General features: G+C 45.1%; 2 protein-coding genes, 2 long non-coding RNA genes and 1 pseudogene across 7 annotated transcripts; 4 read left to right on the top strand and 1 right to left on the bottom strand.

Annotated features, from left to right (window-relative positions):
• Positions 1-11,231: 11,231 nt before the first annotated feature.
• On the top strand, positions 11,232-21,920 carry LOC137211279 (uncharacterized). Its single transcript, XR_010937008.1, has 3 exons — positions 11,232-11,606; positions 15,756-15,833; positions 20,499-21,920. It is a non-coding gene; the product is annotated as an uncharacterized lncRNA (long non-coding RNA).
• A 3,104-nt stretch (positions 21,921-25,024) lies between these two features.
• On the bottom strand, positions 25,025-39,900 carry LOC137219340 (uncharacterized). Its single transcript, XR_010941072.1, has 2 exons — positions 39,520-39,900; positions 25,025-26,347 (listed from the first exon to the last, which is right to left on the bottom strand). It is a non-coding gene; the product is annotated as an uncharacterized lncRNA (long non-coding RNA).
• A 209-nt stretch (positions 39,901-40,109) lies between these two features.
• Positions 40,110-62,610, top strand: CGN (cingulin). Of its 2 annotated transcripts, XM_067727772.1 has the most exons (21): positions 40,110-40,220; positions 45,917-46,791; positions 47,540-47,640; positions 47,794-47,863; positions 47,965-48,054; positions 49,522-49,649; positions 50,625-50,757; positions 51,050-51,262; positions 51,697-51,845; positions 52,099-52,231; positions 54,658-54,858; positions 55,209-55,415; positions 55,789-56,046; positions 57,061-57,231; positions 57,742-57,903; positions 58,927-59,016; positions 59,485-59,568; positions 59,677-59,795; positions 60,117-60,225; positions 60,615-60,778; positions 61,095-62,610. In XM_067727772.1, the coding sequence occupies exons 2-21, from the start codon at positions 45,931-45,933 to the stop codon at positions 61,234-61,236; spliced, it is 3,585 nt and encodes a 1,194-aa protein (XP_067583873.1). In that variant the 5' UTR covers positions 40,110-40,220; positions 45,917-45,930; the 3' UTR covers positions 61,237-62,610. The 2 variants fall into 2 exon arrangements, with proteins under 2 accessions (XP_067583873.1, XP_067583874.1); XM_067727773.1 differs by lacking the exon at positions 47,965-48,054.
• Positions 62,611-63,838: 1,228 nt separating this feature from the next.
• On the top strand, positions 63,839-107,667 carry TUFT1 (tuftelin 1). 3 transcript variants are annotated; one of them, XM_067727774.1, is made up of 13 exons: positions 63,839-63,998; positions 87,012-87,086; positions 87,500-87,601; positions 90,912-90,998; positions 91,936-92,025; positions 93,893-93,958; positions 97,004-97,117; positions 101,089-101,217; positions 101,802-101,896; positions 104,531-104,636; positions 105,513-105,596; positions 106,497-106,597; positions 107,184-107,667. In XM_067727774.1, exons 1-13 carry the CDS (start codon positions 63,939-63,941, stop codon positions 107,245-107,247), a joined length of 1,173 nt encoding a protein of 390 aa, XP_067583875.1. In that variant the 5' UTR covers positions 63,839-63,938; the 3' UTR covers positions 107,248-107,667. The 3 variants fall into 3 exon arrangements, with proteins under 3 accessions (XP_067583875.1, XP_067583876.1, XP_067583877.1); XM_067727775.1 differs by lacking the exon at positions 93,893-93,958; XM_067727776.1 differs by lacking the exon at positions 87,012-87,086.
• LOC137220380 (small nucleolar RNA SNORA11) lies at positions 66,300-66,422 on the top strand (annotated as a pseudogene).
• Positions 107,668-117,899: the final 10,232 nt, after the last annotated feature.

Raw genomic sequence — 117,899 nt, forward strand, 5'->3', positions numbered from 1 at the left:
AAATTTTGGGAATCTCCACACTTTCCACTCAAGGCTTATACCTAATCAAAAGGGGAACCTCATGCCACAGGCCAGATGGTGAGGCCCAATGGCACCAACGACTGATATTGGAACAAAGGCATCAAAATGGCACTCGTTCTTCTTCAAGAGACATTCGGTCAGGTAGCTTTAAGTGAAGAACTTTTAAAAGCCATTTTTACCCTGAACCCTTCTGGATTCTGGAAGGAAGTCACCCATGATTGCTTATTAAGGTAGTTCATGTATGGAAACTTTTTTGAGATGAATAGACTCAGCAGAGATCTTCAATTCAAAGAAACTGTAGACTCCACAATTGTGCTTTTTGCTCCAATCAAGGCTGAGGCGGACTGGCCCAAAGAAATTGCTCTGTCCATTAAAGACTATCCTCCTGTTATTTTTCCTCAAACAAAAACTAACCTCTTTTCCAAGCAACTAAGAAAGTTTTTCCTTTATTACCTCCTGAAGTGATGATAAAATTTTAGTATTTTCCTTAGATATTTGAGGATATTGTTGCTCTTTAAGCAATATGCAAATATTTGCTCCAAACCAAATGCTAAATCAAGGTACTTGGTGCAAGACTGGGGAGATGCACAACCACATTTATTCCTTCTCTAGGTACACACTCCAAACCACCAGACAATGAAAATAGGCAGTGGAGGTAAGCATTCCAAATTGTGCACCCGTGGGCATGCACACACCACCACCCATTTTCATCATCCCATTTCATACATCTCAAAAACACGAGAAGGATTTCAACTAGTCATTCTTAGGAAGAACTTTATTACTTGAATTGGAAGAACCACTGAGCCTTCTGAAAATTCTTCTGAAACCGTTCCAGACCTGATCTGGAAAAGCCCATGCTGGGATTATGGAATCAATCATCAAAAGACATTTTGCATGAAGCTCTAATCCTATTTTATGCTTTCCTGCAATAATTCAATTCATTATAATGTCATTTGCCTCTGAAATATTCTTGGTGAAAAATATTTTGGCATGCTCTAAGTGCCAGCTTATGCTCTCTGCCAATGAGCTCTAGCCCAGCAGATTGTACCATCTACCACTGACCAATCACCATTAGCATAGCATACTGAAAATGCATCATGCATGTATTCATTTATTCGACAAATATTTATTGAATACTTGCTATATGCCAGGCACTGTTCTAGATGCTGGGAATGCAACGACAAAGAAAACAAAGTCCCTGAATTCATGAAACTTATACTCTAGTGAGGAGAGACATACAATATACACATAAATTGTTCCAATATCTATTACAGAATAACAAATGGTCCCAAAACTTGGTGGGTTAGCACAACAATTTTATTATTATCTCTCACGGTTCTGGGAGGTGATTAGACTAAGCTAAACAGTTCTCACTTGGAGTCTCATGCAGTGGCTGAGGCTGAAGTCATCTCAAAAGCTTCCTCAAAAGTCTAGAAGTTGATGATGACTGTTGGCTTGGACTGAAGCTGGGGCTGTTGGTCAAAACAGTGAGCTGTTGGCCTCTCCATGTGGCCTAGGCTTCCTCATATTATAGTGACTGAGTTCCAAGATTTAGTGCCCCAAGAGGACCAGGCAGAAGTTGTCTGGCTTTTTGTGACCTAGCCTCAGATGTCACATAGCATCGCTTCCACAACAGTTACAGGCCCACTTCGATTCAAGAGGGATGGGAAACATCTCTCAAAGGGAGTAGTAGAAACATCACATTGTAAGAAAAGTATGTGGAATGTGAAATCTTGTTGTGGTCATCTTGGAGAATACAATCTGCCACACAAATAAATGAATATATAATATGTGATATGGTGATAGGTGCTGTGATGGGGAAAAGGGCAGGACAGGGAATTGGGAGTGTGGTACAGGGGTAGAGGGTGGTTGGAGAAGGCTTTGTCATTAAGGTGACATTTGAGCACAGACCTGAAGAAGGTGAAGCCAAGTTCAGGTTTTACTGTTAGTGAAAGTGAAGTCCCTGGAGGATTTTGAGCCAAGGAGTGACATGACCTGAGAAACATCTTTAAAGGAACACTCTGGCCGCTTGGAGAGAATAACTGGTAGGGGCAAGGTTAGCAAGCTATTGCAATTTTCAGGTGAGAGATGATGGTGGCCTGGACCACGGTGGGAGCTGTGGAGCTGCTGAGTGAGTTCTGCAATATGTTGTTTACTTCTCTGTGACCTATTTTTCTGTAGTTGAGTTTGTGCCCTGGGAGACAGTTTTGACCCATAATGGCTAACAAAATGTGTGTGAGTGATGGTGCTATGCCTGCCACAAAAAAATAAAGGAAGGATATCCTGCTGAATGTTAAAATGGGAGTTTTGCAGGGATTGGAGGCATCTTTGAGGAAAGAATTCAGGAAACAAGGCTAAAGATCAACAGATAATCAGGGAATGGAATAAGTTCTTTGACACTGTAAAAGGTATCCTAACTGTGCCACAGCCTGGGAAGATTGATCAACAGTTGAATGACTGATAGCTGGAAGAAATCAGGGGCAGAGACGTCTATAAGTTCAGAGCATTTGAAGAAAACTCTACCACCCTGCAACACCAGAGCATCTCAAAAAAGGCTTTATAGCTAGCGTTCCCATTTCCAGAAACGTATTCTCCTAGCTGAAGAGGGAGAGCCCGTATTCATTTGGACAGTCTTGGAACATTTTGTTGTCATCTGCTAACACACAAGTTTCTAGAGTGAAATAATAGAACTGATACTTGTGGTCTCCTGTATTTGAACCATCTTGATGATGATGGGAGAACCAAAGCAGCAGAACAAATAACCTGGATTAAATCCCTAGAAATCAATTCACATGTACCTCTATAACATATTGGGCTGGGGTCTGAAAGCCAATCCAGTGTGGTATATTGAAGAAATTGGGACCCTAATACTGCTGCTAAAAAGCTACCCAAGTCTTCGGTAGCCAACTTAGAAAAACTGAATCCTCTCCATATGGGTTTCTAAGAAAGAAGGTCAAAAGTTAATGGAAGTCCCAAGTTGGGCATTTCACAGTTAGGTAGCAGGAGAGTGTTTCTTTTCAACAGTTTATAGAAACACTTATTTGCTTCCTTGGCTTATGGTTTCTGCCACGAGCTGAAAATTGGAACCACCTGTAACTTGGAGAGTGTCAAGGCAGAGACACAAATGATTTCAACATGTCTTCTGAAGTAGTGAGCCATGGGTGCTCCTCTGCTGTCACTTTGTTAATGTACAGACCCAATCTCTGACTCCTTCGTGGGGGCCAATGCCAGGTTTCCTTAAAAATGAGCATCCCGCTCTTACAGAACACACTTAGGGTCATCAAAACCAAGAGCTCAAAGGGAGCTACTCATTTTGGAAAAGCTAGAAAAACAGTGGAAACATTTTCACCACCTGAGCATCTCCCAGCTCAAAAAGATTGACAACTGATTGCACTGAGCCCGGGAGTCTAAAGAAGTCAACATGTGGAGTGGGAAGGAGACATGGAAATGCCTAGCTTGCAGGGAAATCATCGTGAAATAAAGGACAAGTGAAGATCTATGTTTGACCAGTGTCAAATAAAAAATGGGGAACTTGGAGGCTGTTGTAGATTGTATTTAAGAATATTGTTTGTTAACTCCTTATGTTTAGAGGAGCTGAGGCTCTCCTAGGGGATCAGAAAATTCTAGGGAGGTGAGAAATAGCTGGAGGAAGTTTTCAGCCTGGGTTTCTCAAAGAAGAATTCCTCATTAGCTTTCAGCAAGAAGCAATTGAAGGTCTCTGTCTTCAAAATATATTTTTCAAGAAATGCATGAGCAGCAATCTCATCTGTCATCAAGACTTCTCAGTGAGTTGCTATATGATTTCATGGAAGATAATAATTTAGTTAAACTTTGAATTAAATTAATATTATTTAAGAGATACTCAGAAGCAAACCTATACTTGTTTCATCTAGGTTGTTGCTCTGGAGTTGAGCAGGTATGATTATCAAGTAATTAAACTGATTCCATAAAACTTCATGGAAAAATGAATTGGATTATTTTATGGACACACTTGTTTATGTGGCTTGTTCATTATAAGAGATTGAAAATTTTTTTTTGTCTAGGATACATTCTTTTTCTAATTTAGCGGTGCTTGTATTTTACTGTAGTCATTAATAATTTCCAGAACACAACTGTGGACATTAAACGAGTCATTCTTTTGAAGGACGTGAGGATTAATATCATTGTTTTACAGATGAGGAGACTGAGGTATCCTCCAGAATTAAATTAAAAAATTTTCTGGTGTAGTTAAGTGGTCAGATCCTTTTGGGTCTCTTCTTATTGTTGAGTATGTACAGTAAGAGTTAGAGGTAGCAAGGAGGCCATCTCCTGTGATAGCCAAGGATTCATTTTTTAATGCCGTTTCTATTGCCTGAAACGTAAAGGTAATAAAATCTGAAAATGTGAGAGTGCCAAGATTCACCAATTTAAAATCATTTAATAGGAGGAAAATGATTTAACCTTCATTCATCCAGGAAATAATTCTCGCTTCTAGGTTTGTGTGTAAATGCATTGGTGTGTAAGTACTATGAGTCAAGTGCGAATATGAGTTTCCTCTTTCCTATGCACCTGCTTCCTGGCAGCCTCTGATCTCTGCTTCTCCTATTCAGAGAACTTATTCCTAGTCTAGAGAAGTGAATCTTAACCTTTTCCGCATTATGAACCCCTTGAAAATCTCTATGAAAGCTATGGATAATCTGCCCCAGAAAGATGCACATTTGTGCATATACACAAAATTTTGCAAACACTTTCAGGCTTAAAGCCCATTCATGTGCCTGTGCATGAACCCCAGGGAGAGAACCTCAGGCCTGGGCTCATTGGACAAGATGCTTCACTTCCTGTGTTCCCAAAGAAATGATAGCCTCTCAATAATCATATGAACATGTGTGCCCAAAGAACTAGAGATTCTTCTCATTCTGACAAGTGGCTTATTATTATTAATTACTATTGTTACTATTATAATTTTATTTCTTCCTTTACCTTTGCCCAAAATGTTATTCAATATCTGTGAAAGTCCAATAACCTCTAAGACCTGAAAGATTATCAGATAGTCTAGCTACCTCAGCCAGTTGAATTGATACCTTTGGAATTGAGGAAGTTATCTCTGATTCTCCAACACTGCAAATATAGTGACCCTCATGGGACGCCTGGCCCCATTTACCTGATTCATTGGCTGTGACTCATTGAATATTCATGTACTCTCTGCATTTCCCAGCCTTGAGGTAGGGCTTCAAGATTGAGTCCTGACAAATGGGAATATGAGTGTGATTGGTGACTCCCAGCCCACTTAAAGCACTTAAAGGTTGATGTGGCTCTTCTCTTCGCATTTAGAGAAACGGTAGGACCACAAGATGGAAACAGCCTAGATCCCTGAGTCACCCCAGGGAGGAGAGCTGAACTAGTGAGTTTCCCAAAATACATTGGACTTAACCAGAACAACAACAAAAAACCTTTATTGTGCTAAGTCATTGAGATTCCAGGATTAATTTGTTAATTCAGCATGGCCTAACTATACTGATAAATACATTGGTATAAAGATTGGATTTAAAAAAAAGAAAGAAATTACTCCAGAACACTTTTTTTTTTTTTGCGGTATGTGGGCCTCTCACTGTTGTGGCCTCTCGCATTGCGGAGCACAGGCTCTGGACGTGCAAGCTCGGCTCACGGGCCCAGCCGCTCCGCAGCATGTGGGATCCTCCAGGACCGGGGCACGAACCTGTGTACCCTGCATCGGCAGGCGGACTCTCAACCACTGCGCCACCAGGGAAGCTCCCCCCAGACCACTTTTATGGCTAAGAATGGGAATCATTATGGTTAACTGGATAGAGCTTGATATTACCTACATTGCAGGGTTATTGTATAATAGATATGATAGTATATAAAATACCTAGGAGGGCACCTGGCTTATATTAGTTACTCCATAAATAGTGGCTTTTATTATTAGTTCTTCTTTAAAAATATTTATGTTTTTTATTTATTTGGCTGCACCGGGTCTCAGTTGCGGCATGCAAACTCTTAGTTGCAGCATGTGGGATCTAGTTCCCTGACCAGGGATTGAACCTGGGCCCCTTGCATTGGGAACGTGGAGTCTTAGCCACTGGACCACCAGGGACATCCCTATTATTAGTTCTTAAGATATCCTATAGCATACTATAAGTATTTTATGGGACATGATAAAACTGGACTACACTCATGGATGATAGGATCCCTATTCTGATTCTTTTCCAGATTCTCCCCTTAAGGTATCTCTCCTAAATAGTTTGGGTGTTGGGCTCAAGCATCTTTTATAAAATTACTGGAACTAATAACTTCCAAGAAATAAGCTGTATATTGTCTTTAATCCACCAACATTGAGTCAAATCCTTTTATTTCTTCCACACGTTAATTAAGAAAACAGCATAACAGGTAACATAATATCGCCAAGTGCTAATTCATGTGATCCAGACAATGAAAGAATATGACATATAAAATTATGCTGTGTGAGACAGTACTTTCTAGAAAGAAAAAGGAAAGCTCTATGCAGGCTCAAGTCTTCAGTGAAAACTTCTTGAAAGGAGTAGGGCTCAGATCTTGTCTTGAAGCACAGGTAGGATGTGGATAAGTAAGAGAAAGGAAGAAAAACATTCTAAGTGGGCAACAGAATGATCAAGGTACTGATCAAATCCATAAAGGATAAATATCAGGTTGAAACATATAACATTACTGGGGGTTTTTTTGTAGGTACAAAACAATCAAATATTGGCAATTTCATATTGTTCAACCTAATAAAAGTGGCATTTGTGGAGTGATACACTGGAAATTTTAACTGTATTTGTAATGTTTTATTTTTTGTCCTGAGTGGTAGGTACATAGGTTCCTTATATGACTTCTTACTTCTTGTGGTTCTTAAGTATTTCACAATTATTAAAATAATTTAATGAAAAGCAAAAGAGAAAGTAAAGTCTCATCAAATAATTTAAATGATTCCTTTAGGTAACACTCATTCTGTTGATGAAGATAACACTCAGTTTTCTCAGCATTCTCAGACTTTCACCCTCTTCCCCAGCTTTTCTCCAAGTATATCAGGGGACAGCATAGCTTATGCAAACACATGACAAAGGAGAGAATCCAGAGATCCCCCAAGTGTTCTTTGACTCCTCTGGCCTTTGGGGCAATGTGCCTCTCCACCTGGCCACTGCTTGCCCTGCTGGTGTTTGCAGCTGAAATTTGTGGTTCAAGACCATGTGGATATAAGGGACCTGGCCTCCCTTAGAGTGCTCAGGCCTTGTGGCTCTTCCTCTACTCCCCCTCAGCTCTCTGACTCTATGGGTCCTTCTCCCATTTGTCTATGAGGCTCATCTGGCCGTGGCCCCAGTGTGGCAGAGGGGGGGTGTTCCCTTTGCAGTCTTCACTGCAGTGTCACCTTGCCCCTTAAGGTCACCCCTCCAGCCAGCTCCTCAGTCAGACATTCAGCCACTATGGCTCTCACTGTGGCTTTCCCAAGAAAGCTACACCTCAAGGCCTCCTGCCTGACTACACCTTTACCTGGTGTGACAGAGGAGAATACAGCGTTCTGGGCCTCCTCACAGGGGCCCAAATAGGATCAGTCCCTGTTATTCCCTCCAAATATACGATACACCTCTGTCATCTCTACACAGAAGCCTGGAGAGGAGAAATTGGGACACACATCTGACAGTTTTCCCCTTCCCCCTATTTCTCGATTCCCCTTCTTCTTCCCAGAATCCCCCCAGGGCCCAAAACACAGGCTTGCCTGCCTTCATCTCCTTCATGTCCTTCTACCACTGAGCACAGGCAACATGACCTGGCAGTCATACCCTTTGGGAGAACTCCCTGGGTTAAGTTCCCCAAGCTGGGCTCTTCAGGGAGGTACAGGAATTTTTTTTTAAAGGGAATTTAGGAAATCCTCTTTCAAGCCACTAACCTGGCTTAGAAAGTTCTTGTCTTGCTATAAAATCCTATGTTGAATGTCAGAAGCCAAATATCTCACTATTTTTTCCCCATTCCTTCTGTAACAAATCCTTATTTCCCCCCGGGGCGGATGGATGCCAAGGGCCAACTAAGGATAAAGTCATTTTCTGAGAAAGGGAAAAAGGAAAGCATGCTATTTTTCAAAAGAGTACTTTTCTGGGCTTCCCTTGTTGCGCAGTGGTTGAGAGTCTGCCTGCCGATGCAGGGGATGCGGGTTCGTGCCCCGGTCCAGGAAGATCCCACATGCCGCGGAGCGGTTGGGCCCGTAAGCCATGGCTGCTGGACCTGCGCGTCCGGAGCCTGTGCTCCGCAGTGGGAGAGGCCACAACAGTGAGAGGCCCGCGTACTGAATAAAAAAAAAAAAAGAGAGAAAAAAAAAGATTACTTTTCTAATTGCACTAAAATTCTTCCCATCCGCTGTTCCTCTCCTTCATAGAGCTCCAACCCCGACATGGGTCATGCCCCATGACCCCGACAGGTCAAATGCCAAGGTTTACTGCCAGGGTTGATACTCAGAATGTTGAACAACTAGCTGAATAGCAACCCTGACCCATGATGAACATGTAGAGGAAATAACAACCAGTTAAGTAAGTTCGCAGTGTTTGCTCTTCTTCTCTCCCAAAGCATATCTGTGCACAGCTTTGTAAACAATTTACCCAGGGGCTCCCCTTCCTCCATCCACGTTTGCAATGACCCCCCCCCCTTGCCTGGTAAACAAGATCTGTGGAGTGTGTCTGGTGCACTTCAGATGCCAGTTAACAAGGCATGACTTCAAGGAACATAAACTATCTCATTGATATCACAATCGCCTTTTAGGCAAGAGGTCTTTGGAGGAAAACACTCAGATCCAATATTCAGGGAGTCAGTGAAACAAAATGAAAGGAGAGATGGGCAGTGGGTAAAGAGTCCTGCCAGGCACTAACTAGCACATTACTTACCCTTGTCTAAGCTCAGTTTCTTCAACTATGAGGTAGGGTTATTAGGAGAATTCACTGACCTAATGCATGTAATTTGCTTAGCACAGAAAAGTTTTGATAAATAAATGTTGATAAATATAAGTGTTAATAATAATTCTTTTTATTATTATTTTATTGTTGTTATTACTGGGCCAGTGGCCCACTATTGACAATGAAAAGTGTTTCCCTACCATCAGCACCTTCACCTGCATATTCACGTGGGCCTTCTGATCCAACTGCTGAACAAATGAAAATGGCAGGAATGAAGTGAGTGTGTGTAATGGGGGCAAAGATGGAAAATTCAGTCACAGACCACAGCCCTGATTAGCACAAAAGAGAGCTTCCCCTACTGAGAAGGGACAAAGTCAAATTCAATCACTTCAGGCTTTCATACGACCTAAATAGGATGATAAAAAATTTTTAATAAATAATTAGGGAAAAGAGAAAAATGTTTATTTTATTTTATTTTTAAATGTTTATTTTAAAGTAAACATAAAAATAAAATAGATCCACAGGAGTACTTGAGTACATGATATTCCAGCAACCCAAGCTTCCAGGACTGCACTGCAGACAGTGCTTTCAGACACATGTGGAATGTGTCCATGGCCCTGGGGTCACAGGGTAATAGAGGAGCCATAGAGAAAAGAGGAGCTTGGCAGAATTGCCTTCATATTTTAAGCTATAGCTTTCTTTACTGAAATAATAGTTTTCAAGAAACAAATTATTCACAAACCATTAATAGCATATGTTGAGATGGGAAGATGATAGGCAAGAAGGATAATTAATTCTGGCCTATTCTTTAAATAAAATACTGTCTAAGTATAGAGGAATTAATTAGATGACTTTTCAAACCTTTCTAATCAAAGCCTCCTAAAATAATCCCATTGTCTAGTGCAGTGGTTTTCAAACATTTTTTGACCATAACACACAGTAAGAAATATATTCTACATCTAGACTCGGTACATGCACACAGACAGTATTCTTTCTTAATACTGGTTTCACGAAAGAATATATATATAATTTTTATAAATTTCTTTGTTTTACTTTTGGCTGTGTTGGGTCTTCATTGCTGCACGCAGGCTTTCTCTAGTTGCAGCGAGCGGGGCCTACTCTTCCTTGAGGTGCGCAGGCTTCTCACTGTGGTGGCTTCTCTTGTTGTGGAGCACAGGCTCTAGGCGCGCGGGCTTCAGTAGTTGTAGCACGCAGGCTCAGTAGTTGTGGTTCGTGGGCTCTAGAGCACAGGCTCAGTAGTTGTGGCTCACGGGCTCTAGTCACGCAGGCTCCACCGCACGTGGGATCTTCCTGGACCAGGGCTCAAACCCGTGTTCCCTGCATTGGCAGGCAGAGTCTTAACCACTGTGACACCAGGGAAGCTCCCATGAAAGAATATTGATCCTTAGTTATGTAATGTTTTTCTATTGTTTTATGCCGGTTCCTTCCTTTCTTTTCCTTCCTTTCTTCCCTTGTCCCTTCTTCCCTTTCTTTCTTCCTCCCTTCCTCCCTCCCTAATACTCCTTGCCAAACTGATTTTGCCACTCATAATCTGAAAAATACAGGCCTATTGGGTTTTCCTAATCATTAAATATTTCTGCAGGTGAGTTTACCCATCCAGAATATGGACAGAATTCAGCCAACTTCCCAGAAGAGCAGTTTCTAGGTTTGACTTTTGTCTCTAGGATTTAAGAAGTCATTCCCAGGGGATCTTGTTTTGTCTATAGCTGAACATAAGGATTTGGGAGGGGGCGGGAAGGAAGGGGACAGATGAGAATCAATAGAAAGAACTGCAAGGTCCGAAGACAAGAACCATTTGTCTAGTGCAATCTATTTTACTATATATTAATAAAAAAAAAAACTCATCTTAAATATTTAGCATCATCGTGCACCTTTTACAATTGACCCAACAAACCAAGCTCTGGCTTGGAGGCGCAATTATTCATTTTCACGGAAGAGTGACCTCTTTTTTAAAATCCAGGACCCCCGCAGCGTCCCAGCCCTTCTCCGGCCTCCAACTTTTCCCTCCAGTTTGGTGGAAGGTTACATTAGAAGAAAATAGTCCCTATAGTGTTGAAACTTTTCAGGGGAAAAGAGGGCGTTTGACGTGTGGGTGGGTGGGCAGCGCCGGCCGGTGCAGCTGGTGCGGCGAACGCCCGGGGCTGGGCGGCACGCGGACGCGGAGGCGCCAGCGGCGGGGGCAGGACGGGGCAGGAGGGACCCGGAGGCGGGGGTGGGAAGAAAGCCCTGAAGTCCTGCGAAGGACAGAGGCCGCCTGCGCTCCTTTGCTGCGCACCCGCCGCCCGGGAGGGGGCGCTGGCTGCCGGGGAGTTGAGGATGGGGCCTTGGTCTCCCGAACCCTAGAGTCGGCTTGGGTTGTCAAGAACCGTCTTTTTTATTGATCATTTCTTTTTGTCATGATGCTCTCTTGGCCTCAGACTGCGTGAAGGGAGCCATATTAAGAGTGCAGAAGAAGAGGTGACCTGGAGGAAAAATTAAAATGCGATATAAAAAAAGAGTTTTTCTTACTTCCTTTCTCTCTCAAATTAATTTAGATGTAAATTACATTTTGAAAGGTCCCAAGATCAGTCTCCAAGGCTGTGTCCTCTACCCTCACCAGATACATAGAATAAGATTTTGATGTGATAGTAATTTTGCCAGTGGAGGCCGACTCCCCAAACCATCACCCTGGTAAGTAATGAACAATTTCCATGGGTTATGACTTTGAGGTTTTGTTTTACTTCATTCTAATAGATGTCCCGTCTAAAAGTGGGTAAGATTATACCTAACTCAGCCCAGGTTTAATTCGGATTATTTTTGAAAACTCTTGATGGGTAGGTAATTTACCTAGTTTCTCCTTATTCAGATTTAGGAAATATTGCTTTATTGCTACATGCATTTTAAGTGTCTTTTGCCATGCTGTTCTTAGTGTGGGTAGAATGTCTCTCTCTTTCCCCGTTGGTACTGTCAACAAACATTCGAGGAGTGCTTAGCTCAGAATACTGTTGGGTATTACAGATTAAACAATCTGACATACCTGTCAATTTCATCAGAAACAGCATTTATGTATACGTATAGTCTGTACCATGCTATATACTAGAAATCTTTGTGAAATGTAAACTCCTCATATGTAGAGACCCTATTTTATTCTGCAGTGAAATGGAGTCGATCTCCTTGCAGTGTTGTGTATTTTAAAGGATCTAGGATTTAATAGGGACTATTAAATGATAGCCATTAGTATTATTTACCTTGATATCCTCCAAAGTGCTTTGCTCATGGCAAACACTCAATAAATATTGGTTAAATGAATGAACATGGCATGTTCCTTATTATGCACATAAGGAAAATACCAGGATACCCTGTAGCACAATGACTTCATTTCACCAATGAAGCTTAGTGTGGAGGTGTCTATCCTACAGCCCTTTTACCAGACGCAGGCTCTCTTGACCTTGGAATGTGGATCACTTAAGATTTTCGGGGGAAAAAAAGTGTACTTACTTAACTAGTAGGCCCTAACCTCTTGTCAGTGTGGAGCTTGAGAAGTTTGCTTAAATATGGAAAAGCTAAGCTTACTTGACACAAATCAGGGGGAAAAAAAGGTTTCTACATGTTATTCAAGTTATTCATGTCAAAAGTGATTAGTGGGCCCCAGCTTCCATTACATCATTCATTAGGAGAGTGTGGGCTGGGAGCTCTGCAAGTCACATGATTCGATGGAGGAATTAAGACTGAATTTTCTTTTGTGTTTCTGCCCTTAACCATATTCAGTGGTAAGCATGTTTGGAAAAGGTTAAAGCAGAACATGGAGATCTAGTTTATTTTAATGCTGTCAGACTGCTAAGCAGTGGAAACTTGTTGAAGAGATTTACCAAGCTGTTTCCTTAGATTAAAGACTTTAGTGAATTAATTAAAAGGGTTCTGAGAGATACAACATGCCAGACCCCTACTGGCTCATAAAATTGTTCTTTCTGATTGATGTGTCGTGACAGCTGAGCACAGTGCATGTAAAGCTGCAGGAGAATAAAACAAGAGTAGTGCTGATGTGTTCAAAGACATGTAAGAGTTCCACGTGAACTGGCTGTGACCACGGAGTCAGCTGGACACCGTGCTTATTTCCTTTGGCTCAGGCACCTGAGCTCAGTAGAAGCACAGATTTGGCAAGGTGCTGAACTACTGGGGGAAAATGAAGTCACAGCTTCAGAAGAGCTTCACAGATTGTGATGTGTTGGTATTATGTTTCATGTTTTAGTCATTGCTTTTAGGATGCACGCTTGAAGATGGTCCTCAATTATGGAGTCATGTCTGCGCCACTTGGTTTCCCGAGTGACTGACTGAGCTGAAAGTGAACTACGTTTTTAAGGAGACAGATATCCAAGACAAGTAGATGAATTGCAGAAGTGTTCTAAAATTTTTAGCCACATTCTAGGCAATGTTGGGTCTAACTGGTTTAGAAAATACATTCTTTTTTAGCCAACAGTGTCAACAGTATCAACCAACACTGAAGCTGAGAGCCGTCAGCGTTAATACATACCTGCAGTCAGAATTTGAATGTGCCTTGGCCAAATACATTTATTCATTCAACGCATATTTATTAAGTGCTAGGCCTTGGAGATACCTCAGTTCTAGTATTGTCTAATAGTGTTGTTCAATAGGAATATAATGTGAGCCCCGTATGTAATTTAAAATTTTCTAGTAGCCATATTAAGACATTTAAGAGAAATCAATGAAATTAATTTTAATAAGATATTTTATTTCCACCAAATATAGCTAAACTATAATTTTAATATGTAATTAATATAGGAGTTATTAATACAATATTTTACATTGTTTATTTTGAATTGTTGTTCTAATTCAGTGTGTATTTTACGCTTAGAGCACATCTCACATTGCACTAGACACATTTCAGCTGCTCAAATGCCACTAGTGCTTACCGTATTGGGCAGTGCAGGTCTAGAGGGAAGTACAGATGAGTAAAAAGGTAATTTCAATAAGATGGAATAAAGGCAATGATGAGAGAAGTATAAGGTACAACGAGAACATATAAAAAGGGCTTAGTTCCTTCAGTTCTTCCGCCTAAAAATCCCATACTTCTCTCTGCTCCTCTGCATTCTTCCTGCCACCACTCTAATCCAAGCCAGCATCATCTCTCTCCTTGACTTCCGTAACAGCATCCAAAATTGTCTACCTGCATCCGCCCATGGCCCTCTCTGCAGCTAGAGTGATCTTTTAAAAATGCCCATCCAGGTGCTTCCCTGGTGGCGCAGTGGTTGAGAGTCTGCCTGCCGATGCAGGGGACACGGGTTCGTGCCCCGGTCCGGGAAGATCCCACATGCCGCGGAGCGGCTAGGCCCGTGAGCCACGGCCGCTGAGCCTGTGCGTCCGGAGCCTGTGCTCTACAACAGGAGAGGCCACAACAGTGAGAGGCCCACGTACTGCAAAAAAAAATAAAAAATTTAAAAAACAAATAAAAATGCCCATCTGATCATATCACTCCCCTGATTTAAACCTTAACTAGATGATGAATTGAGCAAATGTGAAATGATGGACGTAAAGCACCTGGCACAAGACTTCTGCTCACTAAGTTTACTTCTCCCCACGTCTCCCTTCACTTTCTTGTTTCTGCCTTCCTCTTCCCTCTCTGGCTCTGGAAAAAGCATCTGCCTCCCACCCCCTCCTTCCTCTTATCACCACTTGTCAGTCTCTTATTATCTGAATTTTTTTTTCTTGCTTTCCCCTTTCTTCTTTCTTGTCTCTCCTTCATGATCTAGTTTATTACAACATAGAATTTAAATGGTTTAAAATTTTGTGCTGTAGGGAGTTCCCTGGTGGCCTAGTGGTTAGGATTCTGGGCTTTCACTGTCGTGGCCTGGGTTCAATCCCTGGTGTTGGAACTGAGATCCCATTCCATAAGCTGCACAGAGCAGCCGACAAAAACAAACAAACAAAATCTGTGCTATAGTTATGCACTTCTGTGGCTCAAGTTCTTCATTTTTTAAGAAGATGTTGGGGGTAGGAGTTTATTACTTATTTACTTTTGCTGTGTTGGGTCTTTGTTTCTGTGTGAGGGCTTTCTCTAGTTGTGGCAAGCGGGGGCCACTCTTCATCGCGGTGCGCGGGCCTCTCACTATCGCGGTCTCTCTTGTTGTGGAGCACAGGCTCCAGATGCGCAGGCTCAGTAGTTGTGGCTCACGGGCCTAGTTGCTCTGCGGCATGTGGGAGCCTCCCAGACCAGGGCTCAAGCCCGTGTCCCCTGCATTAGCAGGCAGATTCTCAACCACTGCGCCACCAGGGAAGCCCCAAGTTCTTCATTTTAAAAGTCAGAAAAGCTTGACCTTGTATCAGGATTAAATTAAAATGCTTTTTACTTCAGCATGGTCTTCAGTTAACTCTTCTTATAGAAAGCTTCTATACAAAAGTACGTATTATCTTCTTTTGGGAGGAAAACAATCCCCTTTCATGTTCTGTAGAGGAGAAAATGGTGCAGCTGTTTACATAGCATCCTCCTCTAGTGATGTGAAATATGTCAGAAGAACCCAGGTACCTGCCCATAGCTGTGCCTCTCTTAGGTGGATTGCTGCTGCTTCTTGGCAGTAGGGCAGTGAGGCAAGTTAATTATTCAGTGTCAGTGGAAGTAAATAAATAAATGAATTACCTAATTAAATAAACCTTCAGGCTGCTGAAAGCTGGCAGTTTCCTTAACTGCACACTTTCTTTGGAGGATCAGTTCTCTTGTTTGAAGGAACAGCCAACCCAGGCATATGGGCTCTTCCCTTGTACTTCTGAGAAAGTGGATTTACGACCGTCTGTGTACTCATCTTTCTGTTTACGTCTCTGACATAGACAACTCTGCCAGTTGCCAACACTCTTTCTACCTCCACTGAGAACAAGGAGAGATCCTGCCACTGCAGAAGGAAGAAAGTAAGTTATAATTCAAGAAGGACTTCCTGCTGTCAAGACATAATCAACACCCACACAAAACAAGTGAGGGAGTATCTTAGCCTAGAAAAGATGTTTCTGTTAGAGAAAAGACCCCCCCCCCCTCATCCCAGGCCTGGCCTGAGGGAGGCCCTGCCCCTGGAAAGGCTTGGGCATTCAGAGTCAGAATCAGCAAGCATTTGTTGAATAGATAGATACCACATAATACAAGGCAGCTCCATGTACATCTTTCTACTACACCATTTTAATATTTTAATTTAAGAGAAACCCTTCAGCTTTTTCCCAAATGGAATTTTATCCTGAAATGAGATCCTGCAGCATGAGGACCAGCTACAGAAATACTTTAGTATTAAGGGACCTCCACAACCTAAAACATTTTTCCTAACTTTGACCACTGTTCCATGGGCTTCCAGAGGCTGTACCACATTCTATCCTAACAGCTTGTTCTTAACCTCCCACTACAAAGATTTACTGAGAATTTCTTTCTGAACAGAATTTCTCTCATGAAATAAATAGTAGAAGCATGTTGTATTTATTAGGATAAGTGCTATAACAGATCCAAATAAGGAAAATGGCTCCCATACAGTAGTTTATTTCTTGCTTCTAGGGTGGCAGAGCAGCCCTCCTCCATGTAGCCGTTTAGGAACCCAGGTTAATGACGGCCTGCAGAAGGCACGGAGGAGACACATGGGAGGTTTTATGGGCCTTGACGGAGGGTTCATCCCCCTTAGTGGGCTCCACTGATGGGTGTCAGTTTGCAAACAGTTTGTTACTGATGCCTGACAAGATAAGTACGGAAATGGAGAGTGAGCCTTTAGAAAATTTTATAGCAATTTTGATAGAGTAATTTTATGTCTGCTGAATTTAATAAAAAATTGGGGCTTAATTTATATCTTCGGTTTTTTTTTTTTTGCGGTACGCGGGCCTCTCACTGTTGTAGCCTCTCCTGTTGCGGAGCACAGGTTCCGGAAGCGCAGGCTCAGCGGCCATGGCTCACGGGCCCAGCCGCTCCACGGTATGTGGGATCTTCCCGGACCGGGGCACGAACCCGTGTCCCCTGCATCGGCAGGCGGACTCTCAACCACTGCGCCACCAGGGAAGCCCTATATCTTCATTTTTTAATTTCATTTTTCCATTAACTTATTGCTAGTATATTTTTTCAAAAGTTCTGATCCACAATGGATTAGAAAGAAAAAAATCTTGTCTTTTTTGCCACATATGTTATGAGAAGCACTAGTGTACATTCCTTCCCTCCGTGTACCTTCTGCTAGAACTTAGTCTCATGGTCATGTCTAACCGTAGTGGAGGTTGGGAATGTGGTCTAGCTGTATGCAAAGGGAAAAGGGGAGAAGGCAGATGTTGGTGAGCACTAGAAGACTCTGGCACATGTAGCTCACACACCTGGAAACACAACTTGAAGTTTGAAACGGAGAGAGAGGACTGAGCCCCCAGGATGAGGGTGAGCTATGGGGAATGTATCCATCCTACTTTCGTCCAGGCTGGAGACCACTGACGGCTACTGGCATTAGTTACAATTCAGAAGGATTTGGCTGCTAAGGTCAGAAGGAAAAATGTTGTCTTTATTTGCTAGGCTCATTTCTCTCACACTCGAACTTTTCTTTCCATTCTCCCTGCCATGCCTTACTTAGTTCGTTATTTCTTAAACTATCAAAATAGCCTCCTAACAGAGGCCCCTACATCTATCTTTACCCACCTCAGCCCCATCTAACATGTGAGTCTCACTGTGTTATGCTTCAGTAGTTTCCCTGTCACTCACAAGCCTGAGTTAACTTTTGTCATAAAAATCCCACGAGGGCATTCACATTCCAGTCCCTTCCTACCTCTTAGGCCTCATCTCCTGGCACTGTGCTCTGGGCATTCTGTGCCCAGCCTTACCGGCTTCCTCTATTCCTGGCACACTCCATGCACTAACATACCTCCTTGCCTTGGACGTGCAGCCTCCCTGGGCCCACTTCCACCTGTCCTTCAGCTCTCAGTTTAATGTTACTTCATCTGTGAAACCTTCCTTGATTCTCTTCAGCCTGGTGATGCACCCCTTCCTTCAGGAAAATCATAATTGTTTGGTAAAAAATAGCTATCGCTCTAAAAAATGTATTTCTCCCCATCTTAGACTATAAGCTAAATGAGGCCCAAGAACATGTGTTCTAATTTATGTATCTCAAGTGCCTCCTATGGTTTCTGATAAAGAGTTGGTACTCAGTGAAGATTTGTAAAGTGAGTGAATGAATGGTTTTCGACCTTTGGACAATTCAAGGATGAACCTTTGGACCATTTAAGCTCCTTCTTGTCTGCCCTCTGTCTAAGAATAAAGGGTTTGAGGAAGATAGGACAAGAAGTTGACACAAAAACGGAAGAAACGAAAGTTAGATCTCAGAAAGACTGTCAAATGAGAGGACTCTGAAATGTTGGTGTCTTGGACTGGATGTGACATCTCAATGCCTAGAGAGGAGACTGCTAGTTGCCTACTCAGCACCCAATATTTCATCCTTCCTTACTAACAGAGCCCTTATGTTATTGAAAGTGGCAATGGGCCTAGCTGAGAAACGACATCTCTTAGACCGTTGTCGCTAGGAGGAGCCATGAGATGTGATGGAATTTCTTGGAAAAGACCTTTAAAGGTGGCTGACTTCGCTGAGAGGTCTCCCTTTCTACCTTTGCCTCAGCCTCATTTCTGCTGCTTAGAATATGGATGTGGTATCTGCAGCTGCAAATCTTGCTACCAGGAGGCAACCTTGAGGATGGAAGCTGTGAGCTAAGGAGAGCAGGATAGAAATATAGAAGCAGCCTGAGTCCCTAATGGGATGGAGCCACCCTACCTGGCCTGTCTTGCCTATTTTGTATAAATTTATTTACTTATTTATTTTTGGCTGCGTTGGGTCTTTGTTGCTGCGCACAGGCTTTCTCTAGTTGTGGCGAGCGGGGGCTACTCTTCGTTGTGGTGCGCAGGCTTCTCGTTACGGTGGCTCCTCTTGTTGCGGAGCTCAGGGGTTCAGTAGTTGTGGCTTGCGGACTCTAGAGTGCAGGCTCAGTAGTTGTGGCGCACGGGCTTAGTTGCTCCGCGGCATGTGGGATCTTCCCAGACCAGGGCTCGAACCCATGTCCCCTGCATTGGCAGGCGCCACCAGGGAAGTCCCAGTACCCACTCTTAGCCATTACCATATTAGCATATTAGCAATAACATAAGCGCATTCAGAGGCCTGACTGTAGTTCAGAAAGCTTCAGTAACTTGTTCAAGGTGACACAGTAAGCGGTAGAGCCAAGATTCAGACCCGGGCCCCCATGAATCTTAAAACTGTGCATTTCTGGGAATTCCCTGACAGTTTAGTGGTTAGGGCTCCACGCTTTCACTGCCGGGGTTCGATCCCTGGTCGGAGAATTAAGATCCCGCAAGTCGCATGGTGAGGCCGGAAAAACAAACAAACAAACAAAAACAAAACAAAAACCCAAACTGTGCATTTCCCCATGCATTTTGGAAGGACCCAATGTGGGTAGACTACAGGGTGAAGGGGCGGGATACCAGATGGATAAATGAAATCCTGCCTTTTACTCTCCTGTAACCCTGAGTCTTACCCATGGAGCCGACATCCATCTCGCCCTCTTGTGGCCACATGACCCACTGCTCTTGGCAAGCAGTTAATAGGAAGTCCCACGTGGAGGGCTCAAGTCAACAAAGGGCTTAGCTCAGCCGACCCATGGGAGAAAGATGGGGTATTCAAGGAGGAGGAAGGCAGCTACCAAATAAGGGAACCATGCTTAGCCTGACTTCCCAGTACCAAGTCCATCCCCAGAGCTAGGAGTGTCAGCCTCCCATAAAAATAAGGGCCAAAAAACTCTAGGCAGTTGATAAGACTTTCTTAATCATGATATGGGGCTCTCAAGAGAAGAAATGGAAGATATAGTCCCCTCCCTCAAGGAGCTCATCATATAATTTATCCATTTGCGCAATCAGCAGACAGAATTTTATATGGTTAAGAGCAAGACTCTAGAGTCTGACTGTCTGGGTGTGAATTCTGCCTCTGCTACTTACTGTGTGACCTTGAGCAACTTACTTAACTTCTCTGTGCTCTGATTTCCACGCTTAAAACGAGGGTGATAATACCACCTACTTTATAAGATCATCATGAAGATTAAATGAAGTAATATTTGTAAAGTGATTAGAATAGTGTCTGGCATATAGTAAATGCTTAAGAGACTTATAGATAACCTGTAAATGAAACACTCCTTTTGTGGTTTAACTCCATAACAATTCAGAAATGGGGAAAGTCATAGGAGAAAAGAAATTAAGAAGGGTGTCACTAAAATAGTGAAGCCAAATAATGGACAGGATTTGGGAAGATGCAGAGGTGTGGCCCGGATCCAGGCAAAAATATGGAGGCAGAAACTGGCATGGTCAGGGTTACAGATGAGGTGGGGAGTGAGAAGGCATGCCAGACAGTAGACTGGGTAGGTGCTTGCAAGCCTCTGATCAGAGCATTTTCAACTGATAAATTCATAACCTTGTGTGTGTTTCTGTTTAAAGACACCTTATTTAATACCTATTGTTGATTCATTAACATTGAACTCATGACAAACAGCACTCTAAATCATGCCTGCAAGAAGCTTATCTAACACCCTTTTCCTCTGTAGGGCACATCCCAGCCTTCTTGCACCTGGGAAGCACTTCAGCACTGCAGTTGGGGGCCATTGTAAACAGCGAAATCACCAACAAAAAGCATACACACAAAAGCAAAACACATAGCACTAAACAGACCATGAATAGGACACTTGTTTACCGGATGAGAGCTGAAACAAGGAGGTAGAGCGTTGCCCTGTTGGACCTCAGTTGGTAACGTCACTATCCCATGACTCAAATTTTTTGCTGCTCTGAACACATCTGTGAATGACCATGAAAGCCTTATGATTACTGATTGGGGGGTTGCAGATAAATTTTAGCAAGTAGGCAAAATTGACAAATATAGAAACTGTAAATCATGAGGTTGAACCATACATAGAGGGCCAGCTTCTTGGTCATGTGACCTGTCCAGTCCCACAGAGACAACATTCAGAAGGGCCCCAAGCTTGGTTTAATGCTCTGCTGTTGTTACTGTCCTGAATTATTCCTAACTTTTTTTTAAATTGAAGTATAGTTGATTTACAATATTGTTAGTTTCAGATGTACAGTGAAGTGATTCGGTTATATATATATATGTTTTTTTCAGATTATTTTCCATTATAGGTTATTATAAGATATCAAATATAGTTCCCTGTGCTATACAGTAAACCCTTGTTGCTTATCTATTTTATATATAGTAGTATGTACCTGTTAATGCCATACCTTCCCCCTCACCCCTCGAAATTCTTAACTTTTGAACAAGGGACCACACATCATTTTCATTTTGCACTAGGCTACAAATTATGTATCTGGTCCTGTATATGTTTGTGTAGGCATATTTTATTTCATAAATGAGATATTATAAATGCTCTTCCTTTTTTCTTATATTTTCCTTTTTTAAAAACTCAGTATTATATCTTTGGAGATATTTTCATATTGACATATAGAAGTCTACTTTCCTCCTTTTAACATCCATAGTATAGGTGTATCATGATTTATTTTTCAAGCCTCCTATTGCTGGACATTACTTCATGAATTTTTAGAAATTATACTGAAAAGACCATCCTTGTTATACATACACAAACGCTTTGGCATATCTTCAAATTATATTCATACAGTATACTAGCAGTAGAATTGCTGCTACATCAAAGGATATTTGTATTTCAAATAATGATCATTATTGCCTTGTTGCTCTCTAAAAAGTTTGTACTGATTTTCACTCATACCAAGAAAGTTTGAGAATGCCTGTTCTCAAATACAGCTTGCCAATTCCATAAGTTTCCAAACTTAAAAAGAATTTGCCAGTCTGATCAGCAAAAAAGGTATTTTGTAGTTGTTTTAATTTGCATGTATTTAATCATGTGTGAAGTTGAACATTTTTTCTGTATGTTTATTTATTAATCATTTTTTCTCTGTTTTTGAATTTCCTGTTGCTATCCTTTGTTCATTTTCCTATTAGGCTGTCTTTAGTACTTCTTTATATAAATGAAAGAAATTAACCCTTTGCTTATTGTATGAATTATAAGTATTATCCCTGACTTATGAGTCTTTTGATTTTATTTGCAGCATTGCTTTATTTCCAATACAGGAACAAAGCTTTTCATGTTATACACTGAAACTTCTAGATGAGAGGTATTTTAAATTTCAATCAGGGAATTCCCTGGCGATCCAGTGGTTAGGACTTGGCACTTTCACTGCAGGGGCCTGGGTTCGATCCCTGGTCGGGGAACTAAGATCCTGCAAGTTGCGCAGTGTGGCCAAAAAAAAAAAAAATTAAATCAATATCACTTCATGATAGCTTAGATATAAAGGGCCTGGGAGAGGAAGACATCAAAGATAACACAAGTGTTTCTCGGTTTGGGGAATAATAATAGTGTCCATACCAGGCTCCTCCAGCAGGAATCCTCCCAGTGATAGGTCTTCCCTGTGAGCTTAGGGAGCCAAAGTTTCAAAATCAAGAATTCATTAGAGTTTACTGCTTTTATTTTTTAATAAATGATTTAGGAATAATTTTAGATTCACAGAATAGTTGCAAAGATAGTAAGCAGAGAGGGTTCTCAGATACCCTACACCCAGTTTTCCCTACTATATATTAAAATATTACATTAACATGGTATATTTATCACAATTAATGAGCCAATATTGACACATTACTATTAACTAAAGTCCATACTTTCTTCAGATTTCCTTAGTTTTTAGTCTCATAACCTTTTTCTATTCCAGCATACCATATAATATTTATTAGTAATGTCTTCTTAGCCTCCTCTTGACTGTGACAATTGAGTTTCCTGCTTTTTGTCATTATCATTCCACATCAATTCACTAACGGGAGCAAAACCCTATCTGAACTAGCCATGCCCAGGATACAGAATCAGCAAATAGCTGACTCTAGATCCTTATCCCCACTCTCCTCCTGCTTCCAATCCCCCTTTTCTGAGTCTCTCAGGCACCCTCCACTTCCCCTACATTCACTCCAGTGCCCTGCGCATTCCTTCTGTGCCCTCTGACTTAACCTCTGACAACCTAGCAATGCTTAGGTCTTCCTCTGAAATCAAAGACTGTTTTCTACCTTTTTTGCCAAAGGTAGGGATTAACCCCCACATAGTCCCATAAATTTGCCTTATTTGTTTAGTTATATAATTATTTGTTTGTTTATCCCCTCAATCAGAGTAGCTGGCTGGTTTTCTTAGTAGCTAGTCTCTGGTACAACTCTAAGAAAGGAGGTGCGGGCTTCCCTGGTGGCGCAGTGGTTGAGAGTCCGCCTGCCGATGCAGGGGACACGGGTTCGTGCCCCGGTCTGGGAGGATCCGACATGTGAGCCTGCGCGTCCGGAGCCTGTGCTCCGCAACGGGAGAGGCCACAACAGTGAGAGGCCTGTGTACCGCAAAAAAAAAAAAAGAAAAGAAAAAGAGAAAGGAGGTGCTCCTGATATTGGAGAGAATGAGGACTACGATTAGTAGAGGCAGGGAAGTTGGGAAGCAGAGCTGGGGTACTGGGGAACTTCGTGCACCTGGTTTGTATGTGTCCTAAGTAAAGGTGAGTTGCACAAGTGCAGAAGTCCTGGAAAAATTTAGAAATACAGATTTCATATACTAATGAGAGGTCAGTGTTTAAAATGGAGCTTGGAGAGATGTCTGCTTTTGGAGGTGGCAGTAGAAAGCATGAGAGTGAGGGAGAAGAGTAGGGGGCAGAGGAAAGAACCTTGTCCACAGTTAGGAAACAGGGGAAGAAGTTCCCATGAAAGAGGCAGGGGAGGGGCTGGAGCTATGGAAGACCATGGACAGAGCAGTGGTGTAGGAACCCAAGGAGAAAAGAGTGTGGAAAACCAGGAAGCAGAGGAAGAAGAGCCACTCAGTAAAGGGAGGACTGAGACAAGGTCTTCAGTTTCTCAGCTCACGTGCAGAGGAGGGACGAGAGGACTTGGAACCCTCGTGTGATAAACTGCTTGACTCAGACGTCGTAAATAGAAAGGAAAGAAATAGGAGAGCAGCTTCAAGTTGCAAAAGGATGAGGATAAGTTTCTCTTATACATTTTCAGGGCATAAGGAAAGTAACTCAGGGAGGGAATTATTGAAGATGATAAAGAGGAAAGGGAGATTGGTGGAAGTAAGATTCTAGCTTTTAGTTTCCCTGCTTTACTTAGGATGAAGCTCATGAAGGCAGGGATTTCTGTCTGTTTTGACTTCTGTTATATTCCGGGAGCCTAGAACAGTGTCTGGTACCTGGTAGGCAGTCAATAAATATTGATGAATAGTGGAGAGGAACAGGAATTTTTAAGTCTAGACACTAAGAGGAGAGGCTGGTTTTAGAATGAAGGATAAATAAATATCTCTTCCTCTGAGATCATAGGGAAAACTGAGGAGCCAGAGGGGAAGAAGGAACTCATGCCTGACGCCCTAGGCTGAATAATAAGGTACCTAGTGAAGGTGGACGGCAGGAAGGCGGGTCTGGCAGGGAACTGAGGGCAAAACTCCCCTCCTGCTCCCATGCAGGGCAGCCAAGAGCTGGCCTGGGACACCAGCTGGGCACTTTTCCCAGCCCTTGCATTCCAGCCGAGTCCCATACACAATGAAGAAATGGAGCTGACAGTGCAGTGACATGATTTAGGTTAATGAACCTAAATCATCTGCCAAGTGGGTGGGAAGTTGTTTTTCTGTCTGCCCACTTTTATAGAAAACATTTTTTAATGAATGATTCATGTCTTATTACTCAGAGCACAAACTTGTGAGCTGATAACAAGAGGTTAAAACCCGGAGAGAACATAGCTACCCCCACCCCATCCCATTCCCCCCAATTTCTGGTGTATGGGTATGCTCACCCTCTTGATTTTGGTGAGGATTTCACAGATGTATATATATATATATATATATATATATATATATATATATATATATATATATATATATATATATATACACATACATATATATATACGTGTGTGTATCAAAACTATCAAATTATATATTTACGTGTGTGCAGTTCACTGTATGTCAATTATACCTCAATCAAGCTGTTTAGAAAAAGGAAAACAGAATCTTTTTTTTTTTTTTTTACCATTAAAAAAAAATTTTTATTGGGGTATCGTTGATTTACAATGTCGTGTTAGTTTCAGGTATACAGCAAAGTGAATCAGCTATACATATATCCACTCTTTTTTGTTAAATTCTTTTCCCATATAGGCCATTACAGAGTATTCAGTAGAATCCCCTGTGCTATACAATAGCTCCTTATTAGTTACCTTTTTTATATGTAGTAGCATGTATGTGTCAATCCTAATCTTCCAATTTATCCCCCTCCCCATCTTTACCACTTTTAAGCATAAGGTTCAGTGGTAACAAACACATTCATCACATTGAGCAACCATCACCACCATCCATCCCTGTGAACACTTTTCATTCTAAAATGGAAACTATACCCATTGAACAGTAACTCTTCATTTCCTCATTCCCTGCCCCTGGCAACCACCAGTATATTCTTTTAAAATATATCTGGACAACCTATGTTTTCACCAATTGATCAAAAGGCAAATTGGATGTCTGTGTTAATGGCGTAATAAAAACCTCAAATATAAGAATACTACCACAATCAATCTAGAAATCCTTAACATTGGTGTCAATATGTGGCGAATCTACTTTTTGTATGTGGCTGCAAAGAGGTACAGCTAGACGTCAACTGTGATGCTCATTCACTGGTGGTTAACCTTTCATGTCCCTACACCTTTCTGTACCATCTTGTTTTCACTGAGACCAATCTACTTTTTAGTTGCTTTAAAATACTTTATTGGAATCCTTTGGGTAAGATGAAGTAAAGGCCACCTAATTGATTTTGGTCCCCAAATTTCTAGGCAGTCCCCTCCCTCCACCCCAGGAGATTGACAGCTGCTCACGCGGGTTAATGCAGGAAAGACGTGAAGTTCCAAGGATCTGTCCAACACCAGGTAGAGAACATCCTCTGTGTCAGCAAAATTCACAGTACCCAGGTAGAAGGCACGCTACTCTCCACTTCTTGTCACTCTCCACTTCTTGTCACAGCTTGTTGATGAAGTGGCAGGAACCATTACCTGGGCATCGCAGCTATCCCAACAGCACTTCTCCAAGAGGAAAATTCCAAACTTTAGGCCTTCAGCCACCAGGCTATCCCTGAATCTCTGTGAAGGGGCACTGCCCCTGCTGGGCTTCCAAAGCTCTCAAGCTTTATTCAAAAATAACACACTGGTGAACGTCTTAAACCCCTTCGAGGCGCTGCGGACCCTCCTTCGAGAATCAGGGGCCTGTACGCCGGCAGCTGTGCAAAGATGGTGCAGGCGGTCGCCTTCCTCTTGGAAGGTTGCACAGCTGCCACCAGGCGGATCCCAAAGCCACCATCTTCCCCATTCACGAGTTCACTGCACAAAGAGGGAAAACAGAATCTTACATGTAAATTTTTTTTGATCACAGAGTTTGGAATATATACATATATATATATACACACACACACACATACACACACATATACACGTTTATATATATATATTTATATATTTTTAATTTTTTCAATTGCATATATAAATTTATCTAATTTATCTTTACAATCAAAGAAAAATTTATTTTGAAATAAAATAATTATTTGGGGGAAAACAAAGGTCAACCCACGGAGATGAGATACAAAGAGGGTCATTGTAAGATTTCCAGCCACATCTCAGGATAAACTAGCCACTCCCTCTCCTTGGATGAAAACTGAAGAGGAAAAAGTCTTTGGTTAGCTGGGGTGAGAATGTTGTGTTCCTTTTATAAACTTTTTATAATTCTTTATTTAGCTCTCCTTGAGGCCATGGTCTCCTTGTAACCTTCAATCTATAGAAAACCCTCCCTTTCACAGCCTGGAGAGAAAGATGGCTTTTTCCTAGGGAAGCCAGTTGCTCTGCCATTCTGCTGGTGCCAAGGGTCCCATTTCTTCATCCCATTTCAGATAAATTAGATAAATTTATATACACTACAGAACTTGAGAGACACCAGTACAACTTACCGAATAGAGGGATCTGGGACCTGGTTTCCCTGCCCCCAGGACTCAGTGGTGAACCAAATCCTAGCTGAGGCCGGTTTACTTTAAACTTTTCTGAAGCGGTTTTGAAAATCATTTCCAAAGGAATGAAATTTAATTGGGTAAGGACTGAAATTACTCCCACTTTGGGCTCTGCCATCACATTGCAGCCTTAGGGCTTTTATGCCGGACAATATGCATGAAACAGTGCTGGGTGCTGTTCTTAATCCTAAAGAGAAAGGGTTGGTTCTTGATCTTGACTTGAAATTCAGAAAGCCTAGAGAATAAAATCCCTGGATGGGGGGGGGTCACAAATCCATATTTACTTTGTGAGTTGGAACTGGTCTGCTTAATAAAGCTCATTCATAAGTGAGGATGGTAAAAGCCAACACACTTCCTGAACTAACAGGCCCCAAATTCACCAAAAATATCCAAAGGACTCCAAGGGGAACAGAGCCAAGTGTGCTAGTAATTGCCTTATAGTCCTTCAGGCTTTAGCTCCAAAGCCAGTTCCTCAGAGGGAGTTCTCTTGGTCAGACCACTCTCCAAACCTTGTCACCATCATGATGCCCTTTTAAAATTGACTTCAGGGGACTTCCCTGGTGATGCAGTGGTTAAGAATCCACCTGCCAATGCAGGGGACACGGGTTCGATCCCTGGTCCGGGAACATCCCACATGCCACGGAGCAACTAAGCCCATGTGCCACAACTACTGAGCCTGTGCTCTAGAGCCTGCACCACAACTACTGAGCCTGCGCGCCATAACTACTGAAGCCCACATACTCTAGGGCCTGTGTGACGCAACTACTGAGTCCGCATGCTGCAACTACTGAAGCCCATGCACCTAGAGCCTGTGCTCTGCAACAAGAGAAGCCCCTGCTCGCCGCAACTAGAGAAAGCCCACACACAGCAACGAAGACCCAACACAGCCAAAAATAAATAAACAAATAAAATAAATAAATAAAATTGACTTCATAGCACTTATTAGCATTTTATCAATTAATTTACCTGTTTATTTTCTGTCTCTCCTACACTGGAAGAGAATCTCCATGGGAGCAGGGATCTCACCTCCTGTGTTCATCACTCTATTACCACAATAATGTAGAATAATGGCTTCCCCCAAACGGCCACCTCCTAATTCTAGGAACTCCTGAATATGTTACCTCATGTCATAAAAGGGACTTTGCAGATCTGATTAAGTTAAGGATGGGGACTTAAAAGTGGGGAGAGTAGCCTGGATTATCCAGGTGGGCCCAACGTAATCACGAGGGTCTTTATAAGAGGGAAGGAGGATCAGTGTCAGAGAAGGAGATATGACAACAGCAACAGCAGTCAGAAAGTGGGAGAGAGATTGGAAGATGCTGTGCTGCTGGCTTTGAAGATGGAGGAAGGGGCCACGAGCCAAGGAATGTAGACAGCTTCTAGAAGCTGGAAAAGACAGGGGAATAGAGTCTCTCCTAGCCTCTAGAAGGAACGCAGCCCTGTGACAACTGATTTTAGGATTTCTGATCTCCAGAACTGTAAGGTGATAAATTTGTGCTGTTTTAAGCCACTAAATTTGCACTAATTTGTTACAGCAGCCATAGAAAACTAATACAAATGGTACCTGATGCATAGCAGATGCTCAACAAACATTTATTGATTGACGAACTTCCTTATATCTGAGACCCCAGCCTACAATAAAAACAATACTTTGCAACTTCATAGTGTTGTACAATAGCAAAATGAGATCATAATCCTAATCTCATTTTATTTTCACAATTATTATCCTTATATTACAGACAAGGAAATTAAAACTCAGTTGTCAATTTCCCATAGAGGCAGAAGGTAGATGCAGAACCAATATCCTTATTTTCTCCTTATTTTTGTGTAATGTATAAACAATGTTAACAGTAAAGGACAGGTAAAAAAAAAATTTCACTCACAATCCTTTTACTCTAATAGATCAACTAGTTTTATTTTTCTATGTCTTCTTCCAGGTCTCATCTATGTAAACGTAAAAAATCTTTGTAATTATAGTGTGTGTTACATATATACGTAGTTTTCATTTTTCTGGTTAATATTATTTTACTGCCTGGGTGTGTTGGTTTGGGTCTTTTGGGAAACAGCTGCTGAGACAAAGTTAACAATATAAGAAGTTTATTGGGGGTAACACCTGTAAAAGATAAAGAGAGAGGAAGCAGGATTGGGCGTGGAGAGCCCCAAGTCATGATGCAGCTCTGACGGTCTCAGCCAGCCCAACACGGAGATCTGGGAAAAAGATAGCCAGTTAGACGAGCAGAAATGGCCAGTCCTGGTACCCACATCAGGCTCAGTCATTGGCTGGGGGCTGTCTGGGGAAAGTATGGTCTCAACTGGAATATAATAGTGAATCCTGAAGGTGTTGCAACTGGAAGCTGTGAGATCACTGCATTCTGGTAGGTGAACAGAAATAGTTTTCTGAAGGGGATCCAAGTGGGGCACCTCCACAGCTGCTACAGTCCACACCTTGTGTCACGTGGATTCACTTCTCCATACATATTGAGTAAGTGTTCCCTGGACCTCTTCTCAGGAGAAACTCAGTTGAGGGAGGTTAGTGGAATAATGTACAGCTCCATTGCTGCAGTTGGTCTCAGGGCTGCAACTGGTGCTCATTGTTTCCTTCCTCCATTCTAAATCCCCTTTGCCCTCGGCCTTCACCTCTACTGGTCTCAGTGGCTTATCCAGTGGTGCAGCCCAAACACTAATTCCTGAAGGGTCTGAGGTAACTTCTTAGGTCAGGGTTGCTACACTTGTCCATTCATGGTCACAACTAGGCAAGGGAGTACCAAGAGGTGCCCAGGTGGGTCACGGCGCACATTCCTCCCTGCCCCAACTGGGTAACTGAAGGAAGTCTACCTCTTCCCTGATCAGAGCCAATGACCCTTGACCACATGGTAACTTCTTGCCTGCTGCTCTCTGTATACAAGGAGTCCAAAGTGCCCAGGTGGCAGCCACTGCATGAAACTCAGTGTTACCCTTGTGGAAAGAATATATCCTTTGGGGGATTAGAACTTCAAACCCTGCAGAGCCCAGAGTTGCAGGAACAGGAAGCACAAAGTCCCCAGTGGGTCACTGAGAATGATGGTAAGTAGGTGCTATTGTCTGAATGCTTGTGTCCCTCCAAAATTCATATGTTGAAATCCTAATGCCCAATATGATGGTGTTAGGAGGTGGAGCCTCTGTGAGGTGATTAGGTCCTCAGAGAGAGCCCTCATGAATGGGATTAGTGTCCTTATTAAAGAGGTCCAAGAGAGACCCCTCCCTGCTTCTGCCATGTGAGGACACAGTGAAAAGACAAACATCTAAGAACCAGGAAGCCCTTACCAAATACCAAGATGCTGTACTTCCCAGCCTCCAGAACCATGAGAAATAAATGTTTGTTGTTTTTTACCTACCTGATATGTGGCATTTTGTTGTAACAGCACGAGCTAAGACTGTGGGGCTACTCCTTTCCTGCTCCAGGCCCCACTCAGCGCTGGCACGTTTTTTTTGTCACCTAGTATGTGGGCCAGAGCAGTATTCCTAGTGTGGAAGGTATTGCCTTCACAAGCTGAAGAGGCCTCCCAGGTCTGTGATCCTTTCTTTGTGGTAAAGGATGGAAGATGAAGTAGTTTGTCTTTTATTTTGGAAGGGATGTCCTGGCATGTCTCTTAAACACTGGACTCTTAAGAACTTTACTGATGTAAGAAAGACTTTACTGATATAAGACTTGACTTTAGTCTTACTGATGTAAGACTAACTGATGTAATTTACTGATGTAAGAATTTCTGGGTGCCCAGGCCTGCAGCAGGGAGAGAGAGAAGGAGGGGCAGGGGGCAGGCACTGGAAGGTGCTTCCTACAAAAGTGTTTGTTGAAGCCTTTTGCTAAATCATGCATCCTGTTCAAAATGGAGAAAAATTGTTTTAAAAGCTCGACCTCGGGACTTCCCTCGTGGTCCAGTGTTTAAGAATCCGGCTTCCAATGCAGGGGACGCGGGTTCGATCCCAGGTTGGGGAACTAAGATCCTACATGCCGCAGGGCAACTAAGCCCGTGCACCGCAAACTACTGAGCCCATGCACACTGGAGCCTGCACGCCACAACTAAAGAGAAGTCCATGCGCCAATGAAGACCCCGCACTGTAACGAAAGATCCCGTATGCCGAAACTAAGACCCAAAGGAGGCAAAAACAAAATAAATAAATAAAATTTAAAAAAAAAGAAAAACTCCACCTAAGGGCCTTCCTTAAAAGAGAAGATTCCAGGACTTCCCTGGTGGCACAGTGGTTAAGAATCCGCCTGCCAATGCAGGGGACATGGGTTCAATCCCTGGTCTGGGAAGATCCCACATGCCGCAGAGCATCTAAGCCCGTGTGCCACAACTACTGACCCTGTGCTCTAGAGACCACGAGCCACAACTACTGAGCCCGGGTGCCACAACTACAGAGCCTGCGCTCTAGAGCCTGCAAGCCACAACTACTGTGCCACAACTACTGAAGTCCATGTGCCTAGAGCCCATGCTCCGCAACAAGAGAAGCCACTGCAATGAGAAGCCCGTGCACCGCAACGAAGATTAGCCCCTGCTCGATGCAACTAAAGAAAGCCCGCGCACAGTAATGAAGACCCAATGCAGCCAAAAATAAATAAATTAAATAAATAAATAAATAAATTTTAAAAAAGAGAGAGAAGATTCCAATCCTCTCTGTAGACAATGTAATGCACTCTTGGTTGATATGCAGAAGTTTCTAAAAGACAAATTGACTTCGGTAATTGCTCTAAAAAAATCTTTACAGCAAGCAAACAGAGTTTGGATCTAACTATTCTTTTGAGTTCACATCTGAGACCTGCCTAAATTTAAAATAAACTATATGTTTTCTGTGTGAAAAAAAAAAAAGAACTTCTGTAGGGATTATCTTCCACACTCTGGAGTGTGTGTGTCTTTTTTTTTTTTTTTTTAAAGTTTCACTTAATATACAATTGAATTTTACTTTATTATTTTTTAAAATTTTTGGCTGTGTTGGGTCTTCGTTTCTGTGCGAGGGCTTTCTCTAGTTGTGGCAAGTGGGGGCCACTCTTCATCGCGGTGCGCAGGCCTCTCACTATCGTGGCCTCTCTTGTTGTGGAGCACAGGCTCCAGACGCTCAGGCTCAGTAGTTGTGGCTCACGGGCCTAGTTGCTCCGCGGCATGTGGGATCCTCCCAGACCAGGGCCCAAACCCGTGTCCCCTGCATTAAGCAGGCAGATTCTCAACCACTGCGCCACCAGGGAAGCCCAGTGTGTGTCTTACCTAGGCTTTTAGTGTGCTAGCTCCTGTTGCTCATCCTGACTGATCAGCATGATGTCATCAATGTAACGGACCAGAGGGATGTTGTGCAGGATGTCCACACAGTACAGATTGCTTCTGACTAGGTAGGGTGGATCCACTGGAAGCTGGACTTTGGCTAGGACTCTACTTATCACCCGACTCTCACAGGCTCCCACTCCAACAGAGGGGTGAGAATGACACTTTGGGTCTCCAGGTGTCAATGTCAACTTAGATTCTGTGTCCAACAGTCCTCAAAATGCCTGGGTGTTCTCTCCTATATCTACAGTTACTTGAGGAAATTGTCCTAAGTCCCTTTTTGGAAAGACTACAGTATATACTTACTGTGCTGTTGCCAGTCTTGGAGACATGGCCACCTCTTTAATCAAAGAAATCTTGGTCTGGAAACTGACTGAGGTTGGGGAACTAGACAAGGGACCATGATTTTTTACTGGGACCTCCATCCTGAGGTTTCTGCTCATCTATTTTTGCTTTCTTTTCATATATGCAGCAATACCCTTGTTTTGACTGCCCATCTATTTTGCCCCTAGGGATGCCATGTTCTATCACTCATCTACACAACTCTTTGTGTCAAGCTCCTGGGCTGTCCCTCTGACCTTGCCAGTCATTAGGATCATTAATAACCCCCAGGCTTCTGGCAGTTAAATGCTGCCACTTGGCCTCTATCGCTGTTGCTATAGAAGAGCCAAACTGTGACAGCATCTCCTCTTGTTAGCTCTGGCTTGCAGAAGAAAGCCAACATTGAGCTTCTTAGTAATGCTGGTACTCCTCTTACCAGCACATTCCTGATGGCACTGGTAAATGGGGTTGTTCTAGACCTTCCATGGAACATCCTTTGGTAGGGTTTCTGGCCTCTTATAATTGACTCTAGCATGGCCACTTCACTGAGCCATTTAATCCTTTCTCCCTCCCAACTGCTGTGGCAATTCAGGCAATTGAACTTCACTCAGCAAAAGTTATCACATCCTCCAGGTTTCTAGGAGCCACACAGGCAGGTCCTTACAAGGAAGTTAAATTCTATTCCAGGGGAGGGGATCCCAGTCAATAAACTCTTCCTTATTCAGTCTTGTATTTCAGCCCCTTGATTAAGCATCATCAAAAACTCAATCCCAGGGGCTTCCCTGGTGGCACAGTGGTTAAGAATTCGCCTACCAATGCAGGGGACACGGGTTCGAGCCCTGGTCCAGGAAAATCCCACATGCCGCGGAGCAACTAAGCCCGTGCACCACAATTACTGAGCCTGTGCTCTAGAGCCCACAAGTCACAACTACTGAGCCCACACGCCACAACTACTGAAGCCCGCGCGCCTACAGCCCGTGCTCCGCAACAAGAGAAGCCACTGCAATGAGAAGCCTGCACGCTGCCACAAAGAGTAGCCCCCGCTCGCCGCAACTAGAGAAAGCCTGAACGCAGCAAGGAGGACCCAACGAGGCCAAAAAAAAAAAAACTCAACCCCATAGATACTCCCCAACTCTTACCAGTTCATATTGGTCAGTTCTTGCAGCTACTTTGGGGTATGTCCTTTTCTTCCCTTATCAAGACCAGCATGTTCTTACTGGACCATGCTGTCACTTAACCCTAATTAAGATCCTGGCAGTCAGGAGAGGAGGTGGAAGCAAATTCTGAGGGGGAGAGCCCTCTGCAGTGTCTTCACACATGGAGGGAGTGCTAGCTCCTAACAGGAAAGGGTGGGCCCCCTTCTAAGGCTCTGAGGTGCTCAGAAGAGTGTAGGGAGCCAAAATCTTTGGGGGCACCACCTAGATACCTCCATTCCATGTGTCAGGGTCCTGGGTTTTCCTAACCAGGATCCTGACCTTGATTACAGGTCTGCCTCCTGGAACTCTCAAGTCTTGAGTTTGGTCTTCAGCTTTTTTTTTCCCCCTCTCCCATTGTTATAAGGGCCTCTTTGTAACCCATCAAAGAAGCTCTCTGGCCTTCACAGTCAATTTTCAATGTTTGGTAACTGCTCTCAGCTTTTCATTATCTCTTGGCAGGACTCAATGCAACTTAATAAGTCAGCTAATTCCATTGTCCTTGTATCCGCTGCTATCCCTCCACCTACCACATATGTCCGAATTGTTGCACCATAGGAATATTTTCCCACTTCACCATCAGTGAAAGTTTTAGCAAATGCGCCATCACCTTGTCCCAGTGACTATCTGTACCCCACATACTATCCAGGAGGGGTTCTTATTGCCAGCCAGGCAGTGAGTAATGCAGTTCCCAAACCCCATCTTACTGCCAGCCTTCTCAGACCACTCCTGGAACCAACTGAGTCAGTTCAGGTGGTCTGGCAAGCAGATGCTGAGACAAAATTAGGAGTGCAAGAGATTTATTGGGTAGCAATGCCTATGAAAGATCAAGGGGAAGGAAGCAGGAATGGGTAAGTAAAGCGTTTGGATAGTAATACAAAATTGGGCAAGGAGAATCTCAAGTCATGATGCAGACAGATCCTCCCAAGTTGCAGCTGACCCAGTGAAAAGTTCCAGAGCAAACAGCGTCCTCTAGAGGAGTCCAACAGTGGGCAGAAATGGCCAAGCCCTAATGTCCACATGGTGCCTAGTCATAGGCTGATAGCTGCTCAGTGAGAGTGGGGCCTCAGTGAGAGTGGGGTCTCTAACACTGTAACAAATCCCAAAGGTGATGTAGCTGGAGGCTGACAGCTAACAGCACTCTGGCAGTTGAATGCCAGTGTCTTTTTTTTTTTTTAATTAATTAATTTATTTTTGGCTGTGTTGGGTCTTCGCAGCTGCCCACGGGCTTTCCCTAGTTGCTGTGAGCGGGGGCTACTCTTCGTTGTGGTGTGTGGGCTTCTCATTGCAGTGGCTTCTCTTGTAGAGCATGGGCTCTAGGCACGTGGGTTTCTAGTTGTGGCACGCGGGCTCAGTAGTTGTGGCACACGGGCTTAGTCGCTCCGTAGCGTGTGGGATCTTCCCGGACCAGGGCTCAAACCTGTGTTCCCTGCACTGGCAGGCAGATTCTCAACCACTGAGCCACCAGGGAAGTCCCCAGAGTCCTTCTTAAAGGGAGAGCTGAGCTACATATCTCTGTGGCTGCCATATCAGGTATTTTCTCTTCGAGTCCAGTGCTATTTCCATATATCATCTTGCCTCTGTATTTGAAACATGAACTTTGAGAAACAGTCAGATAAAGAACCTAAGTAAATCAGAGTGGGACTCTGCTGAAATTCTTTGCCACAATGGACTGTGAGAGAATGTGGGGCTTCGGGAATGTGTGCATAGGTTTAAGCTGCCTAGTTTCTGCCTCCTTCACGGATGAGGAAAGGAAAGTGGGGTGTGAGGTACAATCAGCTCTTGTTTGGCTGTGTGGAGGAAAGCTGGCTGTCTCCTCAGAATGGCAATTTACCAACTCGGGAAAAGAAATTATTCAGAAGGAATCTGTCCCTTTTAATTACCACTGGAATTGGAAGTACGTAGCCTTCTTGCTCTTTTTTCCTTTTAAATAATACTCATATTTTGAATGTATGCTGGAGACTGAACATGATGGAATTTAGTTGCTCAGAGCATTAGAGGTGGGGCAGCTGGGATCTATCAAAGGGTTAAAGGGTATAGGGTCACCTGAGGAGCTGGGAGAGGAGTCTTTCCCTTGTCAGGAGTGACTCTGATTAGGCTGAAAATGTTGCTTGGAATTCTTTGTCCCAAATAGTTATCTTCTGTCAGATATGGTTACACTTACTCATGTTTCTAACTGATAATAAAAAGAGGAGCTGGAAGACAGAACGTGACTTCTGCCCCCAAAGAAGCCAAAGGAAACAATATAATTATGGAATCTGCAATCATCTTTTTTTTTAAAAATTTTTAGTTTTGGCCACATTGCGTGGCTTGTGGGATCTTAGTTCCCTGACCAGGAATCGAACTCAGGCCCTCAGCAGTGAAAGTGCAGAGTCCTAACCACTAGACTGCCAGGGAATTCCCATCATCTCCTTAATTTCTCAGAAGAAACTGAGTTCCAGAGATTTTAGGAAACTTGGCTAGGATTACAGCTTTCTCAGAAGTAAAATTAGAATATAGGTCTCAACTCCTGACTCAGTGCTCTACCTCAGTGATGTTCACTCATAAAGTCTCTTGTGGAAAGAGTGGAGGACGTGGGTCAGAAAAAATGAAAGATCATTTGGGGACTTAGAGATCCTGAACCCAAAGATTGGAAGAGTATATCAAGCGAGTATATAATGTGACCATTTCTTATTATCTTCCCTAACAACACCCATAATAAAAATTTTACTCAACCAGGAAAAGCCCCAAGCATTAGTATAATTACAGGTTGTTACTGCTGTTGAAGAGCAGAGTATTTGTAATGGAATTTGTAAAGAAATGGTGAGTAATGTGCTAAAAGGACATCAGGGTGACTGGTCCCTTTCTTTTCCCTCCCTTGGTCACCACTCTAGCGTAGGACTTGCCACCTCAATCAAGCCTTGCCATTGCATTTAGCATCCCAACCTAGATTAACCTTCTGAAGTACTGCCACTTTCTTGTTCAAAAACCTTCAATAGCTCTCTATGACCTACCAATAAAGTCCACATTCCTTATCCTGATATTCAAGGCCTTGCAAAATTTATCCCAGAATCTACCTTTCCAGTCTATTTCTCAATCCTCACCTGTCCCTGTGCTCAGCCTGTAGGATCTCCTTCTAGTTCCAAAATAAACATTGTGCTTTCCTGCCCCAAGGCCCTTCCCCCCACCTCTCCCCTTCACCTACCTGTTTTTTCAAGGTCCACATTAGATACCACCCCATTCTAGTTGGAAGGAAGACTTTTCAGTACTATTTCATTTGTGCCATTCATTGGGCACTTTTCATATCCTTCTTTAGGCTCATAGGTAATTCCAACAGTTTCAAAACTTGTTTACACAGTCTCCAGCCCTCAGAATCACTCTTATTTTTGGCAGGTCCATCTATCTGGTGAACTAAAGTTACCTGACTCAACTTTCTCAACTCCCCACTCCTTCATACCTGGTCTTCCAATTTAAGTTCTAGAACACAAAATTTACCTTTTCTTCTGTGTCAGGCTTTGAGTGCTCGCTCGCTCGCACTCTCTCTCTCTCTCTCTCTCTCTCTCTCTCTCGTACTTCTTGAATCTTGCTCACTCTTCTCGCTTATCCTCAAAATACAACCAAGTCTCTCTTTCCTGAAAACAAAACCAAACCAACATACAACTTCCCCTTTCTTTCACCCTGTTTTTCTTTAAGTCAAGGTACCTTTTCTCCTCTTTTCTTGGTATACTCCTGTTACTGCAGTTTGACCTAAGGGTCTGCCACGCTGTTGAAACTGACATCTGGAAGATCAACCATAACTTCTAAATGCCAAATTCCAGTCTCTTCTACTTGAACACGTCCCTTCTATGGACTTTTTCATCTACCTCTCTGACTACTCCATCACTGGCTTTTGTTTTTCTTCCTCTGTCCCATACTTTTCAAGGTTTGTTCTTTGGTCCTCTTTAGAAACTTCCACTTCTGTGGGGATGATTCTTAGATCTGTCTCTAGCCCTAGCTTCTCTTCTATGCTTCATTTCCAGTTGTTTGCTAGACTTGTGTGTGTGTGTGTGTGTGTGTGTGTGCGCGTGTGTGTCCCACCTACTTCTCCAAGATGGCAAGTTCCAAAGTTAATTTATTTTATTCTTCCTCTTCCAGGCTATCCCCAAATCTCTTCTGTCTCCTGTCCTTTCACTCTCAGCCAGTGGCATCACCCCCTTTCAGTTATTTGTTTATCTTTAATTACTCTTCCTGTGTAGCTTCCTGCTGCTCCATTTAGGAACTGGCCACAGAATAATAGGTGATCTCTGAGACGATTTCAGTAGAGTTTTTAGTGGTAGTGGTGATAGTCTTGGAGAACTCAGGAAAGAATTGCAGGATAAGAATTTGGCTCCAAATTCACTGCTTTCAATGAAGCTGTCTCCAATTTACTTAGAACATTCTCTCCTACACCATTTCACAAAAGTAAAATTACTCTCTTGAGTACATATCAATGTAATTCATTTCTTCTTTCTGGATACTATATTTCGCTCTAATTTTCTATCTTTGCTATATTTATAAACTGGTCAATTTTGCCAAATTGTTACATTTCTTAAGGAGACAGACCACAAACTCTGGAAAAGGCATTGGTGTCATCTTTGCCATCTGTACCTGATGATAGTGTCTCTCTCAGATTGAGTACTTCCTCGAGGGACAGATGATGATGACTGTGACTCAGAAGTCTCCTGGTTTTTTCTTGTAATCTGTGTTCATAGTGCAGGGGTGGGGTGTCTCCTTTGCCACTCTAACTTTGTATTTACTACAAATACACGAAATATACTAATTATTGAGGTGTTAACTTAGGAGAGTTTAGGAGTTTCCACTTTTCCAATATTTGGGTCAATTAAACAATCTCAAATTTCAAAAGAAAAAAAAAACTCTTCAAAAACCACCCCAGTGGGCTGGAGATAACGTAGTCCTGGAGAGACATTTCCTTTTCCGATCCCCCCTGTTCCTCACTCCACCGCCCGCTGTTCCTCCCTGGGGCATGGGCAGGTTTGATGGCTCAGATCCCTACATAAAGCTTCCCTTGGAATGCTGAGACTTTGCGTCCCAGCCTAGGAACTGGGAGGTGGACTTTAATCTCCAGGACCTACATCTAGCCTTCGAAGTTTGGGGGGAGGGGAAGGAAATGAGCTCCCGAGAAAGCACTAGACTGTCAGCAGCATGTAAGAGTCCTCTTCAACCCTAAATAGGTACACAATAAATATCTGTTGAATAAATGAGAACATCAGAACCCAACAACGTAAACTATGTCAATCTCTTTTTTACATACCTCAACGATTAAAATCTAGGAAGTCAGCTTTACCGCTGTTTACACCTAGTAGATTAGCAGAGTGCCTGCAGTTTGCTGAGCACCCCTGACTTTACTGTTCAGGGCACTGGGATCAATTTCCCCACTTCTTGAAAGGCTAAACCCCAAAATGGATTTGTAATCTGGGGTTGAGACCTCCTTCTGTGTAGAATGAGTCATTCCCGTTCCCTGTAAACTCACCCCGCCCCTTCCCATTCATTCATTCAACAAATATTTATTAAGCGCCTAACATATGCCGATCCCTTTGCAGGCGTTTGGGATAAACCAGAGAAAAAAACAAGAGCTCTTTGCCCTGGTAGAACTTAGCGTAGGGCAAGAGACAAACGACGACTATGAATTTTAGATTAAATTATATGGTTTGGAAATTGATACATACTACCGAGAAAAAGGTGCCAGGCTGAATGATTTGTGGAGGCCAGGAGACAGGGGTGGAGAATCCAAGATTGGGATCCAGCTCAGGTTGGGGAAAAGGGAGACGGAGCTGAAGTGGAGGAGGTGCTGACGTCGGGGGACCGGGAAGATATTTTCCGCAGAATGCGACGGAAGAGTATTCTGGCTTATGCGGAGGTAGGTGAAGAGCAGAAAGGAGTCTGGACAGAGATTCCCGTCGAGAAGCCGGCAGGCGGGGGACTCTTCTGCAGCTGAGGAGAGAAGATGCTCTGGCTGGAGGATCCTGGTCCAGGGGCCGGGCGGGGGCCGTCAAGGGCGGCCAACCACTAAGTCCCCAAAATGGCCTCCCGATGCCCCTCGCAGCCCCACCCCCGCCCCCGCACTCCACCGCTCGCCGGCCCACGTGACCCGACCGGCCCCTCCCGCCCACCCGGGCTAGCGACCCCGGGTCCGGGTCCCTGCGGCGGTGGCCCCGCCCCTCGCGGGAAACGGACCAACCGAGGAAGGGTAAGGCGGGGCGGGTGGTGACGGCCAATGGAGGTGGAGCTCCGGAGGGGAGTAACAGGTTGGTGGGAGGGGGAGAAAGAAGGAGGGAGCGCCGAGGGACAGAGGGGGAGGGCCCGGGAGCCGCGCGTGCAGCTCTACCCGAGCCCGAGCCCGAGCCCGGGAACGCCGAGCCCGGCTGGGGTGAGTGAACCGGGCGGGCGCAAGGGCACCTGAGAGGCAGGCGAGCCCTCAGGTGTACCCCTGAGGGGCGGGAGTCCAGGCGATCAGAGATACCCAGGGCACAGGTGCTGAGTTGGCGAGAGGAGGAGGGGAGGTCAAGTTAGGGTGGGAGTAGTGATTAAGAGCTGGCTCCTACTCTAAGATGCCACACGCAGGTGCCTGGGAAGGTGCCAGGTGAGGGGCACCTGAGGCTAAGGCTATTCCCAGGGCATGGAAGCGTTTCAGGGCCCATATATCTCTGGAGGTCAGACGCCAGTCCCCGGGGCAGAGTTTCTCTTGGAGACCGGAATGGTGGGGGGAAGGAGTCAGTCTCAGTTGGGCAAAGGGAACTGCTGCCTGAGGTTCAGACACGTAAAGGAAAGGGCGTGGAAAGGTGCTGTTTCCCTGAGGTTCTTTACCCGACTGCCAGTCTGAGCCGGTGCTGATACCTCCCTCTGGCTTTGAGGTGGAATCTTTCTCTAACCATTCATCTATAGGGCAAGACAGGTGCAATTAATAGACACTGAGAGGTAGAGCAAGAGGGCACCCCCATCTCTTTGCTAGGTGTGAAACTAAGTCTTTCAGTTTTTGTCCTCCTTTGCTTTCTTGCCAGGGAGCATATTTCCTTCTTTCTCTTGAGAGAGTGCTCTACAAGAGAGGGATTTGAGTAAGCCTAGATCCCTAGGCCCACAAAATGTGTAGAAATACTTCTTTCTAATGAGGCCTCTTTCTGGGGGCTAATGTCAAGCCCTCCCCCCAAGCATACATACTTCTGTGGTTCTAGGTGGGGCCATTGGGTGAGGTTTGGGAGCCTAACCAATTTCCTTGATGCCTCTCAGAAATTCCCCATTATTTCCTTAAACCCTACCAGGCATCCCTGACAGCTGGACCATGATGGCTGTCAGACTAGCCATAGGCACTGGTGCAGGAAATAAGCAGGACTCCTCAGGAGACCACAGGACTAGGAGATTCAGCACCTCTGAGTCTCCAAGCTGGATGAGAGGTGCACGTCAGGGCTGAGACAAAATTTCTGAGGCAGATTCCCTTGCCTTAGGCAGGTGAGGGAATCAGAGCCAGCCTTAGCTTGGCCCCTTTGATGCCCTGCCTGAGGAGAGTTGTTGTAATTGGGAAATAATTAGCAACCGCTATGTTGTCGACAGGCTGCCTGCACATGCCTCTCTACCTCTTTTTTCATCCTGGATATTCGGGAATGGGGGGCTGGCTCTAGGGGACTGCTAATCCAGAGATTTGCCTGACCCTAAGAGGATTCTGGCTTCCTAGAACCCTTCCTGCTTTCCCCAGGCTGACCTGCATGCCATCACCCATGTGGGAGGTGAGGAGGGGGTAGGGCTGCTGCTTTCTTCACGCCAGGGAAGGGGAGAACTGAGGGCCAGGGAGGTGGCCCAGGTTAAGTGTGGGATCTGGAATGCAACCTTGGGAACTTTAGAGGGAGGGGTAGAGGGAGACAAAGTCTTCTGTTACACACTGGCCTGTCTGTCAGTCACCAGGCACACTGTGTATCTGTTCCTGCCTGTTCCCTCCCCACCTTCTGCCTCTTCCTTCAGAGCCTTGGCCTTGGCATCTAAGCTGGACGGAGTCCCTGCCCATGGTTTTGCCCCTCTGCCTCCTCTGTGGTGTGGAATTTCTCTGGTCTGCTTCACAAGCTGCCAGTGGAGTCTCCCCGGCCCTCCCCTTTCCCTTGCCTCTCAAACCAGTCCAGCCAGTTTGCAGGGGCCCAGTTCCTCATTGTTTTTTTCCCCACTGGCCAAGCAGCTCTAGTCTGGTGCTCAGGTTTGACTTTTCCAGTGGACTGAGCCAGGAGTACACATGGCGGGGGGGTTCTTTTTTTTTTTTTTTTTTGCAGTACGCGGGCCTCTCACTGTTGTGGCCTCTCCCGTTGCGGAGCACAGGCTCCGGACGTGCAGGCTCAGCGGCCATGGCTCACGGGCCTAGCCGCTCCACGGCATGTGGGATCTTCCCGGATCGGGGCACGAACCCGTGTCCCCTGCATCGGCAGGCGGACTCTCAACCACTGCGCCACCAGGGAAGCCCACATGGGGGGTTCTTTCTGGATCCTTGGGCAACCTTATCTTGCTAACTCTTTATGAGAAAATAGGAGCCGAAAGAGCAAGGTCATTGAACTGTCCTTTTCTGTTTTCACCATTTGCTTTCCTTGTTTCCTCCGAGGGGAGTCTAATCTCTGTACCTCTAGTTCATCCATTTTCTGCATCTGCCAATTATATAGCATCTAGCATATTGCCAGGCCCTATGTATACCAGTTCTTCCTGGGCACACCTGGAGCCACCCCACCCCCACTTCCTGCCAGGAGTCCAGAGACCCTGTGACTCCTAGTTGGAAGCCAGCTGCTTATGGTTGGGCCAGAGGTGATGGAATTGGGGCAGGGCAGGCTAATGAGTAACTCAGGGAGAAGTGGCTGCCTGATACAAGTGCTGTGTTCTCCCTCTCCTTACAGGCAGGAATGACAGAGGCAGAAAGATGAAGCTGAATTAACTTGTGGCCTAGTCTCTTCCCAGAGTACAGTTGGTGGGAAAAGCAGGGTCAGGCATCTGGTGAGAGGAGAGGCTCTGGGCTCCCTGTTGCCTGGCACTAGATCACTATTTACCTGCCTCTGGGGCTTACGAAAGGCCTTGGAGCTGCCTTGCTCACCGGGCCCCGCCCCTCTGTCCTCTGTAACTGAAGGCGGATAGGTTTCGGGTTTTCCATGTTGAATCATTTAGAGCCCTGCTTTCTGACCCACCCCAAAGATCCCTTTAGCCCTCCTGGCCCTTGACCCACATGTCCTGGGACTGAAGGGGGTTGAGGTTAGGGAGTCACTGGGACCTCAGGGTACACTTGGTGCCGCCTGTGAGCAGCTTGGTGCTCTTGGGCAGGCAAGGGCTATGCACTCTCTGGGACTAGGCTGGGAACTTCTTGACCTGGATCTGGAAGATCAGTAGATGTACTGTCAGGGTAGAGCTGCATCATGAATAAATCATGTGACTTCTAGGCACATCTGGTTCCAAAATTATGCCTGAATAGGACAGGGAGTCCAGGCCAGGAAGAGGTCCTGTTACTAGGACAAACAAGAAATGGCTGTGCACGATCCTTGGGAAATCTCCCCACTGCTGTGTTGAGTCTGCCTTGGTTTGGGATACAACTTCTTTTTGTTTGTTTTTTTGCGGTACGCGGGCCTCTCGCTGCTGTGGCCTCTCCCATTGTGGAGCACAGGCTCCGGACGCTCAGGCTCAGCGGCCATGGCTCACGGGCCCAGCCGCTCTGAGGCATGTGGGATCCTCCCGGACCAGGGACGAACCCGTGTCCCCTGCATCGGCAGGCGGACTCTCAACCACTGCGCCACCAGGGAAGCCCTGGGATACAACTTTTAATAGATATATATTGACATCTACCATCTGCCAGGCCCTGGGGACACAGGAGTCAGCTGAGAACAATGTCTTTTTTCCCTCCAGGAGCTTATAACCTAGTGGAGGAGACAGATAGGAAACAAATCATCATTCTGATAAATATATAACTAAACTGAGGCACACTCACTGAAGGCCAACTATGGAGTGTATAACGTGAATCTGATCTAGTTTGTGGGAAGGAATGGTCAAGGAAGGCTTCTCTAGGAAGTGGCATCCTTCTGTAAACCAGGGGAAGCCAGGAAGGTCCTGTTGGAAGGAGCAGCATATGTGCAGGATAACATTTGTTGTCAGCTTTGTGACAGGCTTATGCTGCTAGGTGCATTCATGTTTAATATCTTGACATTTCCCCTCTTTTTATTGAAGTAGAACCTAAGTAAATAAAGTGCAAAAATCTTAAGTGTATAACATGATACATTTTTACAGTTGTGTATACCCACATAGTTGTTATTATCTAATTCTCACAGGTAATTACCTCATGAGGTATTATTATACCCATTTTACAGATGAGGAAACAGGCTGGGAAAAGTTGTGATTTGCCCAAGGTTATATACATCAAGTGAAGGTCAGAAGCTGGGATTCCAAGCCAGATCCTGACTATAGTCCAGTGCCTTTTCTATTGGATGAGTGGCTTGGAGAACTTACGCCTTTGCCTTGTAGCTTCTTTTCTGGTCCCATTTCTTACTTGAATTCCAACATAGGGCTCTGCCAACTAAAAATATTGCTTTCTGGGGTATCTGAGTCAGTGGTTGGTTAAAGTCCTCCCCGATGTCTGCATAGTGGAAGGATCGGGTCCTTGGGTTCATGGGTGGGCCTTAAGGACCTCTTGAGATTCTGTGGTAAAAGTTTGGGTGGGCTGTCTCCTGGGGGAAGGGTGCATTGCTTTCATCATTTTCTCAGACACCAGAAAAGGTGAAGAACCATTGCTGATAAGGTGTTCCTCCCCCCCTGTATCTTCCCCTGTAGGGGAGGGGTTGGGAATGCTACTAGGAATGCTCTTCTTCCAATTCCTTTCTCACCTGGAGCTCCGCCCCTCCCTTCCCCACCCCTCCTGGGTTCCTGAGCTTCCTGGCACTTCTACAATCCCTGAAAGGGGCCTTGCCAAGTTTCCTTGGCCCAGAGCTCCACTGGGAGGTTGAGTTGGGTATGTTTGTGTCTCTGGTACATCAGAGGCTCCTTCTCCAGTTTGGTGCTAGGCCCTGGTGGAGGTTAGCAGAAGGGGTGGGGAAGCTGGATTTTTATTTGCTTAGAGGAGAACCTCTCCCTGCAAGTTCCTGGAGCCAGAGCAATAAGCAATACCTGGAACACATTCCATTTGCTGACTCTGAGCTTAGGCAATGTAGACCCAGGGAGCTGGCCTGTAGGTGGTCTTGGCTCTGGCTCTCAGATGGGACAAGTCTGCCTGTCCTGGGGCCTGATACTCTTTTTTTTTTTGGCTGCACCATGAAGCTTGTGGGATCTCAGTTCCCTGACCAGGGATGGAACCCAGGCCTCAGCAGTGAGAGCACCAAGTTCCAACCACTGGACCGCCAGGGAACTAATTCCTGGACTGGTACCCTTAAATGTTACTTAAATCTTTTCTTGAATAGGTAGTACATGGTTCCAGATTCAAAAGGGACAAAAAGATATATAATAGAAAGCCAGTCATTCTCCCATCCCTGTCCCCAGCCCTCAGTTCTCCCAACGCTGATGCATCACTGCTATTGGTTTCTTTGAGTATCCTCCCAGAAACGGGATGACATATCTTGGGGTCTTCTGTATTTGAAATGAGCTCTGGGATTGGAGGCCCCTATTCTCCATTGGGTTGGAGGTGTCTGCAGGTGGGGCTTGGGTTCTGCCTTCCCTGGGGGTAGGAGAAGCACATGGTAGTGCTATAGGTGTACGTGTGAAGATCAAGAAAAATCTTTAAACTCTTGACAAAACCAAGCTGCCCAGGACTGTATTAGAGGAAATGGATTCTTCTGGGTCAGTGGGTCTCAGAATGTGGAATCTGGACCAGCAGCATCACATCACCTGGGAACTTGGTAGAACTGTAAATCCTCAGTTTGGGGCTACCTGCTGAATCTGATACTCTGGGGGCAGGGTCCAGCAGTCTGTTTTAACTCATCCTTCAGGTGACTCTGCTGCTCAGGTAAAGTATGAGAACCACTATTTTGTGTAGAAGGGATTGGCAGGGCAATCACCCTCACAAAAGCTGGGCAAGTGGAGGTTTCTGGGTTTCTACTTGTAGTCTCTCAGCTTAAACTCTTCATCTTCTAGGACCCCTCCTACCCATGGAGCAGGTGTCCACCATGGCCGAGCCCCGGGGCCCTGTAGACCATGGAGTCCAGATTCGCTTCATCACAGAGCCAGTGTGTGATGCAGAGATGGGCACCCTACGTCGTGGTGGACGACGCCCAGCTAAGGATGCAAGAGCCAATACCTATGGGGTTGCCGTGCGTGTGCAGGGCATCGCTGGGCAACCCTTTGTGGTGCTCAACAGTGGGGAGAAAGGTGGCGACTCCTTTGGAGTCCAGATCAAGGGGGCCAACAACCGAGGGGCCCCAGGAGCTCTGAGCTCCGACTCGGAACTTCCCGAGAGCCCCTACTCTCAGGCCAAGGAGTTTCCTGACCGCTCGCAGGGAAGCACATCTGATGAGGAGCCCGGGGCCCACTGGAATGGAAGGCTACTGCGCTCCCAGTCCCAGGCCTCACTGGCAGGCCCTGCCCCTATGGGTCCAAGCAACAGGAGCACCAGCCTGCTGGAGCTAGCCCACCAAGGAGCTTACCTGGACAGCACCATTGACACTGCCCCCCTGTCTTCGGTGGACTCCCTCATCAACAAGTTTGACAGTCACCATGGGGGCCAGGCCCGGGGCCGGACTGGCCGCCGCACGCGGATGCTGCCCCCTGAACAGCGCAAGCGGAGCCAGAGCCTGGACAGCCGGCTCCCACGGGACACCATTGAGGAACGGGAGCGCTGGTCCCCCAACCGCTGGACCCCTAGCACAAAGCATGACCAGCACACGGGCAGCATGAAACAGTCAGCCCAGAGCTGTCTTGGTGGCTTTAGCCGTTCCCGTCAGACCCAGGACTGGGTCCTTCAGAGTTTTGAGGAGCCACGGGGGAGAGCACAGGACCCTCCCATGCTACAGGTCAGACCTCACCCCTCTGTGGCTTCCAAGCCCTGGCCCCTTCTCATCAGCCCTGACCTACTTGGGTCTCCATGTTGGTTCAAATGACCTATGGCAGAAAGTCTACTTTTTGTCCTCCCCTTTATCCATCTACTTAATAGATGGTATTCACATGTACAAGACACTTCCATGGGCAAAATGCTGAAGGAAGTGGAAGTAACTGTGAAATCACCATTCACAAGCATGGAGAGTTACTTGTCATTGCCCGACCATTAACTGTGCCTCAGTCACCAGCGTTTGCTAGGTCTGCAGCAAATGTGAGGCAGGCTTGGAAGATATGAGTGGCTCCCTGGTGCTCTTGCCAAAACTCCCCGCTTTGTCTCCCACTCAGGAATGCGAGCGCGTGGGGGAGTGACTTTACTCTGAGACAAAGTTAAGCCCATTCTAAAAGTAAATCATTCACAAATTCTAGTACATTAACTGCCATTAGTGACAAATAACCTGTGACACAGCTCACAACTGGTCGAGATCTGTGTGTCGAGCAAAATCTGGTTTGCAGCGATAGTGAGAGGTGTACCCTGCTTGGACCCCTTCCTGGCCTGTTGCTCCGGCCTCAGAGGTGTTGCCTCTTTACCCCACTTCAGGCTTGTTCGTCGTGCTTGAAGGGCCTCGTCTCCCAACTGCCACGTCTCTTCCATCTGAACCCCACACACGCTTCTGGCGTAACCTTTGTAGTCTTCCTATTGCTCTGGGTTTACTTTTTTTATAGTTCAAATCAACTCCAGACCTTCTCCGAGACCAGCAGGAGGCAGTCCCACCAGGCAGTGTGGACCACGTGAAGGCCACCATCTACGGCATCCTGAGAGACGGGTGAGTGGGGACCCTCCCAATAGCAGAGTCACACACCTCCCTTCTTTTCCTTCTAGCTTTGTTCCCCATCTTCCTTGCTCTTAGCCTTTCCTTCCCTCATCTCTGCTACCCCTTTCCTCCCCTAACCTTTGCATCTGTCCTTTTATCCTCCAGAAGCTCAGAAAGTGAAACCTCTGTGAGGAGGAAGGTCAGTTTGTTGCTGGAGCAGATGCAGCCTCTGGTGGTGAGTGGCCTTCTCACGGTGGGGCAGGGGGCAGGGTTAGGGCCTTGTGGGCCTTGGGATCTGGATGTGGACTCGCTTCCTTCCCCCCGTGTCTCTGGCAGATGGTTTCTTCTGGTTCCACTAAGGCAGGGCAGGGTGAACTCACCCAAAAAGTGGAGGAGCTACAGAAAAAGCTGGATGAAGAAGTGAAGGTGAGGAGAGATTAGAGGTGCAGGAGGGATGAAGGGCCACAGGGGGAAAGAACCTTGGCCTGAGCTGGCCCTTCCAAACAATGGAATGAGCACTTGTGTGTCCTGTGAGACAAGAGCATGTGCTAGTCCCAGGAAGGACTTCTGGGGTTCTCTGGAGCTTAGAGAGGAGGAGCACATTCATCAGGGGTCTAACTACTTCTAATTCCATTTCCTTTGGAATTTCCTGTCCTAGCTCTGCCACTCGCTGTGGCTGTATAAATCTTGAGTAAATTATTTACCTCAGTTCTTGGCATCATCATAGTAATGATGGCAGTAATAGTAGCTGTCATTTATTGAGTTTAATTTTTGTAGTAGGTACTATCCCGAGTAATATGTAATAATTACAATGACCCTGTAAAATAGGCATCCTTGACCCTTGTATGATGAGAAAGTTGAAGATCAGAAAGGTTAATTGCTCAAGGTGGTAAGTTGTAGAGGAGGAGTGTTAAAATTCAGGTGAGTCTTATGCTCAAGCCTACGTACTCCTCTTTTTTTATACTGCTTCCACCTGTCACAGTATTGCCTTGTATATAGGTGGTGCTCAGTAAGTGTTAGATTGTAACTCCCCTTGTTTCCTGAAAAGCGGTGTCGTGTACTGGTTGAGCGGTGGGCTGTGGAGTCAAACTGAATTCAAATCCTGGTACTCTTACTTGTTGGCTATGTAACTGACCTTGGGCAAATTCTTTAAATGTTCTAAGCCTTTGTTTCCTTAACTGTAATGTGAGGATAATAATTGTGCTGTGTTAGTTATCTCTTGCTGTGTAACAAATTACCTCAAAACAAACATCACCCAGTATCTGAGTGCCCAGGATCTGGGAGCCACTTAACTGGGTAGTTGGGGCTCAGGGTCTGTGATGAGCTTCCAGTCAAGGTACTGGCTGGGGCTGTAGTCATTAGAAGACTTGACAGGTGTTGGAGGATTTACTTCTAAAACGGCTTACTCAGTGGTTGTTAGTTGGAGGTCTCAGTTCCTTGCTATGTGGACCTCTTCATAGTGCTGCTTGAGTGTCCTCACAGTATGGTAGCTACCGTCCCCCGGAGGGAGTGATCCAAGAGAGAAGGTAAGGAGGAGGCCGCAATGCCTTTTTCTGACCTAGTCTCAGAAGCTACACATCACTTCCCCCTTTTTCTATTTGTTAGAAGAGACAGCCTATACTCAAAGGGAGCCTATATTAAGTCCAGCCTATACTCAAGGAGAGAGGCTTCACCTTTTGAAAGAAATGTCAAATAATTTGTGGACATATTTTAAACCATTACAAGTACCGAGGCTTGTTATGAGGATTAAATGCAGATAATATACATAAGGTCCCTAGTACAGTGCCTGTCATATAGTGAGTGTCAATAGATGTTAGGTATTCCCATTATTCCTGGTCCTTCTGAGAGGCTTTCCCTACTCTCCACCTGTTTCACTCTCTTTTCCCTTTCCAGAAACGGCAGAAGCTAGAGCCATTCCGGGTTGGGCTGGAGCGGCAGCTAGAGGAGAAGGCAGAAGAGTGCAGCCGACTGCAGGAGCTGCTGGAGAGGAGGAGTGGGGAAGCCCAGCAGAGCACCAAGGAGTGAGTGCAGCTGATGGTGCTTGCAGGGCTGCATGAGGGCCTCAGCCAGAGTTAGAGGCTCCCCCAGGGCTGGGGGAGACAGGGAAATCTCCAGAAGCTGAAAGGGGCCAACAGAGAAGGTTAAAGATAGGACCTTTCTCTTTACCTTCTCTATCAGTAATGCTGACAGCACATGAGTTAGGCTCCCTAGATTTGCCTCTGTGCATCAGGTTCTTAATCTGTAAAATGGGATTTTTTTTAAAAAATGTGATGGAACTGAACATTTCTTTTTTTATTTTTCAATTTATTTTTATTTTTTGGCTGTGTTGGGTCTTCATTTCTCTGCAAGGGCTTTCTCTAGTTGCGGCGAGCGGGGGCCACTCTTCATCGCGGTGCGCGGGCCTCTCACTGTCGCGGCCTCTCTTGTTGCGGAGCACAGGCTCCAGACGCACAGGCCCAGTAGTTGTGGCTCACGGGTCCAGTTGTTCCGCAGCATGTGGGATCTTCGCAGACCAGGGCTCGAACCCGTGTCCCCTGCATTGGCAGGCGGATTCTCAACCACTGTGCCAATTCACAGGGAAGCCCTGTAAAATGGGATTAACGATGGTACCTACCTCACAGGATTGTTGTGAGGATTTAATCATTCACGTAGCAGAAGTTTTTGCAATGAGTACTGTGTAGTAGGCACTGATCTAGATTCCTGGGGTTCATCAGTGAACCATAAAGATGAAGCATAGCTTCTAGGAAGGGGGCACAGACAGTAAACAATTAACATATTGTATAAGTAAACGTATTACATATGAGAAGGTGGTAAGTAGAATAGGTTAAAGCAGATCAGGAGGGCTGGGTTGCAATATTAAACAAAGTAGTCAGGGGAAGCCTTGTTAAGATTTGAACAAAGACTTGAAGGAGGTTTATAGGAACTAATATAAGTAAAGTGTTTAGAAAACGGCCTTACACGTAGTGCTCAATACTGTTGTCTATAATTAATATTAGGCTCCAGAACATGAAGCTCCTCCTGGACCAGGGTGAAATGGTACGGCATGGGCTGGAGACACAGGTGATGGAGCTGCAGGACAAGCTGAAACAGGCCCAGGGTCCTGAGCCTGCTAAAGAGGTGCTAATGAAGGTAGGGAGCAGGATTGGGGTACCTTAGCCTCTGCTTCCTTTCAGCTAGAGCATCCTCAAGTCTGCTCATCTGCAGTTTCCCTAAAGTATGGGGAGTAGGTAGCTGATTACAGGTATCCCTTAGGGTGCTTTCACGCTGACTCAATGACGGCGTGGCACTAGAGCCCAGAATGGTAGATTTCCTTTATCCTAACAGGGCATCTTAGAGGGCAGAGAGCACCTGGTACCATGCCTAACAGATAGGAGGTGCTCAATAAATATTTTTGATTGACTTCCACCTTCACTTTGCCCAGGACCTGGTAGAGACCCGGGAGCTTCTGGAAGAGGTCTTAGAGGGGAAGCAGCGGGTAGAGGAGCAGCTGAGGCTGCGGGAGCGGGAGCTGACAGCACTGAAGGGCGCCCTGAAGGAGGAGGTGGCCTCCCGTGACCAGGAGGTAGAGCATGTGCGGCAGCAGTACCAGCGGGACGCAGAGCAGCTTCGCCGGAGCATGCAGGATGCAACCCAGGCACGTGACAAGAGCAGGGCTGGGAAAAGAGAGCACCCCCAGGGAAGGGGGCTGCCTCGAGGTCTTGGTATTTGGGGAATTTTTCATGGTCATAACCGGAACTCCCCCTAAAAGACACATGTGAGATGTAATGAAAACCTTGCTCAGGAAACCTAAGCAGAGGGAAGGAGTGCAGGCCAGAAGTCCTGTGAGGATGTGTGACCAAAGTCCCATGGGGAAATAACTGGGGGAGGCTTCCTGTAGATGACAGAGGGGCAGACTGTGTCTTGGGAAGAGAGCCTTCTGCTAGCATTGCACCAGGTACCCTGGGTGTCAGGGTGTGCAGTGGGCATGGTGCCTCTGGACCTGAGCCTCCCCTTCTACACACTCACACTTTGGTTTGGAGTGAGCTCTTCCCTCCGAGCCTCCTGGTCCCTGACTCTCCCCTTCCCTAGGATTACGCAGCATTGGAGGCTGAGAGGCAGAAGATGTTAGTCCTGGTGCGGGAGCTGCAGAGGGAGCTGGAGGAGACCTCGGAGGAGACAGGGCATTGGCAGAGCATGTTTCAGAAGAACAAGGAGGAACTTAGAGCCACCAAGCAAGAGTAAGGACATTGCCCCCCAGGATGCTTATACATGATTCTTATATTCCCCCTCTTTTCTGCCAGTGCTGTGCTCCTTCCTTTCCCATTTCTCAAACTGCCCTTCTCCATCCCCACCTTCCGCCCTCCTGAGGGTGGGTGCCCAGTGTCCTGCCTCCAGGGAGGTGGTTGTCATTGTCATTGTCCTGCTCACCTCTCCCAGGCAGGCGGCCTCACCCTGTTCCCTTTCCCTTTTGTTTCACCTTTCTGGGCTCAGACTCCTGCAGCTGCGGATGGAGAAGGAGGAGATGGAAGAGGAACTTGGGGAGAAGATAGAGGTCTTGCAGAGGGAATTAGGGCAGGCCCGGGCTGATGCTGGAGATACTCGCCAGGTGGAGGAGCTCAAGAAGGTACTTGGGAGTTGGGGGGCAATAGGGCAGGTTGGGGTGATGGGCATCTGCCTCACCTATCCACGAAGGCCTCCACACTTGTGTGGCTGTCTCCCGTGTGCTTGGTTTTCAGGCTTCATCCTGCCTGTTCAGCCTTATCTCTTCCCAGCACACACTCTAGCAGGACTGGTCTCCTCACTCAGTATAGAAGTTTCTAATGGAACGGGCTCTCGGCGGCCAGGTTGGGTTATAGCCAGAGGCTGCTGGCTGCCTCCCAAGAGACCTCATGGGTAGCAGCATTGAGGTGGATTTGTGAAACTCCAGGGTCATTTTTGCAAGCTTGGAAACCTCTAATTTGGTCAGGATAGCAAAAGTTGCTCTGTCTCTCAGAGGGGACTCATTAACTACACTTATGAAACAAACATTTACAGTTAGAATGCCAGTTTATTAACTTACAATGAGTAGTGTTGTCACATGGACTGGAACACTTGCAGTGGCATGGCCAGCTGACCTATATGGGAAGCCAAATTGTAATTTGAAGGCTGCTTAGAGAGTATAGAATCTAGACACAGGTAGCTAAATGTTTTATCATGTATGGATATTTTATGAATAATAAGGTCATAAAATTGAAGTGAACACAAATAATTTCTTCATATTCCTGGTATCAGTTTATGAAGGACAAGAAAGCAATGAATTATTTCAGATGATTTGAAAATTAGAAAATATTTTCATTAATTATAGGGAACTGGCATTTGTGGCCTCCTGAGAATCCTTCTGGGTTTATATTCTTTCATTTGCTATGCTGTATATGTAGTAGGTGCTCAGTTAACAAGTATTAATTAATCAATTCTTGTTTATCATGCTTTTACTATAAAACTACCTAATTGTAATCAAGGTAATCATATTTTTAAATGAGCAAAGAAATATAGCTCTGAATGATGATTTTCCAGATAAATAAAAGCCTGAGCTTATGCAAAATATTTGGTGGAGAAAAAGATAATAAATGTTAACCAAACATACTTTGGTGGTTGTGAAATCAAAAGTACTCCTAATTTTTACTATACTGTTTTTAAGTTAACAAATATCAAGGATAGTCTGAGGTCTGTTAAATATATTGGCTGATATAGTGAACTTGGACATTCCTCTGGACAATCTCAGTTGACTTATTATGCTGGGTAAAGCTAAAAAGCAAAAAAGTAATAACTAGTGTTTCATTTATATATTAAGCTAATTTTATTAAGTATTTAGTAAATCAATAAGATATATATTAGGAAAATAGACTAACCCAGTCCACTGTAGACCATACACTGTGCTATTTTTCTTTTTTTTCTTTATTTAAAAAATTTTGAAAATTTATTTATTTTTGGCCGCATCGCACCTCATGTGGGATCCTACTTCCCCGACCAGGGATCGAACCCTCACCCACTGTGGTGGAAGCATGGAGTCCCAACTGCTGGACCACCAGGGAAGTCCCCTCTTTTTCTTTGTAATTAGTATGTTAGTGTCTTACACTGAAGACTCACGATATACATATAACCTTTCAGCCTAATTATACTTTCTGAATTTCAGAAGTAGCTAATAGATAAAGAATTAGAATGAGAAATCATATTTTGATTTTTTAAAAAAGAAATCAGAGCAGCACCAATATTTATTGTGTCACATATTTTGGTTTTCAGCATTTAAAAAAAATAGCCAATCCTGTTTTATGCATACCCTCATCTGTTCTCACTCCATGTAATTTTTTTTAATGGAGATTTAGTTCACATACCATAGAATTCACCCTTTTAAAGTATACAATTTAGTGGGGTTTTGTATACTCACAGAGTTGTACAACCAACACCACCACCACTATCTACCTATAGAACATTTTCATCACCCCAAAAAAGAACCCCGCATCCATTAGCGGTCACCCTCCCCACTCCTGGCAGCCACTAATCTTTCTCTCTCTATGGATTTGCCTATTCTGGACATTTCATATAATGGGACTCCTATAATATGGGGCCTTTCATGTCTGGCTTCTTTCACCTAGCATAATGTTTTTCAAGGTTTATCCATGTTGTAGCAAGTATCAGTGCTTCATTACTTTTTATGGCTGAATAATATTCCACTACATGGATATACCACATTTTTTATCTGTTCATCAATTGATGGACATTTGGGTCCTTTCTGTATTTAGCTGTAATGAATAATGTTGCTATGAGCATTCACTTACAAGTTTTTTGTGAACATATGTTTATACAGTTCTCTTGGGTATATGCCTAGGAGTGGAATTGCTGGGTCATATGGTAACTTTATGGTTAACTTTCTGAGACATTGCCAAATTGTTTTCCAAAGTGGGCATACCATTTCACATTCTCACCAGCAGTGTACGAGAGTTTCAGTTTCTCCACTTTCTGTTATCCCAGGCTGGCTCTCTCTGCCCTGTCACCATTTCCCTTCCCTTCTAGGAGCTGCACCAGACACAGGAGGAACTTAAGGAGCTGCAGGCAGAGAAGCAGAGCCAGGAGGTGACTAGGCGACACCGGGAGCGGGAGTTGGAGAAGCAGCTGAGGGTAGAGGCTGAACGAGGCCGGGGGCTGGAACTGCAGAACCTCCAGCTACAAAAGACCCTCCAGCAACTGAGACAAGACTGTGAAGAGGCTTCCAAGGCAAGGGGAGTGGGCACAGGGCTTAGGAGGTGGAGGCTGAGGGGTCTGGAGGGCTGAGGAGCCAGAGGGCGTGGAAAATTACCTATCATGGGTATGTATAGACCAAATACCTTGGTCCTAGGTGTGTGGTTAAAAGTAGCCAGGATGTGGCAGGGGGGGAGGTTGGGTTGTACCTGGTGACACCCATTGCATCTCTGTAGGGGTGGGATTCTCAGGGAAGCCTCTGGCTGGTGGCACTACCCCTTTTCACACCTGGGTTCGTGTGAGCTCTCTTTGGGGTGGCTTTCCTGGGAGTCGCCAATGACCTTGAGCCCTGGGGTCTGAGCCACCTCTCCCTGAACCGGCCTCAGGCTCAGATGGCAGCAGAGGCAGAAGTGGCAGTGCTGGGGCAGCGTCGGACAGCAGTGGAGACGACGCTTCGGGAGACCCAGGAGGAAAATGATGACTTCCGAAGGCGCATCCTGGGTCTGGAGCAGCAGCTGAAGGAGGCACGAGGCTTGGCGGAGGGTGGGGAAGTGGCGGAGGCTCGGCTTCGGGACAAGGTGCAGCGGTTAGAGGTCAGTGCTTTTGCTGACATTGTTGGCTTCCTCCTGGCCCTCTCTCCTCTCATCCCTGGCTAAATACTCAGCCATCACTTTGATTTTGCCTGTAGCGTGCTTCTGTTTGCCTCCCTAGTCCTCTGTCAACCTCGGGTTTATTTCCTGGAGTGTGCTTTAGTGTGAACGTCTCAGCCTTTGCACTGGTATTTTTGTCCATTTCCCACTCTTCGCATGTTCTCTGATCTTTGCTGGTTCCTCTGAGCCTGTTTTCATTGCCCACCTTTTTCATAAACATCTCTTCCTCCTCCCTCCCACCTACTCACCTCCAAATGGCTTGAGCCCAAGCTTTGCATCCCCTCAGTCCAGCGTCCCTCACCTTCCCCACTCCCAGGCAGAGAAACAGCGGCTAGAGGAGGCCCTGAACACAGCTCAGGAAGAGGAGGGGAGCCTGATAGCAGCCAAGCGGGCACTGGAGGCACGGCTGGAAGAGGCCCAGCGGGGGTTGGCCCGCCTGGGACAGGAGCAGCAGGCTCTGAACCGGGCCCTGGAGGAGGAGGGGAAGCAGCGGGAGGCGCTCCGGCGCAGCAAGACTGAGCTGGAGGAGCAGAAGCGCTTGCTGGACAGGACTGTGGACCGGCTGAACAAGGAGGTGGGGCACGGTGGCCTGGGCTCAGGAAGAGGCTCAGCTCATACAGAAGCTTGCCTGGGGGGCGGGGGGAACAGGGGAGGGAATGGGGTCACGACGTGTGGTGTTTGCTTTCCTCAAGTTCATTGTTGGGGAGGCCAAGTCTACATCTGCAGTGTGGCATCCTTCCTACTTCCCCTCAGTGTTCTTGACCTCCCCCTACCTCCCATTCCTTTATGATCTTGATCCTTGGAGAATGTCTCCTGGAGTTCCTCTTAGAAGTCTGTAAGACCTAAACATAAGAATCTTCGTTGGTAGAGTTTTATATTTAGGGGAAGGAAAAAGGCCTATAATCCCTCCTTAGATGTCTATAAGACCTAAAAACAGGAATTTTCATTGGTAGAATTTTATATTTGGGGGAGGGAAGGAGAAAGGAAGAAAAGGAGATAAATTGCTTTTTTTCAGGTAAGGTTCTCCTCCTAATCGCTTATTTATAAAACCGGGGTAAACACCTAAAATATTTCATCAGTTCTAATATGTACATTTTATCGTCTCTGAAATTGATTTGTGTCTTATAATTGACAGTATGTTATAGTTCAATTGGCAAATTTTTCTTTTTCTTTGTAATAATCATTGGTATCTTGGGTTTGCTGAAATATGGTCATTTAAGGTTTACTTTGTATCAGGCACTATTGTAAGTACTTTACGTAATTAATTAACATAATTCTCACAACAACCTTGTGATATAGGTGCACTGTTATTATCCCATTTTACAGATGGGGAACTGAGACCCAGAGAGGGTAAATAACTTGCCTGTGGTCACGCAGCTAATAAGTGGTAGAGCCAGGATTTGAACCCAGGAAATCTATATATTACTCCCAGCCGTACTAGGGACCTAGGTCCAGGAAAGAGCAAGAGAGGGCTACTTCGGCAGGAAGGAGGCTCTGGGAGAGTCTTGGGAGTCTGGGCCCAGAGAAGAGAGAGAGGCATCCGTTAAAGAGATGCAGTGCTAAACAATCTCTTTTCTCTGTGTCTCAGCTGGAGCAGATTGGGAATGACTCTAAGCAAGCCCTGCAGCAGCTCCAGGCCCAGCTGGAGGATTACAAGGAAAAGGCCCGGCGGGAGGTGGCGGATGCCCAGCGCCAGGCCAAGGAGTGGGCCAGTGAGGCTGAGAAGACCGCTGGAGGGCTAAGCCGGCTTCAGGATGAGGTAGGAGCCTAAATGGCAGTAGTCCCAACGTCCTTGGTTTGAAGGTCATTACCTCTTAACCTGTGACCAAGGGATCCTGGGACCTGGGTTTAGGTCTAATCACTTCGGTGGGGGAGGGTGGGGGGAGTTGTCCACTGTAGGCAGAGACAGTAGAGGATGCACTGTCTGCACAGCAGTGATTTTCAAACTCTGCTGCACACTAGGGTCACCTGGGGAGATTTTTAAGATCTCAACACCCAAGATGCCTCCTGTTACACTTAAATCACAAGCCCTGGGGCTTGGATCCAGGATCAGTAGTCTAGAAGCTCCTCACGTGATTTAAACTTGCGTAGAGAATTTTAAGACGATAGAGAATATGGGCTAAAAGTCAAGTGTTTTTATCATCACCGTGCTCTGGCAATTCTAAAGAATGTCAGAGTTGAAGAATTTTCCCCCACGGGGTGGACTGCTTCCACCCTTCAACCCCCATCTTACCTTATCTGAGCTGCTGCATTTTTCTCTTCTGACCAGACTCAGAGGCTGCGGCAGGGCCTGCAGGCATCCCAGGCTGAGCGGGACTCTGCCCGGCTGGACAAAGAGCTGCTGGTCCAGCGACTGCAGGGGCTGGAGCAAGAGGCAGAGAACAAAAAACGCTCCCAGGATGACAGGAGCCGTCAGCTCAAGGGCCTTGAGGTGAGGACAGTGAGGGGGTGACGGGTGGTGGGTGGGATGGGGAAGGTGAGGGTGTCCGGATCCTGGCACAGGTGGGACTAATGTGGGGAAAAGAGCCAGGACACTCCAGCCTCTGGGATAGGAAACTGGCAGCCGACAGCTGATGGGTTTTGTTTGACTGCAGTGTTGTAAACAACTTTGAATTAATTGCCACTGTTTAGAAATTTATAGATGTCACATAAAATTTTGGATTTCTGGCTTTTCTCATACATTTGGAAAATATAATAACACTGGGCTTTGAGTCTTGAATTGTCCACATGGCAACAGTTGGCTGGAGCTGAGCAGTGGCTTCTCCCCTTTAGAGTCAACAGTGGTCTTCAGTTTGCTATATTTGGCAATAACAACAACAACAGTAATAAGAGCAGCAGCAGCAGCAAGCAAACACTTACATATTGTGCTGTGTGCCAGGTACTTAAGAATTATTTAATCCTGAGAGTAACCTTATGGCATGAGTAGGCTTGTTTTCCCCATTTTATAGATGAGGACAACTGAGACACAGAGAGGCCAAGCAACTTGTCCGTGGCCCCTTTGCTAGGAAGCAGTCGATCTGATTTTTAAATCCAGGCAGTCTTGTCTTAGCCTCTACATGGTACTGCCTGACTTGAATTTGCTTCCCCAATCTGTACCCTGATGCTTCAGTTTCTGACTCTCTTTATCTCAGCCTTGGCCTGGGCACTTGGGTTTCTCTCTATTTTCCCATTTGGGAAATAGGGCTGCACCAGTGAGAAATAGATTCTGGGGTTTGTCATCCTGCCAAGGCGCCAAGGTCAGAGCGGGCCCACCCTTTTCCCTTGATGCCTCACTTGGACAGCAGAGGGCGCTAGCTCCGTGGTGGCTCTGGGCAGGGGCAGGGACCAATAGGTTCTGGGATGTGGGAGAGAGAAGAACCTGTGGAGGCTGGTGTCTGAGAGGCTCCTGGGCAGAGTTTGGCGTTCTGGTGTCCAGCATTTGGGGCAGAATTAACCTGTTGGCCCTCTGCCACAGGAAAAAGTCTCACGGCTGGAGGTGGAGTTAGATGAGGAGAGGAGCACTGTGGAGCTGCTGACGGAACGGATGAATCGTGGTCGGGACCAGGTAACCCCTTCCTTATGCCTTATCCGTGTCTACCCCGATGACAGAACCTCTTGGCCCTTTCAGAAACAACCCTACCTTCCCATCTTTCACATACGGAGTTCTGGCTGCAGAATCGGTGCGTGGCCGGCTCTACTGCAGGGTCTCGTCTGCTTTCGGGAGGGGTTGGCGGGTTTCCTCAGGTGGAAAGAAGCCGGGAGTTTGAATGGAGGAAGGAATCCTGGTGGCCTGGGCTGTGGATCTGAGTCTGGGCTGCTTGCATTCAGAAGGGACGTTAGTCCCTGGTGAGACTGAGGAGGCCCTGTTTAAATTCTGGGGCCCCATCCATCTGAGTAGGCTGTGATTTCTTAGTTGCCTGGGAATTTGGGGGTTTCAGAGAGCACCCTCCAGCTACTCTGCTCCACTTGGTTCAACTTGCTGGTTCATCATCAGTCCTCCCTAAGTCTGGTTCCTCTGGCCCATCCCCACTAGGTGGACCAGCTGAGGACAGAGCTCATGCAGGAGAGGGCTGCTCGGCAGGACCTGGAGTGTGACAAAATCTCCTTGGAGAGACAGGTGAGGTCGGGGGGGGGTCTTGGGGATAGGCCTCAGGAGGTGGGTAAAATGACCATGGAAGCAATCGCAGGTTGAGTGCTAACCAAGGAGGCTTCCTGTCCCTCTCAGAACAAGGACTTGAAGAGCCGGCTGGCCAGCTCAGAAGGCTTCCAGAAGCCCAGCGCCAGCCTCTCTCAGCTTGAGTCCCAGAATCGGGAGTTGCAGGAGCGGCTGCAGGCTGAAGAGAGGTGACATGAGCCCATCCTCTCTCTCTCCCTCTGGGCTTTTCTCCTCTGGTGTCCCTACATCTTCTGCTTCAGACATGGCCAACCTGGCTTGATCTTTTGGGAGACCTCTTCTCTTGATGGGGAGAAGAGAGAGTTGCAGAAATTCTGAAATGTGAATGACCTCTATCTACCTGGTTCTTTGCATCTGCCCTGGATCCTCCTCAGTCTAATGGTTGGGCTCGTGGCTGAGCCCTTGGAGTTCTTGGAGGCAGTATGGGGCCAAGTAGGAGTTTCTTTAGAAATGACAACAGCCATAGACATCCCCCTACCCCACCCTCTTAGGGAGAAGACAGTTCTGCAGTCCACCAACCGAAAACTGGAGCGGAGAGTTAAAGAGCTGTCCATCCAGATTGATGATGAACGACAGCATGTGAATGACCAGAAAGACCAGGTAAGGATGGCAGCTAGGGCCAGGCAACCATATGGCAAGTATATACTATGCATTTGCTTGAAGGCCAAGAGAGGTCCCATCTCATAGGTCTTCTAAACTTAGACTTTCCTTCTATAAGGTCAGAGAGACTAGAGTGAAAGGACTAGATTAGAGCAGTCATAGTAAGCATGGGTATCGAGTACTTATGATGTGCTAGGCTCTCTTTCTAAGTGATGTATTAACTTATTTAATCCCCAGGACAAACCTAAGAGATTAGGGTACTGGCCCATGGTCTCAACATTTTCCTAGGGGCAACTGTATATACCTTGTCAAGATTGCTGCAGGGGAGGATCCCAGGCCACGGTAGCAGCAGCTCCTTTTCTAATGTGGGGACTTGGTATCCTGCCTAGCTAAGCCTGAGGGTGAAGGCTTTGAAGCGGCAGGTGGATGAAGCCGAAGAGGAAATTGAGCGACTGGATGGCCTGAGGAAGAAGGCCCAGCGTGAGCTGGAGGAACAGCATGAGGTCAATGAACAGCTCCAGGCCCGGATCAAAGTCCTGGAGAAGGACTCCTGGTACGGGCTCCTCTTCTGACCCCTGTTCCATCGGGATAGCAGAGCAATAAGGGAATGGGCTCTCCTGAACTGGATGGGGAGGAGGATCTCTAAGAAGGGACTTGGCAGGCACTCATTCCTGGGTGAAAGCCAGTGTGACTGTCTTTTAGTATCTCAGACCCCATCCTGTACCCCATCTCCCCATACCTCTAATTAGTGGGGGAATCTTGTGAATAGCTTTAGGCCTTAGGAGAACTGGGAGTTTCCTTAGCATGAAAAGGGAGGCTGTTTAAATCTTTCTGTCTCCTTCCCTGACCAGTATTTCTCTTTGACTCAGGCGCAAAGCTTCCCGCTCAGCTGCTGAGTCAACTCTCCAACATGAAGGGCTGAGCTCAGATGAGGAATTTGACAGCGTCTACGATCCTTCCTCCATCGCCTCACTGCTTACGGAGAGCAACCTGCAGACTAGCTCCTGTTAGCTCATGGTCCACAAGGGCCCATGAACCACACTTGAGGCCTATCCTGGCCAGTCCTGCTCTGCTCTGCCCAGCCTCAGATTCCTCATCCCTGTGGGGGACCCAGTTATTCAGACCTAAGACAGGGAGGGGTGTGAGTGAAGGTGATAAAAAAGGCATCAGCGCTAAGCCGGTAGACAGACTTTCCCTTTCCTCTGGAGGAGTGGGCATTTTAAGCCAACAGAGCCCCCTCCTTAAGTGCCGACCCCCTCTTCTGCTCCCTCACAGCAGTAGGTTGGTGAGCATATAGGCTGAGAGGGATTGAGCAGGATAGGAAGGGATAGAAATTGCCATGTATATAAAGCTTTATTTCTTTAGCCCTTAACCCCAGGCTCAGGGAAATACCCTATGTGATTCTGCCCCCTTGACTCCTGCAACTCATTTCCTTCCCATTCTGGAGCACTGTAAGGGGAACATTATGGGTAATGGACATGCTGGCGTGGCTCTACCCACTTCTCAGAGGCTCTTCTTTGCACAGTCATGGGGCCCATGTGGTAGTCCCCACCTGTCTCCATTCCTGTATTTTTTGTCTTCCCCAGGCCAGGATCCAAGGGACCCTTTCTCTTTCTCTTCCTATCTTTACCGTTTCTATGTTCCTTCTTTCTTCTCAGTGCCTTAGCTGGGGTGAGGAGATAAGGATGCTCTTCTTGCCTTTTATTACCTGCACATTCATACCTCTCCAAGGACCACCCTTTCCCCAACCGGGGCCTTCTGCCTTCCCTGCTGCCCCAATGACTGGTCGAGAGACCTACCGGCTTCCCTGCCTATGAGGCCCTGTGAGAGGGACTTTGGGAGGGCCATGATAAGGTGGTGGGGCTGCTTCTGCTCAGGGTTTCCATCCTTCCTCCTCTCCCTCCGTGACTATGGATGTGCTTATAAGATGGTTGCACCTGGGAACCCTGACCACTGTCTACGCAAGTTTGAAAAGCAAAGGTTTTGGTCTCCGGGGCCTTAACTTGTGGTTTCTCTGATCAGATGTGCCCAAACTCAGTAGGGAACCGAGGGACCCTCATTATCTCAGGAGCTTGGACCTGATACAGAGGGGCTAGAGGCTGACTCTTGGTAGAAATGGGAAGAGGCAATGGTGGACTTATTCCTCCTTTGGGATTTGGGGAGAGCCACGTTCTGGTGGGAGGTGGTAAGGGAGATGATTCACCTCTCTTATTTTCTAAGCAGACTCTGTAAGAAGCCTAGAGGAGGGAGAAGCCTGTTCTCACCAATGACTTGTAATTTCATGATTAAAAAAAATTTCCTTTATTCTGCAAATCATATATTCTCTCCCAATCCAATCCAGCATTGAATTTATTTTAAATTAAATATTAAAATTATATATCTATACTGAAATCCTTGACTTGTCTTCTCATTCTTTTTCCTGACTTATTTGGAGGTCTAAATTTTATGAAGAAACCATTTTACTGTACAGCTTAGAGGCTGAAGCTGGGGTTTTCTTCACCTCACTTTTAGAGGCCTTTTACAACAGATCAGATGGAACTTAGGGAACCGAGAAGTGTTTATAGCAGCTCCATTCTTTCCTGAGGAAACTTTTGGGAATAGCAAGGCCAGTAAATGCCTTCTCTGAGGGTTAAAGGAGACAGACCAGAAATGGGTTTTATTCCTTTGGGGCATAGGGATAGCCCAAGCATGCACCTCCCAGGCGCAAAGATACCCATCCATTCTTACCAGGCATGGGACCCAGTCCCTCCATGAGAGGTGGGGAAGTTTCTGTCATCCCTGCCCTTGCGTTGCCTTGAAGAGAGCTAGCTGTTCACCAGAGCCTATTGCCAGATTTAGGGGTTCTGCCCACTCAAGAGTGGGTCAGACCTCTTCTTGTCTGGTGTCCATGTGGACCATAGCCCAGTGGAGAAGCCACCTGCTGAGAGCAGTTGGGCTGGAAGAGGCTCCAAGGTCCTGCTTGGCCATCCTCTATTCTAGGCCCTTAAGATGCTAACCTGGGCTTAGAGAGCAAATGCCACTGGAGAAGTTGAGGTTCATCCCTTCTCAAGAATGCAAATTCCTTTTAAGGCAATGTGTCCCACCTCTCCCATCCATATTAGGGCAGCTTTGGTATAATAGCGTGTGCAAAACAAGCCCCACCCAGAGCCAAGCTAGCTTTGCCTTTGGCCTGGGCTTCCTGCCAGGGAAGGGCACCTGCCAGACTGGCTTAGGCCAGTCTGAGTGAGCTGGTCTTGGGAGCCTGTACAGTGGAGGAAATGTTTGCTCAGCTCCACAAAGCCTACAGGCTGGCCTATGTATAAGGAGAGGAGAATGTATGGAAGCTTTTTTCGAACTCCTCATCCTCTAGGGGCAGGCAGGGTGATTCTGTCTTACCAATACTGGTCTTGGAGTTGAAAGGAGAGGGCAAGACTAATGTTTAAGGTACAACCATACATAACGCTAGGCAAAACTTCAGTTAAGCAGAAAAGCAGCTCCTAAGCCCCACCTTTAGGTAAATCTGAGCGAGCGCAGATGGGCGTGCCCTGAAACGTCTAGGCCACGCCCACTGCATCCCTTTGCTCGCTTGTTGGCGAACGGCGTCCTAGGGGCGTGTCCTATCGTGCCTCCGCCCGTGACGTGCCTATACAAGGAAAGGTTCGGCGCGCGCCAGTCTGGGAGAAGTCGGACCGCAGGGCCCAGGGTTGGAGTCCCAGCTGCGACCCCAGCAGAAGATGAACGGGACGCATAGCTGGTGTACACTGGTGGATGTGCACCCGGAGGGGCAAACCGCGGTAAGAAAAAGCGTCCGCACCGCCTCCCCTCGCGCGGTATTCTCGGTTTCTAATTCCGCCCTTCCAGTGCCCAGCGAGGAGTTCGCTGACATCACCTGGTGCAGCGCTCGGTGCGGTCAGCTCCTCGCGGCGCTTCTCTTTTTCTGCCGCTTCTCGGCGGGAGGTGGAATCCTGGGGAGTTGCGGGATGAAGACTGTTTTGAGGCTCAAGGACAAGGGGCGTCCCTGCCCTTTGGGAGGACACTGCGGCTCCTGCCCGAACTGAGCGCGGATCTCCAGGTGCGCGCTGCTCGGGCGTCCTGTGCGCTGCTAGATTGCGTCGTAGGAGAATGAGCTCCAGGGACGGGATCCCTGTGCTCTTTTGAACTTTGGTTCCCAACGAGGGGGATTAGGCTTTTCTGTGGGTCCTGGTGACCTCAGGGGCCCTTCAAAGAACTTCATGGGGCTTTGGGTGAGCAGTAGCAAGACAAAGGGTAGAGAGTGAAATCCTAGGGCTTGGACTGGAGGGTGGGGGCGGTAGAACTCCAGGTACGTTGAGATTGGCCAGGGACTCTTACCTTTCGCTAGGTGGGGATAGGGCTGTCTGCTTGGGGGTCACCTCTCTGCTGAAAGAGGATTTCTCCTCTTTCCCCCCATGGAGGGTCTCCTGCTCCCCTCCCCCCGTCGGCCAACCGATAGCTTCCTGAGACGTGTTGTTGATTTTGCTTCCGTCTCCAGCCTTCAAGCCCGGGGCAAGTGGATGGAGGGGATGCCAGAACCTGGGCTGAGAAGGGGAGGGAAGTGACTTACGCGAGAGCTTCTGGACGGAGTGAGAGTGGGGGAAAGAGGAGTGCTCACCCGTCTGCTCCAGTGCTAACCGATCTGCCCAGCTCCCCTCACTGCCTTGGCTCCCAGTACCTGGTCTCCTCCCCACCCCAGCAGACTGTATGATTCTTCCTCTCCAGAGGCAGAGGAGGGTAACTTGTGGCTGAGTGTTTCTAGGTCTGCTGGGGAACTTAACCCAGAATGGGTGTGTATTATTTCATCAATTTCTAAGCTATTGTGGGGGGGAGTGAAATGAGAGACAAGGTGATGGGGCGTTTGTATGCCTCCCTTTCCCCCACTCCACTCCGATTCTGATTCCCTTCCCCTCTTCCTCTCAGCATGCCCTTGAGATAGAGCTAACCCATGTGCACCTGAATTATGGCTCTTCAAAGAATATTTGTTGACTAGTTTCTCATTTCAAGTTTAGGGTATACATGATCACTTAATTCTGTTCACAGTCCCCTCTCTGTTTCTGCCCAGGCTGTGAGAGTTTCCACCACATTACAATTCAGGTCTTGCTACTGCCCAACCCCAGTACCTCCATGCCTCATCTTCAGTAGATAGAAAAAATCCATCCTCTATCGTGTCAGCCCCAAGTCCTACTCCATGAGCTTGCTCACTGTTTTGGGATGGTTGAGGCAGGGAACGGGGTATGAGGAAAATAAAGGAGAGGGGTGTTTGCACTTCTTTTTGCTTGCTGTAGAAAAGAGATCCAGAAAAGTCTTAAGTCTAAGGCATTGGCAGTGTTGAGAATGAATTGACACTCTCTTCCATCCCTTGATGTTTTGCTGCTTGTCTGGCGGGGGAAAATAGTGGATTGAAAAATAGCAAGGAATTCAGACAATCTCCAGCCATAGATTAGTTTGAAGCTTATCAGAGACCTCTAGAATGAGGGGGAGACAGAAATTCCCTTTTATTCTTTCTTTCTAGGCTGGGCTTGAGAGTTATTTGACTTCAAAGGTGGGAATGACATAACTATTGCTGAGATCTGGTGTTAAGAGACATTCCTGAGCTCTTAAGGAAGGGGAGGAGATTGTAAACAATCGATCAGTCAGGAGACAAGCTTTTTCCTGGATTCCTCTCCTCTGAGCCATCCTGCAGATAGAATTTATGGCTCTGGACAGTCTCCAGGAACCTCTTGTATATTCACACCATTGAAGGAGTGCTCAGTGCATGTGTAAAGTGAGTGAGTGAATAAATAAACGAACAGATGTTTCTTCTGGTGTCTGCAGCGTAGACAGTTTAACTGTCTGGTGTGTCCTAGTGAATGTCAGGACCCTTGGACTGTGTTGGTATTTCTCCACCAGCCAGGCCATATGCCTCAGTGCACTGCACATGGACATGGAAATATGGCTAATGCATTCTCTGGGTTGCTTTTATTGTTGGAGGTAGATGTGGCAGGTACAGGGAGCCAGTGTTTTTTTTTTCAAACTGCTGATCATAATCGCATAATCACTGAGATCAACTTAGTGGGTCAGAACCAGCGTTAAAAAAGAAATAGATGTGCTCAGAGCAGGAAGCCGGAAGAAATGATTCCTCTGTTTACAACACACCCAACAGGAATCATTGTAACAAGGGGCTCAAAACTTGTGGCCTTCCTATAAATAAATACCCTACAGGTGTCCCCCTGTACCTCTACTGGGCAGGACCAGTGGGAAGGGCTCAATATTAGACGAAAAGTTGCAGTATTAGAAGAGTTTGCCTTTTTTAAAAATTTTATTTAATTTTTTATTTTTGGCTGCGTTGGGTCCTCGTTGCTGCGCGTGGGCTTTCCTTTTAGTTATGATGAGCGGGGGCTACTCTTCATTGCCACGCACAGGCCCCTCATTGTGGTGGCCTCTCTCATCTTGGACCACAGGCTCTAGGTGCGTGGGCTATAGAGCGCAGGCTCAGCAGTTGTGGCGCACGGGCCCAGCTGCTCCGCAGCATGGGGGATCCTCCCGGACCAGGGCTCGAACCCGTGTCCCCTGCATTGGCAGGCAGATTCCCAACCACTGCGCCACCAGGGAAGCCCCGAGTTTGCCTTTTAGATCCTGTCTAGTCCATGCATGGGTGGGCCATGAGTGGTCTTATAGGCATAAAGGCTTTGAACTCTCTTTTCAAAAAGGAAGAAAGAGATTCCAGCTATATGCCATTCTGGAGAAGGTAAAACTATGGCGACAGTAATGAGATCAATGGATGCCAGGAGTCTGTGGGGAGAGGGGAGATGAATATACAGAATACAGAAGTTTTTTAGGGCAGTGAAAATGCTTTGTATGATATTATAACGATGGATATATGTCATTATACCTTTGTCCAAACCCATAGAACGTGCAGCACCATTCACTTCGTTAGAGTGAACCCTAAGGTGATCTGTGGATGTTGGGTAATTACAATGTATCAATGTATGTTCATCTTTGGTTAAAAAGTACCATTCTGGTGAATGATATTGATAATGGCTATGCATGTGTGTGGGGATGTATATGAGAAATTTCTGTACCTTTCTGCTAATTTTGTTGTAAACCTAAAACTGCTCTAAAAACAATAAAGTCTTAAAAAAAAGAAATAGAATTAACACTCTCAGAGTGTTAGGGTAGACATTTTGGCAAAACTTTTGTTTCAGTTATGTCTGTGTATACATATTATATATATGTGTGTGTGTGTGTTTATTTGATTGTGATGTAAAATGTATTTTTTAGGTCAAAAAAGTTTGCAAACCACTGTAGTGAGTTACACTGGCAAATAAAAGCACAGATAAACCTCAAACTCATTTTTTTTAGACATTCCCATTTAAGTTCCCTTATTATAAGCAATAGAGAGTGGCTCCAGCTAACTTAAGCAACAGAGGAATTTATTAGACGGAAATGGGCAACACAGAGGATTTAAGGGAGAGCTTAAAAAGTCCGAACCAAGGGAGTCCTGGGGCCTGGGTAAGTGGAAGGTACTAATGGAGGGCTTCTGCTTCTGGGTGAAGTGTTTCCAGCTGTTTTAGGTCTTTTTGCCATTCTGCTCAAGATTCCAAGAGGGTGTCACTGGCCCCTTCTCCCCCTTGGCCAGGGCATGTTGGGGTTCCTTGATTGACAGGCCCACCGGATTGCCCAGTGAAGGAGGGAGATTCTCCAAAGCCAAACCCAAGTGCTGTTATCAGTGGAGGAGGATGGAAACTGTGGCAAGAGCAACAGTAGACTTTGATTGGCATGATCTCTGATTTTCTTTCTTTTTCCTTTTTAATCATTTTTTATCAAAGGAATACATGTGTATGATTTTAAAAAGATCTATTAATATCAAAAGGCCTTTAAAAGAAAATTGTAAGCAGTTCCCTACCCAAGGCCTGCCCCATGGAAGTTACCACTTTTAACTCTTTTAGCTCTTTCTAGTGTTTACTGCCATGTTTCTAAATAGTATGCTTATGATTTATCAGTTTTAGACATCATTGACTTCCTATTGTAGGAATTATAGGAAGGTTTATACTCCCACTCCTTACATGCTCCCTTTTCCTTCTCTCATCTTCCCAAAGAAATTATATCACAATTTTTTTTTTTTTGCGGTATGTGGGCCTCTCACTGTTGTGGCCTCTCCCGTTGCGGACCACAGGCTCCGGACGCGCAGGCTCAGCGGCCATGGCTCACGGGCCCAGCCGCTCCGCAGCATGTGGGGTCTTCCCGGACCGGCGCATGAACCCGTGTACCCTGCATCGGCAGGCAGACTCTCAACCACTGCGCCACCAGGGAAGCCCCACAACTTTTTTTATATCATTATTGGAGTATAATTGCTTTACAATGGTGTGTTAGTTTCTGCTTTATAACAAAGTGAATCAGCTATACATATACATATATCCCCATATCTCCTCCCTCTTGAGTCTCCCTCCCACCATCCCTATCCCACCCCTCTAGTTGGTCACAAAGCACCGAGCTGATCTCCCTGTGCTATGCGGCGGCTTCCCACTAGCTATCTATTTAACATTTGGTAGTGTATGTATGTCAATGCTATTCTCTCACTTCATCCCAGCTTCCCCTTTCCCCCTGTGTCCTTAAGTCTGTTCTCTATGTCTGCATCTTTATTACTTCCCTGCCACTAGGTTCATCAGTACCGTTATTTTAGATTTCATATATGTGCGTTAGCATGCGGTATTTGTTTTTCTCTTTCTGACTTACTTCACTCTGTATGGACTCTAGGTCCATCCACCTCATTACAAATAACTCAGTTTTATGGCTGAGTAATATTCCATTCTATATATGCCACATCTTCTTTATCCATTCATCTGTCAATGGACATTTAGGTTGCTTCCATGTCCTGGCTATTGTAAATAGTGCTGCAATGAACATTGGGGTACATGTATCTTTTTGAATGACGGTTTTCTCAGGGCATATGCCCAGTAGTGTGATTGGCTGGGTCATATGGTAGCTCTGTTTTTAGTTTTTTAAGGAACCTCCATACTGTTCTCCATAGTGGCTGTAGCAATTTACATTCCCACCCACAGTGCAGGAGGGTTCCCTTTTCTCCATACCGTCTCCAGCATTTATCGTTTATAAATTTTTTGATGATGGCCATTCTGACCAGTGTGAGGTGATACCTCATTGTGGTTTTGATTTGCATTTCTCTAATGATTAGTGATGTTGAGCATCTTTTCATGTGTTTGTTGGTAATCTGTATGTCTGCTTCGGAGAAATGTCTGTTTAGGTCTTCTGCCCATTTTTGGTATATCACAATTTTTGACTAAACTATGATTCTATTAATAACATTGTGGTTAAGAGCCTAGTTCTGGGAATCTGACCCAGTGGACTAGAGTCAGGGCTTCAGCGTTTGCTTTGCCCAAGATCACTTTGGTAAATTACTTTATCTCTTGTCTCAGTTTCCTCCTCCTTAAAATGGGGATAATAATTGCACCCTTCTCATAAGGTTGTTGTGAAGAATGCATGTGAACCATTAAGCACAATGCCTGGCACACGGTAGGTGCTCAGATGTTAGTTGTTATTTTCTGTTACTTACTGGCTAGTGTTTTATCTTCCCCCGGTCAAGGGATGGAGAAAGAGTCTGGGAACTCTGTGGTCTGGTCAAGGTTTGCTCCTTCTCATTATGTTGATGTTTGCTCTTACATGTTCCTTTCCCCTTTCCTCTACCAGTGGAGGGTCTTGAGGATTAGAAGGAACCTATAGGTAGACCCAGAGTGAAGACCTGCGTAACCTTCGCTAGTCCCAACTCAGCCAGGACTGTCTTAGAGTGATATAGTCAGGGTTCATATTTTAGCATCCCACTCTGGGCTCCTTTCCTCCTCCTCCTTTTTCAGAAATCATGGCCAAGGCAGCTGGTATCCCATGATGCACTGGACTCTGATAAAGTGATTCCCTTCAAGTATCCTATCAGTGTTACCCTTCCTTAGAATATTTGCTCTCCCCTCCCCCACCCACCACCAGTCCTCTCTACATTTTTTTATGTTGGTCAGTCTAGGCCAGAGAGGTTCTCTCAATGCCTGAGTGGATTTGAAATTTTATATCAGTTGCAGTCTGAACCTTTGTCTTTACCCTGGAATAGGTGTCATTCCTTTAGGACCTCAGAAGCTGCATTAGTTACATACCAAGTCTTTCCTGAGACCAAGTCTTTCCTGAGCCCGACTCTTTTTTTTTTAAACTAAAGCTGTAATTTACTGAACGCTTACTATAGGCCTCATTTTCTTTTTATAACAGCTTTATTGAGATATAATTCACATACTGTACATATCACCCATTTAAAGTATACAGTTCATTGGTTTTTAGTATATTCACAGTTGTATAGTCATCAGCACAACTGATTTTAGAATACTTTCATCACCCCATAAAGAAATCCTGACCCATTAGCAGTCACTCCCTGTTTTCTTCCAACACCCCCCCAATCCCATCAGTCTCTTTCTCTATGAGAAAGAGACAAAAATGTATTTGTGTGACATTCCTATAATAAAATATATAAAATAAAGAGAAGGAAAGAAAAAGTACTAAACTTAGAGGTGGGATCTGAGTCCGACCCCTACTAATCCTTGAGCAAATCATTTTATTTCTCCGGGCAATTTTCCATCTACAAAATGGGGGTAATAATACCTACCTTGCCTACACTTTAGGCAGGGTAGGTAGATGTGTAGGAACAGTGTGAAAGTGCTTTGCAAACCATAAATCACTTCACAAAAGTAAGGCAGCATTAACTTTCCCAAGGAGCTCTGGAAAGACCGCAAGGGAGGAGAGTAGGTGAGACAAACTGTCTAAAAGAAGCCCGTGACTAAATCTAGGGTTCTCTCTGGCACCTCATCCTCTAGGACCAGAGGATCCGGCCTGTAAGGCCACAGACTTCACCCCACGACCCCAAACCATAGCCAAGAAGGAAAACCCAGGCCCCTCTCTGCTTGGTGCCGTTGGTCGTTTTCTGGGGCTGGAGTGACCCCGAGGCTGCGAGCAGGCTCCAGGGAGCTTTAGGAATACCCCAAGATGTCTAGCAGGGTGGTCCCCACTGGGTGCTCTCTGAACGGCAAGATAGGAAGGGGAGCCATCTTCTCTAAGGAAAAAGGAGCAGAGCTAATCACAAGGTAAGCAGTCTCTAACCTCATAAACATTCCTGGGGAGAAGCCCAGCCAACTCCAAATTATAGGCAGCCTCTCCACTCTGTTCAAACAAATCTGCAGCTGTGACTCACTCCTCAGAGTGGGGAGGGGGTCAACACAGAGCTGAGGGCTTAGAGATCAAGACGCTGAGGAGGAGCGATACGGAGATATATCAGGGAGGCCCCGGAGGTTCTCACATCACTGGCTCATGTGAATAGGGGAAAGATCTATGGGAAAATACGTTTCCCCAGCTCCCACTCCCCAGGCTGCTATGAGGGCCATGAGGACTGGATGGCAGGTGAGGATCAAGGGACTCCGAGAAGGAAGTAAGGGAAGTGGAAGATTGCCCCTGAGCTGCAAACCAGCATCCTTAATTTATCCTCTCCCTATATAACCCACTCTTCCACCATTTTGTCCCTCAACCCTGTTCCCTGTTCCCACCGGGAATGTACATGGTCTCTCAAGCTGCTACAGCAGCAGCCACCTCAATTTTCCCCTTCTGAGAAATGGGAATAGCCAGCACCTTGAAACAATGGTTCCCAAGAGGTCAGGATGAGGAAAGCCCCAATAAAGTCAAAGAGGCCGGATGCAGTGGTTGGGGGATGACCCTCTCCTGGCTGAGACTGCTAACGCACTCAGCTCACAGATCTCAGGTACCCTTGGTCCTGCCTTTTGCAGGGCTCTCTAGGTCAGAGATGGTGCTTTCTTGGGGATGGCACAAAGAATCAGTCCTGCTCCTCCCCAGATTAGCCAACAGAACAGGTATTTGCTTTTTATCTGGCTACCCGCCCAGAGGCATGGGCTGGACAAGCTCTATGCAGAGGGCTGACCAGGATGACTGGGAGGTGAAATGAGAAAAAGGGATTTAGGGTGGCACCCTAAATGGGGCAGCCTTTCTCATTCCCTGGATCCCTAGCACAGGGAAACACCAGGGCCTGGAAGTGAGAGTGTGTACATAGAGGGAGGTGGGCTCCTGAACTCTCCACTCTGAGAAAGACACCCTTTTGCTCAGCCAATCTCCCTTCACGAAACCCACCTAGTGCCCAGCCAGCCTGGAATTCCCAGGTCCCCAGCACCCTCTCCCCTCTCTAGTCTCTGATTACCTTGCTTTGTGATTTTTGCTTCTTTGCCTCCAGGCCCTAGAAGACCATTTCCTCTTCTTTCCCCTGTATTTTCTTCTCCTCTTCCTGCCCCTGCTGGCTAGGCTTAAATCTGGGCCAACAGCCTCCCTGGCGCATACCTGTTCCCTCAACTAAACATCCCCACCCCTAGGAGACAAAGGTGTTTCACAAGACTCTGCATCATGACCCAAAGAGGCACATACCACAATTACCAGCAAGCGAGGAAACCTGTCCCACCTGCTCTGAGCACGCGTGTGTGGAACCAAAACCATCTGCGTGCACACACCGCCCCACTACTCCCACCCGGGAGAAATATGGGCAAACTTTGGCGCCCAAAGCCTGGTGACTGGGTAAGCCTCCTCACCCAGATCCTCCCACAGAGCCCAGGATTCCCCAAATTCCTGGCAGGCTTGGAGACATCAGCTGTAGTGCTCCTGAAGGTGAGAACTTGGCAATGAATGGGGGAGATGGAGTGGAGTGAGGAGGAATTTATGGGCTGAGCTTGAGGCAGGTCTCATGAGTGGAAGGAACAGGCAGTCACCAAACTTGAATGGTTCCTCTGCCCAGGAGTTTCTTCCCCACCCAGGTGTCACAGAGCCAGGGCTTCCACCATTTTAGAATTCATTCATTCCTTTGGAGTAAGCATCAATGACTCCAGATGAATCCCCTTTTAAAACGCAAATATTCTCACCCAGCAATTCCAATCCTAGGTATTTCTTTCCAAGAGAAAGTAAAATGTAAATCCACATAAAAACTTGTAAACAAATGTTCATAGCAGCATTATGCACAATAGACAAAAAGAAGAAACCACCCACTAATAAGGACCTACTGTCTAGCATAGGGAACTCTACTCAATACTCTGTAATGGGCTACATGGGAAAAGAATCTAAAACGAGTGGATATACATATATGTATAACTGATTCACTTTGCTGTACACCTGAAACTAACACAACATTGTAAATCAACTATACTCCAATAAAAGTTAAAAAAAAAAAAGAAGAAACAACCCCAAAGTCCACTCACATTTATTCACGATGAACATGTCATAATATATCCATACAATGGAATATTATTCAGCCATAAGAAGTAATGAAATACTGATTCATGTTACAACATGGATCAACCTTAAAAACATGCTAATTGAAGGAAGCCAGTCACAAAGGATCACATGTTATATGATTACTTTTAGATAAAATATCTAGGAGTCCCTTGACTCCCTTGACTTTCTCTAGCTTAGTGTATATGAATTCAGTGCTTTTCTGTTGTGCTTACTTTCAAGAATTGCCAACGTGGCATGGTGGGTAGGAGCACAGACTCTGGAGCCACAGGGCCTGGGTTTGAATCCTGGCTCTGCTCCTTACTAGTTATATGACCTTGGGCAAGATACTTAACTTCTGTGCCTCAGTTTTCTTGTCTATAAAATGGGAATTTATACCTACCATATAGTTGTGTCGTGAGGATTAAATGAGTTAATACATGTAAAGCACTTAGAACAGTGCCTAATAGGGCTCAGCATGTAGTAATTGCTTTATTTAGGAACCGGCAATTACCAATACTATGAACATATGTGTGTACTTAAATAAATAAGAAGTCACATTTTATGAATGAATTTGTGACTTGCTTTTTTTTCACTTAATATGTCTTGGAGGTCTTTTCCTGTCAATTTATAGAGGTTTATTTATCAGCAGTGTAGTATTTCATGGTGTGGATGTTACCATACTTGACTCACACACTCACTTACTCAAGAATATTTATGCTGTTTCCACGTCTTTAACTATTGTAAAGAGTATTGCAGTCAACAGTTTTACACACATATCTTTGGGCAAATGTGCATGGATTTTCATAGGCCATATTCGTAAAAGTTGAATTACTCCAAGGGTTTATAAAATATGCAAACTGTTTATTAATATCACCAAATTAGTTTCTAAAAATACTTTTATAATCTCCAACGATATACATGGGAGATTAGTCTTTTTCCCTGCATCCTCACCAACCCTAGGTATTATCAGTATCTTTAAAATTTGCCAGTCACTTGATCTAAAAATGATATTTCTCGACTTCCCTGGTGGTCCAGTGGTTAAGAATTTGCCTTCCAACGCAGGGAGCCGGGGTTCGATCCCTGGTTGGGGAACTAAGATCTCACATGCTGCTTAACTAAGCCGGTGCGCCACAACTACTGAGCCTGCACGCCACAATTAGAGAGCCTGAGCACTGCAACTATTGAGCCTGCGTGCTCTAGAGCCTGAGCGCCTCAACAAAGAGCCCACATGCTGCAACGAAGATCCCGCATGCTGCAACTACGACCCCATGCAGCCAAATAAATAAATATTTAAAAAAATAAAAATGATATTTCTGTAGGATTCACGTGAAGTAACTCACTCGCTTTACTGAAAAGCAAGAAAGGATTCTTGTGTATATGTCAAGTTTTTTCTTTTTCTTTTTTTTTGGCCACACCGTGTGGCCTGTGGGGTCTTAGTTCCCTGATGACCAGGGATCGAACTGTGCCATGCGCCCTGCAGTGGAAGTACGGAGTCTTAAACCACTGGATCACCAGGGAAGTCCCTATATGGGAAGTTTTAAAGCAAAGCAATAAAATGGTCCTGGTGTACTGAACAACCAGGTTAAGAAACAGAACATTACCCATACTTTTGAAGCCCCCTGGGGTCCTTTCTGGATCATAACCCCTCTGCTTCCTCCATAGAATTTGTGAATTTTGTGTTTATTTTCTTGCTTTTTATTATGCTTTTACTGCATGCTCAAGTGATATCTTGCTTAGTTTGACATGTTTTGAACCTTGTATACATGGTATCTATATTCTACTGCTTACTTTTTTATATAACATTAATTTTGAGATTCCTTCATGTCAAAGCGTGTAGCTGTAGTTCATTGTACTAATATGCCATATTGCATTCATCCATTTACTTGTCAGTGCACCATTTGGGTTGTTTCCAGTGTTTTGCCGTTGCAAGCAGTGCTGCTGTGAGCATACTTCTATGTGTCTCATCTTACACTTTTTAACTCAGAATTTAATGAAATTCCCCCCAAATGATAACTCATTATTATTTTCATTTGCATTTCCTTGATTACTGGTAAGGTTGAGCATCTTTCATATATTTATTAGCCACTTATATTTCTTCTTAGTGTTGCCTTTCTTGGTCTTTGCTCTTTTTTTTTTTTTTCTTGTTTTCCCCTTTTCATGTCTGCTTTTTTCCAGTATTCCCTACCGCCTCTCTAAACTGAGGAATCTAATGTTCTCAAAAGAAAGAGAATTGGGAAAATCCTGGACCACATTACCTGAAATTCACACAACATATGTTCTTTGATATGCCCGCTCTAAGCAAGGCACTGTACTAAATAAGCCATCGAGGTCTTCAGAGAGCTTATGATTTTATTGGGGAGATGAATGAATAAGTAGTTATGAAGGAAGGGGACCAGTGTTACAGTGTAGGATATGTAGGGTGCAGTGGTTGCAGGAGCAGGCTCTGACTAAGGAGTGCTAGGGTCGGACCCTTAGAGCTGAGCCTTCAAGGTTGACTGGGAATTCTCCAAGGAGGCAAGGGAGGGAAGCGTATCCCTGGAGGAGAAAACGACATGTACACTTGTGGGGAGGTGGGAGTGTGTATTGCATTGGAAAACTCATCAACAGAAATAGAAATTTGGATTTGGATGCCTTCCTGCAATTGGATCAGGAACGTTTGGGATAGCTAATGTAGGGTACAGGTGGGGTACTGGTGGGAGTCAAGACATTATGTGATATACACTGTGATAGGTCTGATCATGCAGGGACTTTAATGCTACAATAAGGCGTTTTAAATTTTTTTGTTTGCTTTTTTTAAAAAAAGCATACATTTATGTATGTTAAACAATAACATACATACATAAAAGTGCATATATCATATATGTACAGTCAAGTAATTTTCACAAACTGGATGTATTTCTCTAACCATCACCCAGATCAAGAAGCAGATCGTCAAGAAGCCCCCTCTTGTCCCCTTCTAGTCATTACCTACCCTCCACCCTCAAGGGTAACCACTGTCCTGACTTCTGAAGCATGTATTAGTTTTGCTTGCTTTTATACTTTTTATACAAGTGGAATCATATAGTATACTTTTGTGTGTGACTTCTGTTGCTTAACATTTCTGTAAAGTTCATCCATGTTGCATATTCACTCTTTTTCATTGTTGTGCAGTGTTCTGTTGTATGACTGTATCACAGTTTATCCATTCTACTCCAAAAACATTTGGGTAATTTCTAGCTTTTGGCTATTATGAAAAATGCTACTATGAACATTCTAGTATATGTTTTTTATGGGGAAAGTATGTATGCATTTCTGTTGAGTAGATAACCAGGTGTGGAATTGCTGTGTTATAAGGTACGCATGTGTTCATCTTTGGTAGATACTTCCAAAGTGATTGTGATAATGAGCAAACCCACCATCCGTTCTGATTTTTCCACAGCCCCGGAAACTTGGTATTTTTTTTTTTTCATTTTAGTCATTCTGATGAGTAGTTTGTGGTTTCGCCTTATGGTTTTAGTTTCTAGTTCTTTGATGATGATGACTAATAAGGTGGAACCCTTTTCATATGTTTATTGGACATTTGGATATCCTCTTATGTAATGTATCTATTGAAGTCTTTTGCCCATTTTTCTGTTGGGCACCACTCTGTCTCCCTCTCCACTTTCTTTCTTTAATTATACTTTTTATTTTGAAATAATTTTAGATTTACAGAAAAGTTGCAAAGATAATACTCATATACCCTTCACCCAATTTCCCCCAATGTTAGCATCTTAATAACCATGGTGCATTTGTCATAACTAAGACATTAATGTTGATACAATACTATTAACTAAATTATAGACTTTATTTGGATTTCACCAGCTTTTCCACTAATGTCCTTTTTCTGATCCAGGATTCAGTCCAGGATACCACATTGTTTTTTTGTCTTTTTGTTTTGTAGGAATTCTTAATGTATTCTGAATATCCTTTGTCAGATAGTCATAGAGTGAATATCTTCTACTCTGTGGGTTGTCATACTCTCTTAGTGGTGTCTTTTGATGAACAAAAGTTCAGAATTTTAATATAGTCCAATGTATCAGTTTTTTATGGGGAGGATTTTTTTTGTGCTGTGGTTAAGAAAAATTTTGCCTTTCCAAGGCCATGAACGTGTTCTCCTATAAAACCTTTACTGGGGCTTCCCTGGTGGCGCAGTGGTTGAGAGTCCACCTGCTGATGCAGGGGACGCGGGTTCGTGCCCTGGTTCGGGAAGATCCCACGTGCCGCGGAGCGGCTGGGCCCGTGAGCCATGGCCGTTGAGCCTGCGCGTCCGGAGCCTGTGCTCCACAACGGGAGAGGCCACAACAGTGAGAGGCCCGCGTACCGCGGAAAAAAAAAAAACAAAAAAAACCACCTTTATTGTTCTGCTTTTCACATGTACATCTATAATCCACTTGGAATTAATGTTTGTATATAGTGTGAAGTAGGAGTTAATATGCATCTTTTCCCATGACAAGGCATATTACTTTAACCTGTAAGCATATGGAATATGCTTATGGAAAATATTTTAAAGAGGAGCATTATGTCAAATTTGAGGAACTGGCATTTTTGTATGTCTATTAGTCACTGTGTATTAGTCACTGTGTTCTCACTGTGTATTAGTCACTGTGTTCTCACTTAAATGTTGTACTATCCATCTTACCTAATACTAAACTAAGGCTGAGGGAGAATAAAATTAATACGCACAACAAATAAAAGCTGGAGCCAGTGCTTGAGCCAAGGTCTAACTGTTCCAAATGCTATTCTTTTTCTGCAAAGAAGAGAGAAAATCAAGTTAGGCTTGAGGAGTAATGGACCAGGCAGCAAATCTGGTGGTGATCTAGGTACTGCTGTGTATCATGTCATTCTATCAAAATAAAATATATTTTCTAAAATAAAAAAGTAAATATATAAAAAATAAAATGCAAAAAGTTGATAGGAACCTATACTGGGGTGGGGGTAGGCTGAATAAATTAGTCTGATCTATTCGTGGAATACTAGTAGCCATTAAAAGCAAATTTTGAAGAATATTTATTTATTTTAAAAATGTTTATTATTTGGTTGTGCTGGGTCTTAGTTGTGGCAGGCAGGCTCATTAGATGTGGCACGTGGGCTCCTTATTTGTGGCCCAAGGGCTCCTTAGTTATGGTACGCAGGCTCCTTAGTTGTAGCATTCAAACACTTAGTTACAGCATACATGTGGGATCTAGTTCCCTGATGAGGGATCGAACCCAGGCCCCCTGCATTGGGAGTGCAGAGTCTTAACCACTGTGCCACCAGAGAAGTCCCTGAAGAATGTTTAATGTGATGGAAATTCATGATGAAATATTAAAGGGGGAAAAAAGCAAGTATATAACTGTATATAGTAGTATGCCTTTCAAAAATATACATAGAAAAATTATAAGGAATACACTAACATTTTAATAGTGACTATTTTGGAGTAGTAGGATTATAATAATTATTTTTTAAAATAAATGTATTTATTTATTTTATTTATTTTTTGCTGCATTGTGTTCGTTGCTGTGCACAGGCTTTCTCTAGTTGCGGTGAGCTGGGGCTACTCTGTTGCGGTGCATGGGCTTTAGGTGCATGGGTTTCAGTAGCTGTGGCTCGCGGGCTCAGTAGTTGTGGCTCGCGGACTCTAGAGCGCAGGCTCAGTAGTTGTGGCTCACAGGGTCTAGGGTGCAGGCTCAGTAGTTGTGGCACACGGGCTTAATTACTCCACAGCCTGTGGGATCTTCCAGGACCAGGGATCGAACCCATGTCCCCTGTATTGGCTGGCGGATTCTTAACCACAGTGCCACCAGGGAAGTCCAGGATTGTAACTATTTTCATTATATTCTTTAATTTTTATCTCTGGAAGTATTACTCTTTTTTTTTTTTTTTTTGCGATATGCGGGCCTCTCACCGCTGTGGCCTCTCCCGCTGTGGAGCACAGGCTCCGGACGCGCAGGCTCAGCGGCCATGGCTTACGGACCCAGCCGCTCCACGGCATGTGGGATCCTCCCGGACCGGGGCACGAACCCGCGTCCCCTGCATCGGCAGGCGGACTCTCAACCACTGCGCCACCAGGGAAGCCCTGGAAGTATTACTTTAAAAAAAAAAAGACAGTTGTAGATTCACATGCAGTTAAAAGAAATAATAGAGATCTCTGTACCCTTTACTTAGCATTCCTCAGTGGTAACATATTGCAAAACCATAGTACACTGTCACAATCAGGATAGTGACATAAATACAGTCAAGGGACAGAATATTTCCATCACCACAAAGATACTTCAGGTTGCCCTTTTAGAGTCACACCCACTTCCTTCCCATCTCCATCTTCTCCTTAACTCCTGGCAACCCCTAATCTGTTCTCCATTTGTATAATTTTGCCATTTCAAGACTATTATCAATACATAAATGGAATCGTATAGTATGTAACTTTTTGTGATTGACTTCTTTCATTTAGCATAATTCTTTGGAAATTGTTGTTGCATGCATCAATAATTTGTTCCTTTTTATTGCTGAATGGTAAGCATTCCATGGTATGGCTGTACCACAGTTTGTTTAACCATTCACCTACTGAAGGGCATCTGGGTTGTTTCTAGTTTTGAGGTATTACAAATAAAGCTTCTATAAATATTAGTGTGCAAGTTTTTGTGTGAACATAAGTCTTCATTTCTTTTGGATAAATGCCCAGGAGTATAATTGCTGGGTCATATGGTAGTTGTATGTTTAGTTTTTAAAGAAATTGCAAACTATTTTTCAGAGTGGTTGTGTCACTTTGTATTTCCACAAGCAATGTGTGAGTGATCCAGTTTCTCTGCCTTCTTGCCAGCATTTGGTGTACTTTTTGTTTTAATCATTCTGATAGGTGTGTAGTGGTATCTCACTGTGGGTTTAATTTGCATTTCCCTAATGACTAATGATGCTGAACATTATTTTATATGCTTATTTGACATGTGTATATCTTCTTCAGTGAAATATCTTTTCATGTCTTTTACCCATGTTCTGACAAAATGTTAGAGAGTAAAATCTCTGTATTCATGAGAGATGTTGGTTTGTAGTCTGTTTATTTGTTTTTTTCTTTTTAAAATTGTCTTTGTCTGGTCTTGGTGCCACACAATAAGAATAGATTGATGAAATGAATTTGTTCCCTCCTCTTATTTTCTGGATGAGATTATGTAGAAATAGAATTGGTGTTAATTTTTTAAATATTTGGTAGAATTCTCAGTGGAGCCATCTGGGCCCGGATAGTTCTTGAGAATATTTTTTTTTGGCCTCGCCACACACTTGTGAGATCTCAGTTCCCCCACCAGGGATTGAACCTGGGCCACGGCAGTGAAAGCCTGGAATCCTAACCCCTAGGTCACCAGGGAACTCTCGAGAAGTTTTAAATTATGACTTTAATTTCCTTAATAGTTATAAGGCTATTCATATTACCTATGTCATATTAGATGAGCTGTGGTAGTTTGTATTTTTTGAAGAATTGATTCATTTTGTCTAAATTGTCGAATTTATGTTCATAGAGTTTTTCATAGTATTACCTTATACTTTCAATATGTGCAGGATCTGTAGAAATATCCTATTTCATTCCTGATATTGGTATTTATGTCTCTCTCTTTTATTCTTTGTCAGTCTTGCTAGAGGTTATGATTTGCATCGATCTTTTCAAAGAACTGCTCTTTGTTTCATTGATTTTTCTCTATTGTTGTTCTGTGTTAAAGTTTATTTATTCATGCTCTTATCTTTATTAATTCCTTCCTCCTGATTGCTTTGAGTTTGGTTCTTTTTCTAAATTCTTGTAGTGAGAGCTTAAATTATCTGATATTAATACAGCACTCCTGCATTCCTTTGATTAATATTTGCATGATATATCTTTTCCCATTCTTTTACTTCAACCAGCCTATATTTTTATATTTAAAGTATGTTTCTTATAGACAGCATATAATGAGTCATTTTTTTTTAATCCATTCTGCCAATCTGTTTTTTATTTTATTTATTTATTTATTTTGGCCGTGGCCACGTGGCTTGTGGGATCTTAGTTCCCCAACCAGGGATTGAATCCAGGCCCCCTGCAGTGGAAGTGTGGAGTCCTAACCACTGGACTGCCAGGGAATTCCAGCCAATCTGGTTTTTTTTGTTTTTGTTTTTGTTTTTGTTTTTGCGGTACATGGGCCTCTCACTGCTGCGGCCTCTCCCATAGCACAGGCTCCGGACGCGCAGGCTCAGCGGCCATGGACCACGGGCCCAGCCTCTCCGTGGCACGTGGGATCCTCCTGGACCGGGGCACAAACCCGTGTCCCCTGCATCGGCAGGCAGACTCCCAACCACTGCGCCACCAGGGAAGCCCCAATCTGTTTTTTAATTGATGTATTTAGACCATGTACATTTAGTGTAATTATTGGTATGGTAAGTCTGCTATTTTATTTTTGTTTGTTGTTTGTTCTCTCTGTTCTTCATTTCTCTGTTTTCTTTTCCCTGCCTTTCTGTGGGTTACTTGAACACTTTTTAGGATTCAATTTTGATTCATTTATAGTGTTTCTGAGTGTTATTTCTTTGTATAGACTTTGTAGTGATTGCTCTAGTATTACCAGTTTAAGTGAGGTATAGAAACCTTGCCTTCCTTTACATTCCTTTACCCTCTCCCATTTATAATTAATTTAAATATGTCCTGTGTATGCATTTAGAATAACATCAGATGGGGTTATAATTTTTAGCTTCAATCATCAAACATAATGTAGAAAACTTAAGGAGAGAGGGAAAGCCAATTGGATTAACCCACGTTTTTGCTATCCATGTTGTTTCTGTCTTCCTAATGTTCCAAGATTCCTTTTTTATTGTTTCCTTTCTGTTTAGAGAACTTTCAAAGCCATTCTTTTAGTGTAGGTCTACTGGTAAGAAATTCTCTTAGTTTTCCTTTACCTGAGAATGTCTTGATTTCCCTCTCATTCCTGATGAATACTTTTCCTGGGAAAAAATTGATTGAGAGGTTTTTTTTTTTTCCCCAGCACTTGAAAAATAGTGTCCCATTTTCTTCTGGCCTTCATGGTTTCCGATGACAAATCTGTTGTTATTCAAAGTGCTTTCCCCCTGTAGGTAAGGTGTCATTTTTCTCTGGCTGCTTTCAAGATTTTTTCTTTGTCTTTAGTTATCAGAAGTTTAATTACAATATATCTTGGCATGAATTTTGGGTTTATCATGTTTGCTGAGCTCCTTGAATCTGCAGATTCGTCTTTTGCCAAATTTGGGAAGCTTCAGCCATTATTTCCTTGAATACTTCTTCAACTTGTTCTCTTTCTTGTCTGCAACTGGAATTCTGATGACATGAACAGAGGAGATGACCTCTCAGGGCCCAAATCCAGCCTAGTTGTCTGTGCTCTTCCAATTAGAATACCATGGTTGAACCCAGGCCACAGCAGTGAAAGCGCCAAATCCTAACCACTAGACCACCGGGGAACTCCTGAGATTGTGTTTTAATCTGAATGCATGCCTGCGTCCTGGGGAAAAGGAGTTGGCAGCCACTCTGGCTATTTTGAAATTATTTTTTCTTCTTTCTTTTGTAATGTTCTTTTGACCTAGATGTCATGGAACACTCACTATGCATTCGGAAAATACTTACCTTTGTTAGGGGCTGTGGCAGACAGCTGCCAACAAGGAGTTAACAGTTAGAAGGGGTAATTCCTCATGGATCACAAATAAGTTAGAGGCACGTGCCACCAGAGGCCCTGTGATACAGAGGGAGCTCAGGGAAGGGAGTATGTGTTTCCCACAGGATGTAGGGAAGTGTCATGGAAGATGTGGCAATTGAATGCAAGCTCTTGAGGGACTTGCAGATGCCCCTGGTGAAAATGGGAGGAAAGAACTTTTTTTTTTAACATCTTTATTGGAGTATAATTGCTTTACAATGGTGTGTTAGTTTCTGCTTTATAACAAAGTGAATCAGCTATACATATACATATATCCCCATATCTCCTCCCTCTTGTGTTTCCCTCCCACCCTCCCTATCCCACCCCTCTAGGCGGTCACAAAGCACTGAGCTGATCTCCCTGTGCTATGTGGCTGCTTCCCACTGGCTATCTATTTTACATTTGGTAGTGTATATATAAGTCCATGCCACTCTCTCACTTCATCCCAGCTTACCCTTCCCCCTCCCTGTGTCCTCAAGTCCATTCTGTACATCTGCATCTTTATTCCTGTCCTTCCCCTAGGTTCTTCATAACCTTTTTTTTTTTTTTAGATTCCATATGTATGTGTTAGCATACAGTATTTGTTTTTTTCTTTCTGACTTACTTCACTCTGTATGACAACTCTTGGTCCATCCACCTCACTACAAATAGCTCAATTTCATTTCTCTTTATGGCTGAGCAATATTCCATTTGATATATGTGCCACATCTTCTTTATCCATTCATCTGTCGATGGACACTTAGGTTGCTTCCATGGCCTGGCTATCGTAAATAGAGCTGCAGTGAACATTGTGGTACATGACTCTTTTTGAATTATGGTTTTCTCAGGGTATATGCCCAGTAGTGGGATTGCTGGATCGTATGGTAGTTCTATTTTTAGTTTTTTAAGGCACCTCCATACTGTTCTCCATAGTGGCTGTACCAATTTATATTCCTACCCACAGTGCAAGAGTGTTCCCTTTTCACCACACCCTCTCCAGCATTTATTGTTTTTGTTGTTGTTGTTGTTGTTTTTGTGGTACACGGGCCTCTCAGCGTTGTGGCCCCTCCTGTTGCGGAGCACAGGCTCCGAACGTGCAGGCTCAGCGGCCATGGCTCACGGGCCCAGCCGCTCCGTGGCATGTGGGATCTTCCCGGACTGGGGCACGAACCCGCGTCCCCTGCATCGGCAGGCGGACTCTCAACCACTGTGCCACCAGGGAAGCCCTCCAGCATTTATTGTTTGTAGATTTTTTGGTGATGGCCCTTCTGACTGGTGTGAGGTGATACCTCACTGTGGTTTTGATTTGCATTCCTCTAATGATTAGTGATGTTGAGCATTCTTTCATGTGTTTGTTGGCAATCTGTGTATCTTCTTTGGAGAAATCTCTATTTAGGTCTCCTGCCCATTTTTGGATTGGGTTGTTTGTTTTTTTGATATTGAGCTGCATGAGCTGCTTGTAAATTTTGGAGATTAATCCTTTGTCAGTTGCTTCATTTGCAAATATTTTCTCCCATTCTGAGGGCTGTCTTTTCGTCTTGTTTATGATTTCTTTTGCTGTGCAAAAGCTTTTAAGTTTCATTAGGTCCTATTTGTTTATTTTTGTTTTTATTTCCACTTCTCTCAGAGGTGGGTCAAAAAGGATCTTGCTGTGATTTATAATGTCATAGAGTGTTCTGCCTATCTTTTCCTCTAAGAGTTCTATAGTGTCTGGCCTTACATTTAGGTCTTAAATCCATTTTGAGTTTATTTTTGTGTATGTTGTTAGGGAGTATTCTAATTTTCCCATCACCACTTATTGAAGAGGCTGTCTTTTCTCCATTGTATATTCTTGCCTCCTTTCTCAAAAATAAGGTGACCATATGTGCATGTATTTATCTCTGGGCTTTCTATCCTTTCCATTGATCTATATTTCTGTTTTTGCAGCAGCACCATACCATATTGATTACTGTAGCTTTGTAGTATAGTCTGAAGTCAGGGAGCCTGATTCATCTGGCTCCGTTTTTCTTTTGCAAGATTGCTTTGGCTATTTGGAATCTTTTGTGTTTCCATACAAATTGTGAAGTTTTTTGTTCTAGTTCTGTGAAAAATGCCATTGGTAGTTTGATAGGGATTGCATTGAATCTGTACATTGCTTTGGGTAGTATAGTCATTGTAAAGAACATTTAAGGCAAAGGAAATGATGAGAGCACTGTTACAGAAGTGGGAGGACATGGGACGTATTGGACCAGGGGCAATGAAGAGCAGTAGCAGGAGATGTGAGTTGACTCAGACTGTGGAGAGCCTTAAATGCCACACTAAGGGTCTGGCTTTTATTTGGTAGGAATTAAGTGTTTTTGTAAAACTAGCTACATTGCCAGGATTGGGAAGGCTTAAGGGCCATGTGGAAGTGTCTTCCATTTTTCTTAAATTTGGGTTCATTCCGAGAAGTGGGAGGAGGCTAATATTTGAGTACCTCCCTCTTATGTGGCAGAGAACAACCTCCATACATTTTCAGTTACTCTTCAACCAAAAGCCCTCAGTTGGATGGTATTCCCATTTTATAGCGAGAACACTGCGAGTTAAGTAGCTGACCACAGAGACTGATTACTTCTCCACCAATTCACTCTTTCTTGTGTAGGAAGGACTATTGTCTACCCAGAAAAGCTTCTCCCAACTCTCTGGGCAGAGTCCATTCTTTCTTCTTTCTTTCTTTCCAGCAGACATGTGGAAGGTTAGGAGGGTTCCTTAAAATGTGTTAAGAGTAAGATGGCATTTATACTTCTGGACCTTATGGCAGGGTATGACCAGATGACCTCAAGGTCACTTGCATCTTGGCTAGTTCAGCACCCATCTTCCCATCGTTGGATGGGAGAGGCATATACTCCTCTTTTATGCTGCCATAATATCAAGGCTGGAAGGAGCCTTAGAGATACTTATTCCAACCGTTATTTTTCCAGTGAGATCCAGAGGCCCAGAGTGGCTAAGCCTCTTGTCCACCTGTACACATAACATGGGTTATTGGCAGGATTTGGTCCACTCTGCCTTGCTGATTCTCTCTCAATGTTATTATCTCTCCAAATCTCCAGCCCCCCACTTTTCCCTCTTATTGCATGCTTTCCCTCTCGGGTTTTCTATCTTGCTCACAATGTGTGTTTTTTTTTTTTTTAACATCTTTATTGGGGTATAATTGCTTTACAATGGTGTGTTAGTTTCTGCTTTATAACAAAGTGAATCAGTTATACATATACATATGTTCCCATATGTCTTCCCTCTTGCGTCTCCCTCCCTCCCACCCTCCCCACAATGTGTTTTTTAAAACTTCTTTGAGTTATGAAAGAACATCTGCTTTTCCCTTTGAAGTTAGGCTGATCTATTGTATTGCCTGCTTTCATTTGGATAATTTCTGTGTGGCTTATAGAAATAGGGGTTTGGATTCATGTACCTTCCTATGGTTTGGTTCTGGAAGGATATCTTAGTCTTATATATCAATAACTACCTGGTTGGCTGTCAGGTGCAGAAATTCTGGATTGGGGATGACCAATCCAGGGATGCTGTCTTCAGGGTTGGGGAAAGGAGAGTGCATGCAATGTGCTTCCTGTAATCCAAGGACCAGGGTAGCCCCTCTGCAACCACACAGAGCAGGGTGCTGTGTAGTCTCCGTGCATTGTAAAGAGCACTGTCAAAGTCCCCGGAGACATCCTTATCACCTAAGAGTGAACTGATCTTGGATAAGCTGATGTCACCTCCCCGGACCTCAGCTTTCCTTGCCTGTAAAATGCTGATAATAAGGCCCACTCCACAGGGCTGGCAAAAGTGCATGTGTACTGGTAGTAGACTATAAAGGTAAGAGGTTATTGTTGCTGTCATTGTCATTATTAGGGCAGCGTGGACATTCTCAGGCTGACTCTCCAGGGTGAACTGACAGGAGATGAACTTGAACGCATAGCCCAGAAGGTATTGAGGTTTCTGGTGGGGCAAGGCCTCCTCCCCTGCGCCAGTTCTCCTTCCTTGCTGCCGACTCCTCGTCCCAGTGCTGGCTGGAGCCACCTCCTCTGCTGCCCGGGAGCATCTCCTTTCAGACACCCCCAGCTGACCTCAGCATTGTGCACTGCTTTGGGGGATAGAGAGACCCCTATTAAAATTAAAACTAACCTGCAATTTCAACTAATTCTCCCCGTCCTGTGTTCTTGTTGCTGCTGTGTTCATCCTGTGGCTTCTGGTAGAGGTTCTGAAATGAATTTTTGGAGGGGAAAATCGGACTAACCCTTCAAGTCTTTTGAGGAGCAGTTCTTCTACATTGGTTGAGGGGCAGAAGTTCTGTGCTTGTCGTATGGTTTCTGAGCCACTTTTCTCTCTCTCTCCGGTAGGCCGGCAGGAAGACCTATGCCATGGTGTCCGGCCGCTCATCTGGTCATTCTCTGGCCTCAGAACTGGTGGAGTCCAACGATGGACATGAAGAGATCATTAAGGTAAGCTTAGTTCACCTCCACTGTTTCTCCCTCCTCTCTTTCTTCCTATAGACATGGGAGAGGGAACGGCTGACTTCGTCAAAGGGACCTTGTGGCTTGACTAGGAAGAACCAGACCTGCAATGCTAGCTCCTGGCCATCTCCTGGAAGGATCTTAATCAACACCAGGAGACCACAGTCAGTCTGTAGTGACTTTGGTGCGACCCGGCCCCGGGCATGGGGATGGATGGGATGACCTTTCTAGGTGCTTATCCACTGTCCATGTTTAGCTGCTGGAAGTTGTGGAGACCGGTGGGAAGTGTGTTTATGGAACTTATTTTTAAAAATTAAAACAATTTTTGTTATTTCTTTTTTAAAAACAGCTTTTTGAGATGTACTTCACATACCATACAATTGACTTGGTTAAAGTGTACAATTCAGTGGTTTTTAGTATATTCACAGAGTTGTGCAACCACCACCACTACTAATTTCAGAACATTTTCAGTCACTCCTTCTAGCTCCTGGCAATCACCAATCTACCTTCTGTCTCTATGGATTTGCCCCTTCTAGACATCTCATATAAACAGAATCACACAACATGTGGCCTTTTGTGTCTGGCTTCTTTCACTTAGCACAGTATTTTCAGGGTTCAGCCACGTTGTAACATACATCAGTACTCACTGCTTTTAACGGCTGAATCATGTTCCCTTGAATGAATATACCACATTTTGTTACCCATTCATCAGTTGACGGACATTTGGGTTGTTTCCACTATCTTTTATGAATAATGCTGCTCTGAATATTCATGTACAGGTTTTTGGGTGAACATATGTTTTCAGTTCTCTTGGTATATACCTAGCAGTAGTGAAATTGCTAGCTCATATGGTAATTCTATATTTATATTTAATCTTTTGAGAAACTACCAGACTTTTTCCCAAAGCATCTGCTCCATTTTATATTCCCATCAGTGATGTATGAGGGTTCCAGTTTCTGTACATCCTCATTAACACTTGTTATTGTTCATCTTTTTGATTATATCCATCCTAGTGGATGTGAAGTGATATCTTGTGGTTTTAATTTGCATTTCCCTGATGACATCTTTTCTTATGCTTATTGCCCATTTGTATATCTCCTTTGGAGAAATATTTATGCAAATCCTTTGCTCATTTAAAAATTCAATTGTGTTTTAATTGTTAAGATTTAAGGGTTCTTTCATATATTCTGGATAATAGACCCTTATCAGATATATGATTTCGAAAAAAATCTTTAATTTTTTCCCATTCTGTGGGTTTTTCTTCTGTTTTTACGTTTTCTTTCTTCTTCTTCTTCTTTTTTTTTTAAATATTTATTTATTTATTTGGTTGCACCAGGTCTTAGCTGTGGCAGGCAGGCTCCTTAGTAGTGGCTCACTGGCTCCTTAGTTGTGGCATGCAAACTCTTAGTTGTGACATGCCTGTGGGATCTAGTTCCCTGACCAGGGGTCGAACACAGGCTCCCTACACTGGGAGCGTGGAGTTTTAACCACTGCACCACCAGGGCAGTCCCCTGCTTGCCCCACCTTTAATGGTAGTTTATAACATCTTTGTATCCATAAATGGGTGCTTAGTGTTCTAGTATACACATACCATAATTTCTTTAATCCTCCATTGTTGGACATTTTGTCTATTTCCATGTTTTACAGCCATAAACAATATTTTGTCGAGCATATATGTTACTAATTTGTGAATGTGCTTTAAAATACAAGTGATAAAGAACTACTTTCTCAATTGTTAAAGATTCAAGCATGGTATACAGAGAAAAATGTGTAAATCCCCTTTTACAACCCCCTTTCCATGAATTTGCATATATGTACGGGAGTATTTATGCTAGTTTAGCTAAATTTATTTCATTAGGATGAATTTCCAGAAATAGATTTGATAGGTTAAAGAGTAAATATAGTTTATTTTAAAATTTTTATTTATATTTATTTTTGGCTGAGTTGGGTCTCAGTTGCTGCATGGGCTTTCTCTAGTTGCGGTAAGCAGGGGCTACTCTTCATTGCCATGTGCGGGCTTCTCATTGCGGTGGCTTCTCTTGTTGCGGAGCACGGTCTCTAGGCACGTGGGCTTCAGTAGTTATGGCACAGAGGCTCAGTAGTGTGGCTCACGAGCTCTAGAGTACAGGCTCAGTAGTTGTGGTGCACGGGCTTAGTTGCTCCATGGCACGCGGGATCTTCCCAGACCAGGGATCGAACCCACGTCCCCTGCATTGGCAGGCGGATTCTTTACCACTGCGCCACCAGGGAAGCCCCCAAAGACTAAATATAGTTTTAAGTCTTCTGATCGGAATTACCAAATTGCCACCCAGAAAGGTGGTGACAATTTACCCTTCCACCAGCAGTGTATGAGGCTGCCTGTGTGGAGTTAATTTAACTGGAGTTTTCTTTTTATTGAAGTAGAGTTGATTTACAATGTTGTGTTACTTTCAGGTGTACAGCAAAGTGATTCACATTCTTTTTCCTTATAGGTTATTACAAAGTATTGAGTATAGTTCCCTGTGCTATACAGTAGGTCCTTGTTGGTTATTTATTTATGTATTTTGTCTGTGTTAGGTCTTTGTTGCTGTGTGCCAGCTTTTCTGTAGCTGCGGTGAGCAGGGGCTACTCCTCGTTCCGGTGTGCAGGCTTCTCACTGCAGTGGCTTCTCTTGTTGTGGAGCACGGGCTCTAGGCACTCAGGCCTCAGTAGTTGCTGCACATGGGCTCAGCAGTCGTGGCTCGCGGGCTCTAGAGCGCAGGCTCAGCAGTTGTGGCACACAGGCTTAGTTGCTCCGTGGCATGTGGGATCTTTCCCGACCAGGGGTCGAACTCATGTCCCCTGCATTGGCAGGAGAATTCCTAACCACTGAGCCACCAGGGAAGTCTTCTGTTTTATATAGTAGTATATATATGTTAATCCCAACCTCCTGATTTATCCCTCCCCCCCACTTCCCCTTTGCTAACCATAATTTTGTTTTCTATGGGTCTATTTCTGTTTTGTATATAAGTTCATTTGTATCATTTTATTTTTCTAAATTCCACATATAAGCAGTATCATATGATACTTGTCTTTCTTTGTCTGGCTTACTTCACTTAGTAAGATAATCTCTAGGTCCATCCATGTTGCTGCAAATGACATTATTTCATTCTTATGGCTGAGCAATATTGTATTTTGTGTGTGTGTGTGTGTGTGTGTGTGTGTGTGTGTGTATGTGTATATATATACACCACATCTTCTTTATCCATTCATCTGTCAATGGACATTTAGGTTGCTTCCATTGGAGGTCTCTTAATTAGTGTTGTTTTCCTTATTTCAGGTGTACTTGAAGGGGAAGTCAGGAGACAAGATGATCCATGAGAAGAATATTAACCAGCTGAAGAGTGAGGTCCAGTATATCCAGGAGGTGGGCACCCCTTCCCTTCGTGGAAATGACCTAGGTCATTCCTCTGAACCTCACATTTATTTGGCTCCCTTCTTTTGTAGGTTCTGATTTTCTCCCTTCTGCTCCCTTCGTATCTCCAAAGCACCATGCCCCCTCATGTGTAAATATCATTTCTGACCCTTCCATTCATCAACCAATCCATTAATCAACAAATACTTATTAAGCACCATGCACCTAGCACTGTCCCCCCAGTCATCCTACCTAAAGTTGCCAGCCTTGCTTCCTTACTTTTCTTTTTTTTTTAACATATTTATTTATTTATCTTTTGTTTATTTTTTTGGCTATGTAGGGTCTTAGTTGCGACACACGGGACCCTCGTTGTGGCACGCGGGATCTTTCGTTGCGGCGCGTGGGCTTCTCTCTAGTTGTGGCATGCAGGTTTTCTCTTCTCTAGTTGTGGCGCGTGGGCTCCAGAGCATGTGGGCTCTGCAGTTTGTGCCACGCAGGCTCTCCAGTTGAGGCGCATGGGCCCTGCAGCGTGTGGGATCCTAGTTCCCCAACAAGGGATCAAACCTGTGTCCCCTGCATTGGAAGGCGGATTCTTTACCACTGGACCACCGGGGAAGTCCCCTCCCCACTTTTCTTAACCCTCACTCTGGCTCATGTTTCTTCTTGGCACTTGTCACCATGACATATTACATGTTTTACTTATTTGTCTTTTGGGTTGTGTGTCTCCACAACTAAAATGTTAGATATACCAGGGCACGGTTTTTATTATCTTGTTGCTTGTATAGGAGGGACTGCGTTGCAGCCCCACTTGACTAGAATCTCTCCTTTCCCAGCCGGTACTTAGAACAGTACCTGACTCATAGGAGTATGGGTTGTGGATAGGCACAAAGGTGGGTGAGTTGGTGTGCTCTCTTTCCCAAAGCTAAAGCCTCTTGCCCTCTCCTCCCAGGCCAGGAACTGCCTGCAGAAGCTCCGGGAGGATATAAGTAGGAAGCTCGACAGAAATCCAGGAGATTCTCTCCATCAACAGGAGATACAGGTAATAGGAAATGGTCCATGGTTGGGTCCCCACTGAGGAGGTGGGGTTGTACCATTTACCAGTCACCCAGTGGGTGCCGAATCTAATGCCGCTGCCAGGAAAGGCGAGAATACAAGTGATGCTGGCTTCTCTGAGCACTCACAACATTGTTAGGGCTCTCCGGCAGATGGACACTTGTATTCACACTAATCAGCCTACATACAAGCACACCTGTTCCTAAAACATGTGCAAAAATTGAATTTATATCAATAAAATTATTAAGTTAATGGCAGGCCATCTTATATATAAGGATTCTGTGATCAATCTTCTTGTAGTACAGAGTCTTATAAAGAGACAATTAACCTATAAATCCGAACTTCTCATAAGCTGATCTTGCTTAATTTGGTGATGCTTGTGGTGTAAATTGGAAGTCTTGGTCCTTGTCTATTATTACTGTCTGTGTCTATAGCTATCTCTACCCTGGGGCAGGAAGCTCCTCCAGGTGAGGGTTCACCCCCTGACCCTCGTCTCTGTGTCCCCACACCTCAGCCCAGGGTCTGGGATGCACAAGGTCATCAGTAAATGTTTGTTAGACCAAACTGGTTGGAGAATCCCTCTTGGGGTGGATGATCCTGGGATCCTGTTTTTCAGTTCTTCAAAAATTTGAGGATAGAAATGTCCCCAGGAGAGCAGAACTATCTCTTCCATGACTTCACCCTCATCTTCCCTTAGATTCCAAGCTGTGTCTCCTTCATTTGCTTTTGGTTTGGTTGCGGTGGTCCTTCTCCAGTAGATCCTGCCCTCATTCTCCTAAGGGGAAGAGTGACCTAGCAGCTAGTGCCAGCAAAATTACCCTTCGTCTTGGGCATGTGCTAGGCTTGTGTGGTGGATTCTCCTTAATTCATTTTGCTTTGGCTGGAGGTAAGACTTTCACTGCCTGAGCTCACATCTGGCTGGTGGGAGGTGCTTTGTCTAGTGACTGAAGAACCTAATGTGTTCAGAGCCCGGAGGTCCAGGCACCTTGTTTACACAAAACGGCAGTCGTATGATGACTAATTAGGCTTTGGGTTGGAAAGAACTGCAGCAAATGCCGCTTCCCCTTTTGATTTATGTTGTGTCAGACTTTGTCAGGATCCCCGAGGGGCAAAGGAAACTGTTTATGGCAGACAGCAGCTTGTATTTCCTGGGCTGCGAGGAATGTGCCTGCACATTTTCCAGTCTGCTGAAAGGTTTTAGCCTGGGGTTTCTTTCCTCCTCCCAACAAGGCTAGATAGAGTATTCCCCCTCAAGGCTGCACATGTTTCTCCACTCCCTCTTTTCTCCATTTTCCCACGGAGCACTAGATGTCCTTTTTTCTTTTCTTTTCTCCCTTCCTTCCTTCCTTCTTTTTCTTCTTCTTCTTCCTCCCCCCTTCTCTCTCTCTCTCCTCTTTCTTTCTATCTAAGATTTGAACTCTTAGAAGAATAATGTTTCAAAAATATATGATACTAAAAAAAACGATACAAATGAACTTATATACAAAACAGAAATAGACCCACAGACATAGAAAACAAACTATGGTTACCAAAGGGGAAAGCAGGGAGGAGGGATAAATTAGGAGTTTAGGATGAAAATATACACAATACTATATATAAAATAGATAACCAACAAGGACCTACTGTATAACACAGGGAACTATAATCAATATTTTTTAATAATCTATAAGGGAAAAGAATATGAAAAAGAATAGATATATATATGTATAACTGAGTCACTTTGCTGTACACCTGAAACTAACACAAGATTGTAAATCAACTATACTTCAATTAAAAAAAAACAAGGAGAAGAATGTTTCAAAGTTGATTGCTTGGGATTGTTTTCACTACCAATTTTATTTTTCTTTGAATAGGTGGTGCTAGAAAAGCCGAATGGCTTTAGTCAAGGTCCCCTGACCCCACATAGCAGCCCACCCGAGGTAGGTAACAGGGAAAATAGTGGTAACTACTGCTTGGCCAAGAGGCAGGAAATAATCCTTCCTGATCCTTTTGTTTATTGCTTTCTCTCTCTCACTAAATATGAGAGTAATATTTACTTGCTGTAAAAATTCAAACAAAGGAGAAATATATAAAGTGTAAATTTTCCTTCCCCAATCCCACTCCTTGAAAGTATTTAAGGTTAACAGATTGAAGTGGGTGGGTCCTTTTATTTATTTAATTTTTATTTTTTTGGCCTTGCTACGTGGCTTGTGGGGTCTTAGTTCCCCGACCAGGGATCGAACCCACACCCTTGGCAGTGAAAGCGCAGAGTCCTAACTGGACCGCCAGGGAATTCCCGTGGGTGGGTCCTTTTAGAGCAGTGCTTCTCAGCCTTCATTGCCCATTAGGATGGCCTTGGGAGCTTTAAAGGACGCAATATCTGCGTGCCATCCCTAGAGACTGTAATTTAACTGGTCTGAAGTGTGGCCTACGCATCAGGACTTTTAAAAGCTCTTCATGTGATTCTAATATTTAGCCTATTAGTTCTAATATTCTAGTCTAAAGTTCTAGAGTGTTTTTCTATACACAGACAACCATATTTAAAAGCCATATGTATCTGTGTATATACACTAATAGATACACATGCACCATCTATACATACATGGATAAATGTCTGTATATAATATGCACATACTTTTCACAATTCCAGTTGTGATAAATACATTATTTCTTGCTTGCTTTTTTATTTTTTTAAGCTGAAAAGTATATATAGCCTTCTTTCCATATTTGTATGTGTAAATCTATCTCATTCTCTTGAACGACAAAGTATTTCCTTCCGTAGCTGTACTTTCTTTCCCCGCCCCAACTTTATTGACGTATAATTGACAAATAAACATGGCTGTACTTTTTTTTTAAATGACATTTGTTATTATATATTTTGTGATTACATAATAATTTAAGACACACATATTGTAGAAAATTAGGGAAATTCAGAAACACAGAAAAGTTGAAAGAAGAAAAAAATATCAATTGTAATCTACCCAGAGAAAAACCAGTTTGGTGAAATTTCCTTTGTTTTTCCTTCAGTGCAAATATATATTTATGATATTGAGATTAGACTGTATATAGCATTTCGTTGCATTTGTTTCTTTGCTTGGGCAGGTATATTTTTGGATTAGGTTTGTTTGGCTCTCAAGTGCAGAGCTGAATCAGACCTTCCCATCAGTTCAGGGCTCATTATCATCATTGGTCCCATAAAGACCTCTCACTGCTTTCACTTTTTTTTTTTTTTGTCTCCCCCACCAAAAGGTACTCACTCTAACATATTCAATATATGATTTAAATATGCCTATTAAATATGATTTTTTAATTAATTTATTTATTTGTTTTTATTTTTGGCTGTGTTTGGTCTTCGTTGCTGCGTGCGGGCTTTCTCTAGTTGCGATGAGCAGGTGCTACTCTTCATTGCGGTGCACGGGCTTCTCATTGCGGTGGCTTCTCTTGTTGTGGAGCACGGGCTCTAGGCACGTGGGCTTAGTAGTTGTGGCATGCAGGCTCAGTAGTTGTGGCGCACGGGCTTAGTTGCTCCGTGGCATGTGGAATCTTCCCGGGCCAGGGATTGAACCCGTGTCCCCTGCATTGGCAGGCGGATTCTTAACCACTCCACCACCAGGGAAGCCCGTTTTTAATTTTCATAATGGACTTGTGCTGTATTTCTGTTTTTTCCTTTTTTTATCCAACACCATGTTTTTAGGCTCTATCTATGTTGCTGTGTCAAAATCTGGTTTGTTGTCTCTAGCTCCTGCATGTAAAGTTTTATAACTCCCTTTTTTCTCTTCATACTGTATCATTAAATTTTTCCTTGTCATCAGAGAGTCTTATGAGAATGCCATTTGAAATAAACACATAACAGTTGTGCTCCAGGAGGAGCCTTTTCAAACGTTCTCACCTGCCCAGCAGCATAGGCGCAGACATAGGGGAACTGACCAGATAACTTACTGACGGCTGGATTTGGAATGTTGTGATTCTAGCCACTTACTTTGGATGTGCAGTTTGGATGTTTCCCTTCCCCGAATCACCATATTTGGCAAATATGCTGTTGGCAACAAGTTATAATAATACCTGGCACTATCTGTTCAGCCTTTCTTCTCACAGGCTCCAAGCCCTACCGGATATTATCTTAGTTTTGAGGCAGGCTGTAAGGCAGGGCGTGGTAAGGAGTCTTTTCCCTGCTTCCCAGATAGAGAAACAAGGCCCACAGGACTCAGTGATAACACAGCCACCCAGGGACCCTGTCCGCTCCTCCCAGCTGAGCTCTGTGCTCTGGTTTGAAGGTGCTGCTATTTCCCCGCTGTGCAAGACCGGGAGGGACTTTTCTGTCAGACTCAAGGGAGCTGGTAACTGAAGTGCAGCAGAGATGGAGGCGAGAGCATACATGCCAGTTTGGGTGTGCCTGGGGGAGAGGCTCACAGTAACCTCAGTGAGACACCTTTTCCTCCATCGAATCAGATTTCTGGACTTATTGGGTGCTTTTGCCTTAAGCTGCCCATCTGTCAGTAACCCTTTATCTGCTGATCTTTGTGCTAAGTGCAGAGAACCACAAAAGACGTGCCTTTGGGACATGCCCCTCATGATGAATGTGGCACAGTCCCTGCCCTTGGGGAACTGTAGTCCAAAGCGAAACATGGTCCCTGCTCTCAGAGAGCTCTAGTCTGATGGAAGCAGGACAGACACATGAGAACGGCATAAACATACCTGTTCATTAATCAGTTGATACACGTATAAAGATTACTACAGTGTGTCCTAAAATAATCAGGTGATTGGAAACTAGTTAAGTTCTTTAAGGTATGAGAGTGTTTTCATATGAATAACTCAGAACTCCTTAGTGCCTATGACTGACTAACTCTCCCCTTGTGCGATGTGAATTCTTTTGTGAGGGTGGTCTGAGCAAGATGGTCCAAACAAGTGTGCGTTGTCGGGGGGACCTCGTCTTACCAAGTCACAAACATAGTAACTTCACCTTCCCTTCCCTCCTCTGGCTGCAGGTGGACACCTGTATAGATGAAGATGTCGAGAGCTTGAGGAGGACCGTGCAGGACTTGCTTGTCAAGCTGCAGGAGGCTGAGCGGCAGCACCAGTCAGACCGTGTGGATTTTGAGGTGAGATTTGGGATCTGGGGAGAAGGTGCCCTAAGGGTTGGGCCACTGGATACAGGTGCAGATGAAGTCTTCCTGGCTGGAGTGCCATCAACTGGAAAGGCTAGGCTCTGCGGCCTGGAGCACTTCCTGTCTGCTTTGCCCTTTCCTGGATATTTATAGTTTTTGTTGTCTAAGCCTAGCTCTTGAGTCTCTGCTCTACTGGAGCAGAGTGGTGATGCTGGTCTGGGAGAGCAGGTACTTCAGAAGTCCTTTCTATAAGGACTGCTGGGCTCTAGGCACCATGCAGGCAAGGACTGTTGCTGTCCAGTTCACCACTGCATCCCCAGTGTCTGGGACAACACTTGGCATCAGGTGGGTGCCTCTTAAGTGTGGACAGGGTGAGTGGATGAATTGGTGTGGCCTTAGGAAGAACTGTGCCCATGGAGTCAGGGGACTTTAGATCAAGACTTGGCTTTACAACACAGAGCTCTGTGATCTTTTTTTTGAAATTGAAGTATAGTTGATTTACAATGTTTTTAGTTGTACAGCAAAGTGATTCAGTTATATACACATATATATATTCTTTTTCAGATTCTTTTCCATTATAGGTTATTTCAAGGTATTGAATATAGTTCCCTGGGCTATACAGTAGGTCCTTGCTGTTTATCTACAGTATATATAGTAGTAGTATCGGTTAATCCCAAATTCCCAATTTATCCCTACTCCTGCCCAGAGCTCTGTGATCTTGAGTGAGTATCTCAATTATTGCTATAAAAGTAATACTAGGTTATTGTAGAAGATTAAAAAAATACAAAAATCTCTATATAGAGAAAGCCCCCCACTTTTAAAAGTATGTGACGTCTTCCATGCTTTCCAGACAATTCTTTGGGTATAAGATGAGGTACACTGGGCAAACAGAGCAGTTTTCCTAGCTGCTCTGTGTGAGAGTAACCTTCTGTTATCTGGTATTGTTCACCCACACGTAAAGTACTTTTTAGGTCAGAAATATGTAATCAGAGGATTCTGCCCTGCCCAGGCTTGCCAGGGTCTGGTGGAAAGAGGAATCCCAGCCTGAACTCTTCTGTTTTATGGACTAAGAGAGAGAATTTTTTTTTTAGGCCACACCACGCGGCTTGCGGGACCTTAGTTCCCTGACCAGGGATCGAACCCGGGCCCCCGGCAGTGGAGGCGTGGAGTCCTAACCACTGGACCGCCAGGGAATTCCCTAAGAGAGGGAATTTTGAGAGGTGTATTGAGGGTGAGGACGAAGGGCAGTGAGAGTGATCAACTGCCTCAAGAGTAGTCGAAGTCTTACCTGAGTGAGTAGTTTAACTTCCCTAACCATCAGTTTCAACTTCTGTACAAAGGGGTCATGAAATATACCTCACAGGTTTGATGTATGGATTGAGTGAGGTAATATATGTAAGTATATTTATTATTCAAAGGGTTTTAGAAATAAAAAATATCCTATATTTTTCTTAGTGATCCATTTAACACATGGGTTTTCTTATCCTAAATAATTTGGGCTTAGGGTAATACTAAGATTAGTTTGTCTCAGAACAGAGTAGCTGTGCAGTAAAGGAGTTTGTTGTATCTATTTCAGATTCCACAATTTGTATAATTAGGTTGACAATGAATTGGTTCAATGACCAGCTGTTCCTTACCTTATTGGAGTAGAACAGGAGGAAGGGGAGGTCGAGGCTGTAGCACTGACCAGACTGTGAATTTTAGAAAGAAATTTCTACATTGAGAGACACTGTGAAGTACTGGTTGGTTTTGGCAGCATACGGGGGGCTCTGCTGGCCCTGGGTTTCAAAGCTTGAGCAAAAGTGTCCTGAGTAAAAGCCCAAGGCTAGAAGACCCCTGACAGCTGTTAACCACACGCCCATGGCTTCTTACAGGGGGCTGCCCTTTAACCCCAAGGCATGCAGCACCCACCTACGATAGGAGATGCTCCTTGGGTTTCTCCCACTGTTGGGGTAGGTCACCACACCCTCTTATGATTAAGAGGTTCCCTTAGGGCAGAGCTGGCTGGAGCTATGGGACTGATGTGGCAGAGGAGTGTGTTTTTTTCCTTTGTGATCCTACAGCTGGGTGTGAGGATCATCTGTGGCCCGTTAATGCTGTACTCCGAGCACACATCAACCTGGGTGCAATGTTTGTGTACAGAAATGAGAGGCCTTTTTTTTTTTTTTGTGGTATGCAGGCCTCTCACTGTTGTGACCCCTCCCGTTGCAGAGCACAGGCTCCGGATGCGCAGGCTCAGCGGCCATGGCTCACGGGCCCAGCCACTACGCAGCATGTGGGATCTTCCCGGACTGGGGCACGAACCCGCGTCCCCTGCATCGGCAGGCGGACTCTCCACCACTGCGCCACCAGGGAAGCCCGAGAGGCCTTATTTTTACATTCCCGCCCATGGGGCTGGCCTGTTCCAGGCTAATATGAGACATTTGAAGGCTTTTCTCTGTATCTCCTGGTGAATTAGACTTTCTGGTCTCCTTTTCTGAATATGGGGGGTAGGAAGGGCAAGGTTGTCAGTTACCCTGAGGAAAACCTCATGGTTTCCCGTTCTACTGGCTCCTGTAGAGGAGGGATTTGCCGTGAGTTTGCTCTGGACAGAGCTGTGTGCAGCATGGACACATCCCATCACACATCATCCCGTGCTTTGCTTTCTCCTCCTTGATTCTGACTTGGGAGGTGCCAGACAGACTGGTTGCTGGTGTTCTGTTTTACCAGGTCTGGTTAGGCTTTCCGGAGGCTACTTGGATTCTTTTTTAGTAACTGACGGGGGAGTCAATATGGGGTATCTGGGAAGCATTGAAACGGATGACGAAGTAACCGGGTTCTGTCATTCTTTGGCTGTGTAACCTTGAATAGGTCAGTTGATCTTTAGTTGTGAAAGTAGAGGGTTGGACTAGATGACCATCAGTTCCATTCATGATGTTAGGGAGCGGTGGCTGTGTGCTCGGTGTTGTGCTGAGCTCTGGAAAGGTAACAGTGCCCAAGGTCTCCGCCATCATGAAGTTGATGGTCTCCTGGGCGGTGCACACAAGTGACCGGACAAAATCTGCTCAGTGCTATAAGAGGGAAGGGCTGTGTCTTCTGTGGACACACAGGGAAGGACTCCTTACCCGAGCTCAGAGCTCCCTAGAAGAAGGGATGTCTAAGCTGAGACCTGAAGGATGACTGGAGTTGGCAAAATGCACGTGGGAGGAAAGGAGGCAAGTTCTTACTTTTTCACTACAAGTGCTGCTTCTCTCCTTTCCAAATTGGCTTATCATCCTTGACAAAGAGCGAATGCTTCCTGGTGCTAGTAGCCCTTCCGGGTGCCATTTTGGCCTTTCCGGTATTGCTGGAAGTGAGGACGAGGAAGAGTGGGAGACAGAAGGAAGGACATGGAGATCTCCTCCCCTGGATTTTTTGTGTTTGCACGAGGAGGAAAGCTGAAACACTGGGTTACGCTTGGGTGGCACTGGAGGGCTGGTGGGGATTGTTGACGAAGTCATCCATCTGGAAACCGGTGCTTGTGGGTTCCAGGTGTCACTCTAAAGTAGAGCTTGATCAACTCTGTGACAATTAACCCTGCAAGTGGAGTTAATCTGCTAGTCTCCTGAGTGGTCCTGGAACAGTGAGTGGGAGACAGCGGTGTGCTCATCAGGGTTGCCTCCCTCCTCCCATCACTGCACCCAGATTCCTGTTTTTTTTGTTTTTAATATTTATTTATTTATTTGGCTGTGCTGGGTCTTAGTTGCGGCGTGTGGGATTTTTAGCTGTGGCGTGTGGGATCTTTAGTTGCGGCATATGAACGCTTAGTTGCAGCATGTGGGATCTAGTTCCCTGACCAGGGATTGAGCCCGGGCCCCCTGCATTGAGGACACGGAGTCTTAGCCACTGGACCACCAGGGCAGTCCCCCTCCGGGTTTTTTTTTTCTAAGGTTTTTATCCATGTTTGTCCCTCTGCCTGCTTAACGCATCCCCATCCTGTGTCACAGGTCACACTCAATCGGTACCAGAGAGAAGCAGAACAGAATCAGGTGGCCCTTCAGAGAGCAGAGGACAGAGTGGAACAGAAGGAGGCGGAAGTCGGGGAGCTGCAGAGATGCTTTCTGGGAATGGAGATGGTAACTGTTGGACTCTTGCTCTTCAGCACTCAGACTCCTGGGCCGGAAGGCGCCTGGGGATTGACTGAGGTGGTCGCAGGGACTGTCCTTCTCTGAGCAGCTCCAGAAAATCACATTTCATAGCTTCCTTTGGCAAATACCTTTGAGGACCTTTCAGCCCTTAAGGAATGGGAAGGTCTTTCTCTGTCTAACTTAGCCCTTGACAACTAGAGTTGAACCCATTTCCATTTCGGGCGGGTTCTTGTATAGCTGCCCTTTGGCCTTTGAAGATGGTTCTTCAGGAGCCACTCAGCCTGGTTTCTTGGGGACTGGTAGCCATAGTTGGCAGGGGGGCCTGGATAATGCAGGGCCGGACTCTCCCTCTGGGCAGCTGGGTGAGGCTGAGAAGTTTCTATGTGCTGGGGTGGGAAGGGTTATCCCGGACAGGGGAGAGTGCCCCATCAAACCAGCTTGGGCTGCTGCTCTTTGGCAGCTGTCCCAGGCCCAGCAGGGGCTGACTGCCAGCCCTAGCGCCCATCTCACCCCAAACGCAGGAACTGTCGCCATCTCCTCATCTTAGATTTTCTTCCCTTTGGCCCATCCAGGAGCATCAGGCCTTACTGGTGAAGGTCAGGGAAGGGGAGACAGCTCTGGAGGAACTTCGGAGCAAGAAGGTTGACTGCCAAGCAGAACAAGAAAAGTAAGGACTCTGGTTCACTGTGAGGTTGGGGTGCAGGGAAGGGAGGGCACAGACCTGGGGAGGAAGCTGGTGCTGATGTCAGATTTTCCAGCTCTGACTCACCATGTCTCTGCTCAGTGTGGGGCCCTGCCCAGGGAGACACTGCTGGGGAGGCTCCCATCTCCAAGGAGCTCATTTTCCAGGGAGTAATAACCTGAAGAAAGGGCTTCTACAGTTTTAGAGCCAGGGTCAAGCAGGAGCTGGTAAAGTGTCTGCCGTTGTGGCACATCATTCCTTGGTTGTCATACTGGATGTGGAAGTGGTGTTATTACACCACAGCTTACTCCCCCCCAACCAAAAACCAACTGTAAACTATCTGAGGGTAAAATTGAATACTTTCCTCACAAGTCGTGCTGATGAAAATAAAATGAGCAGCTTCGTGGAGAGCTACTGAACTTCTTTCATCTGAACCATCTCAGAAACTGAGACCCACCTGTCAGCAGTGGCATCTAGGGGATCTCTGAGATCCTTTCTACTCCAGGCTTAGAGGATTTTGCGAATTCCCTCTGATCAGAGGGGATCAGAGGCCCCAGACCAATGAAACCTACAGGGCAAAGATTGAGCCATTCTTGGACCTTCACAAATTTAGAAATTTTTTACGCTGTTGGCAAGTAATATAGAAGATCTCAGATGGTAAATCAAATTTTTTAAAATAAAGTTATTTATTTTTGGCTGCATTGGGTCTTCATTGCTGCACGTGGGCTTTCTCTAGTTGCGGCGAGCGGGGGCTACTCGTCATTGCAGTGCGTGGGCTTCTCATTGCGGTGGCTTCTCTTGTGGCGGAGCATGGTCTCCAGTTATGGCAGGCGGGCTCAGTAGTTGCAGCTCACAGGCTCTAGAGCGCAGGCTCAGTAGTTGTGGTGCACAGGCTTAGTTGCTCCGCGGCATGTGGGATCTTCCTGGACCAGGAATCGAACCTGTGTTCCTTGCATTGGCACGTGGATTCTTAACCACTGCGCCACCAGGGAAGTCCTGGTAAGTCAAATTTAACATTAGTATATTGGTCTGGACTTCATTGTATAAGTTGGACCTTTCTAAGTTCAACAGACATTACCTGAAGGGCCTTCTAAGGAATTCCAAGATGAACCGACACAATCCTTGCCTTCTTGGACCCCTCAGTCTTCTGGGGGGTCCTTTTCTCTCCTTTGGGATATCCTTGATCTAGGCCTGCCTGACATGAAAAATGCAGACATCTTATTGTAGCCTTCTTTCAGACTTCACAGCAGAATTGCTTGATTTTTTTTTTAATTTTTATATACATTTATTTATTTATTTTTGGCTGCATTGGGTCTTCGTTGCTGTGCGCGGGCTTTCTCTAGTTGCGGCGAGAGGGGGCTACTCTTCATTGCGGCGCACGGGCTTCTCATTGTGGTAGCTTCTCTTGTTGCGGAGCATGGACTCTAGGCGCATGGGCTTCATTAGTTGAGGCACGGGGGCTCAGTAGTTGTGGCTCAAGGGCTCTAGAGTGCAAGCTCAGTAGTTGTGGTGCACGGGCTCAGTAGTTGTGGTGCACAGGCTTAGTTGCTCCATGGCATGTGGGATCGTCCCGGACCAGGGCTCGAACCCGTGTCCCCTGCATTGGCAGGTGGATTCTTAACCACTGCGCCACCAGGGAAGCCCCAGAATTGCTTTAAATTACTCAGCACTCCCTCCTCAATGGTGGAGGTGCTCATGGGCAGGAGACTGAGTGGAAGGAGCAGGAGAAACACAAAAGACCAGATAATCCAAAACTGAGACTTGGGGATGGCAAATGACAGCTATGCATCATGAATGCTGATTTTTTAAATAAAAGGAGACTGAGTAATAGGGCACTGGAGAGCTGAGGGTGACAACTTAGAATGTTTGAAGCTTAGGAAGGATGAGTTTGGAGGCTCAGATTGCACTGTCCCCCACGCCGAGCACTGCCCATCTTCTAGCAGTGGGCGCTTGTCTGTTTCCTCAGGCAGACCCAGAGGGTAATGGGTACCAGCAATTCTTCAGCGCTCTGAACTCCTGGACTCCCCAGCCGCCTGACCTTTGGAGATCTTGGCCCAGTTTGCTTAGAAGAGGCAAAGGAAGCAGCAGTGGCTGGGAATCAGGAGACTTAGAAATGGACTTGTGTGAAGAGGCTTTAAGGGTCCTCAAATCTTATCTCCCTCTTGATATAAAATCCCTGCCAAAGCTTGATGGTCTAGGGTATCATAATCCCAGCTTGTACTTGAATCTTTCCAGGAAGGAGGAGTTCATTACACACGAGGCAGTCCACTTGCTGACAACTTTAATACTGAAAAAGTCTTTCCTGTGTTAATACAAGAACTCCTTCCTTGAAACATCTACCTATTGGCTCTAGTTTTATCCGTAGAACTATCCGGAATGACTTATCCTTTCTAACCTTTCCGAGCCTCAGTCCCCTTATTTGGACTAGATGATCTCTAGTGATGCTTCTGATGTGTTGTTCTAAGGTGTCCCACCACCTCCTCCTTATAGCAGACCACTGGGGAATCAGGCAGAGGGAATCATGCCTGATCGTAAGCCCCTGAGCCCAAGGCCCTTACTGTGACTGGGTGGAGAAAGCATCTTTTCCCCTTGTCTCAGCCTTCTGGTCTTACTCCCCAGAGCTGCTAACCTGGAAAAGGAAGTGGCTGGGTTGCGGCAGAAGATCCACCACTTGGATGACATGCTTAAGAGCCAGCAGCGGAAAGTCCGGCAGATGATAGAGCAGGTAAGCAGGGTTAGATCTTACCCTGCTCTGGGTTACCCCCTCTGGAAGTTTCCACATTGTCTAGCCCTGTTTTCCTGTCAAGTCTACACCTTTATTGATTTATTTGCTTGGGTATCTTGGCTTATATTCATTAAGTGTCCCGTAAAACATTTATGGCAACCGATTACTAGGTTAGGGTGATTGGGATTTGCTTTTCTCCCATCTTTCCCCTACTTGTTTGGTTATTTGCCTTGTGCGTTCCCCTGGGAGAAGAAGGACGAGGTTATTCTCGCCCACACGTTGAAGAGTGCTGGTAAATGAGTAATTAAGTCCCAGTAAACTCACTTATCTGTGTGTAGATTTTCAGCCTTTGCCCCTCATGCACATTTTCTGCCTTCCCTTGCCTGAGCTAGGGTAGCACACTCAGAATATGCCATTTCGTAGAATCGTTTTGAGAATTTAAGATACCCTAATTGGGAGGGCATAGTTGCTGCATGTCAGCTCCATGAGGGCTAGGATTTTTCTGTCTTGTTCACTGATGTTGCCCATTCTCTAGAACAGGGCCTGTCATAGGGTAAGCACTCAGTAAATATCTCTTGAACCAATACATAATTTGTATTTCCCAAAGTCAAATGGAAGGGGTTTTGAAATCATCCATTACTTTGGATTATCAGGGTGGTGTTCCCCTCAAACCCCTGCCCCCACACCTGGGGTAATCAAGAGTTTAACACTCACTGAAACAAGGCTTTTATAGAAAAGCTAAGCCAGCCACGTGAGAGGTGCAAAACTCTGCCCTTTGTCTCTGCTGGCTCCCCCGCCCCGGCAGCAGGGCGAAGTGCGATGAGTATGTAATGAGTCATTTCAGAACAAGCTTCAGTGTCTGCCATAACTTTGCAGCTCCAGAATTCAAAAGCTATGATACAGTCAAAGGACACTGCCATCCAGGAGCTCAAGGAGAAGATCGCCTACCTGGAAGCCGAGGTGTGTGTTCTGGGCAGCCCTGGGAAGGGAGCAGACTCTTGAAGAAAAAACTGGACATAGGGAGGGGGAGATTCCGGAGGGGGTCTCGATCCTGTCTAGCTGCTGCTCGGAAGTGAGTAGCTGGGGTGGTTGGATGATCTTCAGTTCCGCCGAGTGAACATTTTCTAAGACTCTTCAGGGAGTTGCAAACAATGGTAAGACCTGTCCCCACTCTGAAAGGATATATCCTCATGGTGCAAGCCCTGTGCCACATAGCAGCATGGAGGCCAGCCCTTCATTCTGACTATATGGGCTTGGCAGAGGAGCTGACAGTGGAGCTGAGCTTTGAAGGAGGACGCATTCTACGGGTGGAGTCTTCTCCTTGGCTAAGGCGATGGGCTCGATTAGCTAATGAGTTCTTGGTCTGATTTCTACCTATACCTCAGGGCCCCTCCTGTCCATTGACTGACTACCTGAGATTGCTTTGCAGCCATTGTGTGAGGGTCCCAGCTAGTGGGGGAGATAAAAAGAAATGGGAGACAGGGTTGTTTATCTCCAGGGAGATTGCAGTCTAGATTTATAGATAAAATACATTTAAAAAATACCTAAGAATACTTTATAGAAAAGCATATGGACAAACATAAGTAAATATCTCAGCAGACTATAGGAAATTATATGCAGGAAATGTATAGAGAGGATTTACAGGAGAGGATCAGTGCTGCACAGTTATTGAGAGAACGCGCCTTCAGGGAAGGAGGCTGGAGTAAGTAAGTACTGGAGGGAGAGGGCATCCTGGTGGCACACACGGTAGGGGTTGGGGTGACAGCAGCGCACAGAGGTGGAGACCAGAATGAGCTGGTTAAATGTGGCACGGGGCAAACCAGAGGAAGCCCAATTCTAATCTCATAACTTGTGTTACAGAATTTAGAGATGCACGACCGGATGGAACACCTGATAGAGAAACAGATCACCCATGGCAACTTCAGCACCCAGAACCGGACCAAGACTGAGAACCTGGGCAGGTGAGTGGGCATGAATGGAGTGGGCCCCAGGTAGGAAGTGAAGGAAAGAGGGACAGAGCCGTGGGAAGGAGACCTTTAGTGCCAAGGCCAGGATGAGGCTCTTCTAAATCCAGCTTCCTTCTCTCAGTCTCGAATCTGACCCATTCTCCACCTGAGCCACTTTCTAACCAGCTTAGAGTAGAGCCTGATACCAGAACCCCAAAGAGGCCCGTGAACAGTGCTAGAGGCGCCTGAAGCCCCTAAAGTCGTATGCAAAAATTGTGAATGTATAGTAAGGGCATATTTCCAGGGAGAGGGCCTTTTGTTTCCAAGAGATTCACAAAAAGGTCCAAGACTGAAAAAAAAACCAAGAATCACAGCCATACCCACCCCTAAGGTGTTCAGCTGCACCTTCTCTTTTCCCCACCCCTGCCACCAGACAAAAGTACCAGTCCCCTAACCTCTTAGCACTGACAATTACTATTTCAAGGCATGAGAACCGAGATCAGCGGGCCCTGCAGGATAGAATCCAGAGGCAAACTGGAGGGGTGGCTCTGTGAAGGGTGGGCAACAACAGGGCACTCAGCGTTTCCGACTCTCTTTTCAGCGTTAGGATCACCAAGACCCCCAGCCCAAAGCCCATGCCTCTCATCCGAGTGATGGAAACATGAGCTGAAGGAGACAAGATGCTGCTGTTGCTGGTGCCTCTGGCCTGAGGAGCAGCCCACCACCCCTGGAGGCTGCCGGCCCTGACTTTGACTTCCCGACTGCTCCCTTCATGGTTCCGAACGCCAGTCCTCTACGCTGGGCGGACGGGGGATGAGCTCCCCCTCTGGACACTGCAGCCTCTGGAGGCCGGCGATATCCTGCCTACAGGACCCAGGGCAGTAGCCTTATTCCCATAGTTACTATTTTTCTCTGTAGCAGAGCCTCCCTTCTGTTGTAGACTGGAGTTTGTAGCCGAGGCCGGTTATTCTGCCCCAGAAGCCAGGCCCTCCGCAGGTCAGGAGAGGTGACAAGATCTACCTCAGCCCTAGAGGCTGGAGGCACAGATGTCAGCAGTGATTGGAGAGTGGCCCCGGGGCATGAAGTTCCTTCCTTAAACACAGCTCAGTTCTTAGCGACAAACTGTTTGTTTTTCTAATTGCTCCACCCTCAGCCCATGCTGACCTGGGCCTCCTGCAGACAGACAATGGGGCTACCTGTCATGGCCTGTGAACCTCAACTTTGACTGGACGGCCTTGTCTTTTGGGGAGGGGGAATGTCCTTCAGGGAGTAGCTCATAGCAGAAAGGTTCTGTGAGACCACGGACAGTTACGGGCGACTTCTGTCTGTTGTGAGGACTCCCAGAATCTCTTAGGGTTTCCCCCTAAGTTGCGGAGCAAGATACACCTCATTCTTCTCGACTCAGAGCCTAAAAACTGTTTTCACTGGGTTACATCAGTCTCAGCGAAGAAACTCTCATGGTATTTATTTTGCTAAGTTATTGGTGTTTTTGCTTACAACTGATTAAATACCAAGAGTTCAGAGTTCTGCAGCCTTCTCTTGCGGTGTTTGGATTTGCTCTGACAGAGGGAAAAGAGTGTTCCCAGTGGACTTGTCGATTTCAGAATGATGTCATAGTCTTTTTCTCTCTTTCCTGCTGCTTTTCCCTTCCTCCTCCAAACCTCAGGAAGGCAAGTATTGATATATTCGCCCTGAAGCATCTGGGTCTGAGTGTCTGTTGTTTGGGGGAAGAGAGCAATCAGGAGGGATTGAATTCTTTCCTTAACCCCTCTGCACCCCTCTGCTCCACAGTCAGTTTGTTACCCTGGCTCTGAGTGAACCTGCCACTCATCGAGTTTCTTTAGGGCTCTTCCTGCAGCCTTAAGGAGGAGATAAGCGTCAGAATGTGGTACCGTAGGACACAGAAAAATGAAAAATAAAAATTAAGTCTTTAAGTTCTACTTGGCTCAAAACCAGAAGCCTTAAGTCTGTGGTTTCTGTGCATCAGGTCTGAGCTCCCATGCTGGCTTTGTCCATCGTGTTCTGGTGTTCTGGTGTTCTCGCCATTCCCATTTGTGAAACGAGGGGGCTGGACCAGATAATCTCCATGAGCCCTTCCAGTTCTGATATTCTTTCCTGTGGCATGTTCTTTGTGGGGTGAATTTAATAAATTATGTTAATGTGTCTCTTTGAGCTCCTGGCCTGGTTTCTTTTCACTTTTCAGGGAGGATGAAAGAGCATAATTTTAGTGCCTCTTGCAGGTGGGCACCCTGCTGTCCACATCTGGGAGGTACGGAGACATCCCCAACACGATGATGTGGGGACTTTGTGGCATTCAGAGGAGTTAGCCTGTCTCTGTTAAACAGCTCAGCTCCATAGTCTGAGTCCGCATTGCAGGAGGTAGCCCCTAACTTGAGCTCTGACCCTGTCTGGGGTGGTGGCCTTGTGGGATCCCTAAGGTTGGCCACTGCGTGTCTTCCTCAGTTGGAAAAGATCTGCTGACAGACAGAGGTCCTATGATTACTTAGAGGTTTACCAATCAGCACTGGAGGGAGATGACTAACTCCATGTGCTTCGCAGAAATGAAAAGTACTCTGGAAATGCTGACTGCAGCTGTTTGAGGCTTTAGTTTTTGGCTATCTCTAGGCATCATTCAATTAATCCACTGATCATCTTTTTCTTTCTGCCAAAAAATGTAGTTGACTGCAGGGCCCAACGGGGACATAGCTAAATTTACACGAATCTTCCCTGTACCAAAGAAACTAGAAATGGAACCCCTGTCATCCCTGGCTGCATTTCCTCTCTAGTCCCCTTTCTCCTTCAATCAAAAGAATGTAAATTTTTCTCTTGTGACTTTTCTTCCCCTGTCTGCTTCTCAGCTAATTCACATCCAGGCTTCAGGATGCACTGGATACCTCCTTCCATTCCAGACCTGGGTTTGTCTTCTGACAGCCTGGGTTCTCTTCCTTCTCTGGAAGTCTTGCTTGGCCTGGGTGTATCTAGACTGTGCTTGTTCTCCGAATATTAAGAGGGTGGAAGCAGGGTGCGGTTACCTGAGGTGCCAAGGTGACTGACTTGCGTGGCTGGAAGGAGACAGGAGCGAGTGAGCCACCGCACAGGAGAGGGAGGCTCTGGGCTGGGTCTCAAGGATGTGGTTGGATGAGCAGAGCTTCCATCTGGAGATAATGAGGTGGTCTGGAAACGTTCTGGAGATTAGAACTAGAGCTCTAATGGCAGTTCCCTGGCGGTCCAGTGGTTAGGACTCTGCGCTTTCACTGCCTCAGGCCCGGGTTTGATCCCTGGTCAGGGAACTAAGAGCCCACAAGCCACGTGGCACGGCCGGAAAAAAAAAAAAAAACTAGAGCTCTAAGAGATTCCTGGGACCAAAAAGTGCCCCTGGTGTATATTTCCCCGAGTTTAGTTGTACCACTGCTGAAAGGAACAGGGGCTAAGAAGGGTCTATGGGAAGAAAAAGTAGCTGAGGGAAAGGTAGTTTATATCCTGGCAACTTTTCCCTTAGAGATGGAGAATAGCCCAGGGCCTGAGAAAGGGCGTGGTGAGAAGCTGCTCCTGACTTCAGTGGCCTGTTTATTGCCTGAGTTATGTCATTTGTAAGCCAACTCCTCTGTGCTCCTTGAATATGTCGCAGAGGGAAGATTGAGTCTGACTCCCTGGGACCTTTGCCATGACGGCCTGTTTATTTGAGCTGGGTGTTGAGAGCTGCCCGGACACGCAGCCATCAGCAGCAGGCTGCTATAAACCCGGAGCATCACCCCAACATGGGAAAAGCTTGCAGAAGCACTCCTTGCCTCTGTCCTCCCACCTCTTCATTTGTCCCCTCCCTGAGTAGAAAAAATCCTGACAGGGACATGGTATTTCAACCAAATGGTACATTGGACCTCTTTTTTTTTTTTTCAGTTTTTAATTTTATTTTATTTTTTACTTTTTTGAAAAAATATCTTTATTGGAATATAATTGCTTTACAATGGTGTGTTAGTTTCTGCTGTACAACAAAGCAAATCAGCTATACGTATACATATATCTCCCTATCCCCTCCCTCTTGTGTCTCCCTCCCACCCTCCCTATCCCACCCTCTAGGTTTTCACAAATCATCGAGCTGATCTCCCTGTGCTATGCAGCAGCTTCCCGCTAGCCATCCATTTTACATTTGGTAGTGTATATATGTCAGTGCTACTCTCTCACTTCCTCTTTTTTAAAACTAAGTATCTAAAGCCAAAAATTGATTGGCTTATTTTCAACTCTATTTAAAAAAATTTTGTATTATGAAATGTTCCAAGATGTACTCTGTAAAGATGATTTGACATGACATGGCTTAAAGCAACTTAATTTGACTGAGGAGGGTAATATCCCTTGGGGTAGAAAAGCAAATTTGTCTTTAATCAGCTCTTCAATGTGTGTTGCTGTTTTTTGTTGGGCCTCTGCTAATCCCGTGGGCTCCCTCATTCCTCATTGCCAAGCGTTGCGGAGCTTGGGCCTGAGTTTTGTTCAGGCTCTGACCCAACAGCAGATGTTAGCCTAGGGCCCTTGGCCTCTTTTCCATGCTTCGATTTAGGACTCTCACTTCCGCAAGGAGAAAGTGTTTCCTATCTTCCCTGTCCCAGTTCTAAGCCCCATGACCTTGAAACTCAAAGTTGGAGACCTAAATATTCTCTAGCCCCTCTTTCTCCAAGGAAAATCCTTATCTAGCCTGAGGCTAAAGGAGATGTGTTTTTAAAAGGTGAGGAATTTCTAACTCTGTGTGCTCTGTGGGTGGGCAGTGAGACCTACTTTGAACTCTAAAATGTGTGTGGCCTTTCTTCTGGAATCTCTCTTCCTCTGGAGCCCTCTGGGACATGGGATTGAGGGTAGATGGTGGTAGCTTAATTAATTTCCTGACCAGGTATTGGTCGCCAAGTCTTAGACCACAGGATCTCACAAGCTGAGGGGAAGGAAGTCATTTGTCCTCTTGACTTAATCTGTCAATTCAGGGGGGTATTCTAGGCCAAACTCGCATATGTCTGCAGGAGTTTGAGGACACTTATATCTGTTTTATATCTATTTCTATGTGTTTGCGTTTGAACTGGCCTGCTATGTAAAACATATGATTGTGGGGGAAAATTGGAAAAACACTGATGTTTAGGAAAAACTCAGTTTTTCACCTGTATGTCTCCTTTACTGCATACACAGAACACTTCACTTCTGGTCACCAAGTATGTGGGGGTTTTTCCCCCTATAACAGGCAATTCTCTGCAACACCAGCTGGGTGTCCTACAATTTAACTCAATTCTGACACCATCTACCTGGAGATAAGGTTAAGGGCTCAGTCTCAAGAGACTGTCCCTCCCCAACCTCAGATGCCAACTGCAAGTAGCAGGTCCCTAGCTGGACTTTTGTCTGACTTGCCTGCAAACCAGAGGTTCCCACAACCCCCTCCTTGGGTTCGATTAATTTGCTAGAGAGGCTCACAGAACTCAGGGAAACACCTACTTACCTTTACCAGCTTATTAAAGGATATAATAAAGGATGCAGATGAACAGCCAGATGAAGAGATCCATAGGGCAAGGCCTGGGAGGGTCCCGAGTGCAGGAGGTTCAGTCTCGGTGAAGTTGGAGTGCATCACCTTCCCAGTATAACGATGTGCTCACCCACCTGGAAGCTCTCCGAACCCCATACTGTTGGTATTTTATGGAGTCTTCCTCATGCAGGCATGATTAATTGTGAACTTCATTTCTAGTCCCTCTCTCCTCTCTGGGTAAGTGGGGGACAGGGCTGAGAATTCCAAGCTTCTAATCATGGCTTGGTCTTTCTGGTGACCAGCCCCCGTCCAGGAGCCCGGCCGGAGTCCCCTCATTAGAATAAAAGATGATCCTAGTGCATTTATCACTTAGGAATTGACAAGGGTGTTAGGAACCCTGTGCCAGGAACCCAGGACACAGACCAATACATATGTTTTCTATTATCTCACAACTAGGCTGTAGATCTGTCTCCTTGGATATATTGTAATCTCAGGGTCAGGAGGACCAAAATTGACTTCCTTTGAAACTACCTTCCCTTTTCAATTCTCATACTTCCTCTTAGTAGAGAGAATCACTTTCTTCAGTGATTTAGAGCCATCTTTGACTCTTTGCATTTCTTTATTCCTTATATCTAGTTTGTCAATATGTCCTAATGTTTCCTCTTTTGAGATATCTCCCAGACTTGCCCCTTCCCATGTTCGCAGCCTCATCTTAGCCCATCTCTTTAAGCCTGGATTACCACAGAAGCCAGTCCTCACTGGTACCCCACCTCTAGCCTAACCTGCCCCAAATCCACCCACCTCACCACTGTCATTTGAATTACTCCCAGATACATTTTCATCCTATCAGCGGGGTTATTTAGCCAGGACAAAAGAAGGCTGATGGAAACATGATAGCAGTCTCCAAGAGATGAAAATCTGTCCTGTAGAAGGAGGTGCAGTTTCACTCCACCTAGCTCCAGAGGGCAGAACTCAGACTTGTGGGTGGTAACTGCAGGGAGATGGCTAAGAAACAAAAGGACAATTAGAGTGTCAGTTGGACTGTCTTGACAAGTTAGCAAGTTTCCCTACATATGCCAGTAATATCCCAGTTAGAAAACAATCTAAAATAACAAATACAAAATACCTAGAAATAAACTTCATTTGAAACGTCAGTAATCTTTGTGAAGAAAATGACCACATTTTGTTGAAAAATATGGGAAACTTAATGAAGAAAAACTTTCCTGGATGGCAAAGTTTAAAATCGTAAAGATGTCAATTCTTCCTTAATTTATTTTTAGGCTTCGTGTACTTACAGTGAAAATTCCAAGAGTCCTTTTAGAATTAGATATAATTATTTTAAAAATTCATCTGGAAAAATAAACAAGGGAGATGGCAAAGAAAATTTTGAAGACAGCCCTTAATTGGAGGATTATTAGCCTTGGCGAATAGTGAAATATTACATAGCTAGGCAGAAATAGACTCAATTTTATATAAGCATTAAAAAAAGGATAAAAGAAGTATTGCAACTCAGTGCGGGAAAAGGCGTTTGAACAGTTGGTTAAGAATTTAGAAAATAGGGCTTCCCTGGTGGCTCAGTGGTTGAGAGTCCGCCTGCCAATGCAGGGGACACGGGTTCGTGCCCCGGTTCGGGAAGATCCCACATGCCGCGGAGCGGCTGGGCCCGTGAGCCATGGCCGCTGAGCCTGCGCGTCTGGAGCCTATCCTCCGCAGTGGGAGAGCCCACAGCAGCGAGAGGCCCAGGTACAGCAAAAAAAAAAAAAAAAAAAAAGAATTTAGAAAATAAAAGAAAAAAGAATTCTAACCTTAAACAGTACACCTGAATAAATTCTAGGTAAATGAAAGAAATTAAATACTACAATTTAACTGTAGAAAAACTAGAAGAAAATACAAATGAATATCAACTCTGAGAGGAGATCCATTTAGAATTTTAGTATTAAAGGTCATGAAGGTATATGTCAATTATATCCCAATAAAAAATAAAAATAAAGGTCATGAAGGAAAATATTTTAGTTCATAAAAGTGTAAACTTTCTAAATTGAAGAACTAAAGAAGGCCAAAAAATGGGTAATTACTAGTGGCAAATATGATGAAGAGGCAACATTTTTGTTGATAAGCTTATATTGATAAAAGTACTAAGATCCTTCTAGATCACTGGTCAGGATAAGAATGGATAGTTCAGGGCTTCCCTGGTGGCGCAGTGGTTGGGAGTGCGCCTGCCGATGCAGGGGACGTGGGTTCGTGCCCCGGTCTGGGAGGATCCTGCATGCCACGGAGTGGCTGGGCCCGTGGGCCATGGCCACTGGGCCTGCGCGTCCGGAGCCTGTGCTCCGCAACGGGAGAGGCCACAACAGTGAGACGCCTGCGTACTGCAAAAAAAAAAAAAAAAGAATGGATAGTTCATACAAGAGTTCATATTCTTTTTTCTGCACATGTTTATTAGGCTCCTACTCTGTGCCTTGGACTGAGGATTCAGGTGGGTTTACGACAGTGAGCAAGACAAGCTCAGTCCTGCCATTGGAGCCCTTATGTTAGGTGGGATAATGTGGGTTGCAAATCAGAGAAAATGCAGCTCCAATTGGCTTAAGCAATAATGGATCAGTCTGACTGGCTCAGGTGACTAAAAAGTCCAGAGATGCTTTAGGCTCACGTGAGCCTTCATAGAATAATTTGAGGTTTCACCAAAGACCCAGTTTTGTTCCATGTCTTCTCTGCACAAGAGATCTGTGCTTCTTATAATAGCGTAAAATGGGAAACATGTGTCCAACAAAAGAGAAATGGATAGGTACATGCAGATGCATTCACTACAAATGGCCTTTATGAAGACTATGTCACATCAGGGAACTGTGCTTAGAATGTTAAGTGAAACAAAGTAGGACACAAAATTTTATGGACACTTATTACAGCTTTAGCAAAAGAAAAAAAATATTTCTAAAAAAAAGGCTAGAAATAAATACACCTCACTGCTAACCATGTTAGTGTTAAGGCAGGATTTATTTTTCTGTTGGTTTTTGTTACCTTTATCCTTCATTTTCCAGATTTTCTACAGTGTTCACTCTTCCCTCTCCAGCAGGGTTGTGTTCCCACACTGCCTTCTGTTCATGCCAGGATCATTCCTCTCTTTGTACCTTTGCTAGTGTTATTTCCTTCGCCTGGAATGCCTTCCTCTTTTGCCCTATTAATCCATCAAATATTTATTGATAATTGATACAGGCGTATAGTGCAGCTTGTGGAATGTAATGTACCTGAAAACACTTTGTAAACTGCTTTACAGATGTTAGTTGTTATCGTTAGGAGAAAAAAAAAAAGATGAGGAGGATAAGGAAGAGAAAAAACTATTATTTGTACAAAAATGTGCCAGGTGCTAGGGGAGGCCAGGATGGAAAAATATAGAACAGGGTTGCAGTCCTCCAGAAGGTTAGAATCTTGTCAGGTGAGTAGAGGAAAAAAATACCACCATATGGAATAGAAATCGATAGAAATGAAATGAATAGAAATAGATAATGGAACATGTGAAATGCGAATGTGAGAGAGGCAGACAGTGATATAAGAGGAAACAGAGAAGGGTGGGGAGGATGTGGAGCTAGAACCAGGCCCTGAGGGATTTGGGCAGGTAGGTTCAAAGAGAAAGGACATAAAGAAAGCTTGCATTGGGAAAAAATGTGGCATGGGGTGGGGTGGGGGGATGAGCCCAGCTGAAGATCCTGCTGGAAAGTGGTAGGAGGTTAGGGGGAGGGGGAGATAAGTAGGGTGGGCCTTGCCACAGGTCTCTGCTGGAGTTTTTAAAAACTAGTATGGAAGTCCCAGGTGGATGGTGGGCAGGGTTCTTCCTTGCCTGTCTTGTTCGATACTGAATATCTTAGTACATAGAAAAGTGGTGCCTGGAACACAGTAGATGCTCAATAAATATTAGTTGAAGGGAAGTTGGAATGAATGAATCATAGGAGTGACATCATAAATAGGAAGGCTAATCCGAAAGAGGTGGATGACATGGACTGAAAAGGTAAAGGCTGACAGCAAAGAGACAAGTTAATAGATTGTTAGGGTACTTCCAGGCAGGAAATAATGAGGGACTGAATTGGGATTATGGCTGCTGGACTTGAAAGTACAGGACTGGTGTGAGAGTCATTTGGAAAGTACCGATAGGCCTTGGTGACCAACCAACCAGATCTACAGAGATGGAGAGAAAAGAATCAGAGCTAACATCAAAGAAAGTTAATCATGCTTCAAGACTTGGCCTGAGTTTCTCTTCCAGGAAGTCTTCCCAGAATTCTCAAGCCTGTGCTGTGTGTTCCCTTTCTGAAATCAATTAACATAAATAATCTGTATCGCCCTGTATTAGGATGTAATAATTATGACATTATAATTCAGACTTTGCATATGTTTGTTTCCCCAACTAGATTGCAAGCTTTGAAAGGTCAGGGAAATATCTAATCCCCACAGTGCCTGGCCCTTGTACTGCCACAAAGTCCTCACTGATTTAGAAGAAACCTGTATTCTCCTCTGTGCTGAAGAGGGCACTTACCTCTGTTTCTTGTTTTGAATTGTTTTCATCTTCTCTCTTAATTGGTCCCAGGTAGTATGGAAGAGACCAATCTGGAGTATTAGTATCCTCCCCATGTAAGAGTCGAATGCCAACTATTAGCATTGTTTTCAGCAATAAAGGATTTTATTTATTCCTTCATTCATTTGTCAGTCATTCAACAGTAGGGAAATAATGTAGCATGGAGCTTAAGAGTCCATGAGCTTTGGATCTTTCTTCTAATCTTAGATCTGTCATTCACTGGGCCATGCCGGTTTGGAAAAGTTATTTAATCTCTCTCAGTTTTAATTTCCTCATCTATAAAATCAAGATAATAATGTCTACCTAATAAGAACATTTACTGAGTGCTTACTGCCATTTACTTCCCGTTTTACAGATGAGGAAATTGAGACACAGAGAAAGGATGCACAGGTAGGAAGTGTGGAACCAGGAGTCAGTCATAGAAAATCTTGTCCCAGAGTCCTTGTGAAATGGGAGGGAAGCGGGCAGGACACAGCCTTTGAAAGAACAACATAGCCCGAGGACATGACATAAACTGATTTGAACCAAATGGGCCCAAGATGGCAGACAAGTTGACTTCCACTAGACCTTGAGCCTCAGTATATGCTCACTGTAACACATCAGCAAGCTAAATTACACAGCCATAGGCACCATGACAGTTCCAAGGCTGACCATAAGGATCAAAAAGTGGGCGGTGGGGGCTTCCCTGGTGGCGCAGTGGTTGAGAGTCGGCCTGCCAATGCAGGGGACACGGGTTCGTGCCCCGGTTTGCGAAGATCCCACATGCCGCGGAGCGGCTGGGCCCGTGAGCCATGGCCGCTGAGCCTGCGCGTCCGGAGCCTGTGCTCTGCAACGGGAGAGGCCACAACAGTGAGAGGCCTGCGTACCGCAAAAAAAAAAAAAAAAAAAAAAAAAAAATAGTGGGCGGTGGCCCAATTCCTGGAAATCCCCGCCCCTTCCTGAAATAGCTGGAATACTCCTCCCATTCATTAGCCTATGAAATTACCCACCCTGATAAAAACTGACAAACCCATACCCTGGTGCCTTTCTTACCTTCTGAGGTGGCCCACACTCTGTGGAGTGTGTTTCTCTCTAAGTAAGTCCACTTCTTACCTTTGTCTCTCACTGAATTCTTTCTGGGGTGAGACATCAAGAACCTGAGCTTCATTAAGTCTTGTGATCTCAGTTGGAAGACTGGGGGTTTTGGCCGCGTTGGAGTCCTGGCCGCATGGGTTTGAGTCCCAGTCAGGGTTTTGGCCGGGTTCGAGTCCCTGTACGTG

Source organism: Pseudorca crassidens, chromosome 2 (genome assembly GCF_039906515.1).
Source record: "Pseudorca crassidens isolate mPseCra1 chromosome 2, mPseCra1.hap1, whole genome shotgun sequence".
In the NCBI taxonomy this organism is placed as follows: domain Eukaryota; kingdom Metazoa; phylum Chordata; class Mammalia; order Artiodactyla; family Delphinidae; genus Pseudorca; species Pseudorca crassidens.

Bases quoted from the DNA above. Each gene is read 5' to 3' on its own strand.
- CGN (XM_067727772.1), top strand. From the start codon at position 45,931: ATGGAGCAGGTGTCCACCATGGCCGAGCCCCGGGGCCCTGTAGACCAT. The intron at 59,796-60,116 runs GTGACATGAGCC...CCACCCTCTTAG, and splicing joins CGGCTGCAGGCTGAAGAGAG to GGAGAAGACAGTTCTGCAGT. The intron at 60,779-61,094 runs GTACGGGCTCCT...TCTTTGACTCAG, and splicing joins GTCCTGGAGAAGGACTCCTG to GCGCAAAGCTTCCCGCTCAG.
- TUFT1 (XM_067727774.1), top strand. From the start codon at position 63,939: ATGAACGGGACGCATAGCTGGTGTACACTGGTGGATGTGCACCCGGAG. The intron at 63,999-87,011 runs GTAAGAAAAAGC...TGTCATTATTAG, and splicing joins ACCCGGAGGGGCAAACCGCG to GGCAGCGTGGACATTCTCAG. The intron at 97,118-101,088 runs GTGAGATTTGGG...CCTGTGTCACAG, and splicing joins CAGACCGTGTGGATTTTGAG to GTCACACTCAATCGGTACCA.